Source organism: Dendrobates tinctorius, unplaced genomic scaffold, assembly GCF_039654945.1.
Source record: "Dendrobates tinctorius isolate UK_male_01 unplaced genomic scaffold, ASM3965494v1 ptg000093l, whole genome shotgun sequence".
Classification (NCBI taxonomy): Eukaryota; Metazoa; Chordata; class Amphibia; order Anura; family Dendrobatidae; genus Dendrobates; species Dendrobates tinctorius.
Window position 1 is genome coordinate 22,270,370 of NW_027361761.1, and position 144,179 is coordinate 22,414,548.

Below are 144,179 nucleotides of genomic sequence, written 5' to 3' on the forward strand. Positions count from 1 at the left end.
CAATCCGGTTTCCGCTCTTTACACTCCACTGAAACTGCCCTCACTAAAGTCTCTAATGATCTGCTAACAGCTAAATCAAATGGTCATTACTCCATGCTAATTCTCTTGGATTTCTCTGCAGCATTCGACACTGTGGATCATCAGCTCCTCCTCACTATGCTCCGTTCCATTGGCCTCAAGGATACCGTTCTCTCCTGGTTCTCCTCCTATCTCTCCGACCGCTCCTTTACTGTATCTTTTGCCAGTTCCTCCTCCTCTCATCTTGCCCTTACTGTTGGGGTCCCCCAAGGATCGGTTCTAGGCCCCCTCCTCTTCTCCTTGTACACTGCCCCTATTGGTCAAACAATCAGTAGATTTGGTTTCCAGTACCATCTCTATGCTGATGACACCCAATTATACGCTTCTTCTCCTGACATCACGCCAGCCTTTCTAGAAAACACCGGCGATTGTCTAAACGCTGTGTCTAATATCATGTCCTCACTATATCTGAAACTGAACCTGTCAAAGACTGAACTCCTGGTGTTTCCTCCCTCTACTAATGTACCTATACCCAACATTGCCATTTCTGTGTGTGGTTCCACTATTACTCCCCAGCAACAGGCCCGCTGTCTTGGGGTCATACTTGATTCCGAGCTTTCCTTTGCCCCCCACATTCGATCACTGGCTCGCTCTTGTCATCTGCACCTCAAAAACATTTCTAGAATTCGACCTTTTCTTACTTTTGACTCTGCAAAAACTCTTACTGTTTCTCTTATTCATTCTCGTCTCGACTATTGTAACTCTCTTCTAATCGGTCTCCCTCTTATCAAACTCTCCCCTCTCCAATCTGTCTTGAATGCTGCAGCCAGGATCATATTCCTCACCAATCGTTACACCGATGCCTCTACCTTGTGCCAGTCATTACACTGGCTACCCATCCACTCCAGAATTCAGTATAAACTTATTACCCTCACTCACAAAGCCCTCCATGGCTCAGCACCACCCTACATCTCCTCCCTTGTTTCAGTATACCACCCTACCCGCGCCCTTCGTTCTGCTGATGACCTGAGGTTAGCATCCTCAATAGTCAGAACCTCCCACTCCCGTCTCCAAGACTTTACACGTGCCGCGCCAATTCTTTGGAATGCACTTCCCAGGTCAATACGATTAGTCCCCAATCCCCACAATCTTAAGCATGTCCTGAAAACGCATTTATTCAGACTGGCATACCGCCTCATTACACATTAACGCCTCGTTAACACATTAACCTAATCTATCCCTGTGTGGCACAGCCAAAAGTTTTACCATAACCTGGTTCCCCGCATCATTCTCCCATATGCTTTATGCATCCATTAGCCCTCTGTGTCCGTACTGTCACACACCTAACATTATGACTGGTCCATACAATCAGGGCAACTGTTACCACCCACCTTCTTTCCTCATAGACTGTAAGCTTGTGAGCAGGGCCCTCATTCCTCTTGGTATCTGTTATAATCTATGTGATTATTGTTATGCTGTAATGTCTATTGTCTGTACAAATCCCCTCTGAAATGTAAAGTGCTGCGGAATATGTCGGCGCTATAAAAATAAAATTTATTATTATTATTATACTGTACAGTAGCATGAGGCGGTGTCTACAACCCACAGAAGTAGCTAAAGTAGTGCAGCAGATTCAGGATGGCACATCAATGCAAGCTGTGGCAAGAAGGATAGCTGTGTCTGTCAGGACAGTGTCCAGAGTATGGAGCAGATAGAAGACAGGCCAGTGCACCATGAGACGTGGAGGGGGCCGTAGGAGGGCAACAACCCAGCAGGACCGCTACCTCCTGCTTTGTGCAAGGAGAAACAGGAGAAGTGTTAGAGTTCTGGAAAATGACCTCCAGCAGGCCGCTAACATACATGAGTCTGCTCAAATTGTTGGAAACAGACTCCATGAGGATGGTATGATGTCCACAAGTGGGTGTTGTGCTTACAGCCCAACACTGTGCAGGCCAATTGGCAATTGACAGAGAATACCAAGATTGGAAGATTCAACATTGTCACCTTGTGCTCTTCACGGATGAGAGCAGGTTCACACTGAGCACATGTGACAGAGTCTGGAGACAACATGGAGAACGTTCTGCTGCCTGTAACATACTCCAGGATGACCGGTTTGGCAGTGAGTCAGTAATGGTGTTGGGAGGCATTTCTTTGGAGCTCTCCATGTGCTAGTGGATCGCCCTCACCCAGGGCGGCGGGGTACCCGGAGCCGGGCCCGTTGGTTTCAATGGGAGATGTCACAGTGGCTGTGACCCGGTCCGTGGCCCTGGGCGTCCATTGTAAAAGGGGAATAGTGTGCATGTGGATGATGATTAAAGTTTATAATGGATGATTCGTGACGCCACCTGTGTTCGGCAATGAAGTTGTTAAGCCGACGCTGCAGACAGTTCCCCTAGGACAGATGGTGTGGTGCAGCAATGATGTTGTAGCCCTCCACAGGCAGGGCTGTAGTCCCAGGGCAGTGTAGATGAAGAGCTAGTGAGGAGAGCGTAATGGTGCAGTGTTAAGCACAGAGATGTAGCAGTGCTGAGTGGGTTGGCGCAGGAATAAGCGGAGGACACCAGGGCATGTAGTTCCAAAGCTTTACGCATAGTCTGTTGTGCATACAGGTGCCTGCATCCATGCTGTGTCCTCCAGGTCAGGAGCTCAGTCAACCTCCAGGCAAGATGAAGAACTCCGTTCCAACACTCCGCCACCATATGTGCCTTTTCTGAACGTCTCCCTTCTAGCGCCTATTTAAGGTACTCACAGTACTGAATTACACTGGAGTTCCTCCTTTCAAATGTTCTTAGAACTCTACTTGTACGGCAGACAGCTGTAGCCTGTTTCGGGGACTCCTTACTACCTAGTCCCGGCTCACTCACGTTGCTGTTGTGCCCCCAAGTCTTGTGTGGGAATAAAGTGGTGACAACTTCTATTCCTCCAGTGTCTGTTGCAGGACCATTAGTATCCATACAACCTCGGGGACCGGACCCCGGCCATGCGCTTAGAACTTGAGGAAGGGCCCTGCTCTGACCCTAATCCTTAGTTCTCTTCTTCTCCTTATGTTCCGTACAAATCAATCTTTCTTATGGAGAATTAGGCTTTCTGAATATCTCTTTCCTGTGCCAGCAGACCCAGGTCACTGAGGTCTGCAGCAGCACTTCCTTCAATCCATCCCACTCAGGGGATCTTCTCTCACAGACTCACTGAGTCAGGCTGACCTAGTCCTAAAAATCTCCAGCTCTCTTGTGCAGACTAAGCTCCACCCACCTCCCAGCACTCTTCGTGTTCCAAGCAGGGAGCCACCAAAGGGTGCTTTGCTACACTACTATGTTGTGTGGGATGCAGGTGTTGGAGTGTGGTCAGGTGTCTCCACCTTACCTGAATGGTGGGGCACCACACCTCAGGAGGAGGTGCAGTACCTCTGTGGCGACTGAACGCTCAGGGGCGCACCACATAAGCCAGAGGTACCCTGTCTGTGATCCTCAGACCTATTGTGAGACTATACGCAGGTGCAGTGGGCCCTGGGTTTCTTCTGAAGCATGACAATGCTAGGCTTCATGTGGCTGAAATGTGTCAGCAGTTCCTGAATGATGATGATGTAGACTCAGCACTGGACTTGGTGAGGGTGAGTACAGAATTTTTTTTTTTTTTTAAACAAACTCAACTAGGAGACAGGTTTCCCAAAACAAGAACACTCATTTAAGGCTCCATATGCAGCTACCAGGGGCTTTGCTCTGCCACTTTCTGAAGGCTGTAATAATTCTCTATTTCTTAATCATCCATTGCAGCTGCAGTAAAGCGCACAAACGCTACCTGTGTTTCCAATATGGTGATGTCCATTAAATTCCACACCAGAAAAAATGGGAGGCGGGAGGCATAAATAATCACAGTTTATTTTTTTTTCTACTCAAATTGTAACTAATTTATACAAAACACCATACTCAGGCGATTATACAAATGTACAAAAATGCATCTGCTCGAACACATTGTAACTGGCTCTAGTAACAATCGCAGTTCATTTTAGGCTATGGTGAAATGTGTCAGTGCGTTATTAACAAAGACCTGTACTGTCGGAACAAAGGACCCAACACGTTTTTATTTTAATTTTTTTTTTTCTAATTATTACACACACACACAAAAAAAAAAAAAAGACTGCCGTGCGTAAACTCTGCAACATGCATAAGGAAGATGGACACAAGATGATAGTGATCCGGACTAAGTATTACACAATCTACCCAAACGTGACCTCATATCCTGATACACGCTAAATGCAACTATGGCCGATCAATCACCTACCCGCATATTTCGCTATGATATGGCCATGTTAGTGGAGTTTTTCTACTTGAAGTACTACTACTTGTTAGTTTCTTTACTCAGAAAATCATAATACTAATATATCTGATATTATCTTATATTATGTATTAGTTTTGAACAAAACATAAAGGACTCATTTTCCCATCAGAAACCATATTAGGCAAACTTAAAGGGGATTTCCATGCATTGAGTAAATTAGTATTTATATGAGTAAATCAGATGTTAAAGCAGCAGCAAAAGTTTGGCCAATACGTCTGCTTTATTTACAGAGATATTAGCATTTTTTTTATTTTTCATGTGTCGGCCATTTTGTAAACTATGTATAAGAAATTGCAGTACAATTATCTTCTCAATAGGTCAAACTTTATTGACATGCTAACAAAGTGACGGTTTAGGGATAAGAATCTGAAAAGCTAAGTGACAGCCAATCTGGCTGCACTTCCTGTTGTCTCTTTAACAAAATGGCTGATGCAACTCAACAGAAAAAAAAAAAAATACGCAAAAAAATAAAACACAATTACCAAATTGGCTGCTGAGACAACTTCTAACTTACTAATACACATCTTAACAATGAAATTAAAACACTTAGAAGGAAAAATCGTGGAATTATGGAAATGACAGGATTTGTTATACGGCGTCTGTTGGTCTCTGGATGCAAATCTTAAAGGCATCAATGTTAATAAAGTTTAATGTAATTTTCCAAAACAGAAAAAAAAAGAAAGAATCACACCATTTTTTTCTAATCCTGAACAATTATTTTAATAATATAATGAAACCCTTTGTAGCTTTATAATGAGGCAAGTATAAAAAAACTGAAAGTAAATCTGTATTTGTTGCCCATAGCAATCAATCAGAGCTCAGCTTTCATTTCTTATACAGCCCTATTAAAATGAAAGCTGAGCTGTGATTGGTAGCTATGGGCAACAAAGACAGTGTTAATGTAAAATCGCCTGAATTTGTGCTTAAAATCCTTAATTATTTTCAAGATGTATTCTCCCTGTCATTTTAATTCTGCTTATGTTTTGTTTCTGGGTTGACATGACAGCTGGAAGCCTGCTGAAGGCCTCCCGTGGCTGCCATGTTGGTGTCTGGTATGGTGGATATCAACGAAGATCGTGATTATGCCTATATACTACTACAATAATTTTGTACTGGAATATATAGAACTGGTGATGATACCAGTAAAGGCACTAAAAAAAAAATTAAATAAAATAATATTTTTTTACATTAAAAATTCAAATCACTTTGTAAAATAAATAATAATAAAAAAAATGCATATTCGGTCCAACGATGTGCGTAACAGTCCAATATCCAATCTATAAGAAATGTTAAATTGTTTAACCCAAGTAGCAAATGTGCTAAAGAAAAAAAAACAATAATATGCCAAAACTGCCATTTTTTGGTGATCGTATCCCCCCAAAAATGCAATAACTAATCAAAATGATTTAAAAAAAGAAAAAAATTACAACTGGGCCCATAAAAAATAAGCCCTCATACATTTCCATGCATGGAAAAATAACAGTTATGGGTCTCGAAAAACGGCCACGCAAATAAAAAATTTTATTTTACCAAGTTAACTTTTTTAAAGCCTAAAAAAAACACAAAACAAAAAAACACTACACAAGTTTTGTATCATCGTAATTGTACCGATTTGGATAAACATGTCTTTACTACACATTAACACTGTAAAAATAAAAGCAAAAAAAAAAATGGTACAATTACAGGTTTATTTCCCCATTTCTTCTGATTTGTGATTTTTTTTCCCCTCAATTTTCTATTACCTTATACGGTAAAGTTAACTTGTCCGGCAAAAAACAAGACCTCAAACAGCTAGGTTGATAGGAAAGTTAAAAAAAATCCCAAGGTGCTTGGAAGAGGAGGGGAAAAATGAAAACACAAAAAATACAAATTGGCCACATCTTTAAGGGGATAAGATTTGCATCATGAAACCAACAAAAATAACATACACTTGCTTGTCTTATAAAAACACAAAATTACTTGGGGTATAACAGTCATTTGATTCAGTAATGCTATAAGAATTTTTTAAGAGAACACTGCATACTAAAAGTGGCAGTGTAGAACCTCAGGGGCGGAGCAAGACAGAGATTCATCCTGGTTCTTTGACGTATCATGTGTCATGACGTATTGATGTGTCATGTCCCGCCCCAGAGGATCTGCACTGTTCATTAAATTCCTGTATAATGTTTTGCAGAAAAGGGCCCTGCACACAATTCATTTTTTTTGTCTACCCACATTAAAATGGCAACCATTTTGTAACAATAGCTAAAATTCAAAAAACCAGCCCATTAACCATTGCATCTCCTACGGATCATTAGCTTCTCACCGTTGGATCATTCATGTTTATGAGATACTAAAATGACATTTTCTGAATGACAGGTCCCGTTTTAGGGACATGAAACACAAAACTTTACGAAATGCTTTGACGACTCACAATATAACCGTAACATGAGGTGCGAACATTAAACAAAACAAGAAACACTTTTTTTTTTTTTTGCTTTTGATATATTATCGTATGTCAACAGAGAAACCCTGTCCTCAGCCCTTTAAGAACTCGCTTGGTGTCAGCAGGACTCGGAAGATGATGAGACGCGTTTCAAGTCGTCACTGGCACGCAGCAAGTTTATGAAGGCTTCACTACAGCTTTCATATGAACACATGCTAATATGACTGTGTAGCAGTAACATCCTTATATAAAAAAAGGAAAAATAAATCCTACTATCTATAGGAGGAGGAAAAAATAGATAGAAATCAGTGTTAGAAAGATTGGTGGTAACACTGTGCGAGGGGGCGAGTCAGATGGATTGGGTGGGGGGCAGGCCGGGACGCCGTGTTGGGATGATTCGAGGTTTCAGTGACGTTTTTGTGTCCTCCTCATCTTCCAGATCGCTGTCACATACATGGACTACAACGCTGGGGGTGGACTCTGTTCCAGCATGGAGCTCGTACTTCTGACCTGCAGGGAGAAAATAAAATAGGTATTGGCCTTTACAAGACATTAGAACAGATATTGCAACTGAAAATCAGTTGTGACTGCAATCACCCTTGAAAGAGACATTACCATCTCCAAGATCCTATGCCAATATGTAGTAGGTGTTATAATAATAATATTTGCAAATATCCCCAATTATAAATGTGGTATAGTTCTTCTGCTTAGCTATGTCGCTTACCCCATGTGCAGGGCATTGCAGTAGCTTAGATCTCCATGGTTACGACCACTCATATGACAGTTAATTAGTTGGTAAGAATCGTAATCAGAAGAACTATACTACATTTTTAATTTGAGATATGTTAATATTGTATTATTATTATTATTATTATTATTATTAATATAAGGATAGGCAGCAAATGAATGAAGAACATGTTGAATCATTAGCAGAGCACAGGATGAAACACTGTCTTCATACATTAGGAGCTGTTTTTATAGTTTTGCACACTTTTTTCTAACTCGAACTAGGGTTAGGGCTCAGGTTAGGATTAGTGCCTGGTCTAGGTTTAGGGATAGGGCAAGACAAAACTACACATAAAAAAATAAAAATGTTATAAATAAAAAGTAAAAACAAAAATATAACAGTAAGGTATATAACATTTTATTTTTCTAATTTTAGGTCATATTTCAGGAAAACACAAACAAATAGAGACAAAGGCAAATATTCCTACATTGGTATTTTCTTAAAATACAATATATGTGCATAAAGGATAAACAGGTTTTCCTCTTTGGCAAAAACCCCTCTTCCCTGGCACAGTTTGTTTTTTTAAAAAAAAACTAACTGTTCTTAATGCCCTCTCCCCGGGTCCAGCACAGAGTCTCTGCCACTGATCTGTTGTTTGCTGATGTCACGTTAACAGGACTGCAGCCAATAAGTGAGCTCAGCGGCACGAGTGAGTTGACGGCAAAAGCCGCTCAGCTCATTTATTGGCTGCAGTCGTGTCAACGTGATGTCAGCGCTGCAGACAACAGACACCAGGACCCGAGGAGAGAGAAGTAAAGCCCCAAGGATACAGGTGTTTTCTGAAATTTTCTTCAATGGGTTCAAAATTATACTAGTGGGAGAGACTCAAGCAGTTCACAGGTAGATACTTGCCTTGCCCCAAGTATGTCAGGCATTGCAGTTATGATGGAAAGGTGTCAGCACAAGATGAGCATCGTCACTATCCACAGTAAAATACTTGCCTTGCCCCGAACGCTAGCAACAAACACTATTATGCCTCTTTCACACGTCAGGTTGTCTGGTTCGTGTGGTGTGCCCCGGAAGAAGGCACAAAGCCAAAACGCGCGTAGAGGCTGTGGCACCGCAGGTGTGAGGTAACTTATTATTTTCCACTCTCAAGCTCCCTTCTTAATAGCTGATTCGCTTAAGGTCTTATTGTGTTTCCTTCAATGACTAACTTGATATATATGTGAATGGTCTACAGTTCACTAAGGGATCTTGGACTTATGTTTATGCCTCAGACCTGTGGTTCCACTTTATTGGTGTTTTTTATTGCCTGATTCACCCTTTTCTTTTTTACTCTGCAATTTTACTCTAATTGTAACAATGTTTTAAAAGATTTTTTTAATAAATATTATTTTACTTTATCTTGATTCTCTATGTGCATTTTTCCTATATATGTTGTTATGCTCTGTTGCACTGGACCTCTTTTATGGTTTATCTCCCTCTAGTGGATACATGGGGTTATGATAACTTTGTATAGTGTTTATGTTATCTCTCTATATGCTCCAATATGATAGAAATGTGTCAGGACACACAGAGCATCGCAGCTATGATAGAAATGTATCAGGACACACAGAGCATCACAGCGATGATAGAAATGTGTCAGGATGCACAGAGCATTGCAGCTATGATAGAAATGTGTCAGGACACACAGAGCATCGCAGCGATGATAGAAATGTGTCAGGACACACAGAGCATCACAGCTATGATAGAAATGTGTCAGGACACACAGAGCATCGCAGCTATGATAGAAATGTGTCAGGACACACAGAGCATCACAGCTATGATAGAAATGTGTCAGGACACACAGAGCATCACAGCTATGATAGAAATGTGTCAGGACACACAGAGCATCGCAGCTATGATAGAAATGTGTCAGGACACACAGAGCATCACAGCTATGATAGAAACGTGTCAGGACACACAGAGCATCGCAGCTATGAGAGAAATGTGTCAGGACACACAGAGCATCGCAGCTATGATAGAAATGTGTCAGGACACACAGAGCATCACAGCTATGATAGAAATGTGTCAGGACACACAGAGCATCGCAGCTATGAGAGAAATGTGTCAGGACACACAGAGCATCGCAGCTATGATAGAAATGTGTCAGGACACACAGAGCATCACAGCTATGATAGAAACGTGTCAGGACACACAGAGCATCACAGCGATGATAGAAATGTGTCAGGACGCACAGAGCATTGCAGCTATGATAGAAATGTGTCAGGACACACAGAGCATCACAGCGATGATAGAAATGTGTCAGGACACACAGAGCATCGCAGCTATGATAGAAATGTGTCAGGACACACAGAGCATCGCAGCTATGATAGAAATGTGTCAGGACACACAGAGCATCACAGCTATGATAGAAATGTGTCAGGACGCACAGAGCATTGCAGCGATGATAGAAATGTGTCAGGACACACAGAGCATCGCAGCTATGATAGAAATGTGTCAGGACACACAGAGCATCACAGCTATGACCTCTGTCATTGCCAACAAAGGATATATAACAAAATATTGAGATGAACTTTTGTTAATGACCAAATACTTATTTTCCATCATAATTTGCAAAATAAATCTTGCCAAATCAGACAAGGTGATTTTCTGGAATTGTTTTCTCCTTTTGTCTCTCATAGTTGTGGTCTACCTATGATGTCAATTACAGGCCTCTCTCATCTTTTTAAGTGGGAGAATTTGCACAATTGGTGGCTGAATAAATACTTTTTTCCCCACTGTATATAAGAAAGGTTTCAGCTGAAGAAGAGCATTGCACCTATGATAGAAAGTTATCAGAACATGCAGAACATCACAACTCTGTGAATGAAGCTGATCAGTCTGAGTGCTGCCCAGGCCAATCCCTGTCCACCGCCAAAAGAGCCCATAATGAGCATGTGGGATTCAGAACTAGACCATGGCGCAATGGGAGATGGTCTCCTAGTCTGATGAATGACATTTTCCATCACATGGACAGACAGGCTCATGTGCATTACTTACCTGGGGACGAGACAGCACGAAGGTGCACAATGAGAAGAAGAGAAGTCAGTGGAGGCAGACTGATGGGGCAGTATTCTGCTGGAAACCTTGGGTTCTGTGATCATGTGGATGTGACACTCACCATCTACCTAACATTGTAGAGACCATGATTCCCCCTTCGCTACAGAGGGATTATCTAATGGCAGTGCCTCTTTCAGCAGGAGGATGGTCAGGGAAAAACTTGCCAAGAGATCAAGGTGAGGAATGGACACCAAAGAATATCTGTTGGATGCGCTGGAAAGACAAGTCCATTCCATTGAGGCTGCACCAAGAACGCCCAGGAGATAAGGGATCTGCTGCCAACGTCTTGGTGCCATTTACCACAGGACCCTTCACAATTATTGTGTAGTCCATACCCCAAAGGGTCAGAGCTGTTCTGATGCCACGATGGGGACTACACGATATTAGTGGGGTGCTTTTCATGTTATGTCTGATCGATGAATATTTATTTACTAGGGATTGCAATATAAAGCAATTGATGACATTTCCGCTGTGGTCTAGTGCACCCTCGCGTGCCAAACCCTCAACATCCAGTAATTGTGTCGTTAGACGCAGAACAATTAGAGTATATTGATAGCACCATGTCCAGGTCCAACCTTTAATGATGCAGTTGGCAGGATGTCAGAAATATATACCCAGCATATGATACGTGCTGCTCCGTACTACATCATGGAAATAATGAGAGGTTTGAGTCCCACAAGCCGGCATTGAATCACACAGTAAGTCACTCAAGCACGTAGGACTGAAAGCAGAGTGTCTCCATTGTTACGAGATTCAGAAGCTTAGTGCGTAGTCGGGAACACTGTATGGTGAGGAGAATTCACACAAAAGAAGTCGGGAACAATGCATTCAGCCTTTCGCTCTCTAAACTATGCGTTGAGAAACTGCGGTGATGGAATGAAAAATAGAAAAAACACCAAGAAAGTACACACAACAAAAATATGCACTAATGTGCAAAGCAGGAGATGGGAGCCAGATAAGTAATGGTTAAAAAAGCCTTAAAGAGATTTTCACTACAATGATATGATGTCTAATACTTAGGATATGTCAGACTGATGTGAGCCCAACATCCGGCACCCCCATGATCAGCTATTATCAGCTCGGGCAGCGGATGGATGTGAACATGGAACCAGAACACCATTGCTCTGTTTCGCCATGTACAGGCTGCTCCTGGGGTTCTAAACATCTACTAGAGAAGTATCCGTAATATCCAGGAGCAATCACAAAACAGTGTATGTAGCTGCAGTGTTCCAATATGGTTGCTGCTGGAGCTAATACCATCTGCTCGATGGGGATTCTGGGTGGGGGACCTCCACCAATCAGATATCAGTAGGGGTACTCAACTGGCAAATTGAAAACTAAACCAGTATCAGAAACGCTCTCTGTCTAAATCCCTGCTCTTTGAATCATGACTATGCAGATCAGAGGAGGCAGGAGAGGTCCAGCATTACAGATCAGAGGAGGCAGGAGAGGTCCAGCATTACAGATCAGAGGATGCAGGAGGGGTCCAGCATTACAGATCAGAGGATGCAGGAGGGGTCCAGCATTACAGATCAGAGGATGCAGGAGGGGTCCAGCATTACAGATCAGAGGATGCAGGAGGGGTCCAGCATTACAGATCAGAGGATGCAGGAGGGGTCCAGCATTACAGATCAGAGGATGCAGGAGGGGTCCAGCATTACAGATCAGAGGACGCAGGAGGGGTCCAGCATTACAGATCAGAGGACGCAGGAGGGGTCCAGCATTACAGATCAGAGGACGCAGGAGGGGTCCAGCATCACAGATCAGAGGACGCAGGAGGGGTCCAGCATTACAGATCAGAGGACGCAGGAGGGGTCCAGCATTACAGATCAGAGGACGCAGGAGGGGTCCAGCATTACAGATCAGAGGACGCAGGAGGGGTCCAGCATTACAGATCAGAGGATGCAGGAGGGGTCCAGCATTACAGATCAGAGGACGCAGGAGGGGTCCAGCATTACAGATCAGAGGATGCAGGAGGGGTCCAGCATTACAGATCAGAGGACGCAGGAGGGGTCCAGCATTACAGATCAGAGGATGCAGGAGGGGTCCAGCATTACAGATCAGAGGACGCAGGAGGGGTCCAGCATTACAGATCAGAGGACGCAGGAGGGGTCCACCATTACAGATCAGAGAACGCAGGAGGGGTCCAGCATTACAGATCAGAGGATGCAGGAGGGGTCCAGCATTACAGAGCCAGGAATGCTGAAGGGGACTAGTGATATTAAGCAGAGGATGCAGGAGAGGACCACGTTTGCCTATACAACAAAAGTATAGGGCCCCATTAACCAAATGGAGGCCAAAGAGTATCTTTTTGGATTCAGTTGAGCCTGTATATGTTGGGATACCTTTTTTATAACTTTACAGATAAAGCCGGTTTCACACAACCATATTTTGCAGTCCCAGACAGCTTTGCCTGGCGGGGGATCTCCTGACCAAAACTCAACAACATATGGCACCCTGTGGCTACACAGTGGCAAGTGTTGGTGTCTTCTGTTGAAAGAGACCTGAAATATAATGTCTTTTGGAAGACTTTAACACTATGTTGACAGGTGTTGACCTTCCAGTCTTCCATAGTTTGTGCACTAGGCGGAGAGCACAGACTTCAAGCAGGGGCACAGATGCACTAGGCGGAGAGCACAGACTTCAAGCAGGTGCAGAGATGCACTAGGCACAGAGCACAGACTTCAAGCAGGAGCTGAGATGCATTAGGCGGCTGAGCACAGACTTCAAGCAGGGGCACAGATGCACTAGGCGGAGAGCACAGACTTCAAGCAGGTGCAGAGATGCACTAGGCGGAGAGCACAGACTTCAAGCAGGAGCTGAGATGCATTAGGCGGCTGAGCACAGACTTCAAGCAGGGGCGTAACCAACTAGAGGAGGTGGCCTGTTATTCTATGTGAAATGAGAGTGTATTACCAATTTGTTCTGCTCTTGCAAATAAGTGCATAGACTATAATGTAGCGACAAACCCAAGTCTCACAAAACATACGCTAGGGCTTCTCGACTGTTTTCATCCATTTCTCAAGTCACCAAGTCAAGTAGTTTAGTCCAAGTGGCCAACTACAATGCTAAAATATGGACTTGCAGATATGGCCTAAACAGATTCCATAGGGTCCCCATACAGTGTACTGTGCTAGCCATTATATCCCCCAGTTTTGGGGATAGAACTACAGAGTCAGTTACCGTACTCCCAGTATCGCGTATGATGCAAAACCAGCGCCATCAAAAATGACTGTAGACCAGACATGACCCAAGTTGGTCATCGTCTTCTGTTATTACTACTCATGTACATTCTTCATTGTTGGAGACTTTTCATCTCTGCTCCTCTGGGGCCACAGCTATGACCAGTGACTCAGCCTTAGAAGCACTGTCTGATGGGTGTCTAAGGTAGTCCAAGATCTATCTTAGAGCAATGATTCCAAACCTTGTTGCAAAACTACATCTCTCAGTGCATGCTGGGAACTGTAGTTTTGTAACCGCTGGAAGGTCAGAGATTGGAGATCACGGCCTTAGAAACCAAGGCTACTCCCATATTCACGTTTTCTGCTGAAGCTCTGCATGTTCTGATCGGCTGCCAGGTATATGCAGAAGATAAGCGGTAGGTCAGTGCATCACATCAAAGACAGAATTAGTTCACACCAGCAATTTGGCAGCGGAATTTCCTAACCTTAGAGCAGGTGAGACTGAAGACATTGCACCCTGACGTCAGCATGCAGCTCCGGGAGTAAAATTCGGAGCTCACGCCATCGGCAGCACTCGTCATCTCGGGAGTTGGACTTTCTGAATATCACGGACGACCTTTACATGAGTCACAATACTACTACAGATTAGATGAGGTTTCCAAAAATAATTGCGAGGCTGTGACTGACAGCGCGGATTACACGGCATGCGATGCGTCCTCGGGGGAGCAGCAGGATTGCGTCGTGGCAGCGGTGGGTGTCACTACGGATCATCTGGAATGATGCACTTTTCACCCAGATATCTTATTCTGTCGCATGGAGCTTTGTGCACGTTGTAGGCTCTTGAGATAGATGACGACAATGGGGGAAGGAGGGAGCAAGAGGCTGAAGCAAGAACATACCGCGGTGATTGAAGCAGATTATGGCGCTCCCGGCTCTGTTGTTTGAGGGAATTATTTAATTCCTCGGTGCCCCGCTGCCCTTCCAGGCTCCGGTTCATTTCTCAGTCACAAGCTGACGTCAACTCTGCAGGCAAAGCCCCACCAGCCAATGGGTCCCTGATGGATGCAGCAAGCATGCTAATGGCTATGTAGACACAAAGAGGCCCGTCTCGGAGCAAGAAAATTATCTCCCGTTATTGCTGATAAAAATCGTCCTAAATGTCACATTCTGCCCCCAAGAGAGAAGCTTCCTGCTACATATTCTCCATGCAGCAGAGCCAAGGGGTTGCAGATCTTTAGAAAACCATAGAGAACATTAGATCTCACAATCAAGTGTTCTGCAACATATTTAAAGAGAGACTGTCGTTATAATTACTATTTCCTAATGAATAGTACACATGAAATTAAGCAACTTTGTATTATATCTTATCAGAGAAATCAACTTCTTTCTCCTCCTGGTCTGATCTTTCACGCATAATTTATGGGGAAAAATCTGTAAAAATTTGTCTTCCGTGATTTTCCCATAACTGAGATAGGAGATGGCAGTTGGTGCTTTTTAAATTCTATGGAGGGGAGAAGATAGAGGTACAAAGACATTCTATGGTGGGGAGGAGCTAGAGGAACACAGACACTCTATGGAGAAGAGGAGTTGGAGGAACACAGACATTCTATGGAAGGGAGGAGCTAGAGGAGCACACACATTCTATGGATGGGAGAAACTAGAGGAAGACAGACATTCTATGGAGGGGAAGAGCTAGAGAAACACAGACATTCTATGGATGGGAGGAGCTAGAGGTAGACACAGACATTCTATGGAGGGGAGGAGCTAGAGGAACACAGACATTCTATGGAGGGGAGGAGCTATAGGAACACTGTCATTCTACGGAGGAGGGAAGAGCTAGAGGAACATAGACATTCTATGTAGGGAAAGTGCTAGAGGCAGACATAGACATTCTAATGTAGGGCTCATAGAAGTTTCTGAGCACGAAGTGCCATCTCCTATCTCAGTAATGGGAAATTCTGTATTAACCGAGTACAGATTTTACCTGAGAAATGAGAATTTTGAGAATGATCAGTCCAGGAAGTGAAGAAGCAGATTTCTCTTGTAAAATATATCACAAAGTTCCTTATTTTCAATTGTGCTATTAATTTATGGGAAAAGAAAACTCTAAATGATGGTTACTGTTTAAATTCAAAAGAATGATATCCATGAGTTCTAGTTTCGATGAAAATGAACAGTCCACTAATGGAGGAGGTGGTTTTCAAAAAAATTACACTGGCCTCAATGGGTCCTTATATAGGCCAATACCTGAAAATAATAATATTTGAAAATAGCACCAAAAACTATGAAGTGTATATCTCTGACATTTCTGAAATGGGTTCTATGTGTATCACCAGCCTTTAAGAACTGAAGAACTGGATCCTGTATGTGGTCTCCGAAAAGAAAGCCTCATATATAAAACTAGTCTCTATGAGCTGGTTCTTATGTAAAAAGGTGGCAGACCGGGTATAACAGAACTTTTACACACACATATATATACAGTACAGACCAAAAGTTTGGACACACCTTCTCATTCAAAGAGTTTTCTTTATTTTCATGACTATGAAAATTGTAGATTCACTCTGAAGGCATCAAAACTATGAATTAACACATGTGGAATTATATAATTAACAAAAATGTGTGAAACAACTGAAAATATGTCTTATATTCTAGGTTCTTCAAAGTAGCCACCTTTTGCTTTGATTACTACTTTGCACACTCTTGGCATTCTCTTGATGAGCTTCAAGAGGTTGTCACCGGAAATGGTTTTCACTTCACAGGTGTGCCCTGTCAGGTTTAATAAGTGGGATTTCTTGCCTTATAAATGGGGTTGGGACCAGCAGCTGTGTTGCGCAGAAGTCTTGTGGATACACAGCTGATAGTCCTACTGAATAGACTGTTAGAATTTGTATTATGGCAAGAAAAAAGCAGCTAAGTAAAGAAAAACGAGTGGCCATCATTACTTTAAGAAATGAAGGTCAGTCAGTCCGAACAATTACGAAAACTTTGAAAGTGTCCCCAAGTGCAGTGGTGAAAACCATCAAGCGCTACAAAGAAACTGGCACACATGAGGACCGCCCCAGGAAAGGAAGACCAAGAGTCACCTCTGCTGCGGAGGATAAGTTCATCCGAGTCACCAGCCTCAGAAATCACAGGTTAACAGCAGCTCAGATTAGAGACCAGGTCAATGCCACACAGAGTTCTAGCAGCAGACACATCTCTACAACAACTGTTAAGAGGAGACTTTGTGCAGCAGGCCTTCATGGTAAAATAGCTGCTAGGAAACCACTGCTAAGGACAGGCAACAAGCAGAAGAGACTTGTTTGGGCTAAAGAACACAAGGAATGGACATTAGACCAGTGGAAATCTGTGCTTTGGTCTGATGAGTCGAAATTTGAGATCTTTGGTTCCAACCACCGCGTCTTTGTGCGACGCAGAAAAGGTGAACGGATGGACTCTACATGTCTGGTTCCCACCGTGAAACATGGAGGAGGAGGTGTGATGGTGTGGGAGTGCTTTGCTGGTGATACTGTTGGGGATTTATTCAAAATTGAATGCGTACTGAACCAGCATGGCTACCACAGCATCTTGCGGCGGCATGCTATTCCATCCGGTTTGCGTTTAGTTGGACCATCATTTATTATTCAACAGGACAATGACCCCAAACACACCTCCAGGCTGTGTAAGGGCTAATTGACCAAGAAGGAGAGTGATGGGGTGCTACGCCAGATGACCTGGCCTCCACAGTCACCAGACCTGAACCCAATCGAGATGGTTTGGGGTGAGCTGGACCGCAGAGTGAAGGCAAAAGGGCCAACAAGTGCTAAGCATCTCTGGGAACTCCTTCAAGACTGTTGGAAGACCATTTCCGGTTACTACCTATTGAAGCTCATCAAGAGAATGCCAAGAGTGTGAAAAGCAGTAATCAAAGCAAAAGGTGGCTACTTTGAAGAACCTAGAATATAAGACATATTTTCAATTGTTTCACACTTTTTTGTTAATTATATAATTCCACATGTGTTAATTCATAGTTTTGAAGCTTTCAGAGTAAATCTACAATTTTCATAGTCTTAAAAATAAAGAAAACTCTTTGAATGAGTAGGTGTGCCCAAACTTTTGGTCTCTACTGTATATATATATATATATATATATATATATACAGTCATGGCCAAAAGTTTTGAGAATGACACAAATATTATATTTTCACATGATCTGCTGGCCTCTGGTTTTTATGTGTGTTTGTCAGATGTTTTTATCACATACAGAAATATAATTGCAATCATATTATGAGTAACAAAAGGTTATATTGACAGTTAGAATGAGTTAATGCAGCAAGTCAATATTTGCAGTGTTGACCCTTCTTCTTCAGGACCTCAGCAATTCTCCCTGGCATGCTCTCAATCAACTTCTGGATCAAATCCTGACTGATAGCAGTCCATTCTTGCAAAATCAATGCTTTTATTTTGTCTGAATTTGAAGGTTTTTGTTTGTCCACCCGTCTCTGGATGATTGACCACAAGTTCTCAATGGGATTAAGATCTGGGGAGTTTCCAGGCCATGGTCCCAAAATCTCTATGTTTTGTTCCCTGAGCCATTTAGTTATCACCTTTGCTTTATGGCAAGGTGCTCCATCATGTTGAAAAAGGCATTGTTGATCGCCAAACTGCTCTTGGACGGTTGGGAGAAGTTGCTCTTGGAGGACATTCTGGTACCATTCTTTATTCATGGCTGTGTTTTTAGGCAAGACTGAGAGAGAGCCCATTCCCTTGGCTGAGAAGCAACCCCAGACATGAATGGTTTCAGGATGCTTGACAGTTGGCATGAGACAAGACTGGTGGTAGCGCTCACCTGGTCTTCTCCGAATAAGCCGTTTTCCAGATGTCCCAAACAATCGAAAAGGGGATTCATCAGAGAAAATGTCTTTACCCAGTCCTCAGCAGTCCACACCCTGTACCTCTTGCAGAATATCAGTCTGTCCATGATGTTTTTCCTGGAGAGAAGTGGCTTCTTTGCTGCCCTCCTTGAGACCAGGCCTTGCTCCAAGAGTCTCCGCCTCACAGCGTGTGCAGATGCACTCACACCTGCCTGCTGCCATTCCTGAGCAAGCTCTGCACTGCTGGTAGCCTGATCCCGCAGCTGAAACACTTTTAAGAGACGGTCCTGGCGCTTGCTGGTCTTTCTTGGGCGCCCTGGAGCCTTTTTGGCAACAAGGGAACCTCTCTCTTGAAGTTCTTGATGATGCGGTAGATTGTTGACTAAGCTGCAATCTTTCTAGCTGCGATACTCTTCCCTGTTAGGCCATTTTTGTGCAGTGCAATGATGACTGCACGTGTTTCTTTAGAGATAACCATGGTTAACAGAAGAGAAACAATGATGCCAAGCACCAGCCTCCTTTTAAAGTGTCCAGTGGTGTCATTCTTACTTAATCATGACAGATTGATCTCCAGCCCTGTCCTCATCAACACCCACACCTGTGTTAATGGAGCAATCACTGAAACGATGTTAGCTGGTCCTTTTAAGGCAGGGCTGCAATGATGTTGAAATGTGTTTTGGGTGATAAAGTCCATTTTCTAGGCAAATATTGACTTTGCAAGTAATTGCTGTTAATCTGATCACTCTTTATAACATTCTATATGCAAATTGCCATTAGAAAAATTGAAGCAGTAGACTTTGTAAAAATTAATATTTGTGTCATTCTCAAAACTTTTGGCCATGACTGTATATATATATATATATATATATATATATACATACACACACACACACAGAAGCTGCACTTTGTCAGTCCACACTTCGGGCTCGGGCATTTTTTGAACCACGTCCCTGCTTCCCTCTGTGAGGATCACTGTAACGGTATGTGCACACGCAAGTGTTTTTTTCACGGTTTTACCAAATAAAACACTTAAAATACGATTAAAAGAAGCATCCCATTAATTTTATTGAATTTCACACTTTTTGTGCATATTGATGCGTTTTTTTCCCCAAAAAAACCGCATCGCGGAAAAAAACGCAGCATGCTCATTAATTATGTGGAAAATTCCACATTTCTAGGTATTTTCTATAAGACTGGGACTGCTCCGGAAAAAAAAAGCATAAAAAACGCACGTTTTTTTCGCGGAAAAAATTGCGCGTTTTCTGGGAAGTAGTCCGGTTTTCATGCAGAAATTGTTCACATAGCCTAAGGCTGGGGTGACACTTGCGGGAAACTCTGTCGTCTCGCACGTCAATACCAGCACTGCCCCCGGCACTCGGGACCGGAGTGTGCGGCTGCATGTATTTCTATACAGCTGAGCGCTCCGGTCCGAGAGCCGGCGGCAGTGCCGTGTATTGAGAATTGTGCGAGTTTCTCACAAGTGTAACCCTGGCCTAAGGGCAGGTTCAGGTCACCATTTTCTCTCCATCCGAGGAAAACGGTCTGATTATTCTGATCGAGGTATTAGTGAGTGGTATTAATTTTATCTTGGAGGTGGAGGAAAAAATTTAAAAGTTTTTCCACTTTCTCCATTCTGCCCGTCCGTGAAAACTGTACTGCACTCATGGACCTACAGACTTGCATTCTTGATTTTGATCAAAAACTTGGATCAAAATCGGACAAGCCTTAGATTTTTTCCTCGGACCACTTGGTCTGAGCAAAAAATATTAGACATGTTCACTGCCCCATAGAATAACATGGGTAAGAATGCGATCCCTGAAAACCATGGATAGAACTTGTCCTTCATAATTGGTCTTGTGCAGGAGCCCTCCGCATCAGTCGCTGTCTGCACTCCGGGTCTCACCATCACAATGCCCATTAGCAAAACCACACAGTCCTCCTAAACACAGTGCCTCTTGCACAACAAGAAGGTGCCCTCCTGGATCCCTTAGCTCTGTCATCTGTCCTTGGTACTCTCTGGCTACCTTTGGCACCATGAATATGCCCTCCTTCAGATCCTCTCTCCTGTCAGGAAAACACTCTTACCTGGGCGCGGTCGCTTCCTACTTCTCCTGAACGATTTGAGAACCAATTCTCATTCCTACCTAGTGCAGAATACAATTCAAGATGTTTCCACCGTTCATGAGCTAGTTCTTGCACATTACGCCCTCTGCAACTGACACAGGATGGAGCAAAATCAGACCGCTAAATAACCTCGTGGAGGAGACAGAACATCTCCTGAAAATCAGCAATTCTGAGAAGTTTCTTATGACCCGAAATCTTGGGATTCGAGGCATCGAATGGGTGAGACCCCGAAATAAACCTCTAGAAGGAATCAGAAAATTTCCTGGAAATCAACAATTCTAAAACGTTTCTTGATCTTTGTGATCCGAGACATAGAATGAACGGGTAAGGACCATAAACGTGATGACATTTTCTGCCGCGTGTTGCAAACTTTCTAACCAGATAAAATATGCAAGTAATGACACAGGTCCCTATGAAGAAAGAAAATAGTAATTTTGCTGTGATCCATAAAGTATACATGTAGATGGATCTGTCAATTAATAATTTGTTTTGTGCAAAATGCTGTAAATTTATCTGCGATCCTATGGAAAACCACACATGAAATCTGGACTTCAAGACAAAACTTGTTCTCCATCACTAAATGCTCAGTATGAATTTGCCAAGATTCATCACCTCCGTAGGATTATTATAACCCGGTAAATACATCCATGTACCCCAATTTTGCAATAAATAAAAGCATATTATTAATGACTGCATTCAACTACACTGACATCAGCTAGAAATGTGCTAGAACATAATACGGAGATTACGTTAACACAGACCTGCTGAGCTTACTGCAAGAAATGTCCCTCAGACGTCTGAAGTCCCATCGCCTGACTGACGAGATCTCCGCTCTATGACTGTGATTAATAAGTGATAATGTTGGCTCTGCGCACTCTCTATTCCCAGACTTTGATTTCACAATTTTAAAGTATGATGAGTTATAAAGAAAGTGTACACCAAAAAGCCATAACATTAAAACCTCCAAGACTAATAATGTGAAGGTCTTCTTCACTGTGTGAGAGCACCTCTGACAAGTAGAGGCCTCGACCCCATAAAACCTCCAAAGGGCTCCTGTGGCTTCTGACACATTCCCTGGAAATGCTGTGTGTTGCTTACAGTGGTTTCCATGGACTGAACTAGCTTTACCAAGACATCTCAAAGATGGCCAATCGGATTGAGGTCTGGGAGATCACCTTGAACTCTGTCATGTTCCTCAAACCATTCCCGAACAGTTTTTGCAGTGTGGTAGAGGCATTATTCTGTTCAAGGAGACCACGGCATTAGGGAATATAGCTGTCACAAAGAGGGGTATGTGGTCTATACAATGGTTGGGGAGGGGGAACGTGCCACATCCACCTAGATGCCAGGACCCAATGTTCCTCAGCAGAATATTGCTCCATCACAGCCGTCCTTAGTGCATCCTGGTGTAGGTAATAGCAGTTACGCAGGATGCAGGGACTCAGCACAAACAAACACTTTTAAAGAGAACACGACTAACCCAGCAAAGGCCGGTTACTATAGGGCCACGATATGGCCGACTACGGGTCCTTATTTCCTATAGTGTCAGTTATCTGTCTTGACGTCCCTCGGCGACTCTGATGAAGCTGTTTTGGCGTCGCAGCCGCTGGGCCCAGCTGCTGAAGATCTGTCGTAGTCTTCGGGCGCCCCAGCGCCCAAAAGGAGTTGGGGCACAACAGGCCCTGAGGGAGTCCTTTGATGAGGTAACCCCCCTGTAGAATCAGCGGGGTTCCGCTCGTTAGTGAGTTCAATGAGACTCCAGTCCCCAAGCAGGGTTGTGTCGCAGTAATCAGGAGTGGCGGTTGGCAGACCACGTGCACAGCCTGGGAAAAGAGTTTCTCTGTAGACAAGGAGTAGGTCCCAACTGCCGACTGCAGCGGGGTGATGTCAGATGCGGGCGATGATGAACAGGCCGCAGCCGCGGGCAGAAGCGGGGCGGCAGTGGGCAGGCCGCAGCCGCGGGCTGGAGTGAAGCGGCAGCGGCTGCGGACGACCGTGGGCAGGTCGTGATCCTGGACTGGAGTGGAGTGGCAGTCTCTTGTCGGTAAGTTCGGCGCTTCCTCTCCGCAGGCCACTGTAAATCTCCCCTCTGCCACTGGTCTCCTCTCTGGTCGCCGTCCGTCACCCTGGCTCTCTCAAACTCCCACAGTCTCTTGCCTCGTGTCTGCCGTTCCACCAACTGACCCCACTGAGCGCTCCCTGTCCCTTTTATACTCGCCCCTCCCTTTGCTGTCCTGTCACTTCCAGCAGTTCACTCTGCTCCTCCGTTCCCCGGGTACAGTTCCCTTAGGAACCTAGATGGCGGTCCCCTTGGTTCCGGCCCGGACACTCTGCGGGGGCCCTCCTCCCTACACTGGTGCCATATATTCTTCACGTAACTGAAACACCAGGCCGTACACATGATTTATCAGACATGGTTCATATTAGGTTAGGCCCTTTCATCGCTGGACCGAGGATATCATTGGTACTCTGATCAATATGCAGTTACACAGCCCCATAAATGCGCTGTGTGTTTGGATAATTTTCTATGATAGCTGCGATTCTCTGTACCTTCAGACACTTTTCTATGGTAGCTGCGATGCTCTGGGTGTTCTGATACTTTTCTATGATAACTGCGATGCTCTGTATATTCTGACACTTTTCTATGATAGTATAGGAAGGTGTGCCATAAGACAAGAGAATCCTCAGGGCTGTGCAGCATGGAGGCTGCCATCTACCGTCCAAGCAAGACCCTGTGGAACAACCAGAAAAGGAAAAGTTTCAGGAAGGAAAGGTTTAGAAGGAACAGTGGGTCAGGTGACCTTGATGACGCACTTCACCAATATAAAACAGGAGCAGGTTTGGCAGCAAGTAAAGTAACAGGTGGGATGTATGTCAGGGGAGACACTGAGGCCGAAGTGACAGGCTGTGGCAGAAAGCCCAAGGCAGCGATTGTGGTGCACCTTTAAGCATAACTCAGGCGGCTCTAGACAAGTCCCAGAGTCAAGACTAAACCGGTCAAGACCTGGAGTGTAGACTAGGCCGGTGAGGAACCAAATTCCAAAAACTACACTAGTCAAGAGCTGGGTTCCAGCCTTCTGACCGGGTACGAGAGACATCTGCCGTTGGTCAAGCACCAAAGATCTGGAGATTCCGCTCTGGGTGAACACTTGTGGTTGTGAAAATGAGGCGCGAGTGAGCTGGGCCATTGCTTCCAGCACTGACATACGGTACAGGGGTTGGTCTGGGCTAGAACTAGTACAACAGACAGGGCAGGGGCCGGTTGAAGCGAAAGAGGCCCAGCAAGCCTTGTTAGACTTTGTCAGGAGGACTTGCGGTTTAGCTGGAAGAACTGGAGACCCCACGCTAAGGTCTGTGTTAGAAGAACAGATATGCAAATAAAGTCCGTGGAGCCTCATTTAAGAGTCTCAAACACGGGACTAGCCAGATCTTCCTCCAGGGAAGGACCCAGCCAAGGAGTGGCTCCTTTCGGAAACCACCATTACCACCATATTAAGTGGCCCTTTAAGTCAATATCCAGCTGTTTACGAGTTTACAGATATGACAAGGGAAATACCAAAGCCAGGTATCCATCCACAGACAGCTGTTTCGGGGTGTTGCCCCTCATCAGTGTGGAGTAGGATTCTGGCTAGGTGGGAGCAATGCCTAGTAGACCAACATCACGAAACAATCACTGACCTCAGGGAGACCAGTCAAAGAAAACACTGCGGCAGCCGGCAAAGGCGCTCAATCACAGTGAAATCCTAGGTGCATTGCTCCCTGGGAAATACGAATATGCAAATAAAGTCCGTTATTCAGGTCAGGGAACATAGAAAGGCGTTACAAAAAAACAAATGCATACCCATAACGTAGTGTCCGCCGGTCACACCAGTGGGCGTGACTGGCGGACACTACGTTATGGGTATGCATTTGGTTTTTTCCTTATAATTTATCACATTTAATGGGACTTAATTGATGATTGGCTTGATCTGTATGGATTATTTGGGGCTAGTAGATTCTACTTGAAGTGTTTCACACTATTGTGATAGACTTTGCCCGTCTCCTCTGTTTACATAGGAGCTTTTCTTACTTCAGCATTTTCTTCCCGTTTTCTTTATAATTGTACTATTTAACACCTCTCTCTTTTTGGATTAACTATTTCTACCCGTCTCAGTGGAACTATAGGCTGTTTTGGAGACAATTTTTGTAACGCCTTTCTATGTTGCTCTACTTTGTATTTAAATAAAAGAATTTTCTTGATACTTTTTTGCATAAAACTTGGTATGAGTCGATTTGTTACCATGGTTTCGTATTAAATTCTATGGAGATATAGGCTCTCCCTGGCTTTCTGATGTTTATACGTGCTTCATAGAGGGTATCTCATTGTTCTAATATGTTTTCAATGCTAGTCCTTAATCCTGGCTATGTTTTCATTTCACCTTGCCTGACCCTATATCTTGGCAGGCTACCTTTGCAGAAATGAAAATTATATTGCTTACCTGGGCCTAACTTAGCAACTGCATAAAGAAGATCGTAATTGATTACTGGTGTAGCATCATCTATCGGCTTCCATCCAACCGGAGGGGACACAGGAGGAGAGATGAGGAATTGTTTAGCAGGTTGTGGGGGTGCCAGGTGGAGTTTTTCTCCATCTGTCTCTGTTGTTTGGACCTGTGTGTGACATTATAAAAATCTTTAGGACATATGCAAAAAAATAAGAACGTAATGGAAAAAAACTCAATCATGGATGAGATTGCATATAAAAAGATATATTCAAGAGATTTTCAAAAATGTCAAACTTGATGTAACACAATTTACCTGTGCGAAATAAAGTTTTAATTTCTTCCCTCTGAACTGTGTCTCGTGTAGCTCTATCCTCGCTCGCGCCGCTGCCTTAGGGTTGCTGAAGTTTATTCGTACTCTTCGGAAGCTCTTGAACAATTGTAAGGTCACACATTCATCATATGCTCGGAAAAGACCCTCAAATTTCTCCTATAGTAAAAGGAAAAATACTTACGTTAGTTCAAACAACACATACATATATACGGTACTACATCTATTTTAGTGGAGGTTGAGCTTTGGGGGTAACTGATAATACCATACAGTAGGTGCTAACTACCTAACGTCCATCTTGTACCATGTGCCTTAGCACCTGACCGGCACCATGAGCCTCAATATAAAAAAAGGGAGGTTGGTAACACATTTACAATCTTCTAAACCGAGTTGGTAGGGTCTTAAAAAGGCAAAATTAAGGATGAAACTCAGAATTAATTGAAGTTCTGAAGAGACCTCCTAAAAACAAACTATTGCACAATGTGGGAAGCTTTGGGTAACAGATCTCAAGCTAACATCCTGTAGGCATCTGAAGTGGCTTTAGGCACAAAGCCACAAGAGACCAGTTTCATGGGTCTATTGACACCTGGGATAGTCTGGAGCATCAGACCCCTTAAAACTAGTATTTGACTTGGCCAACAGAAAGTAGCTCCTGAGCCATAAAAAACATGACTTAAAAAGGACTCCTTGAGCTAAAGAAAACTCAATGAAAACCAGCCATCAATAACAGTTGGAAGGGGTGGAGGAGACTCGAATTAGACTAGCAGACACCAAGGATGGCCTGAGATACAAAACCACTAAACTTTAGTTACAGCCAGTGCCACAATACTAGAGACCCAGGGACTGCCTGAGTCATAAAATCCTTGGATGCCAAGGAATATCACTGCAACCAAAGTATTGGATACCAGGGAGAATTGCCTGAGTCAATAATCCCCTGGACACGAGGGACTGCCTGATCCTCAAAACATCTGTACACTACTGTGACACCAATCAATAGACACCAGGGACTACCTGTGACACAATGACACTGGCATAGGAGACAGGCTGATGACAAAGCTTGCTTGATCCACAAAACTACTGGACTCCAGTGACTTCCTGAGCCACAAAACCATTAGATTCCATGAATAGCCTTAGCCACAGAAATCTTGAACATCAGGAACTGGCTAGTCTTTTGGGAGCTCAGGAAGTCCCTTGGGTCCAGTGGGTTTTTGGATTCAGCCATTCCCTTTTGTCCAGTGGCGTTGTGATACAGGCAGTCCCTGGTGTGTTATGGTTTTGTAGCTCAGTCTTTAGCGTCCAGGTCTTCAGTGGATGTTTGGGTCAGGTAGACCATGACATTCATTTGTCTTGTTATTTATGCATATAACCGCTATATGCCAAGGACTGCTTGATGGACAAAACCCCTAAACAATAGGGACTGCATGAGCCACCAAACCATTGGACACCAGGGACTGGCCGAGAGAGAAAATCACTGAGTGACAAGGACTGCTTGAGCCACAAGATCAATGGAAACCAGGCACTGCCTGACCAATGAAGCTACTGAACAGCAAAGAAAACCTGAGTCACGAAACCGCTGGACACCACTGGACTACATCAAATGAATAGTCAGGGCCATGGCACTACTGGACATAACTGAAGTCCATCTGAAAGCTGAAAACCAGAATTTGTAGAAGGGTATAAGAAGGGCAACACTCAAGCCAGAATTATCTGTAGCTTTCACTGCCATACATTTTTTGAGACAAAAAATACAGGATAAAACCTTCCTAGCTGTATTTTTTTAATCAGGATAAGACAAGCCATACGAAGCGGTAATTGACAATCACAAGAAGACAACTTGACGTAAATCAATGGTCCCTTACAAACGGAGGATAGTCCAGATGGAAGCGCAAGTCCCGACTAGGCTTTGTCTACCGGACATTTCAGCTGAAGAAGACTCGGAACATTTAGGGTAGAGGTAAAACTTAGATTCTCAGAGGATGAAAATGTCAACTTGTTGTGTTAGCACGTATCAGCGTAGTACAGCTAAACACCATCTCTCCCAGCACCTGCATTTGATATTTACAGATCCTGGTGGAAGCAATCACCTGCAATCTAGATAAGTCTGACCTTATGTTCTGCACAGGCACAGGGAGACATAGAAGACTTTTGGGGTATTTGAGTTAGTGCGAAGAACACTGAAACTGGGTTCCTTGATGGATACAAAGTGTAAAAATATTGCTGTACAACAATATCAGCAAATTACCAAAGCATGTAATGGTGGGACCTGCAGTATTGATCCTTGTCCAATCAGCCAGCAAGAGAATCTCTTAAAGTCCATATTCAGTCACAACAGACAACAACAACAACAATAATAATAATAATAATAAAGTAAACATTTCAAAAGCTAAAAGGTAGTGTCATTCTTAAAAAAGGTTTTTAGTCTATTATAAATCTTTCTTCCTTTATGCCATAATAATGCTCCTATGTACAAGAATATAAGTACTATAATACTGCCCCTATGTACAAGAATATAACTACTATAATACTGCCTCTATGTACAAGAATATAACTACTATAATACTGCCCACTATGTACAAGAATATCACTACTATAATACTACTCCTATCTACAAGAATATAACTACTATAATACTGCTCCTATGTACAAGAATATAACTATTATAATACTGCTCCTATGTACAAGAATATAACTACTATAATACTGCTCCTATGTGCAAGAATATAACTACTATAATACTGCTCCTATGTACAAGAAAATAACTACAATAATACTGCCCCTATGTACAAGAATATAACTACTATTATACTGCTCCTATGTACAAGAATATAACTACTATAATACTGCTCCTATATACATATGAAACCCCATATAGCGTTTACTAGAAAAAAAAACACATGACGGACTCCCAGACCATGAGAAATAAGATTCCCTACTTTGATGAGATGAAGATATAACTTTTTGGTGATAATTCTAAGCGGTATGTGTGGAGAAAACCAGGCACTGCTCATCACCTGCCCAATACAATCCCAACAGTGAAACATGGTGGTGGCAGCATCATGCTATGGGGGTGTTTTCCAGCTGCAGGGATAGGATGACTGGTTGTAATTGAATGAAACATGAATGCAGCCAAGTGCAGAGATATCCTGGATGAATAACTCTTCCAGAGTGCTCTGGGCCTCAGACTTGGTCGAAGGTTTACCTTCCAGCAAGAGGAGTTCGATATCAGTGTCATATTTTTAATTGGGATTTTAGCTTTCCATAGATAGGAAACAAAGCATGGATGTTTCAGCAATCTGGTCACTATTGATTTGGGGCTTTTAGGCATGTGTCACAGTTATGAAAAAATATACATATTCTTCCCCTATTAGTCCTCAAGTTCAAAATGTCCCAGTAATATTAAATCTATACAAACCCCAATATTTATAACTTCCCATAGGCACCAAGCCGAATGGCTGCAGATGTAATGTTTCCTTTCAAATCAGAATGTGCTTTCGAGGGACAAAAGAGACTTCTCCACTTCTCCATCTATATGTAAACACATGTCCCTTTTGTAATCTGGATCTCAGAAAAGATCCTTCCTGTTTAATTACCTGTACTCTATAGGGAGTCCTAATTAATTTTTTCACTTCTCAGCCATACGTTATTTCCTCATTTCCCATATGTCAACTGTGCAATTGTACTTCAAAAGAGGTATAGATGGTCAGATCTTTTCTCCTTGAGAAATTCTGTGTGAGAGACAGGAGGGGGGTGAATGCCAAATCCCTGGAGATGGGATATGGATTTTAAGTTTTTCTACAACAACAGTGTACACAGACAGCCTTTAAAGAAAATCTTCACTCATCTAACACCATGTTCTAATCGTTAGTTAGGTGCTATAATTTTGCTTGTCTACAGTCACCACTAGGGGGAGCATAATAGCTTACTGCATACTGTTATCCACTTGAATCATATGTATATACAGTATTCAGTAAATGCCTAGTCTCCCCCTAGTGGTGGCTGTAGGTAGCCATAATTGTGTCTTTTATCTATGACTATACAGGGACATGAAGCTTCTATAAAACTACATTAAGAAATTAATTTTTCCAAAAATGTCAGATTCATTCTAGAATTTGATGATGTACTCTTATCCATGAAGCCCACACACCATCTGAAGGCATGTGGTGATGTATGGCAGATATTGTGCCGCTCAGGCTTTAATCTGCGTGGTCAATTTTATCAATGAAGCAATCATCATTCCATCCAACGTGAATGTTCTATCGCTATGGTAACAATATGAAACCATGATGCGTGTGATTCGAGGAAAATGTCCTAATCTGGCCATTTGTATTCAAGAACAGTTTGCTGCTCAGCTCCTTTTTCCGTCACTATAGACGCTGGCAGGGACAAGGCTCCTCCGCTGATCTATGTATCACCCATGGGGAGACTAGCCCGGCTTGTAAGAACGCAGAAGGGGATAATTAAATGCTTATTTTTTAACTGCAATGGCAAGAGGTGATGAAGCAGCAGCGGCGGGTGAGGGGCAGTAGACAGGTGTTTGCCTTGCATGTATTTTTTTATTTATAATTTTGACAGTGTTGTGTTTTTAATATCACAATCTTTTATTTGTCATCTTCTCTGGGACTTGGACATTGCAGTCCTATAATTTTATATCAATTCTATTGATTCGAATAGGTAGTGGACATGGAGTACCTGGCCCCGACCGCTGTTCAACTTCGCAAATGAGCAATTCTGGCCTCCACTGGCACTGTTATCAGTTGATCGTTGAGGGTGCCAGGATAGGGATGAGGGGTCCATGCATACCAGGATAGGGATGAGGGGTCTATGTGTGGCGCCCCTGAGGCTTCAGTCGACACAGAGGTACTGCACCTTCTCCTAAGGTGTAGTGCCCCACCATCCAGGTAAGGTGGGAACTCCTGACCACGCTCCACACCTGCATTCCACACACAGGATAGTTCAGTGGGGCCACCTAGCAGCTTCAGGCTGGGGGTTAGCAGAGCACCCCTCATGGAACCCTGCTTCGTAACACGAGATGTGCTGGGAGGCGGGTGGAGTAAGATGATACAAAAGAGTGGGAAGAGTGAAAATTAGTAGTTCGTTGTTTGGAGGAAAGAGAAGAGAGAAGATGGGTGTCTGAGGGATGTGCTGCAGCAGGTCCCAGTGATCTCGGCTGCTGGCACGAGAAAGACCAGAGAAAGAGACTGATAAGATTGATAATCTAACCTTCCATAAGAGAGAGAGAGAACAGATCGGAACGAAGGAGAATAGAAGGACGGTGGGAAGCAGGTTGAGAAAGAGAGAGAACCCTTCCAAGTCCAGAGAGCGCAAAGGCCGGGGCCCGGTCCCCGAGGTTGATTGGATCTTTATGTCCGGCAACAGACACCAGAAGAGTAGTGAGCCACTAACGCCTTGCTCCCATCATAGACTTGGGACACAACAGCAACTGAATAGAGAGCCGGGACGCAGTGAGGAGTCCCCGAAGCATGCTACAGCTGTCATACAAGTAGAGACTAGGAACACCTAGAGAGAGGCATTCCAGGGTAACTAAGTACTGGAGTGCTTCGCACCTAAAAGCGCATTGGAGGAGTCGTTCAGTAAGGTACATGTTGACGGAGTGTGGAAGGGAGAATCCTATCCTGCCTGGAGGTTGGCTGGAGCCCTGACCTGGAGAACACAGTGCGGAGGCAGGCAGTTGTGTGAACTGCAAACAGTAAAGCTTTGGAACCGCATACTCTGGTGTCCTCCAGTTATTCCAGCACCACTACACCTGGGTACCAGCATCCATACCATTCTGCGCCTCTCCTCATCCATTGCACCTACACTGACTTGGGACTACAGCTCCACCTGTGGTCCCAGTCCCAGCGGATCTGCATGCAGCATTGGCTTACCATCTTACTTGCCAAACACCACGGGTGGCGTCACAAACTATTCATATAAACTTTAACACCATTAACATCACCGCCATTGATATTGGGCGCCCAGGGCCATGGACCGGGTCACCGCTGCAGTGACACCTTCCCGCCTTGACACCGGCCCGGTACCGAGTACCCCCGCTGACCAGGCTGCGCAAGGGCGACCCACATGCATACCAGGATAGGAATGAGGGGGCCATGCATACCAGGATAGGGATGAGGGGGCCATGCATACCAGGATAGGGATGAGGGGGCCATGCATACCAGGATAGGGATGAGGGAGCCATGCATACCAGGATAGGGATGAGGGAGCCATGCATACCAGGATAGGGATGAGGGAGCCATGCATACCAGGATAGGGATGAGGGAGCCATGCATACCAGGATAGGGATGAGGGAGCCATGCATACCAGGATAGGGATGAGGGAGCCATGCACACCAGGATAGGGTTAAGGGGGCCATGCATACCAGGATAGAGACGAGGGGGACATGCCTACCAGGATAGGGACGAGGGAGCAATGCATACCATGATAGGGATGAGGGAGCCAGGATAGGGATGAGGGAGCCATGCATATCAGGATAAGGATGAGGGAGCCATGCATACCAGCATAGGGATGAGGGGGCCATGCATACCAGGATAGAGACGAGGGGGCCATGCCTACCAGGATAGGGATGAGGGATTCATGCATACCAGGATAGGGATGAGGGAGCCGTACATACCAGGATAGGGATGAGGGGGCCATGCATACCAGGATAGAGGTGAGGGAGCCATGCATACCAGGATAGGGATGAGGGAGCCATGCATACCAGGATAGGGATGAAGGGGCCATGCATACCAGGATATAGATGAGGGAGCCATGCATACCAGGATAGGGATGAGGGGGCCATGCATACCAGGATAGTGATAAGGGGGTCATGCATACCAGGATAGGAGGGGGTCAGCACGTACCAGGATAGGGGGATAGGGATGAGGGGGGCCATGCCTACCAGGATAGGGATGAGGGGGCCATGCGTACCAGGATAGGGATGAGGGGACCATGCATACCAGGATAGGGATGAGGGGTCCATGTTATACCATGTATAACACATATATACACTGTATGTATAACATATGTATATGTGCACCCAGTATGCATATGTGTAAATGATGTGTGAGTGTGTATGTGCATGTATGTGTTCACATTGCACACATGTGAATATACCAATGTGCAATTCTGTGCAAAGCTTTTAGGCAGGTGTGCAAAAAATGCTGCAAAGTGTAATGCACAATGATGCGAGATCAGGATCTGTGGGGGCCGGATCATCACTTCCAGGACTCATAGAATCATAGAGTTGGAAGGGACCTCCTGGGCCATCTGGTCCAAGCCCCTGCTCAAAGCAGGATTCACTAAATCATCCCAGACAGATGTCTGTCCAGCCTCTGTTTGAAGACTTCCATTGAAGGAGAATAAATTTGGAGACAATCAGACGCTTCCTGATGGTATTCCATGATGAATTAGTATCTGCCGGGATTTCTCAGCATTGAGGACGTCAAGGTTATTAACGACAAAAGAGTCCTGGGAGTGATTATCCGGCCCCCGCAGAGCCCTGATCTCACATGATCCAGGCGATCTTGGATCACATGAAGAGACAGAAGTATCTGCACAAGCCTCATACACAGAAGATCTGGGGTTTGTTCTTCAAGATGTTTGGAACAACCTCCCTGCAGAGAACCTTCAAACACAGTAAGTAACAAGTTCCGAGAAGAACGGATGACGTCAAAGGGCGGTCACCAAATACTGATTCAATTTAGTTTTCTTTTTTTGCTCCTTCAATTTGCATTTTGTTGATTGATGAAAATAAACTATTAACACTTCTTTTTTTTTAAAAGCTTCCTAACTCGCGGCATTCCCCCCCTCAACCACCTACCGAAAACTATTGCACAATGCTGTACATGTACAATGTAATATGTATGCATCCATGTGCAAGTACCATGTATGGCTGTGTATGTTTGTGCATGAAATAGGTCTAAAAGTCTGGAATTTATACATGAGACTCACAGGAGGGGACAATATAGAAACGGTAAATATATCTATATGCATCATATAGCAAAACAGCCGTGTGCTGGAGACGGAGCAGGGAGGATGCACGGACGGACGCCATCTCCTGAATGGTAATACGGCTGTGCTTGCCGGTCAGAGATTGCAGCACCGGCATATGTAATCCTAATAAAGGACAACTAATCAAAGGAAGGCCTCACTGAGCGCGCTCCTAATCACTTCATTAAAATAAGATTGCAGCACGCTAATTATAAACCATGGCATCAGCAGCAATTATAGGGAACGTTCACTTCTGAGAAACCTTTGTCCACAATGTAGAGGAGGGAAAATGAAGGTACTTGCCATGTCTGGTTACTTGCACGATGCCTTAATGTTTTGTTCACCAGATGGACAGGGTTAGGAGGTAAGGGGCCAATATCAGAAAACTGCTGATAACCAGGTGAATGCCATCGGCAAAGCTAAAACAATACTATAAAGTACAACAACAAAGCACACTCCAGACTGGCGTCATCACACAACTTTAGCCTTCATTTCGATCTTAGCTTATATTTGCTGCATGTTATCTGCATGGAGTCCTTCCTGCTGTCCATATAGACCTGTATTTCCCAAACTCCGATCCTTACGGCGCCCAACATATCATGTTTACAGGATTTCCTTAGTATTGCACAAGTGAGAGAACATATGGGTCGCCCTCCCAGGGCTGTGGGGTACTCGGTACCGGGCCGATGTCAGGGGGATGTGTCACAGCAGCGGTTACCCGGTCCGTGGCCCTGGGCGCCCAAGTAATGGGGAATGTAGTTAATGGAATAGTTTGTGACGCCACCTGTGGTGTTCGGCAAGTGAGATGTGAAGCCAACGCTGCATGCAGATCCTCTGGGGCTGGTGGTGTGTTGCAGCCAAGATGGTGTAGCTCCCCACAGGTGAATCTGTAGCCTCAGGGCAGTGTAGATGTGGTTGGAAATGGATGTAGCAGTGCCGACAGGGTAGGAAGCAGACAAGACACAGCGGGGTGCAATTTCTGTACCTTTACTTGGTAACTGCAGTCCAGGATCCTGATTACAGATGGTTTTGGAGCAGGCTAGCCTGGAAGCAACTCAGGGATTCTCTCTCACAGACGGGCTGTGCAGTCTCCTTCCTAGCACCTTGTGGTGTGAAGCACTCCAGTACTTAGTTACTCTAGAGTTCCTCCTGTCAGATGTTCCCAAGAACCTTACTTGCACGGCAGACAGCTGTAGCCTATCTCGGGGGCTCCTTTCTCCTGAGTCCCGGCTCTCTATTCAAGCTGCTGTTGTGCCTCAAGTCTTAGATGGGAGCAGGGCATTTACAGCCTCCTACCCCTCTGGTATCTGTTGTAGGACCGTTAGTATCCGTACAACCGTGGAGACCAGGCTCCAGTTCATGCGCTCTCAAGCTGAGGGAGCTCACCTTCCTAGCTCAACCTCCAGCTTCTCTCTACACGTCTGCACACTTCACCCTCCGCAGACTAACTGACCACTCCTTCCTCTTGGCCCTCAGAGAGCACTCCTCCCCTTAATCCTGGTTCAGAGTTCCCCCTGCTGGCCTGGAGTGGAACTGTGTTGCATGCATAGGTAAACTGCTGGAGAGACCCATCATTGCCTCCAAGCCTGGCATTACCCTCCCTGGAGGAAGGCAAAGCCAGTGTGGCGGCCATACTCCTGGGGGCGCCACACATATGATAATAATTTCATCACCTGTGCAATATTAAGGAAATCCTGGTTGATATGCACATGTCAGACCAAAGCAAGTTCATCTCTGTGACAGAACCCGTCTCGTTCCTGAGGGTATGATGGCTGGACATTCCCATCTTGTTTGTACATGCATATAATTGTTTGTACAGATGAATGAGGCACCTTCAGGTATCTTGAAATTGTACCCAAGGTTGAGCCAGACTTGTGCTAGTCCACAATTCTCTTCCTGATATCTTGGCTGATTTCTTTAGACTTTCCCATGATGCTACACAAAGAAGCAGAGTGTTTCAGGTGTGCATTAAAATACATCCATAGGTGTCTCTAGCTCAGATGTTGCCAAAAAACAGAAGCTTCCAAACACATTAAATCATCATATGGGTGGTGCAGAATGGTTTAACCCTTTGTCCCAAATCCTGTTTTCACCTTCCTGACCGGGCCAATTTTTACAAGTCTGACCACTGTCACTTTATGAGGTCATAACTCTGGAACATTTCAATGGCTCCCACTGATTCTGAGAATGTTTTTTTTGTGACATATGATACTTCATGATGGCGGTAAAATTTCTGTGATATGACTTGCGTTCATTTGTGAAAAAATCGCAAATTTGGTGAGAATTTTGAAAATGTCATAATTTTCAAACTTTTAATTATTATGTCCTGAAATCAGAGAGATATGTCACACAAAATAGTTAATAAATAACATTTCCCAAATGTCTATTTTATATCAGCACAATTTTTGAAACATAACTTTTTTGTTCGGAAGTTATAAGGGTTAAATGTTGACCAGCGATTTCTAATTTTTACAACAAAATTTGCTAAATCATTTTCTTAGGGACCACCTCACATTTTAAGTGATTTTTAGGGGTCTATATGGCAGAAAATACAGAAAAGTGACACCATTCTGAAAACTGCACCGCTCAAAATGCTCAAAACCACATTCAAGAAGTTTATTAACCCTTCAGGTGCTTCACAGGAATTTTTGGAATGTGGAAGGAAAAAATAAACATTTACTTTTCTTTCACAAAAATTTTCCTTTAGACCTATTTTTTTTTTTTTTACTTTCGAAGGGTAACAGGAGAAAATTGACCATACATTTTGTTGTGCAATTTCTCCTGAGCATGCCGATACCCCATATGTGGGGAAAATTAACTGTTTGGGCGCTCAGCAGGGCTCGGAAGGGAAGGAGCGCCATTTCACCTTTTGAATGTAATATTTGCTGGAATAATTAACGGACGCCATGTCATGTTTGGAGAGCCACTGATGTGCCTAAACAGAGGAATCAGGTGCTTCAGAGAAGTTTTTAACGTTAAGCCGTGAAAATAAAAATAAAAAAATCCCACAAAAATCTTTTTAGCTCCAAATTTTGTACTTAGTGACCCCATTTTACAAAGTACACCTCTCAATGAATTCATCTACGGGTGCAGTGATCATATTGACACCACAGGTGTGTCACAGAGTTTTATACCATTGGGCAGTGAAGTCAAAATAACTACATTTTTACCACCAAAATTTTGTTTTAGCCCCAGATTTTACATTTTCACACAAGAATTGAGTAAAAATAGCACCAACATTTGTCCCACAATTTCTACTGAACATGGCAATACAACATATGTGGCTGTTCAGTGCTACTTTGCCATATGGAGAAACTCGGGAGGACCAGAGCGCCATTTGCCTCCTGGAGCTCAGATTTTCCTAGAATAATTTGCGGATTCAATATAAAAAGCCCCTAAGTGCTAGAAAAGCAGAATCCCCCCTCAAGTGACCCCATTTTGAAAACTCTTACCCTTTGAGAATTTATCTACAGATGTAGTGATGATTTTGACTCCATGGGTGTTTTCCAAAAACAGGTAGCAGTGGATGTTGCTGAGTGAAAATTGAAAACTGCCGTTGCAGTGACCAGTACATTATTCCCAGCTCGTGCTTCTGGAGACATACACCTATAAATTAGGTGGGCTTTCATCACTACAGAAATGACAAACATGTGGGCACTAAATGTTGTTTAGGCACACTGGAGCTCGGAAGGGAGGGGGGAATTTGGATTTGGGAGCGAAGAATTTGCTGAATTTCTTTTGAGGGGCGAGGAGCCATTTCTCTTTTCCAGAGCGTTTGTGCTACTAGTAACAAGGAAGCTCCTATATTTCCGTTAACAGATGACAAACTTGAGCTTTTTTGTGGATTGAGTTGAAGCTTTTATTGGGACCATTCACATAACGTTTGGGATCACATTTATCCTGTGCTCTACGCTGAGCACTTACTTTGGGGTTTCCATCTAAATCTCTGAGTGATGCGATTCAGATGAAACCCCCGAGGGATCCATTCACTATAATGTGGCAGCAGAGTTGATTCACTGCCACTAGTAAGAATAAAGGTTCCAATAAGTCCTATGGTAACACATATTCGCAGTAGTAGTCACCAGACTTAATTCTGCTCAGTATTAGGCGATACAATTATATTAACATTGAACAGAATTATGTGGCCCCTCTGGAAAATAAATTGCTCACCCCTGTTCTAGATAGTGTGCTGAAAAGTGTCATTAATTTAGTAATCTTCAGTTGCGGGTGAGGACACCATGGCACTTATCCGGATGGACCGGAATGAAGATCATGATATCACATGTAGGGCATGTGCCCATGTAAAGTATTCGTGGCTCTCATTTCTTCATTATAAACGTGTCTCTTGGCAGGAAAAACGCTGCATCAAAATCCTGCAGTTTTGTGTTCATGTTTGAGCCTTTTCTTTACGTTTTTTCCCAAGTCATTAGAATAGGTGAAAAGTGCAAAAGTAATTGACATGCTGCAGACATGAAACTGCATCAAGTCTACCAAATCTACAAGGAGAAAATGAGCAACATTTTAGAAATTTCATTCACTTTGTCGGGACAGTAAAATGCTGCATTTTTCATGAAAAAAAAATGCGGCAAAAACGCGATGTGTGATCATAGCCTTACAGCAAAACACTCTCATTCTCCTCCAAACTCTGCCAGCCTGATACAATATGTCTCCCAGTTTAAGAGTCCTGATTTTGCAGGACAGGGAGCGTCGCGGACCTGTGATGTAGATAATAGCGGCCACTAGTGCAGGTATATTCTGATCTTATCCTCACCCCGTGCGATTATCTCCAGGAGCTGCAGAGTAATTATGTTACTCATACAGTACATGCCATGGGGTGAAGAGGCGGCGCATGACACAACCAGAATACGTCCGCCATGTCACACTCATTCATTAGTAACAGTTTTAAAAATATATTTATTTTTATTTCACGCCGAAAATATCCAGAGAAATGGAGGATCGTCACCTGGAGTCCGGCCATTATGACTACATCTAGCGTGGAAGCAAAGAGCAAGAAGTGGGCAGACGTGAATCACAGGAATCAATATATTTCAGACATCGGAATCTGAACAAGAGGCTACACACATCAAGAGTAGGACCCCAAAACTGAGGTCATGGGGGGCCGAACACAATGCAAGAATAATAGCAATGATCAGTATTGGCGGAAAGGAACAGATACATAAGATAGATAATAGATAGAAGATAGATAGATAGATAGATAGATAGATAGATAGATAGATAGATAGATAGAGGGTCGTACTGGCCTACCGGAGAACCGGAGGATTCTCCGGTGAGCCCAGGCACTGACACCAGCTGGCATACTTGCAAGCAGCTGCCTATGGCCCCCACTGCTCAGGGGCCCCCAGGCAGTGGCTATGGGGCCACTGAGTGAAGGGGGCCCGCCCTGTGCCAGCGGAGCAGCAGCTGGAGACAGGATCCTGTCCCCACTGCTCAAGAAAATGAATATTCACTGCCCGCATGTAAAGCCCCACCACCACCGCTCCACTCTCTCACACTGCTGTGTGTGTGTGGGCACGGTGCTGTGCTTTGTGTGTGAGTGTGAGAGAGTGGTGTGGTGCTGTGTGTGTGTGTGTATGTGGTGTGGTGCTTTGTATGAGAGTGAGAGTGGTGATGTGTCTGTGTGTGTCTATTGTAGATGGGTGTATTGGAGAAATCAATGATCGCTGTGGACAATGATGGTAGTGGTGGAAAGGACAATGGTGGTGGTGGGGGAGGAGGCAATGATCGAGGTGAAGTGGAAAATGATGATGGTGGTAGGGGGAGGCAATGATGGAGGTGTTGAAATGGGCAATAAGGGGGTGGTGGGGGAGAAATCAATGATGGTTGTGGTGTAAAAGGACAATGATGGTAGTGGTGGAAAGGACAATGGTGGTGGTGGGGAGGAGGCAATGATTAAGGTGGTGGAATGGGTAATGATGGTGGTTGTGGGGGAGAAGGAAATGATGAAGGTGGTGGGAAGGGCAATGATAGGAGTGGTGGAGGAGAAGGCAATGATGGGGGTGGTGATGAGCACAATGATGGGGTGGAGGGGGAGAACAATGATGGAGGTGGAGAGGGGCTGCATTATACCCTATGAGGGGGGCTGCAACATACTTTATGAGGCGGCTACATTATATTCTGCGGGGAGACTGCATTATTCTCCCAGGGGACTACATTATATTCTGGGGGGCTACATCATACGATATGAGGGGTACAGCATTATGCCCTATGAGGGGGCTACAGTACACTCTGTGGGGGGCTGCATTATATTCTGTGGTGGGGCTGCATTATACTATATGAGGGATGCTGCAGTTTACCCTATGAGGGTGCTACATTATATTCTAAGGTGGGGACTGCATTATACCTTATGAGGGGGTTGCATTATACTTTGTGGGGTGCTGCATTATATTTTATGAGGGGGCTGCAATATATTCTATGAGAGGGGCTGCATTATTTTATGAGGGGGCTGCAATATATTCTATGAGAGGGGCTGCATTATTTTATAAGGGGGGTGCATTATATTCTATGAGGGAGGCTACATTATATTCTATGAGGGGGCTACATTATATTCTATGAGGGGGAAACATTATATTCTATGAAACATTATATTCTATGAGGGGGCTACCCCAACACCTGCTACATAATTAAGACATGTACTACCTTATATTATACCCTGATATTAGTGTGTTTTACCACACAATTGGTGGTCTTGTATTTATTTCTATGTAGCTACAGAGTGGGCCACAAGAATGATTTTCTCTGGTTGGCCCAAGGTGCTCCAGTCCGGCGCTGGATAAATGTATAGATAGATAGATTGATCGTTTCATATGTATTCCCAATGGATGACCAACAGTCCCAGAAAGACAAGGCAACCCATATGCAATACACTATGCTGGAACTTGTAGTCCACTCTACCGGAGTCCCCAGAAGCTATCCAGAAAGTTCTAAGAAAAAAAAACAAACAAATGACTCCTCCTTTTCCACATCCAAAAAAGTTCACTTCATCGGATGTAGCAGAGGTGAGTTTGTCCGGTGAAACAAACCATCCTGACACCGCCGTGTGTTCCATAGGGCTTTGCAATCTGACACTAACAAAGCAGACGATATTTTGCACACTCAGCTCTGCTACATCCTTACATTACATCGTTACATAGAACAGTTGTAAAAAGACACATGTCCATCAAGTCCAACCGAGGGATGGGAACAGGTAAGGGAGGGGTAGAAATACGTCCACATTACAAGACCCAGCAGTATGGATGGTCGGGGTGAACATACGGTCAGGACTTACCTGTACGCTGTGGTTGGTGAATACCTCCATGTCTGCCACACATGCCACCAATGCGGTGATATCGAAGTCCACAGTACGGACCGGCATGTCCCCCCTGGGTTCTGGCTCAATGCAGTGTATGGAGAAGGGCAATATTTGGTGCGGAAGATCCTCGGGTTTCGGAGCGTGCAGGCGATTGGGGGACGATCGCTGCTTGGTGCTGCTTTCTGCCTTGTGTGTGTCTACGCTGATCACACAGCAGCCCGGCTCTCGCCCAGCAGTGACATCACCGGCAGCACTGACATAAGCCTCATCTATTCTCTGAAGCCTTTTATCTGCAGCCAGTGCAGCGGAGCAAACACAATGTGATTATGCACTAAGGGGTCAGATCAATCCTCGCCGGCCACCAACAGGGCAACTCCGACCTGACTGCGGCCACGCCATGCCAGGGGGCACATCAAAGACGATGCCGGGGACCAGCAATTTAAAGATGCTGTTGCACTGTGCATTTTTTGATGCGTTTATTCCGTATAGTTTTCTATGGGGAGCATGAAAAAAATGCATGAAAAAAATGCGGTTGTGTCATTAAAAGGGAATCTGTCAGCAGGATTTCACCCCCAATAGTATTTGTATGAGAACGTACATCCTTTAAAGACAAGTCCAGCAATACCTTTACATGGCCGGTCCGTTCCTCCATTACTGAAAAATCAGTGTTTGAATTTATAAGCAAATAAGACTGAAGAGCTATGGTAGACCTGAAGCCTCTGTCACTCCAGATCTATTCCCTGCCCAGTGGAGCCTCCTCTTGATTGACTCTTTTGGCCGGGCCCTACTCTACTCTAACCTTAAACATTTGTTAAAATATGCAATCCAATTTAGGTATATTTTTATTTCTTTTTCAATTTTTAAAATGACCAATAATATCACATACAGGGGACAAATACCACGGCACCATGACGAGAAACCATATTCCCACCACATAGTGACGTATAATACCACATACAAGGAACAAATACAGCCACACCATGGCTAGACCACATACTACCACCACATAGTGAGCGAATACTACAATACTGATAATTAATAAAAAAAACACAATACTAATATCACCATAAGTGCCATTATAAACAGGAGAAATGTGCTTAGTATGCAGTGTCCCTGTACAGAAAATACAGTGATGACCAGTGACATTATACACAGGAGCTCTGTATATAGTGTATAGTGTACAGGTAACAGTAATCACTGGTGACATTGTTCACATTGTACACAGGACCTCTGTATATAGTATACAGTGTATCGTGTCAGTGTACAGGTAACACATTGACTCACCGGTGAAGTCCTTCATCTTTGCTTTTCATCTTCATCCATCACAGACTGCCATCACTTCTTTCAGCCAGGACTCATCTCTGCATGAAATAACAGTTATCTAGAACACCACTTGCAGAGCACAATACTTAATTTTTTTCCCAACTTCTACACTACACCAGATGAAGAAAAAAAAGCGACAGTGTCGCTCTGCACAGTAACAGGACCACCCCCCAGTTAAAACAGTATCCTCCAAAAATTCAATAAATATATCATTGCAGTAATAATATGCCTTAATTAGCCCCTATGGTAATAATATCCCCCATCCTGGCCCCCATCTCATTCCTGTCTCTAGCCATATGTTCTCCCATCCTGCCTTTATGAGTATCCAATCTGCCCCATATGATCTCTCCATCCTGCACCATGTGTCTCCATCCTGCCCAATCTCCCATGATCCTGCCCCATCTGTCTCCATCGTATCCATCCTGCCCCATGATTCTGCACCGTCTGTCTCCATCCTGCCCCATGATTCTGCACCATCTGTCTCCATCCTGCCCCATGTTCCTGTCCCATCTGTATCTATCTTGTCCCATGTCTCCATCCTGCCCCATGATCCTGCACCATCTCTCTCCATCCTGCCCCATATCTCCATCCTGCACCGTGTTTCCATCCTGCTCGTGTCTCCATCCTGCCCCATCTGTCTCCATCCTGCCCCATGTCTCCATCCTGCCCCATGTCTCCATCCTGTCCAGTGGCTCCATCCTGCTCTGTGGCTCCATCCTGCCCCATGTGGCTCCATTCTGCCTCATCTGTCTCCATCCTGCCCCATCTGTCTCCATCCTGTCCTGTGGCTCCATCCTGCCCCATGTGGCTCCATTCTGCCCCATCTGTCTCCATCCTGCCCCATGTCTCCATCCTGTCCTGTGGCTCCATCCTGCCCCATGTGGCTCCATTCTGCCCCATCTGTCTCCATCCTTCCCCATCTGTCTTCATCGTGCCCCATGTTCCTGCCCCATCTGTCTCCATCCTGCCCCATCTGTCTCCATCCTGCCCCATGATCCTGCCCCATCTGTCACCATTCTGCCCCATGATCCTGCAGCATCTGTCTCCATCCTGTTCCATGTCTCCATCCTGCACCATGTAGCTCCATTCTGCCACATGATCCTGCATCATCTGTCTCCATCCTTCCCCATCTGACTCCATCCTGCCCCATGATCTTGTCCCATCTGTCTCCATCCTGCCCCATGATCTTGCCCCATCTGTCTTCATCCTGCCCCATGTCTTCATCCTGCCCATGTTTCTGCCCTATCTGTCTCCATCCTACCCCATGTTCCTGCCCCATCTGTCTCCATCCTGCACCATGTTCCTGCCCCATCTGTATCCATCCTGCTCCATGTTCCTGCCCCATCTGTCTCCATCCTGCCCCATGTCTCCATCCTGCACCATCTGTCTCCATCCTGCTCCATGTCTTCGTACTGCCCCATGTTTCTGCCCCACCTGTCTCAATCCTACCCCATGTTCCTGCCCCATCTGTCTCCATCCTGCCCCATGTCTCCATCCTGCCCCGTGTCTCCATCCTGCCCCGTATCTCCATCCTGCCCCGTGTCTCCATCCTGCCCCGTGTTCCTGCCCAATCTGTATCCATCCTGCTCCATGTTCCTGCCCCATCTGTCTCCATTCTGTCCTGTGCCTCCATTCTGCCCCGTGTCTCCATCCTACAGTGTCTCTCCACCCTGCACCGTGTCTCTCCTGCCTGCCCCGTGTCTCCACCCTGCCCCGTGTCTCCATCCTGCCCCGTGTCTCCATCCTGCCCCGTGTCTCCATCCTGCCCCATGTGTCTACATCCTGCCCCATGTGTCTACATCCTGCCCCATGTGTCTACATCCTGACCCATACACATGGGGCAGGATGGAGACACATGGTCCATGTGTCTCCATCCTGTTGTCGAAACATATTGCGGTTTGCCACTTTCAATAAAAATGAAAGAAAAAGAAAACTTTCTCCTTACCTTACTGCGGTCCAGTGGCGATGTTACCTCCAGGCATTTCAAGCATGGACTCGCCAGCAAATGACAATGATGTCATACGCCGGCAATGTGTGTGCTGACGTCAGCTGCCAGCCTCCGACTGGCTGGCGGCTTTTAACTATTGCCGTGCGGGCCCACACAGTAATAGAGTTTAACTGAACCTGCAGAACCCTGTCACTGGGGCCTCGTGAGCAGAAGAGACAGGGCCCAATGCGTGCCCTCTCTGCTCATCGGGCCCCATATGCAGTAATGCCCTGATCATGGAGGAACGGACTGACCATGTAAAGATATTGCTGGACTTGTCTTTGAAAGAGCTATATGCTCATATAAATATTTTTGGGGAAGAAATCGTGCTGACAGATTCTCTTTAAATTCAAAATCAAACATTTTCTGTGCTAAAATAAACATCTGCACAAAAAATACATTTATAAATGTGCACATGCATAAAAAAAACCCCACAATAATCATAAAAGATAAATCAGCTGCCAAGGTGTGATTGGCAGTGTCCAAGAGGGAGTGAAAGGGAACGAGGGAATGCCCCCCCAGAGAAGACTCTGAAGAAACACCCAGTTGGGCCACAGAGCAGAGATTTCACATACTGCGCTCCAAACGCCACAAGTATGAATATTTTTGCAATGGAGCGGCACAGCGCAAAATGGAAAAATGCTGCCGAATCAGGAGAACTCAAGGATTTTTATAAAGTATTTAACTAAATTTTTTTTTGCACAAGTAACAGGGTCATTTTTAATGATCTGCTGCTAATGACTTACTGCCAGATACCACAGAACACTTCCAGAGATCTTGCGGCATCCATGCCTTCACAGGACAGAGCTGTTTTGACGGCACAGCTCTAATAAGTTTCTATGAGCCACACTAAATTGATTTATTTTGTATAATACCCCACATAATGTTAAATATACCTTGTAGACTAAAGCAGCGTGGGGAAGGTCGAACCACCTGAAAGCTGACAGAAAGGCAGCATAAAACAATATAAAATTACAAATCATTTAGATAAAGCATTAGCATATTACTTATTACTGAAAACCTAGGAGGCAATAAAAATGAGCGAAGATCCATCCCCCGCCCGATTCCTGTATATACCGCTCGCTTGTTATCAATCGTGAACAAGTGGCAACTGAAAACCACTTACGTACGGTACATTGCTCGGAGTTGTTAAGCCCAGAAAAGGGCGCTGCGCCTTCTCAACTGCCAGAAAGGTTAATTGCTTCTCGAACCCATAGCAAATTCATCAGCACACAGTAAAGAACGGCGTACGCGGCTGTACAACAAAGAACGTCAGCTGTTATCACAGTGAATGCAATGGGGACCGCTCTCACGGAAGAAGAATGGCATGGGGAAGAGCCAGTAAAAAATGTGAGGTTCTGCACAAGATACAATCAACAGTAAGCACTGCAGGATAAGGAAAAATCCTGTTCAACGGCTAACATTTCTCCTTGTGGAGGCTGACATGCCTAAAATGCCAGTGTAAGGAGACTTATAGGCCATGCAATGCTGCTCTGGGAAATTAAATATGCAAACTGTCTTTTCAAAGAGGAAGAGGACTAGAACGCTAATGCCACCTAATGGAAGACGCAATCCTAAAGTCAATATCGACAATTTAAGCAGGACTGTGGAGTCGGAGTTGGTATAAAATGGAATGCTTCTGAATCATAAAAAATATATAATAAATTGGGTTCAGTAGTCCGGTTCAGGATGTACTGTAAATGTTTTCACAATAAATTTATGAAAGTTATGGAATGTCCTATAAATGTCTGTTCTGTTCCCGATCTAAGGATCTCGGCTTTAAGTTGAGATGAATCTATGCTGCACTTTATGCACATGCTCAGTAGTGACCAGTGCTGTGGAGTCGTAGTTGAGATGAATCTGTGCTGCACTTTATGTACATGCTCAGTAGTGACCAGTGCTGTGGAGTCATAGATGAGATGAATCTGTGCTGCACTTTATGCACATGCTCAGTAGTAACCAGTGCTGTGGAGTCATAGATGAGATGACTCTGTGCTGCACTTTATGCACATGCTCAGTAGTGACCAGTGCTGTGGAGTCATAGATGAGATGAATCTGTGCTGCCCTTTATGTACATGCTCAGTAGTGACCAGTGCTGTGGAGTCATAGATGAGATGAATCTGTGCTGCACTTTATGCACATGCTCAGTAGTGACCAGTGCTGTGGAGATGTAGATGAGATGAATATGTGCTGCACTTTATGTACATGCTCAGTAGTGACCAGTGCTGTGGAGTCGGTATCGGAGTCACAGAATCGGAAGTTAGAGAAATTGAGGAGTCGGAGTCAGAGTCGGTGGTTTGGCTTACCGACTCCACAGCCCTGCCTTTAACAAGCCTTGCTACATGACTTAGGATAAAAGCCAAACCAGATATTCTACTTGCAGACACGTGTTTCAGGGTGTTTGCTTCTTCTCAATGCAAAGCAAGAAATTAGATATGGCTGTATAAGAGACCTCTGACTCGGGCTTGTTAAAGGGTCAATATTGGCTTTTAGGATTGCTAAAGAGGCATTAGAGTTTTAGTCCTCTTCCTTTTTGAAGAGGCAATTTGCATATTTAATTTCCCAGAGTAGCAATGCATGGCCTACAAGTCTTGTTACACTGGTATATCAAGCATGTCACTATCCACAAGGAGAGACTTTACTCCTTAGATCCCAGCCAGAGGCCTCTCATACAGCTAAATCAGAGCTCATGCTTTGCACTGAGGAGGGGCAAACACCCCAAAAACACATCTGGAAATAGAGTATGTAGTTTAGCTTTTATCCCAAGTCATTTAGCAAGGCCCATTAAGGGTACATTCCCACGTTCACAATTTGCTGCATCAAAAACGCATGGGCCAGATGTTACAGCATACTGGATGGGATTTCTAGAAATCCCATGTCCATTGTGCATCTATATGCACCTGCGGATCACACGCGGACACTGACATGCGGAGCGTCTTTCAAAACCTCAATAAGTCAATTTCTCTTGCAGTGATGCTAGTCTCTGCCAACAGAAATCTCCACAATAGAATGTATTTGGATGCGGTAAAACAACTGCTGATTCAGACTCCAGTGATTATCGGCATATGTATCCGTATTATACAGATCAAATACTTTTCACATCTGTGAGTTTGCTACTATTTTAGCCATGACATAATAGATCATATATGCAGGTAAATATCTTACCAAAGCAGAGCCTTGGACCCAGAACACTTCCTAAAAATAAAAGTTTATATCTAACATCACATATTAATCAGATCTGTAATATATCTTAATCTTCACCAACCAGATCCCGATAATCACTCGAGTCTGAGTTGGCAAGTATTTTATTTGTAGGGGGTAAGAAGGGAAGAAATTCTCATGGAATTGGGGTGGTAACATGAAGAAATGTTTTTGTGATTCCTTAGAAGATGTAACAATGGAAGAATACAGTAACAGGCTGTGAGTGATAAGAGGGTGATAACAAGAGGAAAAGCTCCTGTATCTCCTTCCCCAGGTTACAAGAGGTTGTAAAAGAGGGAGATGGCAGAAACAGGCTGTGATTGGTATTTGGTAAGAGGGTGATAACATGAGGAAAGGCTCCTATATCTTCTTCCCCAGGTTACTAGAGGTTGTAAGAGAGGGAGATGGCAAAAACAAGCTGTGATTGGTAAGAGGGTGATAACATGAGGAAAGGTTCCTATACCTTCTTCCCCAGGTTACAAGAGGTTGTAAGAGAGGGAGATGGCAAAAACAGGCTGTGATTGGTAAGAGGGTGATAACATGAGGAAAGGTTCCTATATCTTCTTCCCCAGGTTACAAGAGGTTGTAAGAGAGGGAGATGGCAAAAACAGGCTGTGATTGGTAAGAGGGTGATAACATGAGGAAAGGTTCCTATATCTTCTTCCCCAGGTTACTAGAGGTTGTAAGAGAGGGAGATGGCAAAAACAGGCTGTGATTGGTAAGAGGGTGATAACATGAGGAAAGGTTCCTATATCTTCTTCCCCAGGTTACTAGAGGTTGTAAGAGAGGGAGATGGCAAAAACAGGCTGTGATTGGTAAGAGGGTGATAACATGAGGAAAGGTTCCTATATCTTCTTCCCCAGGTTACAAGAGGTTGTAAGAGAGGGAGATGGCAAAAACAGGCTGTGATTGGTAAGAGGGTGATAACATGAGGAAAGGTTCCTATATCTTCTTCCCCAGGTTACTAGAGGTTGTAAGAGAGGGAGAAGGCAAAAACAGACTGTGATTGGTAAGAGGGTGATAACATGAGGAAAGGTTCCTATATCTTCTTCCCCAGGTTACAAGAGGTTGTAAGAGAGGGAGATGGCAAAAACAGGCTGTGATTGGTAAGAGGGTGATAACATGAGGAAAGGTTCCTATATCTTCTTCCCCAGGTTACAAGAGGTTGTAAGAGAGGGAGATGGCAAAAACAGGCTGTGATTGGTAAGAGGGTGATAACATGAGGAAAGGTTCCTATATCTTCTTCCCCAGGTTACTAGAGGTTGTAAGAGAGGGAGATGGCAAAAACAGGCTGTGATTGGTAAGAGGGTGATAACATGAGGAAAGGTTCCTATATCTTCTTCCCCAGGTTACTAGAGGTTGTAAGAGAGGGAGAAGGCAAAAACAGGCTGTGATTGGTAAGAGGGTGATAACATGAGGAAAGGTTCCTATATCTTCTTCCCCAGGTTACTAGAGGTTGTAAGAAAGGGAGATGGCAAAAACAGGCTGTGATTGGTAAGAGGGTGATAACATGAGGAAAGGCTCCTATATCTTCTTCCCCAGGTTAATAGAGGTTGTAAGAGAGGGAGATGGCAAAAACAGGCTGTGATTGGTAAGCGGGTGATAACATGAGGAAAGGTTCCTATATCTTCTTCCCCAGGTTACAAGAGGTTGTAAGAGAGGGAGATGGCAAAAACAGGCTGTGATTGGTAAGAGGGTGATAACATGAGGAAAGGTTCCTATATCTTCTTCCCCAGGTTACTAGAGGTTGTAAGAGAGGGAGATGGCAAAAACAGGCTGTGATTGGTAAGAGGGTGATAACATGAGGAAAGGTTCCTATATCTTCTTCCCCAGGTTACTAGAGGTTGTAAGAGAGGGAGAAGGCAAAAACAGGCTGTGATTGGTAAGAGGGTGATAACATGAGGAAAGGTTCCTATATCTTCTTCCCCAGGTTACTAGAGGTTGTAAGAAAGGGAGATGGCAAAAACAGGCTGTGATTGGTAAGAGGGTGATAACATGAGGAAAGGCTCCTATATCTTCTTCCCCAGGTTAATAGAGGTTGTAAGAGAGGGAGATGGCAAAAACAGGCTGTGATTGGTAAGCGGGTGATAACATGAGGAAAGGTTCCTATATCTTCTTCCCCAGGTTACTAGAGGTTATAAGAGAGGGAGATGGCAAAAACAGGCTGTGATTGGTAAGAGGGTGATAACATGAGGAAAGGCTCCTATATCTTCTTCCCCAGGTTACTGTAAGTTGTATAAAGTTGCAGAAGCGGTCATTAAATAATGAATAAAAGGAATGTATGAAGTTTTTTTTTTCAGAAAAAAACATTTGTACGTCATTTTTATATCGGAAGTATTACAATTCTCACTCGGATCACTGAACTATAAGTAACTGATAATGTATATACACTATACAATGTTTATAGCTATCTTAGCATAGTCGTAAAACCCAGAGACATCTGTTATTAAGATATTTCCTATGAAAAATCCTTTTTTCCTATATATGCAGATCACTAGATCCCCAGCGATCAGCAGAAAGTGTTCAACTTCTCTGCAGCGCTACCACTATAGCACTTATTTAAATCAATAGGTTGGTCTGTGTAAAGCACAGATTGTGCAGGTCATCCAACGAAAATGTGTAATCAAATAACTTAATATTCAAATTTGATTTTTTGTTAAATATATTATAAAACTGTTTTACAAAGCCTTTTTTTTATTATTTTTCATATCACAAAGTATATCTTAAAAAGCAATAACCCAAAAATATGCTAGGACTAATATTAGACTTCAACTTTCTGTTTGCAGATGCACATTAGTAGCAATGGACAGACTCGGACCCTATTTGTTTCAGGGTCATCTGAGCATGAAAGAGGCACAGGTGATTGTGGGAGGAGGAGGTGAGCTGTGATATCACCTATTGTGAATGGTGGATCCTGTGTTATCTACTGTATATAGAGGTGTTATCAGTCATTGTACAGGAGGAGGAGGTGAGCTGTGACATCACCTATTGTGAATGGTGGATCCTGTGTTATCTACAGTATACAGCTCTGGCAAAAATTAATGAGACCACCACATCAAATCCTTGCCATGGGCAGCCCATTCTCCAGACATGAACCCCATTAAAATCTTTAGGAACATATGAGTAGCCTATTCACTATCTCCATCCATCCCTCACTCCCTCAAGATGGCTGGTCCATCATTGTAATGTAGGGAAGGTGACCTGACGGACGGACTGACTGGTTAGATTTCAGAAGGGAAAACAGCTAGGAAAGTGTAGGTGACGTGCAGTACCTTGGGTTGACCATTTGATGGCAGGGAGGAGTGTAAGCATAGGACTTGACATCAGCTTAGGGCTAAGAAACCGTTGGTCATGGGGGGCGGAGTTACTGGGAACCGGGAAAGGTATAAATTTGACAGGAGGGTTCCAGAAAGTTCCAGTCCCCAGGGGGAGCTCAAGTGACAAGAAGACTGTGACAGTTGGTGCGCTGTGAGGAAAACCTAACCAGGGGACTGAGGAGAGAAGAAGTCAGGGGGGTGGTCCTGACATGAAGTACCGCAGTACAGACGAGGTCCCGAGGGAAAGCATACCGAATTTGACAACGACGGCTGACCAGTAAAATTACTGTTGGTGTACAGGCCTAAGGCGGCCACAGTGACTAAACTGGCAGGAACGTCACTAAGCTGAGAAAGGGACGGTGTGTGTATCTACGTCCCAAGTGAAAGTACGGTGTGTGTACCGGGGCCTGGAAACGGAGGGCCGTGAAGGAATTGCGGTGTGTTGTCAGAGCCGTCAGTCGGACGGCGGTAAATAAACTTGGACCTGTTGCACCTGAAAACTGCCTCCATCTTGTGTCTGTACGTTACTGCTCGGTATACAGAGGGACCACCCCCCAGCCAGGCCCACCCACCCTACAGTAAATACACCCCTGTACTCTGTATCTCCCCCACCTCATTGTAGATTGTAAGCTCTCACCAGCAGGGTCGTCTTATTTTGCTTTCATTATTGTATTGTTAACGTTGTTACTTATGACTTGTGTTTGAAACTGTTAAACTGTAAAGCGCTGCGGAATATGTTGGCGCTATATAAATAAAGATTATTATTATTATTAGAGGATGATGGATAGTCACAAGCCATCAAACAAAGAAGAACTGCTTAAATATTTGCCCCAGAAGCCGTGTGAAAAACTGGTGGAAAGCATGAGTAGACGCATGAAAGCTGTGATTAACAATCATGGTTATTCCACAAAATATTGATTTCTGAACTCTTCCGGAGTTAAAACATTAGTATTGTTGTTTCTAAATGTTTATTAACTTGTTTTCTTTGCATTATTTGAGGTGTGAAAGCACTGGGTTTTTTTTAAATTTTGACCATTTTTCTTTGTCAGAAAAAAAAATACAAAATTTATTGCTTGGAAATTCGGAGACATGTCAGAAGTTTATAGAATAAAAGAACAATTAACATTTTACTCAAAAATATACCTATAAAGAGAAAAATCAGACAAAGTGAACATTTGAAAGTGGTCTCTTAATTTTTGCCAGAGCTGTATAGAGATGTTACCTTTCGTTGTACTTCTGTCTGTGATGATAATGAGAATGCTGAAAAATCTTCTTCACAGAACAGTAAGTATGAATCCAGCATAAGGCCTAGTAGGCTTTAAACTTTAAATAATACATCAGGTTGAAGGTTCTGGTCTGTCTAACACATTCTTGATGGAGCCATGGTCACTGATACTAGATCATGTCCTAAGGACTAGCCTGCTGAACATTTCTACACATGGCAGCAATCAAATTTGTCTTAGTCAAACAGAAATGAACAGCCAGTGGACAGCAGCGGCAGCCTGCTATTGGCGCCACTTCTTTACAGTTTGTCTCTTTGTGGGTAACCCATCGTTGTGACTCTGGCAGCTCCCGAAGGCAATGCTGACCGAATAGAGCATCCCCTGGTTAGTACAAGGACAAACCAAACGTAGCACGAAGGGCCCTGTCCTCTGATTACTACTGAGAAAGTGTGCACATGGTGGGACCACATGGAGTTCGGAGGACCCCTATATAGCCAATCCCCTGAAAGAAAATTTCTATTTAGCCTGGACCTCATTATGGCCATAAAATTACCTTTTATTTCTTGGATGTGCATTGTGAGGGCTACGGTGGTAAAAGTCATTGTTTGTAGTTCTCAAAGGTCATGCTAGTCAAAGGAACATAAAAGGTAGTGGGTTTGAGCCCGTGATGACCCATAGAGGCGAAACGTTCTTGAGCCTGGTGACTGGTGCAAACCACAGGCTGGTCGCACTGTTGTGGGTAGGCCATATAGTAGAAAGTAGCGTCACTGGGACTGGACTGGGACATGTATGGAGGACTGCGGACTTGGAGCATGCCGAATCCTGGTTGGACACCTATGGTGGTTGAGGGTATGGGAAGGACTGTTAGCACAATCACACAGAGGAAAAAGGGGAATCTCAGTGACTGAGTGACCCCATAAAAGCAAAAAAAAAAAAAAAGTCCAACATCTACAGCCTACTCCTAATAGGCAGGGAATATATAAAACAGGATAAAACCGTACAGGGAAGTCTTCAACTTTCGCTGGAGTTAACATTTAACCTTGTGGTCGGTTTGGTAGTTGAGAAGGACGACAACATGAATCAGAAGGTATTTTTACATTCCCCAAGTCTTCAGGGAGGCGAAAGCGGCAGTGCTGTCAGAATTCACAAGCAGCGACGCTCAAAAGGAGACGACCGGGACTTCGTCATTGGATTTCAAAACGCAAGAGCAGCGCCTGACGCCATTAAATCTTAGGAGACCCCTGTGATAGCGTGCATGCCCGGCATCGGAAGGCAGAAGCGCATTCCCTGGAGGCTTCAAGTCAGGACACATTTAGCACGAAAAACTGTGTTCCCTTTGTGTTTAGGAATCTCAAGACGTCACCCAGCTCTCAGGTCAGATGGAGCAGAGCTGAGTAGGTTCATTTGTCTACTGAGATCATGAATTTAGGCCGAACACAGACTTTTGAGAATCCAGAGATGAGAAGACGGAGACAGCTCATTACCATCTCTGCCTTCCTGATTGCTGGGTGGGCACAACATATACAGTTCAGGATGCAGGAATAGTGCTTCCTTCTCCGAGCCCAGAGATCATATGATCGACGGGCGCCAGACCAGCTCTACAGTGCAGGCAGGAGGATGGATTTGTCCCGTAAATGTAATTTGTCAGCAGATAGAGACACGGGAAACCAGCAATAAAAAAGACAGATATGTCCCCCAAAGATCTTTTTTGACGTGGAGGAAACAATGTGTGAAATAAATAAAACAAGAATAAAATTATAAAAGAAAAGCCTTCAATCCAAACCGCTGTTTATAACCCCCCGAAAAATATATATAGTATATCCCATATATAAAAAGAAAACAGGACATTTTAAACAAATGTTTGTAATATTTTGAGGTCTTAAAAATGTTTGAAACATTTTTAAAAACCACATGCACATATTCACAAACACACAAACAGACACTCACACATATAGACATACACCAACACCCTTAGGCTATGTGCACACGCTGCGGAGTTTGCTGCGGTTCGGCTGCGGTTTTGGCCGCAGCAGAACTGCAGCAGTTCTGCAGACAGTGTACAGTAGCATGTTATCCTATGGGATTTACATTCTGCTGTGCACATGCTGCGGATTTTTAACTGCGGAAAAGCTGCGGTTTTGAATCCGCAGAAAGAAATGACATGTCAAATCTTTTCTGCGGATTCTGCTGAGGTTTACCAGCTCCTCCATTGTGGAGGTGATAAACCACAGGCCAATCCGCAGGTAAAACCGCAGGTCATTTTACCTGCGGTTTTACCTGCGGTTCCGCAGATAAAAATCCGCAGACCAATCCACAGCGTGTGCACATAGCCAAAGACACATAAGCAAACACAAATATACACACATACGCACAGATATATACATACACACATACAGACACATATACATGCACACATATACATGCACACATATACAGTTGTGTGAAAAAGTGATTGTTCCCTTCCTGATTTCTTATTCTTTTACATGTTTGTCACACTTACATGTTTTAGATCACCAAACAAATGTAAATATTACACAAAGATAACACAAGTTCCACAAAATGCAGTTTAAAAATGGAGGTCTTTATTATTAAGGGACAAAGAAATCCAAACCTACAGGGCCCTGTGTGAAAAAGTGATTTCCACTTAAACCTAATAACTGGTTGGGCCACCCATAGCAGCAACAACTGCAATCAAGCATTTGCGATAACTGGCAATGAGTCTTTTACAACGCTCTGGAGGAATTTTGTCCACTCATCTTTGCAGAATTGTTGTAATACAGTCACATTGGAGGGTTTCTGAGCGTGAACCGCCTTTTTAAGGTCATGCCACAGCATCTCAATCAGATTATGGTCAGCACATTGACTAGGCCACTCCAAAGTCTTAATTTTGTTTTTCTTAAGCCATTCAGAGGTGGACTTGCTGGTGTGTTTTGGATAATTGTCCTGCTGCATAACCCAAGTGCACTTCAGCTTGAGGTTATGAATAGCTGGCCAGATATTCTCCTTCAGGATTTTTTGGTAGACAGCAGAATTCGTTGTTGCAAAACAGCCCCAGACCATCACAATACCACCACCATATTTTACTGTTGGTATGATGTTCCTTTTCTGAAATGCGGTGTTACTTCTACACCAGATGCAATGGGACATACACCTTCCAAAACTTTAAACTTTTGTCTTATCAGTCCACAGAGTATTCTCCCAAAAGTCTTCGGGATCATCAAGATGTTTTCAGGCAAAACTGAGAGAAGCCTTTATATTCTAATTGCTCAGCAGTGGTTTTTGTCTTGGAAAAATGCCATGCAGGCTATTTTTGCCCAGTGTCTTTTCTATGGTGGAGTCTTGAACACTGATCTTAACTGAGGCAAGTGAGGCCTGCAGTTCTTTGGATGTTGTTGTGGGGTCTTTTGTGACCTCTTGGATGAGTAATCACTGGGCTCTTAGGGCAATTTTGGTTGGCCGGCCATTCCTGGGAAGGTTCACCACTGTTCCATGCTTTCGCCATTTGTGAATAACGGCTCTCACTGTTGTTCACTGAAGTCCCAAAGATTTAGATAAGGCTTTAAAACCTTTTCCATACTGATAGATCTCAATTACTATGTTTCTCATTTGCTCCAGAATTTCCTTGCATCACAACGTAATGTCTAGCTTTTGGTCTACTTCACTGTCATGCAGGTTCTATTTAAGTGATTTCCTGATTGAGAACAAGTGTGGCAGTAATCAGGCCTTCGTGTGGCTAGGGAATTTGAAGTCAGCTTCCCAAAGATGTGAAAATTTATGTTTGGGGGAAGAGTGGGGCAATCACTTTCTCATACAGGACCCTGTAGGTTTGGATTTCTTTTTCCCTTAATAATAGTAACATTTAAGTGTGACAAACATGCAAAAGAATAGGAAATCAGGAGAAACATTTAAGTGTTTCAAACATTTGAAAGCATAGTAAATCAGGAAGGGGGCCAACACTTTTTCGGACCACTGTACACACATATGGCAATGTTGAAGTTTGCGCTTTTGCTTTCTTTTCAATAAACATTGCTACTTTAGGGCTTGTTATTGGTGGGATCGGCCATAGTTTTGAATGTCACTATTCACTTTACTGTATAAAATACTAAACAACAGAAAGTAATTCCACGTCACAGGAATTATTACCTTTCAGTTATTTTCTTTTCTTTAGTACCTGGGGGAAGAACGTGAACCTTAAAAGTGTGTGTGTGTGTATATATATATATATATATATATATATATATATATAACATTTTTATTTTTCACTTTTGGGGCTCAAAATTATTGTTGCAATTATATTTAATTACAAACGTTGCACTGTTTAGATTTTACATGCACTTTTTTGGGGTCTATTATCATAAATCACCTGAGAGGAGGTCACAGAAATTACAAACAAAAGGGTTACAAATTCTTCCATTGCACTGTCAGAAGTAGCTCACTGACAGACTCTTAGTTAACTCATTCTCATTCATACGTAAGGAAAACGGAGCAAATTATACACAATTAGAAAAATGAATTTTAGCCACTTCAGGAAAAAAAAAAAAGTTGCCAAAAAGTGGACAACCCCTTACATTTAAAAAAAAAAATGGCCCCGCCTTGTGGCCAAGAAAAGCAAAAAGAAAATTAACACAAAAACATACCTACAGGAAATACCGAGTAACAAAGCGCTAAAATATTGCACAGATTTTGAGAAATATTTACAGCATCATTCTCTATGGAAATGCAGGAAATTTCTATAATCTGGCTTCCGATAATCCAGAATAGGGTAAGGTTTACAATAGCCAATCCCACAAATAGGGCATTTCCGAGAGGGGTTTAAAATTTTTCAATGAAGGTTTTAACACCCCCCCGACCAAAAAAAAAAAATAGAAGACTTTTAGTGCACTGTACAGTATAGGATGCACCAACTGAAAAAAAAAGTAAAACTAAAAATAAAAGTTCCGCAATTACCAGCAGGAGGCAGCATTGTCTCGCGGTCTTCTCCATAGACTTGCATTGTAAGCTAAGGATTTCTAATAAATGACCATGGGCAGCTCCAGGGTCACATAGACCCTTGCGTGATATAGTTGCAGTGGTCCTCTTAAGTCCCAAATATATTTTACAAAAATGACAATGTGCAAAACTGTGCAAAAGTTTTAGGTAGGTGTGGAAACAAAATGCTGCAAAGTAAGAATATATTAAAAAATATAAATGTTACAAGATTATTTTTTATCAATTAAGAAAATGCAAAGAAAATAACCAAAAAATTTCTAAAATTAATATTTATCACCCCTTTCCTTTTAAAGCAGAATCAATTATTCTAGACACACTTGTACAAAGTTAGGGAGATTGTAGAATTATCGTCAGGCACATGAGTAACCAATTATACCAGTACAAGTGATAAGAAGCAACTGTGTAGGTGACTTAAAAGTGGGTGAGGGACAGACAAACTATAACACAAAAGGTGAGGTTGGGAAAGACAGTTTTGCGTCATCGGTTGTGGCAAGACTGAGCTCAGCAACAAGACACAAGGTAGTTATACTGCATCAGTAAGGTCTCTTCCAAGAAATCAAAGCAGTCTGAGGTATCAAGATATGACATTTAAGTTCTATTGAATAAGCCCCAAGAAATGGGTAAAGTTGAGGAGTATACACCAGGGGTCTCAAACACGCGACTCGCATGCAGCCCCTGAGGTTGCCCTCAGGCACTGTAGACCATGTGGCATTACGGCCCGGTTCAGGGGGCCGCCTATGGCAGCGTTTTAATTCAGCTGAATGTATGTCAAAGGACACATTCAATTGAATTGATGTACCTGCTGTGGTGGGGAGTTGGGGGAGCAGCAGTGGCAGAGCTGCGGGTCACAGGAGGCAAGAGCCGGTTGCCACGGCTAAACCCTGTGCCCGCTACTAAAGAAAAATGAATATTCACGACTCTCCACACCTATGGGAGTGGAGAGCAGTGAATATTCATTCCCTTAAGTAGCGGGCACATGTGATCCCCCGGCTTCAGAAAGCGGGCTACAGTGCCCGCTATTAAAGAGCAATGAACATTCACTGCTCTCCACTCCTATGCCATGCCTACCATGATAGGGATGAGGGAACCATGCATACCAGGATAGGATGAGGGAACCATTCCCACCAGGATAGGGATGAGGGATCCATGCATACCAGGATAGGGATGAGGTGGCCATGCCTACCAGGATAGGGGAGGTGAGGGGAGCATGCATACCAGGATAGGGATGAGGGAACCATGCATACCAGGATAGGGATGAGGAGCCATGCATACCAGGATAGGGATGAGGGAACCATGCATACCAGGATAGGGATGAGGGGGCCATGCATACCAGGATAGGGATGAGGAGGCCATGCATACCAGGATAGGGATGAGGGAGCCATGCCTACCAGGATAGGGATGAGGGAGCCATGCCTACCAGGATAGGGATGAGGGAGCCATGCATAGCAGGATAGGGATGAGGGAGCCATGCCTACCAGGATAGGGATGAGGGAGCCATGCCTACCAGGATAGGGATGAGGGAGCCATGCCTACCAGGATAGGGATGAGGGAGCCATGCCTACCAGGATAGGGATGAGGGAGCCATGCCTACCAGGATAGGGATGAGGGGGCCATGCCTACCAGGATAGGGATGAGGGAGCCATGCCTACCAGGATAGGGATGAGGGAGCCATGCATACCAGGATAGGGATGAGGAGCTATGCATACCAGGATAGGGATGAGGGAGCCATGCCTACCAGGATAGGGATGAGGGATCCATGCCTACCAGGATAGGGATGAGGGGTCCATGCCTACCAGGATAGGGATGAGGGAGCCATGCCTACAAGGATAGGGATGAGGGAGCCATGCCTACCAGGATAGGGATGAGGGGGCCATGCCTACCAGGATAGGGATGAGGGAGCCATGTGTCACGGCACCGCCAGACTCAGGGCCTGCTGTCCCGGCCTCGGCCAGTAGGAGGCGCCGGACTATCACATCACCGCCAGACTCAGGGCCTGCTGTCCCGGCCTCGGCCAGTAGGAGGCGCCGGACTATCACATCACCGTCAGACTCAGGGCCTGCTGTTCCGGCCTCGACCACTAGGAGGCGCCGGACTGTCCTATCACCGTCTGACCCGTGGCCTGCAGTCTCGGCCTTGGTCTCTGGGAGGCGTTGTGCTTCAACCCCGAGTGGTGGCGGCAATAGTCATGAGGCTCCTGCGCAGGCGTCCGCTGGACGCAGGCTTCGCTCCTCGGTCAGTCATGAAGGGGCTGGTGCATTACCATCCAGCCTGCTCCTGGGGGCGGTCCGGATGACATCATCAGGCCACGGGCCTGTAAGGGATGACCTGATCCCTTAAATACCTTGGGACTGCTCTTGCAGGCCGCCGGATATATTCTTGGTTCCCCTGCGTGTTACTGTGTGAATTGCTGTTTTACTGACTCTGACTTTTGCCTGGACTTCTGACTTTGCTTCTGCCTAACGACTTTGTACCTCTGCTGCCCTCCTGGTTTATGACTCTTACTTTGGCCTGGATTCTGACTCTGCTTTTGCCTAACGACTTTGTACCTCTGCTGCCTTCCTGGTTTATGACTCTTACTTTGGCCTGGATTCTGACTCTGCTTTTGCCTAACGATTCTGTACCTCTGCTGCCCTCCCGGTTTATGACTCTGGCTTTGACCTGGAATCTGACTCTGCTACTGTCTACTGTTTTTATACCATTTCTGCCTGACTGGTTTAGTCTCGGATATCATTGCCTCTGTGTCCTGTATTGGAACACCTTTCTGGCGACCGTCCTGCTCTGGTCATTGCTCCTATTCAGACAGCGCCTCCTGGGCTCTGCTATAAATCCAGATCCCTGTATAGGGGTAAAGGGTCTCAGTGTTTCTCGGGGTGCTGTCTGGCTGCAGTCCAGACCGCAGGCAGACGTCACATTATATCCGGCCATAAAAATAAAACTGCTTTTTGTGTCTATACTTAACACAGATAAAAGCAGTTTTCCTCACCTTTTTTTTTTTCCTTCCTCTTGACTGAGCTGATTCTTGGCCCAAACACCTGTTACATTGCTCAGCCTGGGAAGTCACTCTCAGGCTCAAACATGCTGCAGCCTGGAAGCTTCAAGGAAAATGCTGGCTGTTGGAAATCCACATTCCTGGACCATCACCCCCTGGACAGCGTTGGGGGTCAGGTATTGCCCGCAAAAGCGGCCAAACTGTTGTTACCAGTTTCCCTTTCATTTGCTAAGAAACGTCTGTGTGTGAAGGCTTATGTGGATTGTGGTGCTGCCGTCAACCTTATGGATTTTTTATGTGCTAAGAGCCTTGGTGTACCTCTGTCAAGGCTTAAAGCGCCTATTCAGACTACTGCAATTAATGGTACATCAATATTCCAAGGAGGCGTGGAATTCGTTACTGCTGAAATTTCTATGTCAGTGGGGACGTTACATAACGAACAAATGTCATTTTTTGTTATATATAATTTATCAGATCCAGTGGTGTTAGGCATGCCATGGTTGCACCAACATAATCCGGTTATTGACTGGCGCATAGGTGACGTTGTGCGCTGGAGTCCACGGTGTCAGAGAAACTGTATGTCTTTTTCAGTGAACCAGATTAAAATTAAAACACCTTCTATTCCATATGCGTTTAGGGATTATGAAGATGTTTTCTCTATAGTGGAGTCGGAGAAACTACCTCCTCACAGAGAATACGATTGTCCTATCGAATTGGTCCCTGGTGCCCGTCTCCCTAAGGGGAGAATATTCAACCTCTCTGGTCCTGAGCGTGTAGCCATGAAGGAATACATTGCAGACAGCCTTCGAAAAGGCTTCATTAGACCTTCCACCTCACCTGTAGGAGCTGGGTTTTTCTTTGTAGAGAAAAAAGATGGTGGACTCAGACCATGCATTGACTACCGTGAGCTGAACGCCATAACGGTAAAAAATCAATACCCGCTGCCACTCATTCCTGATCTGTTTAACCAGTTACTGGGAGCTCGCTGGTTTACTAAGCTTGACCTCCGGGGGGCATATAACCTGGTCCGCATAAGAGATGGGGACGAATGGAAAACGGCCTTTAATACACCCCTTGGCCATTTTGAGTACCTGGTAATGCCCTTCGGACTCAGTAACGCTCCTGCAGTATTCCAGCACTTCGTCAATGATATTTTTAGAGATATTTGTGGGGTGTATGTCGTCGTATATCTGGACGACATTTTGATTTATTCTGCTGATCCTGTGACTCATGCTCAACACGTCCGTTCAGTACTGCAAAGACTGCGCGAAAACTCTTTGTTCGCGAAATTTGAAAAATGTGTTTTTTTTGCCGAAGAGGTGCAGTTCTTAGGATACATGGTCTCAGGCAAGGGGTTCCGCATGGATCCCGCCAAGATTCAACCCATTAAGGATTGGGTACAACCCAAATCGCTGAAAGCACTCCAGCGATTTTTGGGATTTGCGAATTATTATCGCAAATTCATCAGGGGATTCTCAGAGATTGCCAAGCCACTCACGGACCTTACCCGGAAAGGGGCGGACGTGACTAATTGGAATCCTGAGGCAACCAGGGCTCTTTCCACACTAAAAGGGTGCTTCGTGGCCAACCCGGTGTTGATTCAACCAAACTTGGACCACTCGTTTATTGTGGAGGTGGATGCCTCCGAAGTCGGAGTGGGAGCAGTGCTCTCACAAGGCTCTGCATCCCTCACTCAGCTTCGTCCATGTGCCTTTTTCTCCCGCAAATTCTCTGCCACGGAGAGAAACTATGACATCGGCAACCGAGAATTATTGGCAATTAAGTGGGCCTTCGAGGAATGGCGCCACTTCCTCGAAGGCGCCAAATACAATATTACTGTTATTACCGATCACAAAAACCTAACCTACCTAGAGTCGGTTAAAAGACATAAACCTTATGCAGGCCAGGTGGGCCTTGTTTTTCTCCAGGTTCGATTTTTTAATCACCTTTCGCCCCGGAACCAAAAATGTGAGGGCAGATGCCCTCTCCCGCAGCTTTTGTCACACACACACCGAGGACTATGAACCAGCTCCCATATTGGCAAATGGCATTGTTGTGTCGGCAGTATCTCTGGACCTTCTGGAGGAGATCCGTAGGTCATCAGAACAAGTTCCTGACTCTACGCCCCCCAAAAAATTATTCGTCCCAGCTACTTTTCGCTTACGAGTGTTAAAAGAATCTCACGACTCCGTCCTGGCAGGCCACCCTGGTCTTAATAGTACCACTAGGCTGGTAACCAGGAACTTTTGGTGGCCAACGGTGGCCAAGGACTGCAAGGAGTACGTCTCAGCGTGTGAAGTCTGTGCCCGCGCCAAGTCCCCCCATAACCGTCCTGCCGGCTGGCTTCAGCCCTTGCCCACCCCTGAAAGTCCATGGACCCACATCTCCATGGACTTCATTACAGACCTGCCACCTTCCGAGGGGAAAACTTGTATTTGGGTGGTGGTGGACAGGTTCAGTAAACAGTCTCACTTTGTTCCCCTGTCCGGCTTACCCAACTCTGAAACCTTAAGCAAGTTGTTTGTTCTTCACGTTGTACGTCTGCACGGCGTTCCGGCAAATATCGTATCCGACAGGGGTACCCAGTTCGTCTCGAAGTTCTGGAGGGCGTTCTGTAGACGTATTGGTGTTGAGTTGTCTTTTTCCTCGGCATACCATCCCGAGACGAATGGTCAAACTGAGCGTGCCAACCAAACGCTGGAGCAATACCTCCGCTGCTATGTCTCAGCACATCAATCAGATTGGGTGGAACATTTGCCATTGGCAGAGTTCGCTCTCAATAATAGATACCAAGACTCCATCAAAACCACCCCCTTCTTCTGTAACCTCGGTCTACATCCGCGCTTTGGATCATTTTCGGCCAAGATGTCGGAAATCCCAGGGGTTGAGCAAAGTATACATCGTCTAAAGACTATTTGGTCCGAAGTAAACTCTAATTTTAAAGGGGCTCAAATTAGACAGACTTCGGCAGCCAATAGACGACGATCCCAGGGGCCGCACCTGGGAGTTGGTGACAAGGTTTGGCTCTCTACAAGAAACATCAAACTTAAGGTACCGTCAGCCAAACTGGGTCCCAGGTTCATCGGACCATATGAAATATTAGAGGTAATTAACCCAGTAGCGTTTCGGTTAAAACTCCCGCAGTCTTTTAAAATTCCTAACGTTTTTCATAAGTCCCTCCTCAAGGTATACCGCTCCCCAATTCGTCCCGTCCGGTCCCCTCCTCCTCCAGTTTTGGTCAAAGGCGCCTTAGAGTACGAGGTCCAAGGCATATTTGATTCCCGTCTAGTGAGAAACTCGGTACAATACTTGGTGCATTGGAAGGGCTACGGCCCAGAGGAGAGGTCCTGGGTCCCCGCTAGTGACATTCGTGCAAAGCGGTTGATTAGCAGGTTTCACCTCCTCCACCCTGACAAACCGGGTTTTGAGGGTCCGGAGGCCCCTCTTAGAGGGGGGGGTACTGTCACGGCACCGCCAGACTCAGGGCCTGCTGTCCCGGCCTCGGCCAGTAGGAGGCGCCGGACTATCACATCACCGCCAGACTCAGGGCCTGCTGTCCCGGCCTCGGCCAGTAGGAGGCGCCGGACTATCACATCACCGTCAGACTCAGGGCCTGCTGTTCCGGCCTCGACCACTAGGAGGCGCCGGACTGTCCTATCACCGTCTGACCCGTGGCCTGCAGTCTCGGCCTTGGTCTCTGGGAGGCGTTGTGCTTCAACCCCGAGTGGTGGCGGCGATAGTCATGAGGCTCCTGCGCAGGCGTCCGCTGGACGCAGGCTTCGCTCCTCGGTCAGTCATGAAGGGGCTGGTGCATTACCATCCAGCCTGCTCCTGGGGGCGGTCCGGATGACATCATCAGGCCACGGGCCTGTAAGGGATGACCTGATCCCTTAAATACCTTGGGACTGCTCTTGCAGGCCGCCGGATATATTCTTGGTTCCCCTGCGTGTTACTGTGTGAATTGCTGTTTTACTGACTCTGACTTTTGCCTGGACTTCTGACTTTGCTTCTGCCTAACGACTTTGTACCTCTGCTGCCCTCCTGGTTTATGACTCTTACTTTGGCCTGGATTCTGACTCTGCTTTTGCCTAACGACTTTGTACCTCTGCTGCCTTCCTGGTTTATGACTCTTACTTTGGCCTGGATTCTGACTCTGCTTTTGCCTAACGACTTTGTACCTCTGCTGCCTTCCTGGTTTATGACTCTTACTTTGGCCTGGATTCTGACTCTGCTTTTGCCTAACGATTCTGTACCTCTGCTGCCCTCCCGGTTTATGACTCTGGCTTTGACCTGGAATCTGACTCTGCTACTGTCTACTGTTTTTATACCATTTCTGCCTGACTGGTTTAGTCTCGGATATCATTGCCTCTGTGTCCTGTATTGGAACACCTTTCTGGCGACCGTCCTGCTCTGGTCATTGCTCCTATTCAGACAGCGCCTCCTGGGCTCTGCTATAAATCCAGATCCCTGTATAGGGGTAAAGGGTCTCAGTGTTTCTCGGGGTGCTGTCTGGCTGCAGTCCAGACCGCAGGCAGACGTCACACCATGCCTACCAGGATAGGGATGAGGGAGCCATGCCTACCAGGATAGGGATGAGGGAGCCATGCATACCAGGATAGGGATGAGGAGCTATGCCTACCAGGATAGGGATGAGGGGTCCATGCCTACCAGGATAGGGATGAGGGATCCATGCCTACCAGGATAGGGATGAGGGATCCATGCCTACCAGGATAGGGATGAGGGGTCCATGCCTACCAGGATAGGGATGAGGGGTCCATGCCTACCAGGATAGGGATGAGGGGTCCATGCCTACCAGGATAGGGATGAGGGAGCCATGCCTACCAGGATAGGGATGAGGGGAGCCATGCATACCAGGATAGGGATGAGGGAGCCATGCACACCTGGATTGGGGACATATACAAGTGCTTCTTACTAAATTAGAATATCATCAAAAAGTTAATTTATTTCAGTTCTTCAATACAAAAAGTGAAACTCATATTATATAGAGTCATTACACACAGAGTGATCTATTTCATGTGCTTATTTCTGTTAATGTTGATGATTATGGCTTACAGCCAATGAAAACCCGCCAAAAAAATGATCCATACGTATCCAGGACATGGGCTACAAGTGTCACATTCCTTGTGTCAAGCCACTGATGACCAATAGACAACGCCAGAAGTGTCTTACTTGGGCCAAAGAGAAAAAGAACTGGACTGTTGTCAGTGGTCCAAGGTGTTGTTTTCAGATGAAAGTAAATTTTGCATTTCATTTGGAAATCAAGGTCCCAGAGTCTGGAGGAAGAGTGGGGAGGCCACAATCCAAGCTGCTGGAGGTCTAGTGTGACGCTTCCACAATCAGTGATGTTATGGGGAGCCATGTCATCTGCTGGTGTAGGTCCACCGTGTTTAATAAGGACCAAAGTCAGCGCAGCCGTCTACCAGGACATTTTAGAGCACTTCATGCTTCCCTCTGCCCACAAGCTTTTTGGAGATGGAAATTTCATTCTCCAGCAGGACTTGGCTCCTGTCCACACGGCCAAATGTACCAATACTTGGTTTACAAACAACAGTGTCACTGTGCTTGATTGGCAGCAAACTCTCCTGAGCTTAACCTCATAGAGAATCTATGGGGTATTGTCAAGAGGAAGATGAGAGACACCAGACCCAACAATGCAGACGAGCTGAAGGCTGCTGTCAAAGCAACCTGGGCTTCCATAACCCCTCAGCAGTGCCACAGGCTGATCGACTCCATGCCACGCCGCAATGATGCAGTAATTGATGCCAAAGGAGCCCGACCAAGTATTGAGTGCATTTACTGAACATACATTTCAGTATTCCAACATTTCAGATTTCAAAATCATTTTTTCAAGATGGTGTTATAAAGTATTCTAATTTACTGAGATAATGACTATTGTGTTTTCATTGGCTGTAAGCCATAATCATCAACATTAACAGAAATAAACACGAGAAATCGATCACTCTGTGTGTAATGACTCTATGTAATATACAGTGGGGAAAAAAAGTATTTAGTCAGTCAGCAATAGTGCAAGTTCCACCACTTAAAAAGATGAGAGGCGTCTGTAATTTACATCATAGGTAGACCTCAACTATGGGAGACAAACTGAGAAAAAAAAATCCAGAAATTCACATTGTCTGTTTTTTTTTCATTTTATTTGCATATTATGGTGGAAAATAAGTATTTGGTCAGAAACAAAATTTCATCTCAATACTTTGTGATATATCCTTTGTTGGCAATGACAGAGGTCAACCGTTTTCTGTAAGTCTTCACAAGGTTGCCACACACTGTTGTTGGTATGTTGGCCCATTCCTCCATGCAGATCTCCTCTAGAGCAGTGATGTTTTTGGCTTTTCGCTTGGCAACACGGACTTTCAACTCCCTCCAAAGGTTTTCTATAGGGTTGAGATCTGGAGACTGGCTAGGCCACTCCAGGACCTTGAAATGCTTCTTACGAAGCCACTCCTTCGTTGCCCTGGCGGTGTGCTTTGGATCATTGTCATGTTGAAAGACCCAGCCACGTTTCATCTTCAATGCCCTTGCTGATGGAAGGAGGTTTGCACTCAAAATCTCACGATACATGGCTCCATTCATTCTTTCATGTACCCGGATCATTCGTCCTGGCCCCTTTGCAGAGAAACAGCCCCAAAGCATGATGTTTCCACCACCATGCTTTACAGTAGGTATGGTGTTTGATGGATGCAACTCAGTATTCTTTTTCCTCCAAACACGACAAGTTGTGTTTCTACCAAACAGTTCCAGTTTGGTTTCATCAGACCATAGGACATTCTCCCAAAACTCCTCTGGATCATCCAAATGCTCTCTAGCAAACTTCAGACGGGCCCGGACATGTACAGGCTTAAGCAGTGGGACACGTCTGGCACTGCAGGATCTGAGTCCATGGTGGCGTAGTGTGTTACTTATGGTAGGCCTTGTTACATTGGTCCCAGCTCTCTGCAGTTCATTCACTAGGTTCCCCCGCGTGGTTCTGGGATTTTTGCTCACCGTTCTTGTGATCATTCTGACCCCACGGGGTGGGATTTTGCGTGGAGCACCAGATCGAGGGAGATTATCAGTGGTCTTGTATGTCTTCCATTTTCTAATTATTGCTCCCACAGTTGATTTCTTCACTCCAAGCTGGTTGGCTATTGCAGATTCAGTCTTCCCAGCCTGGTGCAGGGCTACAATTTTGTTTCTGGTGTCCTTTGACAGCTCTTTGGTCTTCACCATAGTGGAGTTTGGAGTCAGACTGTTTGAGGGTGTGCACAGGTGTCTTTTTATACTGATAACAAGTTTAAACAGGTGCCATTACTACAGGTAATGAGTGGAGGAAAGAGGAGACTCTTAAAGAAGAAGTTACAGGTCTGTGAGAGCCAGAAATCTTGATTGCTTGTTTCTGACCAAATACTTATTTTCCACCATAATATGCAAATAAAATAAAAAAAACCAGACAATGTGACTTTCTGTTTTTTTTTTTTCTCAGTTTGTCTCCCATAGTTGAGGTCTACCTATGATGTAAATTACAGACGCCTCTCATCTTTTTAAGTGGTGGAACTTGCACTATTGCTGACTGACTAAATACTTTTTTTCCCCACTGTATGAGTTTCACTTTTTGGATTGAAGAACTGAAAATAATTAACTTTATGATGATATTCTAATTTTGTGAGAAGCACCTGGATATACCAGGATAGGGGATGTTAGTACAGAATTGACCACATTTTTTGCTTCATTTTTTTTTTCTATTTTCCTCCTCTAAAACCCAAGGACATAACTACGATATGAGGACACGGATGGGAACATCTATACAATATGGAGACCTGGATGGGGACATAACTACAATATGGGGACATAAATATAATATGAGAACCTGGATGGGGACATAGCTACAATATGGAGACCTGGACTGGGACATAACTACAATATAGAGACCTGGATGGGGACATATCTACAATATGGGGACCTGGATATGGGGACATAACTACAATATGAGTGCACATTTGTTATCACCACATCCATAACGATCAAATCTCTAAAAAATTACTAAAACACCGCAAAAAAGTTCAAAAAGGTGTATAGAAAAAAAATGGTATCACTAAAAATGTCACTTTGTCTTTCAAAAAAATGTGGCCCCAAAATTCACATTTTTTCTATATGCGACCCATATATCTAGCAGAGTTTGAGACCCCTCTTATTTGCAGTGGTTGGCCAAGAAAACTTAGTGCAGCAGTTGAAAGACACATCATGCTTACTTCCCTTTGAAATTGGAAGATGTCCGGCAGTGCCATCAACTCAGAACTGGCAGCAACCAGCGGTACCCAGCTACAACTACATATTGAAGAAGTCTGGCCAGAAGTCGTCTTCATGGAATAACTGCAGCCAAAGAAAACATACCATCTACATGGAAACAAGGCAAAGTGACTATGCCAATGAGGGATTGGCTAAGATTCCTCGGGAACGCAGTCAGATCACATTTGCAGCAGGTTTTAACAGCCAGAGGGGCTCTACTAAGTACTAAAGATGCTTGTCATCAAGGGATGCATAAGGAACCTTTAGGAAAACAGGGTAACCAAAATAAATTGCTAACACAATCCACTACTACAAATGTAGGAAAACTGCAATCTTCTGCTTCTGATCTAGCGAAATTCCATGTGAAATTACAGTTCTGTGCAGAACACAAGTGCCAGATTGTCGAACTTTCCGAATTACCGGATCACCTCTCCACTTCTATGCCCCGATAACCCTGCATTCATCAGCGATGACTCTTATATAAGGAGAAGAGGGGGTTGATCAGAGGAGAGCAGCCAGGATGGACATTCTGGACCTGGTGGTGGTGACATCATTTACCAGCACTGAGGTCACTTTCCACCACCCTCGGGCCAAGCGCTAATAATACAACAAAGAAAAAGTGTTCATCGTCCTAAAAATAGTGACGGCTCATATTGCTGTAGGGACGTGGGGCCTACACAACGGAGCTCGAGGAAACATGGACACAGCCAGTACAGGTGGCTGCCCTGCTTTCCTGGAATGATCCCTCGGAGCCATATTTGTCAACTTTCCAGGACCGTCTCCCCCCCCAGGCGAGGTGAAGCCCCCTGAATCTGTTTTAGAAAGTAAGAGTGTATCAAATGCATATTCAGGGAAAAGCGGAAGAGACATGGCAAAAGGAAACCTTATTAGTATCGTGAAGAAAGATGCGATCACCGCGCAGGCACGGTGAAAAGATTTTTGTTTCTCATTTACTGTATAACATTGGCTCCCTGGTGTATTTCATCCGGACTATCGCCCTGGTGGAAAATATCCAGCCCCAAAACCCCTCATGTATAATATCCGGCCCCTCTCCCCCAGTGTACAACATCTGGCCCCATCGACCCCGGTGTACAACATCTGGCCCCATCGCCCCCGGTGTACAACATCCGGCCCCATTGCCCCCGATGTATAACATCCGGTCCCTCTCCCCCGTTGTATAACAACCGGCCCCATCAACCCCAGTGCATAACATCCGGCCCTATCACCCCCAGTGTATAACATCCAGCCCCATCACCCCCGGTGTTTGACATCCGGCCCCTCTACCACAGTGTATAACATCTGGCCCCTTTCCCCCCAGTGTATAACATCCAGCACCTCCACCCTGGTGTATGACACCCGGCCCCTCTACCACAGTGTATAACACCTGGCCCCATCACCCCCAGTGTATAACATGTGGCCCCATCACCCCCAGTGTATAACATCCGGCACCATCACCAAAGTGTATAACATGCGGCCCCTCTTCCCCAGTGCATAACATGCTGCCCCTCTTCCCCATTGTATAACATACGGCCCCTCTCCCCCGGTGTATGACATCCGGCCCCGCTACCACAGTGTTTAACATCTGACCCCTTTCCCCCCAGTGTATAACATCCAGCACCTCCCCCCTGGTGTATAACATCCAGCCCGATCACCCCCCCGTACAACATCCGACCCCTCTCCCCCAGTGTATAACATCCTGCCCCTCGCTCTGGTATATAACATCTGGCACCCCACCCCCGGTGTATAACATACAGCACCCTCGACCTCCCAGTGTTTCCCTCCCCCCCAGTGTATAACATGCGGCCCCTCTTCCCCGGTGTATGACATCCGGCCCCTCTACAGCAGTGTATAACATTTGACCCCTTTCCCCCCAGTGTATAAAATCCACCACCTCCCCCCTGGTGTATAACATCCAGCCCGATCACCCCACCGTACAACATCCGACCCCTCTCCCCCAGTGTATAACATCCTGCCCCTCGCTCTGGTATATAACATCTGGCGCCCCGCCCCCGGTGTATAACATCCAGCACCCTTGACCTCCCAGTGTTCCCCCCCCAGTGTATAACATCCGGCCTCTCGACCCCCCCGGTGTATATTGTGAGCTTGGCCTCTCCCCAACATCAGTATCTGACCTCGCAAATTCTCTTCTGGATAAAGGGGCAAAAATTGTTCCATTCATTGCTACTAATTTTATTATCGGGGTGAGGCAGCAAACAATGGGGGAATTCCTTTCAGGAGCGACTGGTACAGAATGGTTTTCTGAGCGGGGTTACTCTGTAAACTCTACAATACCGATGCTGTAACCTCCAGGATGAGACGACAGAATCCTGGATGATCGCCGAGGGAGCGCACGGACACTACACTGAATGAAATACCTTTCAGCCCGGCTGGTTTCCCCGGACCCCCGTCTTCCCTCAACCGTTACTCACTAACACAATGTGGCATATTCTAGGTCTGGTTTACATTCAGATGCCTGAAAATAACTGAAGGCAAAAGCCTAAGATGTCAAGAGAAATGTACAAAAAAGCCACAAACGGTCCCGGAGAGCAGGCCGCGCTCCTCCCGAGACATAATCCTGCTGCACATTAATCAATTGCAGAATGACCCACTTGTACATTATCTAAACTGCAGATCGCCGGGGAATTGGATATTCTGCTTCAACAGTAGAGGAAAAGCTAAATGTAGGGGAACCACAACTCCCAGCATGGCTTAGAAAACGGATCTCTTTACCCCACCATCGTCACTTACACTGCAGTCTATGCCGTAGTCAGTAATCTGATGGGAGTTGTGTTTTTCTCTTGAAACTACAACTCTCAACATACTGAGAAGATGCAGATCACAGATCACGGCATTGCTGCACTCCACAAGAATGGAGGAGCCGATCGAAGGAGCGGCAGTGGCAGGAGAAGAATGGGGAAGGCCGAGGAAAAGGAGAGATAAAAAAGATTACCACTTCCTCGTATGCAGAATAATTTTTTATCAAATCCTCGCAAATTGATTCGTTCATCTCAAGCTGACGACCTTGGAAGACCCCGGGGGGGGGGGTTAATGCACAAGCAAATGGGAATGACGAGGAAATATGGAACTCCTGCCATGGTGTGGGGAATGTGAGCGATGGTTCAAGAGGATGACTTGTCTCCAAACTCCCCAGATCTCAATCCTAGCGACCATCGGTAGGTGTCTGATCCATAAAAGCCACACCAAAAAGGTCATCAGTATATGACCTATTGCTTCAATCAGATTTTTGTGTTATGTGTATTTTTTTAGCAGTTTTTTCCCATATTGAAACTCTAACTTCCTGATGTTTAAGGAAACAACAACATGTACATAGCTACAATGGTCAGACCCTGACCCTATCTTTTATATTAAATAATCTAATGTACATGTGCAAAGGTCAATGAAAAGAGAGGGAGAACAGGGTCAGCTGTGATATCACCTATTGTGAATGGTGGATCCTGTGTTATCTACTGTATATAGAGGTGTTATCTGTTGTGTGGATGACCTGGCCTCCCACTTTATAGAGAAAATAGATAATATCCGTCAGGAAATCCGTTCCCAACCACCAAGTGCTGTGACTCCCATCCCTCCCTGCATTTCCCCGGCTCACTTTCCACATTTGATCCCATCACAGAAGAAGTCTCCAGACTCCTCTCTTCTTCTCGTCCGACTACATACACTACTGACCCCACTCCCTCACATCTCCTCCAGTCTCTCTCTCCAGTCGTCACAACTCACCTAACCACATTCTTTAATCTCTCCCTCTCCTCGGGCATTTTCCCATCCTCCTTCAAACACTCTATCGTTACTCCATTACTAAAGAAACCCGCTCTTGACCCATCCTGCACAAACAGCTACAGACCAGTCTCCAATCTCCCCTTCATCCTTAAACTTTTGGAGCACCTAGTCTACTCCCGCCTTACCCGTGACCTCTCCACTCAATCCCTCCTAGATCCTTCACTGTCTGGCTTCCATCCACTACATTTGACAGAAACTGCACTCATCAAAGTGACCAACGACCTTCTGACAGCAAAATGTAACGGTGACCACTCTCTGCTCATTCTTCTTGACCTATCTGCAGCTTTCAACACTGTTGACCACCGTCTCCTACTCTCTAGGCTCCAGTCACTAGGCACTAAGGACACTGCTCTTTCCTGGTGCTCTTCCTATCTTTCTGACCACTCCTTCAGTGTTTTGTTCGCTGGCTCCACTACATCTCCTCTTCCTCTCACTGTCGGGGTACCTCAGGGCTCAGTCCTTGGCCCCCTTCTCTTCTCTCTCTACACGGCCCCAATTGGACAGACCATCAGCAGATTTGGCTTTCAGTACCATCTTTATGCTGATGACACACAACTATACACGTCATTCCCCGACCTTACCCCCTCTGTACTACAGAACGAAAGTGATTGTCTGTCCGCAGTCTCAAATATCATGTCCACTCTCTATCTGAAACTCAACCTCTCCAAAACTGAACTTCTTCTGCTCCCGCCATCTACTAACCTCCCTAAATCTGACATTTCCCTCTCCGTGGGTGTCACCATAATAACACCCCGGCAGCAGGCATGCTGTCTGGGTGTTATGTTTGACACCAACCTCTCCTTCACATCCCATATACAATCTCTTGTCCACTCTAGCCGCTTACACCAAAAGAACATCTCTAGAATCCGCCCTTTTCTCACCATGGAAACAACAAAAACCCTCACTGTCGCCCTGATCCACTCTGGACTACTGCAACGCTCTATTAATTGGCCTCGCCGTTACTCGACTTTCCCCTCTCCAGTCCATTCTTAATGCAGCAGCCAGGGTTATCCATCTGGCTAATCGGTACTCGGACGCTCTTCACCAGTCATTACACTGCCCATTCATTATAGGGTCCAATTCAAAGTACTTGTTCTCACCCACAAAGCTCTCCACAGTGCTGTACACTCCTACATCTCCTGCCTCATTTCTATCGGCCTAACCGACCGCTGCGCTCTGCAAACGACTCTCGACTTACCTCTGCACTAATCCGCACCTCCCACTCCAAGATTTCTCCCGCGCTGCGCCAATACCCTGGAATGCTCTACCCCAAGAAATTATGACTATCCACAATTTGCACAGTTTTAGCCCATTCACTATCTCCATCTATCCCTCACTCCCTCAAGATGGCTGGACCATCATTGTAAATACACCATTGTAAATACACACCTGTACTTTGTATCTCCCTCACCTCATTGTAGATTGTAAGCTCTCACCAGCAGGGTCGTCTTATTTTACTTTAATTATTGTTAACGTTTTTACTTATGACTTGAGTTTTGAAACTGTTAAACTGTAAAGCGCTGCGGAATATGTTGGCACTATATAGATAAAGATTTATTATTATTGTCCAGGAGGAGGAGGTGAGCTGTGACACGACCTATTGGATCCTGTGTTATTTACGGTATATAGAGGTGTTATCAGTCATTGTTCAGGAGGGGAGGAGGTGAGCTGTGACATCACCTATTGTAAATGGTGGATCCTGTGTTATCTACTGTATATAGAGGTGTTATCAGTCATTGTACAAGAGGAGGAGGTGAGTTGTAACATCACCTATTGTAAATGGTGGATCCTGTGTTATCTACTGTATATAGAGGTGTTATCAGTCATTGTACAAGAGGAGGAGGTGAGTTGTAACATCACCTATTGTAAATGGTGGATCCTGTGTTATCTACTGTATATAGAGGTGTTAACTTTCACTTTTAGGACACATTCACAAGTTCAGTATTTAGTCAGTATTTGTAAACCAAAATCAGGAGAGGAACAATCAGAGGAAATGTGTAGCAGAAACATGTCACCACTTCTGCATTTTTCACACACTCCAGGTTATAGCTTACACTTATCATTGATATAAAATACTGACCAAATACTGAAGACATGACTGTGATCTAATCCTGACTCTGCTGATAAGGAGCCTGCTGAAAACTGCTTCTTAGTATCAAGCTAAAAAAAAAAAAGGGTCGGTGGACAGTGCTACAAAAATTGCAAGATTATTAATTCTGTTTTCAATAAATTGTGATATTTGGCTAGGAATGACAACAGAGATGAAGATGGCGATAAAAAAAATAAACAAAACAAAAGAAAGCCCCATTGCATCTAATGTGAATGAATCCTACCTTGCAGTTGAGGGTGAGAAAGCCTTACCCCTCCCCAAATCAAAGTAGAAAAAATAAGCATACTTAGCAACCACTTCCATTACCCTATGGGCACATCTTTCACAGATCTTGCATCCAGGTGACCGCCCATCAGGAGCCATTTCTATGCAAATGAAGCCTTATAGTGCCACAATGAAAAGTTATGCAACTTTCTAAATCAATCAGGTTTTCAAATCCTGCGCTTATTGTCGGTGAATTAATGACGCACATTCAGAGAATTAAGTATCCTCTCACCGCAATACTATATCAGTGCAGGGAATCCACTGTAGAGGGTTCACAACTAGCACCTCGTGCCTTTCCTAACTAAGCTGCCAACTCAGGGTTGTCCAAAAACTACTAGAAAACAGACATCACACTGGAGGGTTTTTTCACTCTGGGCACCCCTGTACTAGGCAGTGATCTGATGAAAAGACTTGCTCCCCCTCCAGAGGAATTGGCATGACAGTGAGGCTATACTGTTAATATGCTCCATTAGGGTATAAGAAAATCCTAAAGGTGGGATCCCAACTTAAATCACCAGGAAAAAAGTGGCCAGTCACTACTCTTACTTTATTCCTGCTGCTGCTCTGAGTTTTCCGCTTTTAGTAGTTTTTTTTTTTACTTTTTTAAATCCTCCATTCAGCTACAGAGATATAGTTTTATTTTATATGGTCTTTACAAAGGGGGCGTGACTTACAGTGTTCCTTAGGGGCGTGTATTTAGGCTCCTCTGCATCAGTACCGTTTTGAGTCACACCCGCTTGTAAAGACCATCAAAATTAAAACTAAATAAAAAGATGTGATAGACTCTTTAAAAAAATGGCAGTAATGGGAACAAAATAAAACCAAAAGCAGTCCCCTTTTGACCTTCTTACAGATTCTATGAGGATCTTTTCCTTGACATAAATTTGTGTTTTTATTACCTGATGTAAATTCCTAAATCAGGAGTTCTTTTTCTTTTGTTTCTGAAATATGGCCCCCCTATTCTCGAAGTAAAAATCTAGTCTCTGGGCGTGGTCATTAATAAAACTCTAATCGAGAACCACACCCACTTAGATAACAAGACTAGATTTGTGAACAGGGAAGAGGAGGCTCATATGGCAGGAACATAGAGGCGCAGGGATAAAAGAAACACCAATGAATTCAGGAGAACAGCAACATTTACATCAGGAAAAAATAATACATATTTAGGGCAAGTGACAGGTCCTCTTCAGGATTCCCCGTTATTAAATTGGAATCTTGTAGTACTACATTTCCCCATCATTCACAGATAATATATAATCCTCCATCGCCTTATGGTAAATGATGGCCTGAAGCCTTCTTTAGCTCATTTTTCTGCTGCCCCCTGAATTCCTGTTCTGAAGTAGCCAGGATCTTCGCCGTCTCTGTAATCCTTACTAGGTTCGGACAGGCATGTGACCGCTGCAGCCAATCACTAGGGTAACCAGGAACTCTTGATTGGCTGTAGCGGTCACATGTCCATCTGGACCAAGCTGGAAGAATGGGGTTTCAGCACAGACACGATCTGCTAGATCTCCCCATAGGTCACTTTGTGATCATTTTATTGACAGTGGATCCTTCGAAAAAGTAGGAATGGTCAAAAATGGAGAACCCCTTTAAAACAAGGCTATGACCTCCTGCAGTCACCACTTTGTGCGTGTTATCTATCGGAGGTAACTGGAACCATACACCTCGGAGGCACCGCCAAAAGAGGTGTCATTCTACCCAGTGCTAATCCTTGAATCGTGATCCACCCGGAGCCGCCCGGCTTAGCACCATTTAGTAAATCCACACATATGTCTTATATTGTGATTCAAGCGGGCAAAACTTTGGCACTGTTTGACTTTTTATTTAGGGCATTATTCACACAGGACACATCAGCAGCTGAATTTAGAGCACTAAATTGTACAGATACCGCTACGATTTGCACTGGGGGTGCACCGCTAACTTCACCCCGATTTAGGCAGGAATAATTTTGTAAGTCGCGGATGTCAAATCTGTAGCACTGGTCAATTTACGCTGAGGGTATTCTCTGCATCCTATGAACAGGATTCCACGATATCTCAATAACAAAACACTGGTTCGGAAAATGCAGCAGAGATGCGTCCAGTGTGAACAGCACTAATCGCAAAGAAAGGGTCTTCAAAATGTCCCCTGGGAATGCAGAGCTGGCGAAACGCTCATTCATTCTCTATGGACCTGCGAACCCCGGTAATCTGCCATCTCCGCCAGTCCCATAGAGAATGACTGTAGACCGTATCTGTCAGGGCATTTCAGAGCCCCGTTCTCACCATCGGTGGTCAAAGACCACCAACTTGCAAGTTATCCCCTATCCCATGGATAGCTATTGTCAGGACTCTAATGTCAGGACCCAGTCGGCGTCGGCAAACTGCCACGCAGAGCAGGGTGACTTACCCACACTATGGGAGAGCGCGGGGTCCAATACTGTAGTGATGGATCAAGCAGACAGGACCTGCGGCGCTGAAAATAGTAAGGAGTCCCAGGACCTAGATCATGTGACTGCAGGGGCGGGGCTTAGCGTCCTACTGCTGCAGATGGTGTAATGTACCTACTGCAGGGAAACTGTAGAAGAGGAGAGGAAAACGCAGGTCAGACAAGCGAGGGTTCGTACACGGAGAGGGCTGTGTGGTACCAGAGGGGCGAGCAAAGAATAGTCAAGTCACAGGCAGAGGGTCATACACAGAGAGGGTAGCGCAGTACAAGAGGGACAGGCAGAACTCGTAACAGGGACAGAACCGGATCAAAACCAAACAAGCAAGCGAGATATCAGGCACAAGGCACACGTACGCACGAGGTCAACTAACTCAGCCGAGGGCAGGAGTATAACTGACACCGGACCTAGGTCAAGTGAGCATTAAATAGCTGCCCTCTGCCAGAGAGAGGCAGAAACAATTAACCTCTAGCTGACCAGGACGGACCAAAGCGAAACCCCGTCCTGGATCATGACAGCTATTAAATGTAAAATTTTGGGCATAACCATTAAATGGGACCTGAGCTTTGAACAAATTTTGCATAAATCAATACTAGAAACGAATATAAGATACTTTTTAATAAATCTGCATCTTTCTCCACTTGAGTGACACATCTTCCCCTCACTTCTGCCTTAACCCCTTCATGACCCAGCCTATTTTGACCTTTATGACTTGGCCATTGTTTGCAATTCTGACCAGTGTCCCTTTATGAGGTAATAACTCAGGAATGCTTCAACGCATCCTAGCGATTCTGAGATTGTTTTTTGTGACATATTGGGCTTCATGTTAGTGTTAAATTTAGGTCGATAATTCTTGCGTTTATTTGTGAAAAAAAACGGAAATTTGGCAAAAATTTCGCAATTTTCAAATTCTGAATTTTTATTCTGTTAAACCAGAGAGTTATGTGACACCAAATAGTTAATAAATAACATTTCCAACATGTCTACTTTACATCAGCATTACAGTTTGTTAGGAAGTTCTAAGGGTTAAAAGTTGACCAGCGATTTCTCATTTTTACAACAAAATTTACAAAACCATTATTTTAGGGACCACCTCACATTTGAAGTCACTTTGAGTGGCCTATATGGCAGAAAATACCCAAAAGTGACACCATTCTAAAAAACTGCTCCCCTCAGCCTACTCAAAACTACATTCAAGAAGATTATTAACCCTTCAAGTGCTTCACAGGAACTAAAGCAACGTGGAAGGAAAAAATGGACATTTTAATTTTTCCAACAAAAATTTTCTTTTAGCATCAATTTTTTCATTTTCACATGGGCAACAGGATAAAATGGATCCTAAAATTTGTTGCAATTTCTCTTGAGTACACCGATACCTCATATGTAGTCATAAACCACTGTTTGGGTGCACGGCAGGGCTCAGAAGGGAAGGAGCGCCATTTGACATTTTGAATGAAAAATATGCTGGAATATTTAGCGGTTGCCATGTCGCGTTTGGAGAGTCCCTGTGTGCCTGAAGATTGGATATCCTACACAAGTGACCCCATTTTGGAAACTAGACCCTCCTAGGAACTTATCTAGATGCATATTGAGTACTTTGAACCCCCAGGTGCTTCACAAATTGATCCGTAAAAAAAAAAAAAAAGTACTTTTTTTTTCACAAAAATTTTCTTTTAGCATCAATTTTTTCATTTTCATATGGGCAACAGGATAAAATAGATCCTAAAATTTGTTGGGCAATTTCTCCTGAGTACACCGATACCTCATATGTGGTCATAAACCACTGTTTGGGCCCACGGCAGGGCCCAGAAGGGAAGCAGCGCCATTTGACTTTTTGAATGAAAAATTAGCTCCAATCGTTAGCGGACACCATGTCGCGTTTGGAGAGCCCCTGTGTACCTAAACATTGGAGCTCCCCCACAAGTGACCCCATTTTGGAAACTAGACCCCTGAAGGAACTTATCTAGATGTGTGGTGCGCACTTTCAAACCCCAAAAGTGCTTCACAGAAGTTTATAACGCAGAGCAGTGAAAAGAAAAAATCATTTTTTTTCCTCAAAAATGATTTTTTTAGCCCGCTATTTTTTATTTTCACAAGGCTAACAGGCGAAATTGGACCACCAAAGTTGTTGTGCAATTTGTCCTGAGTACACTGATACCCCATATGTGGGGGGACCACTGTTTGGAAGCATGGGAGAGCTCAGAAGGGAAGGAGCGCCATTTTGGAATGCAGACTTTGATGGAATGTTCTGGGGCATCATGTTGCGTTTTCAGAGACCCTGATGTGCCTAAACAGTAGAAACCCCCTACAAGTGACCCCATTTTGGAAACTAGGCCCCCCAAGGAACTTATCTAGATGTGTGGTGAGCACTTTGAACCCCTAAGTGCTTCACAGAAGTTTATAATGCAGAGCCATGAAAAAAACTAATTTTTCCTCAAAAATTATTTTTTAGCCCGTTATTTTTTATTTTCCCAAGGGTAACAGGATAAATTGGACCACAAAAGTTGTTGTCCAGTTTGTCCTGAGTACGCTGGTACTCCATATGTGGGGGGGAACCACTGTATGGGTGCACGGCAGGGCTCAGAAGGGAAGGAGCGTCATTTGACTTTTTGAATAGAAAATTAGCTCCAATCGTTCGCGAACACCATGTCGTGTTTGGAGAGCTGCTGTGTGCCTAAACATTGGAGCTCCCCCACAAATGACCCCATTTTGGAAACTAGACCACCTAAGAAACTTACCTAGATGTATAGTGATCACTTTGAACCCCCAGATGCTTCACAGAAGTTTATAACGCAGAGCCGTGAAAATAAAAAAAAAATTTTATTCCTCAAAAAATAATTTTTTAGCCCGCTATTTTTTATTTTCACAATGGTAACAGGATAAATTAGACCACAAAAGTTGTTGTCCAGTTTGTCCTGAATACGCTGGTACCCCATATGTGGGGGGGGACCACTGTATGAGCACACGTCGGGGCTCGGAAGGGAAGTAGAGACGTTTTGGACTGCAGACTTTGATGGAATGGTCTGTGGGCGTCATGTTACGTTTGCAGAGCCCCTGATGTGCCTAAACAGTAGAAACCTCCCACAAGTGACCCCATTTTGGAAATTAGACCACCCAAGGAACTTATCTAGATGTGTGGTGAGCACTTTGAACCACCAAGTGCTTCACAGAAGTTTATAACGCAGAGCCGTGAAAACAAAAAATATTTCCACAAAAATAATTTTTTTAGCCCCCAATTTTTTATTTTTCAAAGGGTAACAGCAGAAATAAGACCCCCAAGTTGTTGTGCAATTTTACCTGAGTACGCTGATACCCCATATGTGAGGGTAAACCACTGTTTGGGCACACGTCGGGGCTCGGAATGGAGGGAGGAGCGCGGTTTGACTTTTTGAATGCAAAATTGGCTGGAATAAATGGTGGCGCCATGTGACGTTGGAGACCCCGTGATGTGCCTAAGCAGTGGAAACTCCTCAATTCTATCTCCAACCCTAACCCCAACACACCCCTAACCCTAACCACAACCCTAATCATAACCCTAACCACAACCCTAACCCCAACACACCCCTAACCCTAATCCCAACTCTAACCCTAACCACAAGACTAACCTTAATCCCAACCCCAACCCACCCCTAACCCTAATCTTAACCCTAACCCTAATTCCAACCCTAATTCCAACCCTAACCCTAATCCCAATCGTAACCCTAACCCTAATTCCAACCCTAACCCTAATTCTAACCCTACCCCTATTTCTAACCCTAACCCTAATCCCAACCCTAACTCTAATTCTAACCCTAGCCCTAACCCTAATGGAAAAATAAAAATATTTTCTTTATTATTTGTCTCTACATATGGGGGTGATAAGGGGGGGCCAGTGATTTACTTTTTTTTTTATTTTGATCACTGTGAGAGTTTATAACAGTGATCAAAATGAATGAATCTGCAGCGTTGCAGGTTCGAGTGGGCGCACTCTGCTTGCGCCCATTTTCCAAGATGGCGGCGCCCATAGTCTGAGACGGCGGGACACTGGGACGGCCAGAGGGACGTCGGAGGCACCGTGGAGGGTGAAAGGATCGGAAGGTGGGGGAGCGGAGGGGGGGCAGATTATGACGGCGGCTGCTGATCGGTGCCGTCAGTCGGTGGCGGCAGCAGATCAGCGCCGTCAGTCGGTGGGGGGGTCTGATCGGTGTCTCCAGCCAAGGCAGGTGCTATTGCAGCATCGGCCATGGCTGGATTGTAATATTTCACCAAATTTCATTGGTGAAATATTACAATCACTCTGATTGGCTGTTAAAAGTGAAACTGCCAATCAGAGCGATCGTAGGCACGTGGGGGCTAAGCCACGCCCCCTGGAGTTAACTATGAAGGGTCCTCTGTGTGCGGGTCGGGTGACCTTTCAGTGACCCCGGCACCCGACCCGCAGGGGGGCAATCAATTCATGACGCCACATAGGCGTCATGGGTCGTATTGGCACGACTTTTCATGACTCTTATGTGGCGTCAAAGGTTGGGGAGGGGTTAAAACAGCTTGAATAAGACAGATCAGATTACAGCTACCTATTTAAATCTATGGAGAGGAGGCAGAAGAAGAAAGGAGCAGAGTGAGAAGCAGAGAAATCTATTGCGCGGATTCTAGTTAGCACATCCTAGAGCTGGATTCACATCTATACCACTCAGTATTGCTGTATAATGTCCTCCATTTTGCTAGCTTTGCACTCCATAGGTACAAGAGAGCAGGAATTCCTCATGTATGTCTGTTGCGTATATGAGATATCACAGCAGCGAGTCTCTTCCCCACTAGCTCAGAAAGAACTGAAAATTAGAGATGGAACCTGCAGCTGGGAAAAGTGGGGAAAAATGCAGGACCTGTCAGCCCTGCGCAGGGGCCGTCATTGCCAGGGTTTCGTCAGAAGGGGCAGCGCATGCGCAATGAGCTACTAATGACGTTGCAAGTCTTTTGCAAGGGAAAAAGTATTAACGAGACAGTCTTTATTAGATTTATGCTGTGTTTCACCAATAGCTTCTTCAAGGGGTTTGCCTTATTATGCATGCAAATTGAGACAGATGTGTTCTAAACATCCATTGCTCCGCTGTTCAATAACAGGAGTTGCCAAACCCAACTGTCGACCACTTTTTTTTTTTTTTGACAATTCAAGTATCGCCTCTTCACGATTGATCAGATGAATTGATTAACCAATTTGCCAAATTTCAAGTATCATGAGAAGAGGGGAATGACTGAAAGCTTGCAATCTAAGGTGTAGGGATAGGGGTGGGTTGCGGCGAGGGGTGATACCCCATTCATCTACCAACCCGTCCTGGGATCAGAACCAATATCCTACCTTGCTGGCTCCATCTTCGAACACAGATTGGTGGACATTGCATGCAAACAGAGAATGTGGAAGGTCGTTGAAGTCGGTGATGCCTTGAAAGTCTTCTTCAGTCAGATATCCAGATAAGTCCTTGATTCTGTGTATTGGATAGAGCAAGAGGAACTCTCCACCCCCGACAACAAAGGCAAAATAACTGGGGTCCCTCATCCCAGCAAAGTATGGGTCTTCCCTCATCCCTGGGAAGGAAAAACGGCAGAAGTCAGAATAGTCAAGGTCACGCCGAACTCTACAGGTTGCAAAAATATGCCTGTCCTGTCCGTCAAAAGCTCCAGCCATCGTGCCCAAAGGTAGTCGTCACTTCCTACCCCTTCCTGTGCTATACATTATATTATATATTACTTTCTATGGACACGTTTGGACTTTGGAGCAATTTTTTTTTACTATATTTTTGACTAACAAAATTTTTTATTATTCATTTTGAACCATTTACCTCCTATAAACACTTTGTTGCACAGTCTATTACCAGATGTCCAAAAGAGGTAACTAATAATCCGCCAGTGAGCTTGTTCTGAGAGTTTGAGAGTTTAGAACTCCAATTCTATATAAATACTGAATTCTGTTTAGGAGTTATTTTGGAGCCGATCAGCTTATAAATCTTCCTAAAAAAAAGGGAATAGAAGAGTTCTAAAATCTCTAGGCAGAATGAGCTCACTGACCGATTCTCAGTTAACTACTTCTGAAGTCAGCAAATGTGCAGGAAAACAAAAAAGAGACCGAAAAAGGTGCAAAAAAATCAAGGAACCGAAACACAAAAAGTTCCGATTCATCATCATCTTTGTGCTTTTTTTTCTGGAGTAAAAATGGTTATGATATTCTAATAGTGAATTATTATATTTGCACCTTATTCATTATGTAATTTGCTCCTTTTTCTTCTACTTTCCTTTTTTTTCTTTTTCTTTTTATAATTTTAGCCTGATTCATCAATTGTGACTTTTCAAAATGTTTGCACAATTGCGCCAAAAGTTGTCCAATTTCATTTGTGCATAGTTGAAGACTAGCACGCAGAAGTTTAAAGGATCAGGAATCTTTTTATTCTAAAAAGGCACCAAAAAGGTAAAAGACAAGAAAAAAAATCCATATTTGGAGAATTTTTGAGCTTTGGAACAGAAAAAAATGGCAACAAATATAAGAGAAAAGAAAATGCAAATGATGAATTGGGGACAAACTATAGTGAAAAGTTGAAAAACTTTTCTTAACGCTATGAATAAGTCGTAGTAAAAAAAAAAAACGCCCAAAAAGAAATAAAACAAGCCCTTTCTCCTCCACCTCGACGCGCGGGAGCCCCATAAAAGCCTCCAGAACTGTACTAATCCTGGGAAATAATCCGTATCCACACCGTGCAGCAACCACGCTCTGATGAATAGGGTTTCATTTTAACGAAAAAGTTTTAACCTTATTAAAATACCAGAGCGCCGCGGTACGAATTCCTGGAGGTATTAGGTGACTAAGCCGTGTTTTGTTAGCAAAGAAACAGTCACTACCCAGATAAACCTGACACCCAAATGAGCCGCCTGAAAGCCTCCCCCCCCCCCGCACAACGCCAGCTCACGGCTGCCCGTATCTGTGGACTGGCACTGACAATACAGCTAATGACCAGGGATATGGGGACAGTAATTATCACGGGTGGAAATCATGAGAGGCAAAAGGAACGATGAGTAATTGCTCTCTGTATGATATATTTGGAAACCTCTTGTCTAATCTGGCAGCAAATCATTTCTGTTCGGCCTTTTATTATATATCATTTATTATTTTTTATTATTATTTATTATAATATTAATCATATTTTATTACTTTTTTTTTATATTTTACTATTTATATTATTCTTTTTTATATTTATTTTACTATTTATCATATTATTGCCATTATTTTTTCTATACATTTTACTATTTATCAAATTATTACTATTATTTTACTATATCATATTACTATTATTTTTTATATTATTATTTTTACTATTTATATTATTTTTTATTTTAATTTTACTATTTATAAAATTACTACTATTATCATATTATCACTATTATTTTTTATATGATTAATTTTCCTATTTATCCAATTATTTGTTATTATTGTTTCCCTTTTTATTTATCACATTTTGTATTATTTATCATATTACTTTAATTTTATTTTTTTACATTATTTATTATTTTTTACAAAACCTATAATAATCACATTTGCCACCAGGTTCTTATTTTTTTTTTTTTTTTTATTAATAATCACCAGCCCATAGCTTTGGATAGAGTTTTTGGTCAGTATTTCATTGACTGGGTCATGGTGAATAACAACACAAGTGGTAACACCGACTGGGATTGGAACCCTTTTTGGAAATAAAAATCTTCTAATTTTGTAAATATCCTTTTACATTCTTGTCTTTTTCAGACATGGTCTTGATATCTATGTGCACAATTGCTTTGAATCCAACTGGGTTATTTTCAAAATAACAGGTTTTAACCATATGCCAGAAATACTGTAGCTGAGCGCAGGACTCTGCTTTCTCTAGCAGTGCCATAGATAATAAATGGAGCGGAGGTTGGAGATGAGCACTTTTGCTCCATTCTGGATGGGACTGCAGAGCTACAGGCTTGGGATCTCTAAGGATCCCAGCAGAACCCCCAGCAGGTTCCCCATCTATAAAATAGGGGATAACAGGCTGACCGCTGGGGTTTCACCCATTGAAATCCTCAGAGATCCCAAGCTCTGGGCTCCATACACCCATCCAGAAGTGCATATGCTCAACCTCTGCTCCATTTATTGTCTATGGGACTGCCAGAGAAAGCAGAGTACTGCGCTTCGCTATTTCTGGCAAATGGGTAAAACTAATTTTGAGAATAACCCTTGATGTTTATCCCAGGCTATGTAACCTCCTGAAGGACATCATGGGATTCTGAAGAGGACCATAGACGTGAGAAAGCTGTCAGCCAACTATCTCACCCATCTGCTCACATACCGCTGTGCACTCAAATCAACTCAGCTAAAGGTTCCCATCTGGAAAAACCTGTTACCAACTCTGGCAGCAACTTACCTCCCCTATCGGGGAGAGTTGTGAGGACTCCATACACATCATATGGTCAGTGGATCCCGCCCAAATTGTCAACCTTTTATCTATTGTGTATGAGAGTCTTTACATTCATGGCCAACCCAACAATGTCTACGCATTTCCTCAAACCACTCACCTTCATGAACTAGCTTTGCCACCAAGCCTGCCACCTTCATGTCCCGAGTTTGCTGTTCCTCATCTCTTATATTTCAAATTACAGCATCCCGTGATGTCCTGTGTTTCCAGCAGTTTCTCCTCAAGCTTTAATTCTTCTACCCAACTGCTTCTCCACCTGGCCCCATACCTTCCAAGAAATTTCTTATGCCCAAGTCAGCATCCAAAACAAAAGTTCCTGTGTGTCCTAGTCAATATCTTCCTCAAAAGCATTCCCTTCTTGACCTTCATGACTACTTCTCCAGCTTGGCTTTCATCTTCTTGACCTACGTAATTATTCCACCTAGCCTGCATGACCTAGGCTACTGCACTTCTGCATGCTACTTACCTTTCTGACACCACTCAAGGCCACCCAGAACCCTCCAAATATTGATCATAACTTCTCAAGCTTCTTTTTTATTTTTGTTACAAGAGCTTCTCACAAAATTAGAATATCATCAAAAAGTTAATTTATTTCAGTTATTCAATACAAAAAGTGAAACTCATATACACTGCTCAAAAAAATAAAGGGAACACTTAAACAACAGAATATAACTCCAAGTGGATCAAACTTCTGTGTAATCAAACTGTCCACTTAGGAAGCAACACTGATTGACAATCAATTTCACATGCTGTTGTGCAAATGGAATAGACAACAGATGGAAATTATTGGCAATTATCAAGACACCCTCAATAAAGGAGTGGTTCTGCAGGTGGGGACCACAGACCACATCTCAGTACCAATTCTCTATGCAAATAAAGTCCGTGGAGCCTCATTTAAGAGTCTCAAACACGGGACTAGCCAGATCTTCCTCCAGGGAAGGACCCAGCCAAGGAGTGGCTCCTTTCGGAAACCACCATTACCACCATATTAAGTGGCTCTTTAAGTCAATACCCAGTTCTTTACGAGTTTACAGATATGACAAGGGAAATACCAAGGCCAGGTATCCATCCACAGACAGCTGTTTCGGGGTGTTGCCCCTCATCAGTGTGGAGTAGGATTCTGGCTAGGTGGTAGCAATGCCTAGTAGACCCGTGTTTGAGACTCTTAAATGAGGCTCCACAGACTTTATTTGCATATTCGTATTTCCTAGGTAGCAATGCACCTAGGATTTCACTGTGATTGAGCGCCTTTGCCATCTGCCGCAGTGTTTTTGACTGGTCTCCCTGAGGTCAGTGATTGTTTCGTGATGTTGGTCTACTAGGCATTGCTCCCACCTAGCCAGAATCCTACTCCACACTGATGAGGGGCAACATCCTGAAACAGCTGTCTGTGGATGGATACCTGGCCTTTGTATTTCCCTTGTCATATCTAAGACACAGAAAAAAGGAATAGGCCATACAAGAGGGCAGCACCTAATACCCAAAAGGGTGAACGTCAATACAAAAAAGAAAATCAAGACATCCCCAATATGATACCAGGCCCTAAAAAGGTGCCAGGTGTCAACGGGATTGATGTTGAATGAGCATGGTAATCTTGCGCTATGACGCGCTTCCGGACATTCGATTGATAGCGCATGCGCAGTATACTCTGCTCTGTCTTGGCACCAGCACACGCCCCCTCCGATGTTAGCTACCTCCACGCTAGCCTCGTAAGTGGCGCAGCTGTGCGCTTTTTGCTCAATTATCATGCATATATAAGGACATGAATAAACTGCATTCATTACCCCTGATGAAGCCACTGCGGGTGGCGACACGCATCGGGCATCCTTCCTTTTTGGCTCCACTCCACATGGGTCTCGCTGTCATTACCACTCCATGTTATAACACATGGGTGGTTTTCTCAGCCTACATCTCTAATGCATGTGTGCCCATACTATTGCCCTAGGGTTTGATTCTATATACGTACTCCTTTCTGAACCTACAGGTATTTTCTATTGTCAAGCATTGATGTCTGTGGTGACCACTTTTCCTTTTGGTCTTTATTCAAATTTGTATTATCTATGCCTTCTGGACTATGTGGCCATCTTTGTGGCACTGATTTTCTTTCTTCCTTGTTAGGTTCAAAAAGTGCAATATAATATATCTATGTCTACATCCCTTGGGGGCGCTTTTTACAATTTCACTTACTATTTGGTATGCTGCTTATAAGATCATAATTTTTCATAACCAATCTGGAGTGTTGCCATAGGTTGTGGGCTTTATTATGAGCCTACGATTGTTGTTGTCATGTCACATATGTGACTTTTTAATGTTTTTAAATGTTGTGTCAGCTTATACATGTCCAATTATTATTATTTATTATTATAGCGCCATTTATTCCATGGCGCTTTACATGTGAGGAGGAGTATACATAATACATACAAGTACAGTAATCTTAAACAATACAAGTCACGACTGGTACAGGATGAGAGAGGACCCTGCCCGCGAGGGCTCACAATCTACAACGGGATGGGTGAGGATACAGTAGGCGAGGGTAGAGCTGGTCGTGCAGCAGTTTGGTGGATCGGTGGTTACTGCAAGTTGTAGGCTTGTTGGAAGAGGTAGGTCTTCAAGTTCTTTTTGAAGGTTTCCATGGTAGGCGAGAGTCTGATATGTTGTGGTAGAGAGTTCCAGAGTAGAGGGGATGCGTGGGAGAAATCTTGTATGCGATTGTGGGAAGAGGAGATAAGAGGGGAGTACAGAAGGAGAACTTGTGAGGATCGGAGGTTTCGTGCAGGTAAGTACCGGGAGACTAGGTCACAGATGTATGGAGGACTCAGGTTGTGGATGGCTTTGTATGTCATGGTTAGGGTTTTGAACTGGAGTCTTTGGGTAATGGGGAGCTAGTGCAGGGATTGACAGAGGGGAGAGGCCGGGGAATAGCGGGGGGACAGGTGGATTAGTTGGGCAGCAGAGTTAAGAATAGATTGGAGGGGTGCGAGAGTGTTAGAGGGGAGGCCACAGAGCAGGAGGTTGCAGTAGTCAAGGCGGGAGATGATGAGGGCATGGACTAGGATTTTTGCAGATTCTTGGTTGAGGAATGTACGGATCCTTGAAATATTTTTGAGTTGAAGTCGGCAGGAAGCGGAAAGGGCTTGGATATGTGGTTTGAAGGAGAGATCAGTGTCAAGGATAACCCCGAGGCAGCGAGCTTGTGGGACTGTAGAGAGTGGGCAGCCATTTACTTTAATGGATAGGTCTGTTGGGGGGGTCACGTGAGATGGGCGAAAGATGATTCTGTTTTGTCCATATTAAGTTTTAGAAATCTAGCGGAGAAGAAGGATGAAATAGCAGACATTGAGGGATTCTGTTTAGTAGGGAGGTGATATCTGGTCCAGAGATGTAGATCTGTGTGTCATCAGCATAGAGATGATACTGAAAGCCATGAGATTCTATGAGCTGTCCGAGGCCGAAGGTGTAAACGGAGAAGAGCAGGGGTCCTTGGACTGAACCTTGCGGGACTCCGACGGATAGGGGGAGCGGTGAGGAGGTGGTGTGTGAATGGGAGACGCTGAATGTCCGGTCTGCTAGGTATGATGCAATCCAAGACCAAGTCTGTGATACCAAGAGATGAGAGGGTCTGTAGTAATAGGGAATGGTCCACTGTGTCAAAGGCAGAGGACAGGTCCAGGAGGAGGAGGACAGAGTAGTGTCACTTGGCCTTGGCGGCTAGTAGGTCATTGGTGACCTTAGGGCAGTTTCAGTGGAGTGGTGTGGCCGGAAGCCGGATTGCAAGGGGTTCAAAGAGGGAGCAAGAAGAGAGGTGGGAGGATAGTTCAAGATGGACGTGTTGTTCCAGTAGTTTTGAGGCATAGAGGAGAAGTGATATAGGGCGATAGCTAGATACAGAGGATGGGTCAAGTGAGGGCTTTTTGAGGATAGGTGTGATTGAGGCATGTTTAAAGCTTGAGGGGAAAACACCAGTTGTTAGTGATAGGTTGAAGAGATGGGTTAGGGTTGGGATCAAGACTGTGGTGAGGTTTGGGATGAAGTGGGATGGGATTGGGTCAAGTGCACAGGTAGTGAGATGTGATCTTGAGAGTAGAGTGGAGAGTTGATCTTCTGTAATGGTGGAGAAGTTGGTTTTGGGGGATGAGGGCAGGGCAGGTAGGAGGAAGGGCACTGGGGGTTGTTGACCAAAACTGTCTCTGATGTTATCAATCTTCTCCTTGAAAAATGAGGCAAAGTCTTCGGCTGACATGAGTGGAGAGGGAGGAGGTGCTGGGGGGCAGAGAAGAGAATTGAAGGTGTTGAATAACTGTTTAGGGTTGTGAGACAGGGAGGATTTGAGAGATGAGAAGTAGGTTTGTTTTGCTGCAGCGAGTGTGGCCTTGAAAGTAGTGAGGGACTATTTGAATGTGATGAAGTCCTCATTGGAGTGGGATTTTTTCCATCTCCGCTCAGCAGCCCTGGAAGTCCGCCTCAGTTCTTTGGTCAGACTGGTGTGCCAGGGCTGTCTGTTGATTTTGCGAGTTTTGGTATGTTTGAGAGGGGCAACTGATTCCAAAGCTACAGCTATTGTGGTGTTATATAGAGTGGCAGCAGCATCCGCATTGTGTAGGGAACAAATGTCTGTAAGAGGGAGGAAGGATTCAGACAGTGAATGTAGATCGAGGTGTTGAAGATTTCTGCGAGGGTGTGCGAGTTATTGAGGTGGGGATTGTGGACCTGAGGAGGAGAGGGAAGAGAATGTAAGTAGGTTGTGGTCAGAGAGAGGAAGAGGTGAGAACTTCTTCTTAAACGTTAATTCCTTGCTTGTGGTGATCCCCTCTTGTATGGCCTATTCCTTTTTTCTGTGTCTTATATAGCTTCTCAGTATAGGCCTGGGTTGGATCCCACTATTATCATTTGATTGTGGTGCCCCCGCTTTTGGTTTCCCTTGTCATATCTGTAAACTCGTAAAGAGCTGGATATTGACTTAAAGGGCCACTTAATATGGTGGTAATGGTGGTTTCCGAAAGGAGCCATTCCTTGGCTGGAACCTTCCCTGGAGGAAGATCTGGCTAGTCCCGTGTTTGAGGCTCTTAAATGAGGCTCCTCGGACTTTATTTGCATATTCGTATTTCCTAGGGAGCAATGCACCTAGGATTTCACTGTGATTGAGCACCTTTGCCGGCTGCCGCAGTGTTTTCTTTGACTGGTCTCCCTGAGGTCAGTGATTGTTTCGTGATGTTACCAATGCTTTATGGCTGATGTTTTGGTCATTTATGAATGTTGGTTGTGTGTTGTGAATTCTCTCTGGCTTTACTGAAGGTAGTGGAGCTGGTCAGATTGACAGAGGGGTTGCGAGTTCTCTTTCTGGGCTCCCTCTGGTGGTTACTGGAGGTAGTGGAGCTGATCTGATTGACAGAGGCTTGCCACCTGATAATGAGGAAGACGATTGGAGATCTGGGGTTTCTGATTGGGATTTAAGACAGCTGACTCCCTCTATCCCTGCTGGTGATTTTCTTCATGTTCCTTCTGAGGTCTGATGTCTTGTGCTGTTTCCCTGCATGGTTCAGCTAAGTGGTTCATTTGCTATTCTGTTTGCATTTGATCTGGTTTTGTCTATCTCTGTTAGGAACGGCGGAACGCACTAAATAAATGCTTATGTGCGTTCGCCGCTCGGGGTCCACCGTGCAGAAGGTGTTAACACTGCTGCTGAATAATGGCAGACGCGCTATATGGCGGTATAACGCGCACGGATTAAACGCCACCCGATGTCCGCTGAGCAGACTCTGTTAGCTCACAGAGGTGCTGTAACATAAACATAAAAATGACAGAAAAAACTGACAGCACATCTAGAACTAGTCTGAATAGGTGCATACCAAAAAACAGCTTACATATCAAATAAGGAAATGGTTGCACTCAATTGCATCAAGGCATATCAAATATGTGAAATACGAATAGCATAATGGCTTGTAATCTAGAAAAAACATATGAGATACTTAGCACAAAATTTGGCCAAAAGATGTGAGCCCATAAAAATAAACGTCGAGCCTGTTAGATTCACAGGTCTCAGCGAAATTGCACGCTCGGTATCTGGTCACAGGTCACGGGTCCAAGGCTGAGGTCGGTGTCCGTCTAGACCTACCGTGCGTGCGGTGTCACTACCGCGGATGCTGGTGCTGCTGACTGCAGCGTGGCGGCAAACACAGCCGCTATACGATAGTGCCGTGAGACGTGACACAATCAGACGCTAGTGTAGAGGTGCGGTGTGCACAGTGGCCTATGGCTTGCTACTGACTGGCGCTGACTCTTTCCCTAGTTCCCTATCCACATGCGTAATATCAGAGGGAGGGGAATCTTAATAAGTCAGCCACCAGAGTCATACATCCATCACCATTCACACATCTAGCAAGAAGAGTCTATACCAGCGCATGGACGAGTGGCCATGCGGGCCTTTTATAGCCGTGCGCTGCCGGGACCTTCCAGATCTCAAAGAAGGACCAATCAGATCTGGAAAAGGACCTGAGTACATGACTCCCGACCTCCAATGGGAGATCGTCTCGTGAGCATGCTCAGTGGAGAGGCAGAGGGACTTAGCCTCAGGAATGGCTTGCTGCAGAGCAGCATGTGAGGCTCTGGATTCCTGTTGTGCCGCTGCAGGAATCCGACGCCTAACAATCTCAGCTTTGTGCGGGTCAGCCAGCTCCGGCTGGGGCTGTGCTGAATCACCGCCCATATGTTACTGCTTGTGCCAGTTTGTTTTGTCCCCTGTTATATTGGTCTCTTTTTGCTTTGCTTTCAGAATATACCAGCGTGCTGATATAGTGGGGGCGAAGTTGTGCGACTTCAGTGTTTTTTTATGCATTAGACATGTTGGACTTTTTGCAGGGTTTTTTGCATGACTGCAGACAGTGTCTTTCATTTCCTGTCATGCCCAGTCAGTGTGGGCCCCATCGTTTGCTCAGTCTATCTTTCTGCCTGCGTTTGTGTTTTCATCTTGTCTCACCGACAATACATGTTTGGGGGCTAACTATTCCTTTGGGGTCTGCTCCGGGGCACTTTAGATTTCCCCTTTCTTGCTTTAGGCTTAGTTAGCTCTCCGGCTGTGCCAAGGCGTCTAGGATCATCGTAGGTACGCTCCACAGCTACTGCTAGTTGTGTGGACAGGATCAGGGGTCTGCAATCCTCTTAGTTTCCAACCTCTCTGGTTTTCTGTGGCTTAGCCTGGACCTGCTATCCTCCTCGGTGACCCAAGCATAACAGAATCACCAGCCTAACTGTAGACTCTAGGGTACTCTAAAGAAGGAAAGAATTTTTTTTAAAAAATAGTGTCAGAATTTTTTTTTATATATATTTTCCTCTTTTTTTTCTCGGGCTGTAGGAGGATATGTTTTGTCTAAATGGAGACTAAGCAATTGTCTGATCGTGTTGAGGAGCTCGCTGCTGAAGTGCGGGGAATTTCTGCCTATCTCGCTCAATCATCTGCTGATGAACCAAAAATCCCTTCTCCTGATGTGTTTTCTGGGGATTGGTCTAAATTTTTGAATCTTAAGAATAATTGTAAACTATTTTTTGCTTTGAAACCTAACTCATCGGGGAGCTCTGTGCAGCAGGTTAAAATTGTCATCTCCCTGCTGCGCGACGATCCCCAGGATTGGGCCTTTTCTTTGACACCCGGAGATCCTATTCTGGCTAATGTGGACGCGTTTTTTCAAGCCTTGGGGTTGTTGTATGATGAACCTAATGCTGTTGATCAAGCTGAGAAAACCTTACTGGCATTGAACCAGGGTCAGGATTCTGCAGAGTTATACTGTCAAAAATTCCGAAAGTGGGTGGTCCTTACTAAATGGAATGACAATGCCCTAGCAGCTCTCTTTCGGAAGTGTTTGGCAGAAACCGTAAAAGATTTTATGGTGGGATTTCCTGTTCCCTCTGGTCTTGACGACTCTGTCATTTGCCATTCAAATTGATTGGCATTTACGTGAACGTAAAACTACACGAGAGGCGTTGCCGCCTTTCGAACGAACTTCTGAACCCATGCAATGTGATAGGGTTTTGTCTAGGGCGCAACATCAGGAGTTTAGAAGGTGTAATAAGTTGTGTTTTTTCTGTGGTGACGCCTCTCATACTATTTCTGTCTGCCCTAAACGAGAAAAGCGTTTTGCTCACGCATTTGCGGTGGGCAGTGTACAGCCTAAGTTCCTTTTGGTGATTACCCTGATCTGCTCCTTGTCTACATTTTCCAGTAAGGCTTTTGTTGATTCAGCAGCAGCTTTGAATCTGATGGATTTGGACTTTGCTAAATGTTGTGGTTTCCCCATGGTGCCCCTGCGGACTCCTATCCCTTTGAGGAGTTTTGATGCTACTCCTTTGGCGGAGAATAAACCCCAGTTTTGGACCCAGGTGATAATGCGGGTCGCCCCGAACCACCAAGAAAATTGTAAATTTTTGGTGTTGCACAATTTGCATCATACTATTTTTCTGGGTTTTCCTTGGTTGCAAACTCATAATCCTGTTATAGATTGGAAATCTGTGTCTGTGGTGAGTTGGGGTTGTCAATGTGTTCTTAGTGACACTTCTGTTTTCTCCACCTCTCCCCAGTCTCAAGATATTACTGACTATTTGGCTGATTTTTCTGATGTATTTAGTAAGAGTAAGTCTGCGTCTTTGCTATCCTCCTCGGTGACCCATTCATAACAGTTGTGCTTTCACACTCGTTGTAGCATGAGATGGACTCTACAACCCACACAAGTTGCTCAGGTAGTGCAGCTCATCCAGGATGGCACATCAATGCGATCTGTGGCAAGAAGGTTTGCTGTGTCTGTCAGCGTAGTGTCCAGAGGCTGAAGGTGCTACCAGGAGACAGGCCAGTACACCAGGAGATGTGGAGGGGGCCATAGGAGGGCAACAACCCAGCATCAGGACCGCTACCTCCGTCTTTGTGAAAGGAGGACCAGGATGAGCACTGCCAGAGCCCTGCAAAATGACCTCCAGTAGGCCACAAATGTGCATGTGTCTGCACAAACGGTTAGAAACCGACTCCATGAGGATGGTCTGAGTGCCCGACGTCCACAGATGGGGGTTGTGCTCACAGCCCAACACCGTGCAGGATGCTTGGCATTTTCCACAGAACACCAGGATTGGCAAATTCGCCACTGGTGCCCTGTGCTCTTCACAGAATGAAAGCAGGTTCACACTGAGCACAAGTGACAGACGTGACAGTCTAGAGACGCCACGGAGAGCGATTTGCTGCCTGCAACATCCTTCAGCATAAACGGTTTTGGCAGTGGGACAGTAATGGTGTGGGGTGGCATTTCTTTAGAGGGCCGCACAGCCCTCCATGTGCTCGCCAGAGGTAGCCTGACTGCCATTAGGTACTGAGATGAGTTCCTCAGACCCCTTGTGAGACCATATACTGGTGCGGTTGGCCCTGGGTTACTCCTAATGCAGGACAGTGCCAGACCTCATGTGGCTGGAGTGTGTCAGCAGTTCCTGCAAGTTGAAGACATTCAAGCTATGGACTGGCCTGCCCGTTCCCCAGACCTGAATCCGATTGAGCAGATCTGGGACATCATGTCTCGCTCCATCCACCAAACCAACACCAAATCAACATTTCACATCTGGGGGGTATTGCAATGGGGAAAGAATCACTCACTCTGACACTGCCAATTTCTCCACCAGAGAGTTCTACCTGTTGTCTTTGCATCAGGGCTCTGATCTCCTTTTGCAGGACTCGTTGTTCACTGGAACCAGCAGTCTCAGCCACCTGTTGCAACAAGACAATAACCTCGGAAAGACAATTTTCAATGACATTTGTACCAAGAGTCATCATTGGATTACATTCTCGTCGATCAATATCCACAACTATCAGACCTTGATATTTTAGCTCTACCTGACCCACTTTAACAGTAATTTCCTTACATCCAATCTGCGGCAAAGACTGGCCATTACTGGCAACTACTGTCAGTTCATCAGTGGGGCCACGGGTAAGTTCAGAATCAGCCCAATACCTCTTGCAAAGAATGTACGGCACAGTGGTCACCTGGGAGTCAGTGTCCAGCAAAGCGTTCATGGGGATGCCGTCAATCACCACTGGAAGGATCGGTTTCCCTCCAACATACTTGGCTCGCCAGTTCCTTGGGCCTTGTGGTCCTACTCCTGGGGGTTGGCCCTCTGCCCCAGGGGTTGCCAGAATCTGGCAAGATGACCTACCTTGTAGCAACGACGACAAATGGGATGTCCGTCCTGGTCATAGCGGTCGGTGTTCCTCCCTCGGAGTGGCAGGGTTCTCCTCTTCCGGAACCATGGGACATCCTCTGGACTGGAAGCCAGCTGGATCTTCTCCTTGGAGGACACCTGCAGGGACTGCACGGTTTTAGTAAGTGCAGCCATACCTTTGGTCAACTCCTGGACCTGAAGACGCAACTCTTCAGTTGGATCTTTATCCAGAGTCTATGCATCATCCTCCACAGGGATGGAAGGGAAAGATGTTGCTTCCTGGTGGTAGGTGATCACTGGGCGCCTCTGGGGCGCTGGACGGCTGTCAGTTGGCTCCTGCAGTACCCGAATAGCCCTGTGCTTGAAATCAGATCCAGATCAAGTCCAGATCAGGGTTTTGCAGGGTTATGATGCGCAACTGTCCTCTGTGGGTACTGGACAGGAGTCCTTCAATGAACTGCTCCTTTAAGTTTGTCTTCCTCTTTCACACTGTCAGGATCAATTTGTTTAACTGCAGGTTAAGAGCATAGTCCCTTATACTGTCCTGCGCTCTCTCCTTGCATCCAAAGAATCGCATCTTGATTTCAGCTGCAGTACGGGTGTCAAAGGTGCTGTCCTGCCAGGCTTTCACCTCTCTCTGTGCTGCACCCGTTAGCTGTCTAATCAGGATGTTCACTTTCTGGCTTTCAGACAGGGGATACACCTCAAACAAACCGCACAGTCTCTCTTTAAATTCACTCAGGGTATGGGACTCACCCGAGTACTGCGGTAGACAGGCCGCTCCCGGTAGGTAGGGCTTAGACAGCGGCATTATGGGAACCGCTGCGGTGGGTGCTACCGAAGCCGCAGCCATGTTGGACACCGCTGCTTACGGCACTAGGGGGTTGGCGGGGCGGCCGCTGCATTGGCGCTTGCCTGAGACATTCTCTTCCCCCCCTAGTTAACGTTAGCCAGGGCCGGGGGTTGAGTGAGCTTACCGGCGGCCGCTTCGCAGGCCCGATGCTCCGGGCTGTAGGCCTCAGCTCCTCCCACTTCTCGCGCGCTTTTTCCTCTTCCCGCGCGGGACTTCACTTCTTCGCGCTCAGTGGCAGGCTCCGCCCACGAAGGCCCACCTCTTTTGGTTCCCACGCACGCCAAGCAGCGCTGCAATGGCGGCAATTGGCGCCAACACAGTCTTTTACACAAACACAGTCTATAGCACACAACAGTCTCTGGCACAGAGGACCCGGGGATACCGGGCTCCGTAATCCTGTTCGTGACGCCAAGTTGGGTTGCCCTCCCAGGGCTGTGGGGTACTCGGTACCGGGCCGGTGTCAGCGGGATGTGTCACAGCAGCAGTGACCCGGTCCGTGGCCCTGGGCGCCCAAGTAATAAAGGAAATTGAATGGTGGAATATAGTTAATGGAATAGTTTGTGACGCCACCTGTGGTGTTCGGCAAGTCAGATGTTAAGCCAACGCTGCATGCAGATCCACTGGGACTGATGATATGGTGCAGCAGAGATGTGAAAGCTCCCCACAGGTGAAGCTGTAGTCCCAGGGCAGTGTAGATGTGGTTGGCATGGGGATGTAGCAGTGCCGGGAGCGTAGGAAATAGACAAAGACACTGCGGGGTGCAATTTCTGTACCTTTACTTAATAAGTGCAGTCCAGGGTCCTGATTACAGATGGTACCGGAGCAGGCTAGCCTGGAAGCAGCTCAGGGATTCTCTCTCTGCAGATGGGCTGTGCAGTCTCCTTCCTAGCGCTTATTTGAGTGAAGTACTCAAAGTACTGAGTTACACTGGAGTTCCTCCTAATTCTCTTCTACTAGCACTCCTCGTATGGCAGACAGCTGTAGCCGCTATTCCTCTCTTGGCTCACTCCGTGCTGTTGTGCCTCCAAGTCTTAGATGGGGTAGGGCATTTACAGCCTCCTACTCCTCTGGTATCTGTTGCAGGACCGTTAGTATCCGTACAACTGTGTAGACCAGGCTCCAGTTCATGCGCTCTCACTGGAGATGAGCCTTTCCTCTCCGCTCAATCTCCGTGCTTCCCCTTCACGTCTGCACACTTCACCCTCCTCACACTAACTGACCACTCCTCTCTCTTGGCCCTCAGAGAGCACTCATCTCCTCAACTCCGGTTCAGAGTCCTCCCTGCTGGCCTGGAGTGGAACTATGTTGCATGTATAGGTTAACTGCGAGAGAGACCTTTTACTGCTTCCAAACCTGGAATTACCCTCCCTGGAGGAAGGCAAAGCCACTGTGGCGGCCATACTCCTGGGGGGCACCACAGATGCACCACAGACTGTCCAGGAGTTGGTTGATGCTTTGGTCTAGGTGTGGGAGGAGATCCCTCAGGAGACCATCCGCAAGCTCATCAGGCGCAAGCCCAGGCATTGTGGGGAGGTCATACAGGCACGTGGAGGCCACACACAATACTGAGCCTCATTTTGACTTGTTTTAAAGGGAATCTGTCACCCCATTTTTCGCCTATCAGCTGCCGGCACAGCCATCAGGGGCTTATCTACAGCATTCTGTAATGCTGTAGAAAAGCCCTCGATGTAAACTGAAACATAAGAAAAAGGAGTTAGATTATACTCACTGGGGGGCGGTCCGGTCTTGGTCCGATGGGTGTTGCGGTCCGGCGCCTCCCATCTTCTAACGGTGACATCCTCTTCTTTGCTGCCTGTCGTGGCTCCTGCGCAGGCACACTGCTCTGCCCTGTTGAGGGCAGAGCAGAGTTCTGCAGTCCGCAGGCGCCGGGAGAGGTGAGGTGCCTGCACACTGCAGTATTCTGCTCTGCCCTCAACAGGGCAGAGCATTGCGCCTGCGCAGGAGCCGAGACAGGCAGCAAAGAAGACGTCACCGTTAGAAGATGGGAGGCGCCGGACACCCATCGGACCAAAACCGGACCCGGACCGCCCCTGGGTGAGTATAATATAACTCATTTTTCTTATCTTTTAGCTTACATCGGGGGCTTATCTACAGCATTACAGAATGCTGTAAATAAGCCCCTGATGGCGGTAGCAGCAGCTGATAAAATGGGCAATTTTTTTGAACAGTGTATTATATAGAGTCATTACACACAGAGTGATCTATTTCACGTGTTTATTTCTGTTAATGTTGATGATTATGGCTTACAGCCAATGAAAACCCAAAAGTCATTATCTCAGTAAATTAGAATACTTTATAACACCATCTTGAAAAATGATTTTAAAATCCGAAGTGCTGGCCCTACTGAAATGTATGTTCAGTAACTGCACTCAATACTTGGTCGGGGCTCCTTTTGCATCAATTACTGCATCAATGCGGCGCGGCATGGAGGCGATCAGCCTGTGGCACTGCTGAGGGGTTATGGAAGCCCAGGTTGCTTTGATAGCAGCCTTCAGATCATCTGCATTGTTGGGTCTGGTGTCTCTCATCTTCCTCTTGACAATACCCCACAGATTCTCTATGGGGTTAAGATCGGGCGAGTTTGCTGCCAATCAAGCCCAGTGATACTGTTGTTTTTACACCAGGTATTGGTACTTTTGGCAGTGTGGACAGGTGCCAAGTTCTGCTGGAGAATGAAATTTCCATCTCCACAAAGCTTGTCGCCAGAGGGAAGCATGAAGTGCTCTAATATTTCCTGGTAGACGGCTGCACTGACTTTGGTCTTGATAAAAAACAGTGGACCTACACCAGCAGATGACATGGCTCCCCAAACCATCACTGATTGTGGAGACTTCACACTAGACCTCCAGCAGCTTGGATTGTGGCCTCTCCACTCTTGATTTCAAAATGAAATGTAAAATTTACTATCATCTGAAAACAACACCTTGGACCACTGAGCAACAGTCCAGTTCTTTTTCTCCTTGGCCCAGGTAAGACGCTTCTGGTGTTGGCTATTGGTCATGAGTGGCTGACACAAGGAATGCGACACTTGTAGCCCATGTCCTGGATACGTCTGTATGTGGTGGCTCTTGAAGCAAAGACTCCAGCAGCAGTCCACTCCTTGTGAATCTCCCCCACATTTTTGAATGTCATTTTCTTAACAATCCTTTCCAGGCTGTGGTTATCCCGGTTGCTTGTGCGCCTTTTTCTACCACACTTTTTCCTTTCACTCAACTTTCCATTAGTATGCTTGGATACAGCACTCTGTGAACAGACAGCCTCTTTAGCAATGACCATTTGTGGCTTACCCTCCTTGTGGAGTGTGTCAGTGACTGCCTTCTGGACATCTGTCAGGTCCGCAGTCTTCCCCATGATTGTGGAGCTGCTGAAACTGACTAAGGGACATTTTTAAACACTTAGGAAGCCTTTACAGGTGTTTTTTTGATAATTATTCTAATTTCCTGAGATAATGACTTTTGGGTTTTCATTGGTTGTAAGCCATAATCATCAACATTAAAAAATAAACATGTGAAATAGATCACTCTGTCTGTAATGACTCTATACAGTTGTGGCCAAAAGTATTGACACCCCTGCAATTCTTTCAGATAATACTCAGTTTCTTCCTGAAAATGATTGCAAACACAAATTCTTTGGTATTATTATCTTCATTTAATTTGTCTTAAATGAAAAAACACAAAAAGAATTGTCCTAAAGCCAAATTGGATATAATTCCACACCAAACACAAAAAAGAGGGTGGACAAAAGTATTGGCACTGTTCGAAAAATCATGTGATGCGTCTCTAATTTGTGTAATTAACAGCACCTGTAACTTACCTGTGGCACCTAACAGGTGTTGGCAATAACTAAATCACACTTGCAGCCAGTTGACATGGATTAAAGTTGACTCAACCTCTGTCCTGTGTCCTTGTGTGTACCACATTGAGCATGGAGAAAAGAAAGAAGACCAAAGAACTGTCTGAGGACTTGAGAAACCAAATTGTGAGGAAGCATGAGCATTCTCAAGGCTATAAGTCCATCTCCAAAGACCTGAATGTTCCTGTGTCTACCGTGCGCAGTGTCATCAAGGAGTTTAAAGCCCATGGCACTGTGGCTAACCTCCCTAGATGTGGAAGGAAAAGAAAAATTGACAAGAGATTTCACCGCAAGATTGTGCGGATGTTGGATAAAGAACCTCGACTAACATCCAAACAAGTTCAAGCTGCCCTGCAGTCCGAGGGTACAACGGTGTCAACCCGTACTATCCGTCGGCGTCTGAATGAAAAGGGACTGTATGGTAGGAGACCCAGGAAGACCCCACTTCTTACCCCGAGACATATAAAAAGCCAGGCTGGAGTTTGCCAAAACTTACCTGAAAAAGCCTAAAACGTTTTGGAAGAATGTTCTCTGGTCAGATGAGACAAAAGTAGAGCTTTTTGGGCAAAGGCATCAACATAGAGTTTACAGGAGAAAAAAAGAGGCATTCAAAGAAAAGAACACGGTCCCTACAGTCAAACATGGCGGAGGTTCCCTGATGTTTTGGGGTTGCTTTGCTGCCTCTGGCACTGGACTGCTTAACCGTGTGCATGGCATTATGAAGTCTGAAGACTACCAACAAATTTTGCAGCATAATGTAGGGCCCACTGTGATAAAGCTGGGTCGCCCTCAGAGGTCATGGGTCTTCCAGCAGGACAATGACCCAAAACACACTTCAAAAAGCACTAGAAAATGGTTTGAGAGAAAGCACTGGAGACTTCTAAGGTGGCCAGCAATGAGTCCAGACCTGAATCCCATAGAATACCTGTGGAGAGATCTAAAAATGGCAGTTTGGAGAAGGCGCCCTTCTAATATCAGGGACCTGGAGCAGTTTGCCAAAGAATGGTCTAAATTTCCAGCAGATCATTGTAAGAAACTCATTGATGGTTACCGGAAGCGGTTGGTTGCAGTTATTTTGGCTAAAGGTTGTGCAACCAAGTATTAGGCTGAGGGTGCCAATACTTTTGTCTGGCCCATTTTTGGAGTTTTGTGTGAAATGATCAATGTTTTGCTTTTTGCTTCATTCTCTTTTGTGTTTTTTCATTTAAGACAAATTAAATGAAGATAATAATACCAAAGAATTTGTGTTTGCAATCATTTTCAGGAAGAAACTGAGTATTATCTGACAGAATTGCAGGGGTGTCAATACTTTTGGCCACAACTGTATAACATATGAGTTTCACTTTTTGCATTGAAAAACTGAAATAAATTAACTTTTCGATGATATTCTAGTTTAGTGAGAAGCACATGTGTCTACTGAACTCCTTCTCCACCTTTTTCTCTGTCGGTTATTTACATTCCTGATTTTAGGAACGCAACAGAAAAGATAAAATTTGTCCAAAATGACCGATTTTTACGATAACGATCATCAGGTTCTTTGGCGAAAAGAATGAATAAGCTAATGCACTGATCGGCATTGTAGCATTTTAATTTTGACCGATCATAAGCTCTGGTTGCATCCCTGGTGGAAAAAAAAACAAAAAACTTGGTTGATGTGGGCTGAGATACTTTTTCTTTATCATCAACAATCAGGATGGGGTTCATTATACTAAGAAAGGGTCCATGATGGCAGAAGTTATTATAGGATGTGGGTCATTTTACCAGAATGAGGGATATTACACCAGGAAGGGGATCAGGATGGGGGTCATTATTATAAGATTGGGGACATTAAACCAGGAAGGGGCCCATGATGGGGCAAATTTATTACAGCATGGACAACAAGGTTACAGGAAGGGGCCATGATGAGGGATTTTATTACAGTAAGGAGTCCAGGACAAAGGACATTATACCAAGTAGAGGTCCAGGATGTTGGACATTATTAAAGGAGGGGGCCCATAAGGGGGACATTAAACCAGGTAGGAGGACATTACACTAGGAAGGGGCCCATGATGGGGAACATTTTTACAGGGGCGAGGATGAGGGATATTATTACAGTAAGGGGCCCAGGACAAGGGACATTATACCAGGAAGGGGCAAAATATGTTGGACATTATATCAGGAAGAGGCTCAGGACAGAGAATGTTATAACAGGAAGGGGCCTAGGATGAGAGGCATTATTACAGAATAGGGGCCGGATGGATATTATTACAGAAAGGGGCCCAGGATGAGGGACATTATTTTATAAAAGGGACAGTACGGGAGAACCTACTACAGAAAGGGGCCAGGGAGGAGGACATTATTGTGGGAAGGTGTCAGGATGGGGACACTATTACACGTATGTGTTTATAGGCTCTAGAACGCTACAAAGGCCCTTAAGGAAGGAACAAAAATATCATAATATTCATACCTGATGCTAAAAAGGGAAAAAAAAATATAGAAATGGCATAGTCATTGGTTTCCTGACCACTTTGCTTCTCCAAAAATATTGTTGTGTATCCCAAAATGTTTCCAGGTTTAATTTCATAGAAAGTGAATGCTGAATAAATAAAAACTCGAATATTGGAGGAGCTGCAACTCGTCCTGCAATTAATAAGCCCTCGCACGGATATGCTGATGGGAAAGATAAAAACACATATGGCTCTGATCGTGCCGGCCCGCTGTATCCGGCATTTTCCAGCCTTTTATTGTCAGGGCATGCTGAGAACAGTTGTGCAGCAACAGGAGAGCCGCAGGTTAGAGACCTCCACTGTGGCACAACACCCACCATACTGACAGCGGAGCCGCTGCCCTCCGGGCATAATGCACGTTCCCTGCACACACCGCATCATGCCGCCATTCCCTATAAACACCGCGCACATTAGAGCTGGGAACGCAGATCGCAGAAATATCCTCCGTCCTCTCCACGGGGAAAAGGGGAAATCATCTGCGCCCTGCACCTCTCCCCCTGTAATCTGGAGAGGCACTGTGGTGTAAGGGGAAGGTAAGACGAGACCCCCACATCACACAGGTCAGATCCGCAGGTAATCCATGTATGAGCCACACGTCAGAGCCGCGTGCACCCATCACTACAGGGCGCCCGCTTATACCAACCCCCAGCAACTGACACAGAGCGCTCATCAATTACTAACAAGAGGTTCTTCAGCAGCTGCAGGCTGTAAAATACTGCTATAGAATATTATAGAGCACATATATACACCACAGCTCCTGCAGTACTTCATAATACACCACAGCTGCTGCAGAACCTCATAATACACCACAGTTGCTGCAGAACCTAATTATACACCACAGCTCCTGCAGTACTTCATAATACACCACAGCTGCTGCAGAACCTCATAATACACCACAGCTGCTGCAGTACTTCATAATACACCACAGTTGCTGCAGAACCTCATAATACACCACAGTTGCTGCAGAACCTAATTATACACCACAGCTCCTGCAGAACCTCATAATACACAACAGCTGCTGCAGAACCTCATAATACACCACAGCTGCTGCAGAACCTCATAATACACCACAGCTGCTGCAGAACCTAATTATACACATCAGCTGCTGCAGAACCTCATTATACACATCAGCTGCTGCAGAACCTCATCACACACCACAGCTGCTGCAGTACCTCATAATACACCACAGCTGAGGTGCAGAACCTCATAATACACCACAGTTGCTGCAGAACCTAATTATACACATCAGCTGCTGCAGAACCTCATAATACACCTCAGCTGCTTTAGAACCTCACACACCACAGCTGCTGCAGAACCTAATAATACACCTCAGCTGCTGCAGAACCTCATAATACACCACAGTTGCTGCAGAACCTCATTATACACCACAGCTCCTGCAGTACCTCATAATACACCACAGCTGCTGCAGAACCTCATAATGCACCTCAGCTGCTGCAGATCCTCATTATACACCACAGCTGCTGCAGAACCTAATAATACACCTCAGCTGCTGCAGAACCTCATTATACACCACAGCTCCTGCAGTACTTCATAATACACCACAGCTGCTGCAGAATCTCATAATACACCTCAGCTGCTGCAGAACCTCATAATACACCACAGCTCCTGCAGTACCTCATAATACACCACAGCTGCTTTAGAACCTCACACACCACAGCTGCTGCAGAACCTAATAATACACCTCAGCTGCTGCAGAACCTCATAATACACCTCAGTTGCTGCAGAACCTAATTATACACATCAGCTGCTGCAGAGCCTAATTATACACATCAGCTGCTGCAGAACCTCATAATACACCTCAGCTGCTTTAGAACCTCACACACCACAGCTGCTGCAGAACCTAATAATACACCTCAGCTGCTGCAGAACCTCATAATACACCACAGCTCCTGCAGTACCTCATAATACACCTCAGCTGAGCTGCAGAACCTCATAATACACCTCAGCTGCTGCAGAACCTAATTATACACATCAGCTGCTGCAGAACCTCATAATACACATCAGCTGCTGCAGAACCTCATCACACACCACAGCTGCTGCAGTACCTCATAATACACCTCAGCTGAGCTACAGAACCTCATAATACACCTCAGCTGCTGCAGAACCTAATTATACACATCAGCTGCTGCAGAACCTCATAATACACCTCAGCTGCTTTAGAACCTCACACACCACAGCTGCTGCAGAACCTAATAATACACCTCAGCTGCTGCAGAACCTCATAATACACCACAGCTCCTGCAGTACCTCATAATACACCTCAGCTGAGCTACAGAACCTCATAATACACCTCAGCTGCTGCAGAACCTAATTATACACATCAGCTGCTGCAGAACCTCATAATACACCTCAGCTGCTTTAGAACCTCACACACCACAGCTGCTGCAGAACCTAATAATACACCTCAGCTGCTGCAGAACCTCATAATACACCTCAGCTGCTTTAGAACCTCACACACCACAGCTGCTGCAGAACCTAATAATACACCTCAGCTGCTGCAGAACCTCATTATACACCACAGCTCCTGCAGTACCTCATAATACACCACAGCTGCTGCAGAACCTCATAATGCACCTCAGCTGCTGCAGATCCTCATTATACACCTCAGCTGCTGCAGAACCTAATAATACACCTCAGCTGCTGCAGAACCTCATTATACACCACAGCTCCTGCAGTACCTCATAATACACCTCAGCTGCTGCAGAATCTCATAATACACCTCAGCTGCTGCAGAACCTCATAATACACCTCAGCTGCTGCAGAATCTCATAATACACCTCAGCTGCTGCAGAACCTCATAATACACCTCAGCTCCTGCAGTACCTCATAATACACCACAGCTGCTTTAGAACCTCACACACCACAGCTGCTGCAGAACCTAATAATACACCTCAGCTGCTGCAGAACCTCATAATACACCAGTTGCTGCAGAACCTAATTATACACATCAGCTGCTGCAGAGCCTAATTATACACATCAGCTGCTGCAGAACCTCATTATACACATCAGCTGCTGCAGAACCTCATCACACACCACAGCTGCTGCAGTACCTCATAATACACCTCAGCTGAGCTACAGAACCTCATAATACACCTCAGCTGCTGCAGAACCTAATTATACACATCAGCTGCTGCAGAACCTCATAATACACCTCAGCTGCTTTAGAACCTCACACACCACAGCTGCTGCAGAACCTAATAATACACCTCAGCTGCTGCAGAACCTCATAATACACCTCAGCTGCTGCAGAACCTCATTATACACCACAGCTCCTGCAGTACCTCATAATACACCACAGCTGCTGCAGAACCTCATAATGCACCTCAGCTGCTGCAGATCCTCATTATACACCTCAGCTGCTGCAGAACCTAATAATACACCTCAGCTGCTGCAGAACCTCATTATACACCACAGCTCCTGCAGTACCTCATAATACACCTCAGCTGCTGCAGAATCTCATAATACACCTCAGCTGCTGCAGAACCTCATAATACACCTCAGCTCCTGCAGTACCTCATAATACACCACAGCTGCTGCAGAACCTCATAATACACCAGTTGCTGCAGAACCTAATTATACACATCAGCTGCTGCAGAGCCTAATTATACACATCAGCTGCTGCAGAACCTCATTATACACATCAGCTGCTGCAGAACCTCATCACACACCACAGCTGCTGCAGTACCTCATAATACACCTCAGCTGAGCTACAGAACCTCATAATACACCTCAGCTGCTGCAGAACCTAATTATACACATCAGCTGCTGCAGAACCTCATAATACACCTCAGCTGCTTTAGAACCTCACACACCACAGCTGCTGCAGAACCTAATAATACACCTCAGCTGCTGCAGAACCTCATAATACACCTCAGCTGCTGCAGAACCTCATTATACACCACAGCTTCTGCAGTACCTCATTATACACCTCAGCTGCTGCAGATCCTCATTATACACCTCAGCTGCTGCAGAACCTAATAATACACCTCAGCTGCTGCAGAACCTCATTATACACCACAGCTCCTGCAGTACCTCATAATACACCTCAGCTGCTGCAGAATCTCATAATACACCTCAGCTGCTGCAGAACCTCATAATACACCTCAGCTCCTGCAGTACCTCATAATACACCACAGCTGCTGCAGAACCTAATAATACACCTCAGTTGCTGCAGAACCTAATTATACACATCAGCTGCTGCAGAACCTCATAATACACCTCAGCTGAGCTGCAGAACCTCATAATACACCTCAGCTGCTTTAGAACCTCACACACCACAGCTGCTGCAGAACCTAATAATACACCTCAGCTGCTGCAGAACCTCATAATACACCTCAGCTGCTGCAGAACCTAATTATACACCTCAGCTGCTTTAGAACCTCATTATACACCACAGCTCCTGCAGTACCTCATAATACACCTCAGCTGCTGCAGAACCTCATAATACACCTCAGCTGCTGCAGAACCTAATTATACACATCAGCTGCTGCAGAACCTCATTATACACCACAGCTCCTGCAGTACCTCATAATACACCACAGCTGCTGCAGAACCTAATAATATACCTCAGCTGCTGCAGAACCTCATAATACACCTCAGCTGCTGCAGAACCTAATTATACACATCAGCTGCTGCAGAACCTCATTATACACCTCAGCTGTTGCAGAACCTCATCACACACACCTGCTGCAGAACCTCATCACACACCAAAGCTGCTGCAGAACCTCATAATACACCTTAGCTGCTGCAGAACCTCATCACATACCACAGCTGCTGCAGAACCTCATAATACACCTCAGCTGAGCTACAGAACCTCATCACACACCACAGCTCCTGCAGTACCTCATAATACACCACAGCTGCTGCAGTACCTCATAATACACCACAGCTGCTGCAGAACCTCATAATACACCTCAGCTGCTGCAGAACCTCATAATACACCTCAGCTGCTGCAGAACCTAATTATACACTTCAGCTGCTGCAGAACCTCATTATACACCGCAGCTGCTGCAGAACCTCATAATACACCTCAGCTGCTGCAGAACCTCATAATACACCTCAGCTGCTGCAGAACCTAATTATACACATCAGCTGCTGCAGAACCTCATTATACACCTCAGCTGTTGCAGAACCTCATCACACACACCTGCTGCAGAACCTCATCACACACCAAAGCTGCTGCAGAACCTCATAAGACACCTTAGCTGCTGCAGAACCTCATCACATACCACAGCTGCTGCAGAACCTCATAATACACCTCAGCTGAGCTACAGAACCTCATAATACACCTCAGGTGCTTTAGAACCTCATCACACACCACAGCTCCTGCAGTACCTCATAATACACCACAGCTGCTGCAGAACCTAATTATACACCACAGCTGCTGCAGAACCTCATAATACACCTCAGCTGCTGCAGAACCTCATAATACACCTCAGCTGCTGCAGAACCTAATTATACACTTCAGCTGCTGCAGAACCTCATTATACACCGCAGCTGCTGCAGAACCTCATTATACACCTCAGCTGCTGCAGAACCTCATAATACACCTCAACTGCCGCAGAACCTCATAATATACACCAGCTGCTAATGACCGTTTCTATTTGAAGGAAAAGGGCATTTCATATCAATCAGTTAATAAATACTGAGCAGGAATCTTCTCTTACTCTCCAAAGAGGTTCTGCAGTAGCGGAGGTGTGTATTACGTCATCCTCTTCATAATGTCCATAAGACCTTATGTTGCACTTGGGGGGGAGGGCGGGAGTTGATGAGACCGTCCCTTTAAATCCAGGCTCAAATAGCCATATATGACTCTTTAAAGGCTTCTCCTATAGGTCACCTTTCCGCTCCTCATCCAGGAAAATAAATTAGGTTGCCCATGAATAACGGGGGTGACTGATCAAAACCAGTGCAAGGGAAAAGTGGAGCAGTTGCCCCTAACAAGCCGTCATTCTCCAGAGGCCCCGAGGACCCGGCTGCATGGATGATACGGACAACTGCTCCCCATTTCCTTGGCACTGGTTTTGATAAATCTTTCCCAACATGGCATAGTAATAAGGGAAGAAAGATACATCAGCAAAGAACATCCATTATATATACACATCCTTACATTTTTAGTTGCAAATATCATAGAAACACCACCACAAACCAATGGTTAAAAAAAGACCTAAAACTGCACTACTGGACAACAAATACCAGCTGTGGCTTCCAATAAAGTCTCAGTCCCTAAATGGTCAAATGCCAAACAAGATTACATGAACCCCCTGAGGAAGCCACGTTACCAGCGAAACATGCCATGTATCTCTGACTTATCTCTCTCATTGCCGAATAGAAAAGGGTATGTCCAATTTAATATACAAAAGTCAATACAAAGTTGAAATAACTGCAGCATCAAGAATAAAGCATGAATAGATAAAAGAGATAAAAAATGGAGATAAATAGATCCATGATCTATCAAAATGCGGGATCACATCATGGTGACATAGGTTGAAAAAAAAAAACAGATAGGTCCATCAAGTTCAACCTTTCTTGAACCATGAGGGTAAAGAGATCTCATACGTTTCGCTGATAACCCAGCTTCGTCAGGGGGGTTCAAATATTTTTGTTTTGTAATCTAATATATAAAGCTCAAAGTGTGTATGTATGTGTGTTTTACAATTCACCAATTTTGCCCGTCTACATACTGGGGAAAAAGTGTGTGCGTCAAGCCCTGCCCCTCATTATGATGTCATAATGCCCCTATCTACATACTGGGGAAACAGTGTGTGCGTATCAAGCCCCGCCCCTCATTATGATGTCACAATGGTTGCATGGCGACGCTGATGTCATCAAGCCACGCCGCTCATTATGATGTCATAATGGTTGACTATGGGATGGAGGATGTGTGATGGGTATATGGGCACTGGACTGTGTGGGATGGAGGATATGTATGACGGGTATATGGGCACGGGACTATGGGATGGTGGATATGTATGATGGGTATATGGGCACGGGACTATGGGATGGCGGATATGTATGATGGGTATATGGGCACGGGACTATGGGATGGAGGATGTGTGATGGGTATATGGACACTGGACTATGGGATGGAGGATATGTATGATGGGTATATAGGCATGGGACTATGGGATGGAGGATATGTATGATGGGTATATAGGCACTGGACTATGGGATGGAGGATGTGTGATGGGTATATGGGCACGGGACTATGGGATGGCGGATATGTATGATGGGTATATGGGCACTGGACTATGGGATGGAGGATGTGTGATGGGTATATGGGCACTCGACTATGGGATGGAGGATATGTATGATGGGTATATAGGCATGGGACTATGGGATGGAGGATATGTATGATGGGTATATAGGCACTGGACTATGGGATGGAGGATGTGTGATGGGTATATGGGCACTGGACTATGGGATGGAGGATATGTATGATGGGTATATAGGCACTGGACTATGGGATGAAGGATGTGTGATGGGTATATGGGCATGGGACTATGGGATGGCGGATATGTATGATGGGTATATAGGCATGGGACTATGGGATGGAGGATATGTATGATGGGTATATAGGCACTGGACTATGGGATGAAGGATGTGTGATGGGTATATGGGCATGGGACTATGGGATGGCGGATATGTATGATGGGTATATAGGCACGGGAATATGGGATGGCGGATATGTATGATGGGTATATGGGCAAGGGACTATGGGAGGGTGGATATGTATGATGGGTATATGGGCACGGGACTATGGGATGGAGGATATGTATGATGGGTATATGGGCACGGGACTATGGGATGAAGGATGTGTGATGGGTGTATGGGCACGGGACTATGGGATGGAGGATATGTATGATGGGTATATGGGCACGGGACTATGGGATGAAGGATATGTATGATGGGTATATGGGCACGGGACTATGGGATGGAGGATGTGTGATGGGTATACGGGCACGGGACTATGGATCGTGGATATGTATGATGGGTATATGGGCACTGGACTATGGGATGGCGGATATGTATGATGGGTATATGGGCATGGGCCTATGGGATGGAGAATATGTATGATGGGTATATGGGCATGGGACTATGGGAGGGTGGATATGTATGATGGGTATATGGGCACAGGACTATGGATCGTGGATATGTATGATGGGTATATGGGCACAGGACTATGGATCGTGGATATGTATGATGGGTATATGGGTACGGGACTATGGGATGGAGGATAATTATAATTTGTTATAACTAACCACAGTTAGTTACTATGCCCGAGCAGCGCCGGGCTCTTCAGCTAGTAGTTTATATAAAATGACATGGTTTTTTTTCTCTTTGATATCTGTTTTTCTAGAACATTTAGTGACTTTATTAAGAGCCACAGTTGGTATTTGCACTGAATAGTGAGGCTTTGGGTGTTGTTAACGATGGTTTGCGGTGTGGTTTCTAGGTGTATTTCCATGTGTGTTTTTTGCCATGGAAATATTTACATTCAGTAGTTGGCCTTGTCAGGGGGTCTTTGCTCCTGCATCTTTCTTTGCATTTATTCCCAATTTTGTGCACTCCCTGGTATATTCTTCATAGTGAGAGTCTGTTCCCTCTACCATGTAAACAGCACACATCACAAACACTTCTGTGATATGTATGATGGGTATATGGTCACGGGCTTATGGGACGACGCTGGCTGGCATACATACTGGCACGCTGGCACGCTGGCGACATGTATGTGCCGCCTGCTTTCTCCCTCATGGTACAGCTCGTCTGTACGTCGTGCCTTGTGGACTGTAAGAGTCATTAGCAAAGAAAAGTCCGGCGTTCATAGCAGAAAGAGAAGCAGAATGTGAGGAGCACGATGCATACAGCTCCCTGTTGCATGAGATGTAAATGGGTACCTTGCTGGGACATGGGAGGTGGGTGGACCACTAGACCATCAAGCTGTTAGCCATCACTTTTACTCTAGACCACCAGGGAATAAATATTAAGCTCCACTTCCACTCTAGCCCACTACACAATAAATATTGACCCCCTCTTTTACTGTACACCACCAGGAAAATATTGACCCCTACTGCTACTCTAGACCACCAGGGAACATATACATATATTAACCATCATTTATACTCTTTATGACTAGGGAATAAATATTAACTCCAAAGTCTACTTACACCACCAGAGAATAAATATTAATCCCCGCGTCTACTCTACACCACCAGGGAATAAATATCAATCCCACGTCTAATCTACACCACCAGTGGAATAAATATCAATCCCACGTCTACTCTACACCACCAGAGAATAAATATTAACCCCACGTCTAATCTACACCACCAAGGAATAAATATCAACTCCCCTATAAACAGAACACCTGTGTCAATTTCTGAGAAACTGACAATAATTACATCACGTACATAATTCTAAAGAAATCCTGAAAACATGATGTGTTTTTTGAGGACTTGAGTTGTGCAACACGGCTCTAGACCACCAGGGAATATATATTACCTCTCTCTTTTGTTAGACTAGCAAGGAGTAATATACACTTCTACTCAAGACCACTAGGGAAAAAAATATTAACTTCATTTTTTACTCTACCATCATAGAATAAAAAATTTCTATAACAGACCATTAGGGAAGAAATAGTAGTCATCAAAGAATGAATATTAACTCCATCCTCTACTCTAGATGACCAGGGAATCAGTAATAATCCTTCTCTCTATTCCAGGCCACTAGGGTATAACTATAATTAAATATTAAGCCCCTATTCTCCTCTATAAAAATTAAAATATTAACTTCCTTTTCCACTCCAGACCACCATCACAGCTACTGTAGACCACCAGGGAAGTAGTATTAATCCTTCACCTCTTACCTGCTGGGATATGTGGCACTGATCTTAATTTCTAGAAAAAACTGCGGCAACTAAAATATTAGCCCACAATTCAATTCTAGACCACGAAGGACTAAAACATTCTACTCTGGACTACCAGCAACTAGAATATTAACTCCTATTTGTACTCTAGACCACCAGGGAAACACATATATGAAACCCCTCTTCAATGACAGACCACTAGGGAATAAAATATTAACCCACTCTAGGCCATAAAGGAGAAAAATAAAATATTAACTCCCTCCTATCGTCCAGGCCAACAGGGAAAAAAAATATTAACACCCCACTACTATTCTAGACCACCAGGGAGCAAATATTACTCCTCTTCTATACCAACAAATAGTAACTCCCTCTTCTACATTATGTTAACCTCTTCATCACTGTAAACCATTTAATGTCTCTCCACTTTACCTAAAGGAGGTCATCGATTTCCATCTTCCCATCATTGCATAGATATAGGTGGGAGCAATATGGCCCCTAATACGTCTACATATACATCTCTGAGCAACTTGGAGCATATATGAAGCCATCATGGAGCTTTCTATCTATCTATATATGTATATATTATATACACACAGACATAAAGCTCCATGATGGCGATATATACATATATAGTGGCTGTATATGATTCTGTATATAGATCTGCCTATATAGCAGGATGCCCCCTCACCCCAGTTCTGTCCTGCCTGAGCCCCCCGGTGCTGAGCCCCCTGTCCCCATCTCCCTGATGTCACACAGCAGACCTCTGCTTGCCATGTCCTGCACAACTCCTGGGTATTCTCCATTGACAGGTATCCGCCAGTGCTCAGTGCAGGTGGAGCAGCCTGGCAGCCATCAGCACCACCACCTCCTCCAGCCTCACCTTGTACAATAACACTGCAATCCCCCGGAGCTCAGTCTGTCACCTACCTGCAGCAGCGGCAGCAGATCAGCTGTGTGTGTCCTCTCCTACTCCGTCCCCGCCCGCACTGCTCCGGTACACAGGCGCACAGCGGACAGCCAATCAGCGGCCGCCCGACCGTAGCGCTTCGCTGCCACACAGTGATGTGAACCCGAGAATTTATCTCACAATCCCGGCAGATACAGGACTGCGCGCAATAATCTGTATATACAGCAGTGGTGAGGTATACGGGGCTGAGGATACACTGCAATATACAGGGTACAGATATAGTGCTATATACAGGCTGCAGATATAGTGCTATATACAAGCTGCAGCTCTAGTGCTATATACAGTATGCATATATAGTGTTGTATACAGAATGCAGATATAGAGCTGTATACAGAATGCAGATATAGTGCTATATACAGGCTGCAGATTATAGTGTTATATACAGAATGCAGATATAGTGTTATATACAGACTGTAGATATAGTGCTATATACAAGCTGCAGCTCTAGTGCTATATACAGGCTGCAGATATAGTGTTATATACAGACTGTAGATTATAGTGTTATATACAGACTGCAGATATAGTGCTATATACAGACTGCAGATATAGTGTTATATACAGACTGCAGATATAGTGTTATATACAAGCTGCAGCTCTAGTGCTATATACAGACTGTAGATATAGTGTTATATACAGACTGCAGATATAGTGTTATATACAGACTGTAGATATAGTGCTATATACAAGCTGCAGCTCTAGTGCTATATACAGACTGTAGATTATAGTGTTATATACAGACTGTAGATTATAGTGTTATATACAGACTGTAGATTATAGTGTTATATACAGACTGCAGATATAGTGTTATATACAAGCTGCAGCTCTAGTGCTATATACAGACTGTAGATATAGTGTTATATACAGACTGTAGATTATAGTGTTATATACAGACTGTAGATTATAGTGTTATATACAGACTGCAGATATAGTGTTATATACAGGCTGTAGATATAGTGTTATATACAGACTGTAGATATAGTGTTATATACAGACTGTAGATTATAGTGTTATATACAGACTGTAGATATAGTGTTATATACAGACTGTAGATATAGTGTTATATACAGACTGTAGATTATAGTGTTATATACAGACTGTAGATATAGTGTTATGTACAGGCTGTAGATATAGTGTTATATACAGACTGTAGATATAGTGTTATATACAGACTGTAGATTATAGTGCTATATACAGACTGTAGATATAGTGTTATATACAGACTGTAGATATAGTGTTATATACAGACTGTAGATATAGTGTTATATACAGACTGTAGATTATAGTGTTATATACAGACTGTAGATTATAGTGTTATATACAGGCTGTAGATATAGTGTTATATACAGACTGTAGATATAGTGTTATATACAGACTGTAGATTATAGTGCTATATACAGACTGTAGATATAGTGTTATATACAGACTGTAGATATAGTGTTATATACAGACTGTAGATATAGTGTTATATACAGACTGTAGATTATAGTGTTATATACAGACTGTAGATATAGTGTTATATACAGACTGTAGATATAGTGTTATATACAGACTGTAGATATAGTGTTATATACAGACTGTAGATATAGTGCTATATACAAGCTGCAGCTCTAGTGCTATATACAGGCTGCAGATATAGTGTTATATACAGACTGCAGATATAGTGCTATATACAGGCTGCAGATATAGTGCTATATACAGGCTGCAGATATAGTGCTATATACAGGCTGCAGATTATAGTGTTATATACAGAATGCAGATATAGTGTTATATACAGACTGTAGATATAGTGTTATATACAGACTGTAGATATAGTGTTATATACAGACTGTAGATATAGTGTTATATACAGACTGTAGATATAGTGTTATATACAGACTGTAGATATAGTGTTATATACAGACTGTAGATATAGTGTAATATACAGACTGTAGATATAGTGTTATATACAGACTGTAGATATAGTGCTATATACAAGCTGCAGCTCTAGTGCTATATACAGGCTGCAGATATAGTGTTATATACAGACTGCAGATATAGTGCTATATACAGACTGCAGATATAGTGCTATATACAGGCTGCAGATATAGTGTTATATACAGACTGCAGATATAGTGTTATATACAGACTGCAGATATAGTGTTATATACAGGCTGCAGATATAGTGTTATATACAGACTGCAGATTATAGTGTTATATACAGACTGTAGATATAGTGTTATATACAGACTGCAGATATAGTGTTATATACGGACTGTAGATATAGTGTTATATACAGACTGCAGATATAGTGCTATATACAGGCTGCATATATACACTCACTGGCCACTTTATTAGGTACACCATGCTAGTAAGGGGTTGGACCCCCTTTTGCCTTCAGAACTGCCTCAATTCTTCGTGGCAGAGATTCAACAAGGTGCTGGAAGCATTCCTCAGAGATTTTGGACCATATTGACATGATGGCATCACACAGTTGGCGCAGATTTGTCGGCTGCACATCCCTGATGCGAATCTCCCGTTCCACCACATCCCAAAGATGCTCTATTGGATTGAGATCTGGTGACTGAGGAGGCCATTTGAGTACAGTGAACTCATTGTCATGTTCAAGAAACCAATCTGAGATGATTCGAGCTTTATGACATGGCGCATTATCCTGCTGAAAGTAGCCATCAGATGTTGGGTACATTGTGGTCATAAAGGGATGGACATGGTCAGCAACAATACTCAGGTAGGCTGTGGCGTTGCAACGATGCTCAATTGGTACCAAGGGGCCCAAAGAGTGCCAAGAAAAAATTCCCCACACCATGACACCACCACCACCAGCCTGAACCGTTGATACAAGGCAGGATGGATCCATGCTTTCATGTTGTTTACGCCAAATTCTGACCCTACCATCCGAATGTCGCAGCAGAAATCGAGACTCATCAGACCAGGCAACGTTTTTCCAATCTTCTACTGTCCAATTTCGATGAGCTTGTGCAAATTGTAGCCTCAGTTTCCTGTTCTTAGCTGAGAGGAGTGGTACCCAGTGTGGTCTTCTGCTGCTGTAGCCCATCTGCCTCAAAGTTCGACGCACTGTGCGTTCAGAGATGCTCTTCTGCCTACCTTGGTTGTAACGGGTGGCAATTTGAGTCACTGTTGCCTTTCTATCAGCTCGAACCAGTATGCCCATTCTCCTCTGACCTCTGGCATCAACAAGGCATTTCCGCCCACAGAACTGCCGCTCACTGGATTTTTTTTCTTTTTCGGACCATTCTCTGTAAACCCTAGAGATGGTTGTGCGTGAAAATCCCAGTAGATCAGCAGTTTCTGAAATACTCAGACCAGCCCTTCTGGCACCAACAATCATGCCACGTTCAAAGGCACTCAAATCACCTTTCTTCCCCATACTGATGCTCGGTTTGAACTGCAGGAGATTGTCTTGACCATGTCTACATGCCTAAATGCACTGAGTTGCCGCCATGTGATTGGCTGATTAGAAATTAAGTCTTAACACACAGTTGGACAGGTGTACCTAATAAAGTGGCCAGTGAGTGTATATGCTATATACAGACTGCAGATATAGTGCTATATACAGACTGCAGATATAGTGCTATATACAGACTGCAGATATAGTGCTATATACAGACTGCAGATATAGTGTTATATACAGACTGCAGATATAGTGCTATATACAGACTGTAGATATAGTGCTATATACAGACTGTAGATATAGTGCTATATACAGACTGTAGATATAGTGCTATATACAGACTGTAGATATAGTGTTATATACAGACTGTAGATATAGTGTTATATACAGACTGTAGATATAGTGTTATATACAGACTGTAGATTATAGTGTTATATACAGACTGTAGATATAGTGTTATATACAGACTGTAGATATAGTGTTATATACAGACTGTAGATATAGTGTTATATACAGACTGTAGATATAGTGCTATATACAAGCTGCAGCTCTAGTGCTATATACAGGCTGCAGATATAGTGTTATATACAGACTGCAGATATAGTGCTATATACAGGCTGCAGATATAGTGCTATATACAGGCTGCAGATATAATGCTATATACAGGCTGCAGATTATAGTGTTATATACAGAATGCAGATATAGTGTTATATACAGACTGTAGATATAGTGTTATATACAGACTGTAGATATAGTGTTATATACAGACTGTAGATATAGTGTTATATACAGGCTGCAGATATAGTGTTATATACAGAATGCAGATATAGTGCTATATACAGGCTGCAGATATAGTGTTATATACAGACTGCAGATATAGTGTTATATACAGACTGCAGATATAGTGTTATATACAGGCTGCAGATATAGTGTTATATACAGACTGCAGATTATAGTGTTATATACAGACTGTAGATATAGTGTTATATACAGACTGCAGATATAGTGTTATATACGGACTGTAGATATAGTGTTATATACAGACTGCAGATATAGTGCTATATACAGGCTGCATATATACACTCACTGGCCACTTTATTAGGTACACCATGCTAGTAAGGGGTTGGACCCCCTTTTGCCTTCAGAACTGCCTCAATTCTTCGTGGCAGAGATTCAACAAGGTGCTGGAAGCATTCCTCAGAGATTTTGGACCATATTGACATGATGGCATCACACAGTTGGCGCAGATTTGTCGGCTGCACATCCCTGATGCGAATCTCCCGTTCCACCACATCCCAAAGATGCTCTATTGGATTGAGATCTGGTGACTGAGGAGGCCATTTGAGTACAGTAAACTCATTGTCATGTTCAAGAAACCAATCTGAGATGATTCGAGCTTTATGACATGGCGCATTATCCTGCTGAAAGTAGCCATCAGATGTTGGGTACATTGTGGTCATAAAGGGATGGACATGGTCAGCAACAATACTCAGGTAGGCTGTGGCGTTGCAACGATGCTCAATTGGTACCAAGGGGCCCAAAGAGTGCCAAGAAAAAATTCCCCACACCATGACACCACCACCACCAGCCTGAACCGTTGATACAAGGCAGGATGGATCCATGCTTTCATGTTGTTTACGCCAAATTCTGACCCTACCATCCGAATGTCGCAGCAGAAATCGAGACTCATCAGACCAGGCAACGTTTTTCCAATCTTCTACTGTCCAATTTCGATGAGCTTGTGCAAATTGTAGCCTCAGTTTCCTGTTCTTAGCTGAGAGGAGTGGTACCCAGTGTGGTCTTCTGCTGCTGTAGCCCATCTGCCTCAAAGTTCGACGCACTGTGCGTTCAGAGATGCTCTTCTGCCTACCTTGGTTGTAACGGGTGGCAATTTGAGTCACTGTTGCCTTTCTATCAGCTCGAACCAGTCTGCCCATTCTCCTCTGACCTCTGGCATCAACAAGGCATTTCCGGCCACAGAACTGCCGCTCACTGGATTTTTTTTCTTTTTCGGACCATTCTCTGTAAACCCTAGAGATGGTTGTGCGTGAAAATCCCAGTAGATCAGCAGTTTCTGAAATACTCAGACCAGCCCTTCTGGCACCAACAATCATGCCACGTTCAAAGGCACTCAAATCACCTTTCTTCCCCATACTGATGCTCGGTTTGAACTGCAGGAGATTGTCTTGACCATGTCTACATGCCTAAATGCACTGAGTTGCCGCCATGTGATTGGCTGATTAGAAATTAAGTCTTAACACACAGTTGGACAGGTGTACCTAATAAAGTGGCCAGTGAGTGTATATGCTATATACAGACTGCAGATATAGTGCTATATACAGACTGCAGATATAGTGCTATATACAGACTGCAGATATAGTGTTATATACAGACTGCAGATATAGTGTTATATACAGACTGCAGATATAGTGCTATATACAGACTGTAGATATAGTGCTATATACAGACTGTAGATATAGTGTTATATACAGACTGCAGATATAGTGCTATATACAGACTGCAGATTTAGTGCTATATACAGACTGTAGGTATAGTGTTATATACAGACTGCAGATATAGTGCTATATACAGGCTGCAGATATAGTGCTATATACAGACTGCAGATATAGTGCTATATACAGACTGTAGATATAGTGTTATATACAGACTGCAGATATAGTGCTATATACAGACTGTAGATATAGTGTTATATACAGACTGCAGATATAGTGCTATATACAGACTGTAGATATAGTGCTATATACAGACTGCAGATATAGTGCTATATACAGACTGCAGATATAGTGCTATATACAAGCTGCAGATATAGTGCTATATACAGACTGCAGATATAGTGCTATATACAGACTGCAGATATAGTGTTATATAAAGACTGCAGATATAGTGCTATATACAGGCTGCATATATAGTGCTATATACAGACTGCAGATATAGTGCTATATACAGACTGCAGATATAGTGCTATATACAGGCTGCAGATATAGTGCTTTATACAGATTGCAGATCTAGTGCTATATACAGGCTTCAGATCTAGTGCTATATACAGGATGCAGATATAGCGCTTTATACAAGCTGCAGATATAGTGCTATATACAAGCTGCAGATCTAGTGCTATATACAGGATGCAGATCTAGTGCTATATACAGGCTGCAGATATAGTGTTATATACAGGCTGCAGATATAGAGCTGTATACAGGCTGCAGATATAGTGTTATATACAGGCTGTAGATATAGTGTTATATACAGGCTGTAGATATAGTGCCATATACAAGTTGCAGATCTAGTGCTATATACAGGATGCAGATCTAGTGCTATATACAGACTGTAGATATAGTGTTATTTACAGACTGCAGATCTAGTGCTATATACAGACTGCAGATATAGTGTTATATACAGGCTGCAGATATAGTGATATATACAGGCTGCAGATATAGTGCTATATACAAGCTGCAGATCTAGTGCTATATACAGGATGCAGATCTAGTGCTATATACAGCCTGCAGATATAGTGTTATATACAGGCTGCAGATATAGTGCTGTATACAGGCTGCAGATATAGTGCTATATACAGACTGCAGATATAGTGTTATATACAGGCTGCAGATATAGTGCTGTATACAGGCTGCAGATATAGTGCTGTATACAGACTGCAGATATAGTGTTATATACAGCCTGCAGATATAGTGTTATATACAGCCTGCAGATATAGTGCTGTATACAGGCTGCAGATATAGTGCTATATACAGGCTGCAGATATAGTGCTATATACAGACTGCAGATATAGTGCTATATACAGGCTGCAGATATAGTGTTATATACAGCCTGCAGAGATAGTGCTATATACAGGCTGCAGATATAGTGCTATATACAGGCTGCAGATATAGTGTTATATACAGGCTGCAGATATAGAGCTGTATACAGGCTGCAGATATAGTATTATATACAGACTGCAGATATAGTTGCTATATACAGGCTGCAGATATAGTGCTATATACAGGCTGCAGATATAGTGTTATATACAGGCTGCAGATACAGTGTTATATACAGGCTGCAGATATAGTGCTCTATACAGGTTGCAGATATAGTGCTATATACAGGCTGCAGATATAGTGTTATATACAGGCTGCAGATATAGTGCTCTATACAGGTTGCAGATATAGAGCTATATACAGGCTGCAGATATAGTGCTATATACAAGCTGTCCACTACCGGAAATATCAGGACAGTGAAGAGGATCTAAGGCGTCACAGTAAGCGACGAGAAATACGGTCCGTATTTTACCGACAAACTACGGATAAAAGTTCCCTAAACAGTGATCCGTATTTCACCCATTATCAAGGTGGGGCTGTGTTTTTTGCGCAAAAAAGCATCCGTATGTCATCCGCATGGCGAGATTTTCTTGCCACCTTGCAAAATGGACATTTAACGGTTTTGAGGCCTGCAAAACATTTCAATCATCAGCCTCCACCCTATCTATTGGCTCTGTAGCAGGTGCCAGTGTGGGAGGAACGGCCCCCGTTGAGTGTCTGGGCCGGAACCAAGGGAGCTGTCATCTAGGTTCCAGGGGAAACGACTCCCGGGGGACAGAATTCGGGGACGGACCGTTGTGACAGACAGATGGGCAGGGGGAGGGACCAGTAGAAAGGGGACGGGGAATCCCCGGGACGATGAGTCAGCAGACCGGGACAGAGGCAGCAGGAGACCGTGTGAGCGACTGAGACGCTCACTGAAGACTCCAGAGGGACGGCGCCAAGACGATCATCCGGGACTTTCTGCCCCGCTCCAACCCGTCGCCACTGCAGCCTCACCTCAGCCCCCAGCCCGCGGCTGCGGCCTACCCGCAGTCACCCACGGCCTACCCGCAGTCGCCCGCGGCCGCTGCCGCCTCACCTCATCCCCCGGCTGCGGCCTGTTCCCGCCACATGCAGCCGCCCTGCTCTCACCAGTGGCCGCGGCAAGTACAGCTTTGGTCCACGGCAGGGGCCGAGCCTCTGCTTTCCGCGGATTCCCTGTCGCAGCTGTTAGCTGAGCAGGTGGCCTGCCCTTCGCCACCCCACATCGCTGCCGCTTGCCCCAGTCCGGGGTCTGCGGCCCATCCGTCAAAGGACTCCGCCAGGGCCTGTGGTGCTCCAGTGTCATCAGAGCGCCGGAGCGCTCGAAGACTCCGCCAGCGCTTCAGCAACTGGGCCCAGCAACTGCTACTCCGAAAGACCACCATCCCGAACGGTGAGGGACATCTGGACGGCTAAGTTGACTATATAATTAAGGACCCGTAGTCGGCCATACCGCGGCCCTATAGTGACCGGCTATTGCCGGACGTAGTCGTGTTCTACCCCGTTGGTGTTTGCTTGTATAGAGCTCCTGCAAGGGCAACTCTTGTTACCCCTTTGGTTGATCAGGCCGTGACTGAGGAAAGTCACCTCCAGTCCGATAAACATTATTATTAATAGCACCAAACCGGCTCGCGACTCATCAATGCATCATGCGCACCTGCGAGTACCACACTTGCCTCCAATCTGTCCATTTTTTACCTTGCCTTGTCTTGGTGTGTTGGTGTTGTTTGGCCAACATGACAGGCAGACTTAGTTTCAACCCAACTGAGCAGGTTCTCTTCAACTGGGTTTTGTCACGCCACTTTGGGCAGCCATACCCAGTGATTGTGGATCCGAGGAGGAGGAGACGAATGTGGTCCATCCGCTTTTGAGGCAACGCCTCACAAAAGGTCATTTCCATCATCTCTATTCTTCTCTGAGGACTCATCCTGAAAAATTCTATCAATACATGAGCCTGGACACTTTTGATCTACTGTTGGAGACAGTGCACCCTGGAATCACCTTTCAGAACACCAGGATGCGCAAAGCTATATCTGCTGAGGAGCGACTTCTACTCACATTACGGTATGTATTCCTCAACCACATTCTCTATGTTCATGATGTCTTTCCCAAAGTATGTTTATTTTATTCGTTGTTTAACCTTTGTTGGCCACATCTTAACCCAGATATATTTAAACTTAAATACCAGAATATTATGTGTATTATGAACTGTATATCACATAGGCATTATGCTTTAAAAAAAGGTGTTTGCTTGTAGATATGTCAAATTATACTGTGTTGTATGAATGTAGCTGTTCTTGATCACCTTGTTTTTAAAAACCTTTAACAATTGTTTTGGTCTCCAGCTTCCTGTCCACTGGCCTGTCGTATGCCACCCTCCACTCATTGGCATTGGCAGATCTACCATTTCTGGCATAGTCAGGTCTACATGTAGTGAAATCTGGTCAAGACTACATCAACTCGTCATGCCCGAGCTCAGGATGGAAGACTGGTTGAAGATCTCAATGGACTGAGGAGCGATGCCAGTTTCCAAATTGTATTGGGGCCCTGGATGGGAAACATATCCGGGTGCGTAAACCGTCGAACTCTGGCTCCCAATTCTTCAATTATAAACAATACTTTTCTGTTGTATTGTTGGCTCTGGCCGACAGTCAATACAAGTTTATAATTTTGTTGACTTTGGGGCCTATGGAAGGACGGGAGACTCTAGAGTCTTCAATACTTCCATTATGGGTCTGCAGCTACGCAACAACGAGTTGGATCTACCCCCACCATGCCAGCTGCCAGGCTCTAATCAACAATCAGTCCCTTATGTCCTTGTGGCAGATGAGGTGTTTCAATTAACGCACCATGTAATGAGGCCATATCCCCGGCGCAACCTGGACCACCGGCGCAGAATATTTAACTTGCGTCTATCACGTACCCGGCGACTGGTGGAGTGTTCCTTTGGCATTCTTTGTGCCAAATGGCGTGTTCTCCAGTCAGCCATTCAGCCGAGTGAGCAAAATGTCAATGAGGTTATAAAAGCCTGTGTGGTCCTACATAACTTCACCAGGATACATGATTGTTCCTCCTCAGCTGGTGTTGTGCGTGTGACGGACAGTGTGCGTAGGGCGAGACCACATGTGAACCCTCACCGTCGACCGCTCTCTGGTCTCAAACTGCGTGATATTTTCACAAATTATTTTATGTCACCTGAGGGGGAAACTTCTTGGCAAGAGCATGCTGTGTCTATGTTGTAATTTTTTGGGTTATGCTTGTGTGCAAATATATAGATTTCATCCCTCATGTTTATATCAGTTTGTAATTCCATTTGTAAGCATATGTCAGCATGTCGTGATGTAAGTGCATCATTGATAAAGAGACGTAAAATTGATTTGGGTAATTTTTTATTTTGCCAAATCTTTTTTGTAAAGTTTTTTTTAACCCCTTCATGACCCAGCCTATTTTGACCTTAATGACCTGGCCATTTTTTGCAATTCTGACCAGTGTCCCTTTATGAGGTAATAACTCTGGAACGCTTCAACGCATCCTAGCGATTCTGAGATTGTTTTTTCGTGACATATTGGGCTTCATGTTAGTGGTAAATTTAGGTCGATAATTTTTGCGTTTATTTGTGAAAAAATCAGAAATTTGGTGAAAATTTTGAAAATTTCGCAATTTTCAAATTTTGAATTTTTATTCTGCTAAACTAGAGAGTTATGTGACACAAAATAGTTACTAAATAACATTTCCCATATGTCTACTTTACATCAGCACAATTTTGGAAGCAAAATATTTTTTTGTTAGGAAGTTATAAGGGTTAAAAGTTGACCAGTGATTTCTCATTTTTACAACAAGATTTGCAAAACCATTTTTTTTAGGGACCACCTCACATTTGAAGTCACTTTGAGGGGTCTATATGGCAGAAAATACCCAAAAGTGACACCATTCTAAAAACTGCACCCCTCAAGCTACTCAAAACTACATTCAAGAAGATTTTTAACCCTTCAGGTGTTTCACAGCAGCTAAAGCAATGTGGAAGGAAAAAATGGACATTTTAATTTTTCCAACATAAGTTTTCTTTCAGCGTCAATTTTTTCATTTTCACATGGGCAACAGGATAAAATGCATCCTAAAATTTGTTGGGCAATTTCCCCTGAGTACACCGATACCTCATATGTGGTCATAAACCACTGTTTGGGCGCATGGCAGGGCTCAGAAGGGAAGGAGCGCCATTTGACTTTTTGAATGGAAAATATGCTGGAATATTTAGCGCTTGCCATGTCGTGTTTGGAGAGCCCCTGTGCGCCTAAACACTGGAGCTCCCCCACAAGTGACCCCATTTTGGAAACTAGACCCCCCAAGGAACTTATCTAGATGCATAGTGATCACTTTGAACCCCCAGATGCTTCTCAAATTGATCCGTAAAAAAAAAAAAAAAAAGTACTTTTTTTTCACAAAAATTATCTTTTAGCCTTAGTTTTTTCATTTTCACATGGGCAACAGGATAAAATTTGTTGGGCAATTTCTCCTGAGTACACCGATACCTCATATGTGGTCATAAACCACTGTTTGGGTGCACGGCAGGGCCCGGAAGGGAAGGAGCGCCATTTGACTTTTTGAATGGAAAATTAGCTCCAATCGTTATCTGACACCATGTCGCGTTTGGAGAGCCCCTGTGTGCCTAAACATTGGAGCTCCCCCACAAGTGATACCATTTTGGAAACTAGACCCCTTAAGGAACTTATCTAGATGTGTAGTGAGCACTTTGAACCCCCAAGTGCTTCACAAAAGTTTATAACATAGAGCAGTGAAAATAAAAAATCATTTTTTTTCCTCAAAAATGATTTTTTAGCACGCTATTTTTTATTTTCACAAGGGTAACAGGAGAAATTGGACCACAAAAGTTGTCCAGATTGTCCTGAGTACGCTGGTACCCCATATGTGGGGGGGGGCACTGTTTGGGTGCACGGCAGGGCACAGAAGGGAATGAGCGCCATTTGACTTTTTGAAATGAAAATTAGCTCCAATCGTTAGCGGACACCATGTCGTGTTTGGAGAGCCCCTGTGTGCCTAAACTTTGGAGCTCCCCCACAAATGACCCCATTTTGGAAACTAGACCCCCTAAGGAACTTATCTAGATGCATAGTGAGCACTTTGAACCCCCAGGTGATTCACAGAAGTTTATAATGCAGAGCAGTGAAAATAAAAAATCTTTTTTTTCCTAAAAAAAAATTTTTTAGTTGGCAATTTTTTATTTTTCACAAGGGTACTAGGATAAGTTGGACCCCAAAAGTTGTTGTCCAGTTTGTCCTGAGTACGCTGGTACCCCATATGTGGGGGGGAACCACTGTTTGGGCACACGTTGGGGCTCAGCAGGGAAGTAGTGACATTTTGAAATGCTGACTTTGATGGAATGGTCTGCGGGCGTCATGTTACATTTGCTAAGCCCCTGTGTGCCTAAACAGTAGAAACCCCCCACAAGTGACCCCATTTTGGAAACTAGACCCCCCAAGGAACTTATCTAGATGTGTGGTGAGCACCTTGAACCCCCAAGTGCTTCACAGAAGTTTATAACGCAGAGCCATGAAAATAAAAAATCATTTTTTTTCCCTCAAAAAAAATGAATTTTAGCACGCAATTTTTTTTTTTTCACAAGGGTAACAGGATAAATTGGAACCCAAAAGATGTTGTCCAGTTTGTCCTGAGTACGCTGATACCCCATATGTGGGGGATGACCACTGTATGGGCACACGTCAGGGCTCGAAAGGGAAGTAGTGACGTTTTGGTATGCAGACTTTGATGGAATGGTCTGCGGGCATCATGTTACATTTGCAGAGCCCTTGATGTACCTAAACTGTGGAAACCCCCCACAAGTGACCCCATTTTGGAAGCTAGACCCCATAAGGAACTTGCCTAGATGTGTGGTGAGCACCTTGAACCCCGAAGTGCTTCACAGAAGATTGTAACGCAGAGCCATGAAAATAAAAAATCTTTTTTTTTCCTCAAAAAATGAATTTTTAGCTCACAATTTTTTATTTTCACAAGGGTAACAGGAGAAATTGGACCCCAAAAGTTGTCCAGTTTCTCCTGAGTACGCTGATACCCCATATGTGGGGAGGGACCACTGTTTGGGCACACGTCGGGGCTCGGAAGGGAAGTATTGACGTTTTGAAATACCGACTTGATCGAATGGTCTGCGGGCATCATGTTACGTTTGCAGAGCCTCTGATGTGCCTAAACAGTGGAAACCCCCCACAAGTGACCCCATTTTGGAAACTAGACCACCCAAGAAATTTATCTAGATGTGTGGTGAGCAGCACTTTGAACCCCCAAGTGCTTCACAGAAGTTTATAACGCAGAACCGTGAAAATAAAAAATCTTTTTTTTCCTCAAAAAATGATTTTTTAGCCCGCAATTTTTTTCTTCACAAGGGTAGCAGGATAAATTGGACCCCAAAAGTTGTTGTCCAGTTTGTCCTGAGTACGCTGGTACCCAATATGTGGGGAGGGACCATAGTTTGGGCACACGTCAGGGCTCGGAATGGAAGTAGTGACGTTTTGAAATGCAGACTTTGATGGAATAGTCTGCGGTCGTCATTACGTTTGCAGAGCCCCTGATGTGCCTAAACAGTGTAAACCCCCCACAAGTGACCCCATTTTGGAAACTAGACCTTCCAAGGAACTTATGTAGATGTATGGTGAGCACTTTCAACCCCCAAGTGCTTCACAGAAGTTTATAATGCAGAGACGTGAAAATGAAAAAAACATTTTTTTTCCACAAAAATAATTTTTTAGCCCCCAATTTTTTTATTTTCCCAAGGGTAATAGGAGAAATTAGTCCCCAAAAGTTGTTGTGCAATTTTTCCTGAGTACGCTGATACCCCATATGTGGGGGTAAACCACTGTTTGGGCACACGTCGGGGCTTGGAAGGGAGGGATCACCGTTTGACTTTTTGAACGCAAAATTGGCTGGAATCAATGGTTGCACCATGTCGCGTTTGGAGACCCCCTGACGTGCCTAAACAGTGGAAACCCCACAATTCTAACTTCAACCCTAACCCCAACACATCCCTAACCACAGTCCTAACCCCAACACATCCCTGACCCCAATCCCAACCCTATCCATAACCCTAACCCCAACAAACCCCTAACCCCAAAACTAACCATAACACTAACCACAAGCCTAACCCTAATTCTAACCCTAACCCTAATTCCAACCTTAACCCTAATTCTAACCCTAATTCCAACCCTAACCCTAATTCCAACCCTAATTCCAACCCTAACCCTCTTTCCAACCCTAACCCTCTTTCCAACCCTAACCCTCTTTCCAACCCTAACCCTATTTCCAACCCTAACCCTAACCCTCTTTCTAACCCTAACCCTCTTTCTAACCCTAACCCTAATGGAAATAAAAAATAAAAATATTTTCTTTATTTTATTAGTTATGCCTACCTATGGGGGTGATAATCGGGGGGTTCATTTACTTTTTATTTCATTTTGATCACTGTGAGAGTGATCAAAATGAAATAATTGAATCTGCAGCCGGCAGATTCGGGCGGGCGCACTGCGCATACGCCTGCCATTTTCTAAGATGCGGCGGCGGATCGCCGATGTCATTCAGTTGCGGGGGGGCGATCGTCGGTGGGGGGGGTCGAATCGGTGTCTCAAGCCATGTCCGATGCTACTGCAGCATCGGCCATGGCTGGATTGTAGTATTTCATCAATTTTCATTGATGAAATATTACTATCGCTCTGATTGGCTGTTTCACTTTTAACAGCCAATCAGAGCGATCGTAGCCACGTGGGGGCGAAGCCACGCCCCCTGTGGTGAATTACAAAGCCCCCTGTATCTGCGGGTCAGGTGACCTTTCATTGACCCCGGTCACCCGACCCGCAGGGGGGCTTTGAATTCATGACACAGGGTATGCGTCATAGGTCGGATTGGCACCGACTTTCATGACGCATACGCTGTGTCACAGGTCGGGAACCGGTTAAACCAATATCTTGGCATATGATTTTTGTTTAAATGGCCCAAAGTGGCCTTTTTACAAAAAGCAAATTTTCAAGGGAACATCTTTGCATTACTAACGAAAATTTGAAAAACCATAAAGAACAAAACAATAATACAAAATTATAAATGGTGATAGGTAGGGGGTGGAGAAGGCGGCAGCCCAGCCTGTGTTGGCTGCTGGCTACTTTGCCCAACTTGGCCCTCGGCCTGTGTGGAGGCATACTGTTGCCCATGATGTTGGTAGTGGGCCGCCTCATTGGATTGTGGTGGATACTGGGCAGTCTGATATTGGAGAGGATGATCCTGTTTGGGCTGGTAGGCCCGCGGCTCATACCCCCCCAAAATGGCCATGTCGTCCCCAACTAGGTTGGGACCAGCCTCCAACACTGGGTGGGAACAAGTGGCCATACTGGTGGGGTGGGTTATACCCAGACATATGTGGCTGATGTTGCCAAGGCTGGGTAGGGCGAGGAAGGGGGTGAGGTGTAGGCCCGCGTGTATGATCCTCAGAGCCTGATTGAGGAAGAAGTTGTGGCTAGGGGTTAAGGTGCATAAGATTCCTGGGTGACAGCTGCCACCTCTCCAGAAACTCAAATACCTCACATGGGGTATTGGGGGGTGTGCTTGCGTCAATCAGGATCTGAATGGATCTTCGCACACGTAGCTTCACCTCACAGGGAAGGGAACGAAGATAACGGGCCAGGCTGCGTGAGTATGCCTCCTCACCATCATCATTATTAACTCGAGCCAGATAGTTTAGGACCCCTGTGTCCACATTTGTCCGGATATTTGTGGCAGGGATCTGGCGCCTTTGTCTACCTTGCCGGGATGGCCCAGCAGGCTGGGGGGAGCCCTCTAGGCGGACAGTTGGGCTGCTGCTGTGGGCCTGTTCATCCTGGATGGCGGGTGGTGTGGCAGCTGATGGTCTTGCTTGTAGCTGTGGTCCTGGTGGTGGTGTTTCTGGTGCAGGTCCAGGTCCAAGGGCAGGCTCAGGTCAAGCAGGAGAAGAAACTTGGTCCATTCTTCTTGGAGGATCACAAGATTGGACAGCCACCTCTTCCCCTCCCCCCACAGGATCAATGATGGCCTCTGAATCAGACCCAGTCTCCCTTTCAGTGAGGTTAGACTGAGTTCTGTTATGAAATATAAAATGCAGAACAAACAAAATTTGGATAGGGCCCTCTAAAACATATGTGTTATGTTGTGTGAGTGTTCAACTTACGGTCTCAGATCCAGAATTGGAGCGAGGAAAGAGAGGCGAACATAGTAGGCATATTTTCGCTTGGTGTGGCCCGCATCCCCATTTCTTGAATGCTGCTGGCGCTCCCAGCGATACTGGTCGAGGATGCTGCGCCAGCGTCTCATCACATCTTCAACTGCAATGTGATATAAAATAATCTTAATTTCAAATTTGGTTCAAACAAGCTTTACAAAAAGTATCATAGTCATGTGGCCTGCTAGGGTGTTAGTTCTACCCAGGGTGGCATATATCATTGCTGCAACCAGGCCAGATCCACAGAGTCACACTAGCTCAGGGGGAAAGTGCCAACTCTTAAACTGGTTCGCCTTGGCATTATGAGGAGCTTGTGGACAGGGAACAATTCTTTCTGGGTCAAACAGTGGGTCAAAACAGAAACTACTAGCCACAAGAGGCAAAAATCAAAAGCACAGGATGGGAGGGGCTACTTAGAAAAACATTTTTTGATGGTAGGTAATTTTCTACACATAATTTATTTGTACTTACTCATTTGCTGCTGGTCCTCACGTGGCCGATCACAAAAATCGGGGAACATCTGGCGACCTATGCGCCTCCATGCCGCCTCCTTTCTGGCCCGGTCGGCTTAATGGACATCACGTTGGTCACATAATTCCGGGCGCTCCTGCAAAAGAACAAATAGCATCTCCACAATAAGGTAGGGTGCCATGATGCTGGACTCCGTGGAGGCGTTCTTCCGGGATGTCTGGAGCGCTTTTTGAGCTAATTAGCATGTCTAAGCTTCCTGATAATTGCTTGGACCATTTCCTGTCACCTGCCAAAGTCGTGCGTATTTCTCACAAGTCACACATGTGGTCCGTGTGTGATCCGCAGTTTTCTCGCCCCCATAGACTTGCACTGGCGTATTACTTCCATAATACACTGACAATCGCAGCATGCTGCGATTTTCTCGGCATGTACAATAGGGCCGAGAAAAAAAATCGGGTGTTGGGAGCTGGCCCATAGATTATCATTGGTCAAAGTGCAAAGCGTTGTTTTAACGCCTCGCACTCGTCCGTATTTCTCTCTAGTGTGACCCTAGCCTTAGATATACATCTGCAAAATGTCAGTCTGCAGTGTGTATCCTATAAGTGTGTATCATACAAGTGTGAAGATTCAGAATTAATCCAGAAGGGAACAGAAGGTAAATGGATAGTCACTATAAACAATGTTCCTGTTAGGCGTTGACGGGTGGCGTTTAACCCGTGCGCGTTATACCGCCATATAGCGCGTCTGCCATTACTCAGCAGCAGTGATAATACCTTCTGCACGGTGGACCCCGAGCGGTGAACGCACTTTATAATTTATTTATTTAGTGCGTTCCGCCGTTCCTAACATTATACTAGCGACAGGGTCTGGCTAGTAATGGCGGACCAGCAGCAGCTTCTGCAGTACATTCGGCAGCTGGAGGGCAGGTTGGCTACTTTCTCGAGTGCCACCTCAGCTGCGAAGTTTACTGAGGCTGCTGCCCAGGCAGTCGCAGAGGCTGTCTCACGTGTGTCCACGTCCACGCCTGCACTGAAAGTTTCCCGCCTCCCGTTGCCCCATAAATTTTCTGGCAAAAGCGCCTCCTGCAGGGGTTTCGTGAGCCAGTGCTCCATCCAGCTTGAGTTACTGGCCGCACGATTCCACGATTCCCTACAGAATGGGCCAAGTTGGGGTTTCTCGTTTCCCTTCTGTCGGGCAGGGCGTTGGAGTGGGCCACACCACTGTGGGAGCGTGGTGACCCAGAGGTTCGGACCGCTGCTCAGTTCCTAACATCTCTGAAGCAGGTCTTTTGGGGCCACGGGTCACTCACGACACCTTTCTCTAGCTACTGGCATTAACACAGAGAGCCCTCTCGGTCAGCCAGTACACCGTCCGTTTCCAGACACTGGCTTCCGAGTTGGAATGGTCAGATAGAACCCTCATCCCTGTGTTCTGGAGAGGTTTGTCGGAGCATGTTAAGGATGCTCTATCTACCAGGGAGGTTCCCGTAAGTCTGGAAGAGCTGATTTCTACCCGCATCGATCTCCGTTTTTCGGAGCGCGGGCTGGAGCATGCTCAATCCAGGAGGAAGGTTAGCTTGTTTCCCAACCTCCTTGAATCTCTAGAGCCACCCGAGCTGGGGAGTTTACCTCCAGAGCCCATGGAGGTGTCCCACGCTGGCCTCAAGACGCGTCCGGCACAAAGCTCCACACGCTGTTACCAGTGTCGACAGTCTGGTCACCTGGCTAACAGGTGTTCGCAGCAGCTGAGAAAACAATCGCGTCCACTGGTAATTGGTAGAGGTCTATTCGCTATGGAGACCTTCTCCCCAAAACCGGCGCTCCTAGGGATGTTTGATAGCGGAGATTCCTCCTGGGAGGTAAAGGTCACGGTGGATTCTGGGGCAGAAGGGAACTTTATGTCCTCGTCCTTTGCCCAACTGCACGCTATCCCGTTGGTACCACTTCCTCACCCAGTGCCCATCAGTGTAGTCAACGGGTCGACCTTGTCATCCCAGATTACCCACCAGACAGCACCCCTTAGGCTCTCAATTCCACCATCTCATCAGGAGATGCTGTCCCTGCTCATTATGCCAGAGGGCATCTATCAGGTGCTCCTCAGGGTTCCCTGGCTCCGTTGCCATTCCCCACACATAGAGTGGTCCTCAGGGAGAATACTGGGATGGAGCAAAAACTGTGTGGGAAGATGCATGGGGGAAAGCATCCAAGTAGCCTCTGTGGAGGTGTCTGCGGATCTTTCCGCGCCCCCTACTGGGAATCTGAAGACCGTGGCTCCGGTCGTCCCCGGGTCAGTGCCGCCAGGCAAGACCTTTGTCCCGCCTCACCTCCAAGGTTCTCGCGTGGGCACACGCGTCCAGGGTGGGTGGTCACTTTGGCTACAAGCAGACCACAAAACTCCTGGCAAGGTCTTATTGGTGGCCGCACAGGGCCCGAGTCATCTGCCGGGGCATCAGACTTGTCTTCGGATGAGCCTGAGGCCTTCGCCTCTGTGGGACACAAGGTGGTACGTGGCGAAAAACTTTACTTGTTGGGTTGGAAGGCTCAGGAGTGAGGGGGCCCTATCAGGGGGGTAGTGTTAGGCATCGGATTCCTGCAGCAACACAACAGGAATCCAGAGCCTCACATGCTGCTCTGCAGCAAGCCATTCCTGAGGCTAAGTCCCTCTGCTGCTCCACTGAGCACGCTCACGAGATGATCTCCCATTGGAGGTCAGGGAGTCACGTGCTCAGGTCCTTCTCCAGATCTGATTGGTCCATCTCAGAGATCTGGAAGGTCCCGGCAGCGCACGGCTGTAAACGGCCCGCATGGCCACTCAGCCATGCGCTAGTATAGACTCTTCTTGCTAGATGTGTGAATGGTGATGGATGTATGATTCTGGTGACTGACTTATTAAGATTCCCCTCCCTCTGATATTACACATGTGGATAGGGAACTATAGAAAGAGTCAGCGCCAGTCAGTGGCAAACCTTAGGACACGATGCACACCGCACCTCTACACTAGTGTCCGGTGGTGTCACGTCTCTCACGGCACTATCGTATAGCGGCTGTGTTTGCCGCTGCGCTGCAGTCAGCAGCACTTACCGGCATCCGCGGTAGCGACGCCGCACACACGGTAAGTCTAACAAACTTTCCTTCCTCGTCATCACTGAAACCTGGCTCACCCCCTCTAACACAGCCTCTCCTGCTGCACTTTCATAAGGTACATTCCATCTTTCCCACACATGCCGCCCCAGCAGCAAGCATGGCGGACGAGTTTGTTTTCTCCTGTCAGATAACTGATCCTTCACCCCAATCCCACTGCTGCCCTCCGTTACCCTCCCTTTGTTTGAGGTGCACTCTGTGCGCATCTACTCCACCTCCAACTGACTGTCCTTTACTGCCCCCCAGGTCCAGCCACCACCTTCTTCGACCACTTCACCACCTGGTTACTTCATTTCCTTTCCGCTGACATCCCCACTATCATCTTGGGTGACTTCAACATCCCCATTGACACGTCCCTCTCAGCTGTCACTAAACTTCTCTCTGTCACTTCCTCCTTCAGCCTCAATCAATGGTCTTCTGCAGCCACTCACAAAGATGGCCACATACTGGACCTCATCTTCACCCGCCTCTGTTCCCTATCCAAAATCTCTATCTCACCTCTTCCTCTTTCTGACCACAACCTACTTACATTCTCTTCCCTCTCCTCTCCAGGTCCACAATTCCCACCCCACAAACTTTCACACCCTCGCAGAAATCTTAAAAACCTCAATCTACACTCTCTGTCTGAATCCTTCCTCCCTCTTACAGACATAAGTTCCCTACACAATGCGGATACCGCTGCCGCTCTATATAACATCACAATAGCCGCAGCTCTGGAATCGGTTGCCCCTCTCACACATACCAAAGCTTGCATAATCAATAGAGAGCCCTGGCACACCAGCATGACCAAAGAACTGAGGCGGGCTTCCAGGATTGCTGAGCAGAGATGGAAAAGACCCCACTCCAACGAGCACTTCATTGCATTCAAACAGCCCCTTACTATTTTCAAGGCCACACTCGCTGCAGCAAAACAAACCTACTTATCAGTGTAATGTACTGCAGTGCATTACAGTGCAAATTCCACCAGGAGGTGCTGGTGATGGAAGAGAGGTTGCACACGCACTGTGTAGTAACACAGAACAGCAGCACAGATGTCACAGGTAACGATAGAGTGGTCAGACAAGCCGGAGTCAGCAACAGGAAAACGAACTACCAGATGTCACAGCAATGCACGTAGTCAGAGCAAAGCCAGAAGTCATAGCCTACCGAGAACGAGGTATCCAAAACCTGAGAAGACGTAGTCAGGGAACAAGCCAGAGTCAAAGCCAGTCGGGGAGAGTGGTATCAGAGACGGAAAACAAGACACGGAGTCCAGAGATCAAGCCGAGTCATACACAAGTATAGGAAGTCAGAGGCAGAAGGATCATTAGGGTATACAGGTCAGCGGCCCTAGCCTGGAAGCTTGGACTATAGCTGACACTGTCCCACAGGCTGCAGAGGACTGAAATAGCCCAGCCAGCTCGAAAATGAAGCAGAGGGGATTAACTCCCACATGACCAGTCCAGAGAGAAGACAGCTGAAAACAAACTCTGTGTTACGGGTTGGCGGAACACCAAATAATAAAGAAGGTATAAGATGCGTTCGCAACCCGGGGTCCACCGTGCAGAGATGGTAACTACTGCTCGGTAATGGCGGACGTTATATGGCGGTACAATAGAGGAACACACGGGGTTAACTCCACCTGGTGTGTACAGAGGCGGACTCTGTTACCTCACAGAGCCGCCCGACCGCCAATCACAAATGCCGCAGCCTGTTTATGCTCACAGAGCTCGGCAATGTGAGCACTGGTGTATAGACACAGAACTCTACCCCTGAGACACTGAGTTAGAGTCCCTCTAGTCATACTAGTGCTCGGCACTGCAAATGTGGTGCCAGGAAGAACCTAAATTAATAAATAAAGCGCACTATGTGCGAACTGCACCACTCTGGCGGCCGCCACTAACCACCCGGACAAGGGAGGAAAGCGCTAGACTTGCGCATGGCGTCACACTGGTGGATGCAGCCACCAGATGCGATACTGAAGGTGCTCCGAGCTGGACGGCACCATTTGGCGCTGAGTGAGGTGCTGAGATGTGGAAGCACCGTGGCGCAGACCAAGCCACTAGTAGGCGCTGACTCTAACTCTATAGCCCTATAACATCCATATCCAAGGGAGGGGAGTCTTAATGAGTCAGTCAACAGTTTCATGCATCCATCATCACTCACACAAAATACAATTAGAGTCTATACTAGCGCATGGCCGAGTGGCCACGCAAACCTTTTATAGCAGCATCCTTCCGAGACCTTCCTGATGGTCCAATCTGAGCTGGAGAAGGACCTGAGCATGTGACCTCCGATCTCCAATGAGAGATTGTCCCACGGGCATAGTCAGTGGACCAAAAGGAGGACTTAGTCCCTGGAGTAGCTCGCTGCTGACCAGCATGCGTTGCTATAGCTGGACCAGAGGTGGCAGCAGCAACCAAACCCACAGTGCTAGTCTGAGCAGAGCACCGGGTTCGATGAGTCTGCTGAGCAGCCTCCTCTGTGGCTGGAGAGGAATGGGAGACCGCCGAAGGCAAGGCTTGGGATTCCTGCTGTGCAGCAACAGGAACCCGACGCCTAACACTCTGGACTGGATCATGACACTCAGCTCTCAAATCCTCCCTGTCTCACAACCCTAAACAGCTAATCAACAACTTCAATTCTCTCCTCTGTCCCCCAGCACCATCTCCCTCTCCAACCTTCTCAGCTGAAGACTTTGCTTCATTTTTCAAACAGAAGATTGATAACATCATAGAAGGCTTTGGCCTACAATCCCCAGAGCTCCTCCTCCTAACTGCTCAGCCCTCCTCCAAAACCAACTTCTCCACCATTACAGAAGATCTACTCTCAAGATCACATCTCACCACCTGTGCACTTGACCCGATCCCATCCCACTTCATCCAAAACCTCACCACATTCTTCCTTCCAACTCTAACCCATCTCTTCAACCTATCACTAACAACTGGTGTTTTCCCTCAAGCTTTAAACATGTCTCAATCACACGTATCCTCAAAAAGCCCTCTCTTGACCCATCCTCTGTATCTAGCTATCGCCCTATAACACTTCACCCCTATGCCTCAAAACTACTGGAACAACACATCCATCTTGAACTGTCCACCCGCCTCTCTTCTTGCTCCCTCTTTGACCGCTTACAATCTGGCTTCCGACCACATTACTCCACTGAAACTGCCCTAACTAAAGTCACCAATGACCTATTAAACGCCAAAACCAAGCGACACTACACTGTCCTCCTCCTCCTGGACCTGTCCTCTGCCTTTGACACCATGGACCATTTCCTATTATACAGACCCTCTCATGTCACATTCAGTGTCTCCCACTCGCACACCACCTCCTCACCTCGCCCCCTTTCTGTTGGAGTCCCGCAAGGTTCAGTCCTTGGGCCCCTGCTCTTCTCCATTTACACCTTAGACCTTATACAGCTCATAGAATCTCACGGCTTTCAGTATCACCTCTATGCTGATGACACACAGATCTACATCTCTGGACCAGATATCGCCTCCCTTCTAACTAGAATCCCACAATGTCTGTCTGCTATTTCATCCTTCTTCTACACTAGATTTCTAAAACTTAATATGGACAAAGCAGAATTCATCTTCTTTCCCCCATCTCACTCGACCCCCTTTAACGGACCTGTCCATAAAGTAAATGGCTGCCCACTCTCCCCAGTCCCACAAGCTCGCTGCCTTAGGGTAATCCTTGACACTGATCTCTCTTTCAAACCACATATCCAAGCCCTTTCCACTTCCTGCTGACTTCAACTCAAAATCATTTCACGGATCCGTACATTCCTCAATCAAGAATCTGCAAAAAGCCTAGTCCATGCCCTCATCATCTCCCGCTTTGACTACTGCAACTGCATGCTCTGTGGCCTCCCCTCTAACACTCTCGCATCCCTCCAATCTATTCTAAACTATACTTCTTGACTAATCCACCTGTACCCCGCTATTCCCCTGCCTTTCCACTCTGTTAATTCCTGCACTGGCTCCCCATTAACCAAAGACTCCAGTTCAAAACCCTAACCATGGCATACAAAGCTATCCACAACCTGTGTCCTCCATACATCTGTGACCTCGTCTCCCAGTAATACCTACATGCAACCTCCGATACTCACAAGATCTCCTTCTCTACTCCCCTCTTATCTCCTCTTCCCACAATCACATTCAAGATTTCTCCCGCACATCCCCCCTACTCTGGAACTCTCTACCCCAAGATATCAGACTCTCACCTACCATGGAAACCTTCAAAAAGAACCTGAAGACCTAACTCTTCTGACAAGCCTACAATCTGCAGTAACCACCGATCGACCAAGCCGCTGCACGAGCATCTGTGCCCTCGCCTACTGTATCCTCACCCATCCCTTGTAGATTGTGAGCCCTCGCGGGCAGGGTCCTCGCTCATCCTGTACTAGTCGTGACTTGTATTGTTTAAGATTACTGTACTTGTTTTTACTATGTATACCCTCCTCACATGTAAAGCGCCATGGAATAAATGGAACTGTAGTAATTAATAATAATATTCATGCTGGTCAACACATTTCCATTTATAGAACATTCCTGTGTATATCATGCTTATGAAGAGTGACTGCTCAGCAGCCTGTATATAAGATCACATATAGACCTGTGAAGAGTGAGAGCTGTGCAGCCTGTCTGTAAGTCTATCCCTAGTGATATTGTATACATCTGTGCATTGTGTGGATCTGCTGCAGTAAAGGACAAACGTGCTGTATATCTGGTATCTCTGCTTAGTTTGCTATGTGCTCAGTGTTATCCAGACACAGCAGGTTTAGGGGATGATTCAGTTTATACTATTTCTTGTGCATTTACAGATGTGGCAGAGCCAAATATGTCATTTAAAGGGAACCGTCACTTGCCATAAATTTGCAATGTTTTACCTGGTGTAAATACTGCTGCTCTCCTTAATCTAGAGATGTTTTTCTTTTGTTCTAATACCTCATCGTTCCTGAGATATAGCCATCTCTTCGTTGTATGTAAATCTAGTATTGTTAGCAAAGTGGGTGTGGCACTCAGGAACACACCCACAGAGGAGAGCTGAGAACCACACCCACGAGGTGAACAAGACTAGGTTTATGTACAAGGAGCAGAGGGTGATATCTCAGGAACGGAGAGGCGCATACATATTTATGGGAAGTGACAGGTCCTCTGTAGAATTAGGTTTACCAATTGATAAAGGGAATTAAACCTACTACAGTATCTGAACACATACTGATTAGTCTGAGTAACTCGTCAGACATCCTTGATGTGTCCTACAGACACCATTAATGTGTGTGGTCAGGATATCACTTCAAAGTTATGAACAAAAACGCAAAGCAAATGTGAACAGCGCTCTTCTTCTGTGCTGCCAGGTCTGTTAATCCAGTCTACCTGAATCCAAATACAAAGCCACTAGGCACCTTGATGCTTACTTAGGTAAGTGTGGATACCTAATGATAATTAAGTAAAGTTTCAGTCGGCAATTTTCTCTGTTTCATTCATTTTCAGACCCCGTAACATTTTTTTGCAGTCTTTTCCAAGACTCAGATTTTTCTCTTGCGAGAGTGTCTCTGCCAGTAATACAGGCTGGATGTGAGCTCTGATTATAGCCAAGGTTCTGCTGCTCATATATTAGCTCATTTTATATACTCTTCCTTTGCTTTTCATCTTTTCCACAGCCTCTTTTCTCTGCTCTCCCTGAGACTCTTGATGCTTTCCCCTCAGTCCAGTGTAGAGGTCAGTGTACAACCTACTCATCCTCCTGCTATCTTTAACACTGGGAGATGGGAAGCAGAGAACCCCAGACCAGCTACTAGTCTAGTCAAGCTAGTTGGCCTGGTTTGAATCATTGACCAGTACAGTATGGAGTCAATCAATTATTGTTCTATTCCAGTCCCTTGTAACCGCAGGGTCAGCAGGATTTCCCAGAATGATTTCCAAGTAGCAGACAAGTATTGTTAGTTATTCACTTTTGCTTTTAGCTTTTCTTTGATATAAGCAAGTATTAATGGAGGCGTCATAAATATATACTGGACAGCTGAAGAGAGGTTATAGGAAGCAGCATTGCTGTACATTAATATTAAACAGGATCAATACTCTTAAAATGATGACTGCATTACCATCACTTTACGCATCTATTTATGTACAGTGCATATATATCAATTTCAGTTTAACTCTTAAAGTCAAAAATGTCAATAGATTTATATGTTACAAATACTTTGCTGATTATAATGTATCTGGAGCACAGATCTGTTATATTCCCTGTATAGCCATAGTGTGAAATTATAAAATTCTGCTGCCTTGGAGTCACCACTAGAGGGAGCCAAGGAGTTTACTGAATGCAGATTTACTACGGAGTTCACTGAATGCTATATTATAAGTCTGTGTGCACTAAGCTCCACTTAGATGCCTGCAGAAGGGGTTATAGGACACAAATATTGAGTTTGGTTGTCCATAGGGTTTTGTGACTCTATGTGGCACCATGATACGATGATATCTTTGCTACAAATCAGTAACCTAATAGATCCGCCCTAACAAAGTGCTATTATTGTAGTAGAAGTGTCTAGTAGTAAGAGCAGCTCAGCCAATCAATAGTAGACCAGTCATCTTACAACATGGATTGGTTGTAGGAGTAGTAGGGTGTTAGCATGTCCCTTAAAAAAATATATATATACATATATATGTTAGATTGATACAAGGATACAGGCATACACAGATAGTTCAGGAACAATTGTACTAACAGAAGAAACACTTGTTACAATCTCTAAAGAGGCGACAGACTTGATAGTTCCAGAGAGATAGTTCAAAAATGGGCTTGGAAATCTCTTCAGCAGGTCCTCTTTTACCTTGGCACAGTCTCCATGTCACTCTCAATGCAGATCTGCAGCTTTGTCTGACATCTATGCACTTTCCATAGCTGTTCTCACCTTCACACTCAGACACATAGGTATAAGTCCATATGTTCTTCTATGATATTGATGATCTTATTACAGGTGCACTTTTCACTCACAGAAAAAAAGACTCATCTCCACGCTGTGATGGTAAACATTGCTATGTCTCTAAAATCATCAAACTCTCATACAGGTGGGCTGGTCTCACACATCAAAAATAACGCAACAGAAATACAGACTGGATCTACTTGCTTTCCTTTTCTATTTTCCCTACTATAGCCATGGTGGGGCACACCATATTTAGCAAATTATGCTAACCCCTACTTCTAGTTAGCTATGACATAGATGCTCTCTCTATCAGGCTCCACAGTTCTCCTGCCAGGCATTCAGTTTATATGTCTGACCTCCACTGGTGTCAGAGGCTGCATGCAGTCACACTGCATCTGGCTGCAGAAGGTCACTGCGGTTTACGTTGCAGACACCTTGCTTGTCCTTCTGACTCATGGACCAAATGGCAGCCTTCCCCCGGCTCTAATTGACACACCTGTATCAGGGTGTTTATAAACTCCCAGCCTGCTGCTGGGAATTGCTGGTGATATTTCCATTTCACCGTTGAGGCTTGGAGTTATAGCAGTCAACTATCTTCCTCTTTGGTGCTGCTGGAGGACGTCTGTGTAACATCTCTGAATCTACTCAAGATAAGCGTTGCCCTTGTTCATCTATTCCAGTTGTCTTTAATGGTGGATCGGCTAGTGCTCACCCCATTAGATTTCTGCTCGGCGATAGGTGCAGAACCTATATAGGGACGTTTAGGGCAGACAGAGTGACTTTAGATCTGCCTAGGGGCCCCCACTACCCTCTTCCCTAGTGTTGGGCCCCCTTCCCCTCATCCCTTCGTGTTGCACTTAGTCTTCCCACACTGGGGTGCAAGAGGAAAGAGTCATCCCACAACTGGTGGGAAACAGAAACTTTTTATTCGGTTACATTTTCCCTACGCTGTCGCAATTCTGAACTCCTTAAAGGACAAAGTGCAACCCTCACTCCTAGTGAGCTGCACCTCATTACTCCTGTTACCAGCGGCATCCTGTCGGGCGTGTATCACAGTTGTCACCAACATGGTATAATAACTATGTACCACGCTTATTAGTCACCATTTTTTGGCACTCCTATGTGGTGGCAGTTGTCATGTCTCTATATTCACTAAACTTCCATACAGGTGGGATGGTCTCCCTTATCTGGGACAAACTAAATCAATAGAAAAATAGGCTTGGTATGCCTTATTCTCTTTCTGTTGTCCTTATTATATCCCAGGGTGGCATACCACATTTATAGTGAATGTTGCTCACCCCTACTTCTATCTAGCTGTGATGCAGACATTTTGCCGTCTTCACAGCTTCACCTCCTTCCGTGTGGCTGTCATTCTGCATGTTTCACCTCTACTGGTGGGAAACAGGAGACTTTTATGTTCTGTCACATCACCAGTGGTAAAGGCACACACAGCCACAGTTCTAATCCCTTTAAATGGACACAGTTTTTTGCAATGCTTGCTCCTAGTAAGCAGCACCTCAGGTCTCCTAACTGCTTACCTTTTTTTGTGGTGGTTTAAGTGTATTACAGAGATCTCATCCAGAAAAATATATAGTTATCAATGAAATACAGCTGAGGTCTCTGCAATATATGGGTGATAGGCTATCAAGCATGCTAAGCATTGTAGTTTTGCAAAAGCTGTGGAGCCACCAACTAGGGACCACTCAGTACAAAACAGCTTGACACTTCTCCATCTATGACCTTCTGCATCCAATTCTGTGGGCATCTTTAGCTCCATAAGGTGACATGTTTCTGCCAGGCTGGTGTTGGTAGCAGATGATTTCGCGAAGAAGCATCTCCCCCACTCATGTCATTCTTTATAATGGGATCATTTATTATCTCATCCACGTGCACAGATTTTCATCCAGCAATCAGCCGGCATGAGGTCCTAAATATTTCAGAAAGGTCAAAGACATGGTAATAATGCTGGAAATGGCAGACTTTTGAAAGCCGGCGTTTGAAGAAAGATAGAAGTTGATTAATTTCCACAAAATGGACAATATGAAAGCCATGAGGAACATGGGACAAACCGGGGGCAGAGATGACATTGTGCATCTCATTAACCCTTGCGTTGCTTTGGAATAGCCTGCTGCCTTAGAAGAGAGTCCATCCTGAACAGTGTCAGATATAATAAAGAGGGGGCGCCACAGCAAAGATCAAGGTTCTACATTATGGTGTTCTGGGTTTTGTCACTATGGATAGAAGCGTTTTGGTGTGTATTTCCTCCGTCACATTCTTCACTATGACCCTTATCCCCAGGTGGTTACTAATAATGCCATTCCTCCTGTCATGGCATCGCTTTTATCAACTAATACCAAAGGTTTTGGGTCAACCAGGATCGGGCACTTCATGATTCAGAACCAGTCAACGCAGTGGTGATAGCATGCCGCCCAGTGCCAAACCATGGCTCATCAGAAAACTGATAGTATTACTATACCAGGAGGCAGTAATGTGGCACCATTACTCTCTGGGGTGCAAGAGGAAAGAGTCATCTTTACATTTAAGGGAGGACAATACTATGTGTGTCAGAAAGAGAGCGTTATGAATGTGTGTGGCTCCAAAAGATGGGCACTATTACTGTGTGGTGTTACTAAGGGGGCATTTTTAGTTTGTAGCAGCACTTAGAAGCCATCTTTACTGTAAAGGAGGGCATTGTTATATTTTTTAGGTGCACAATCACTGCAGCATGGAGAGAGAACTATAAATGTGTGCAATCCAAAAAGGGGCACTATTAGTGTGTGGGTGCACTAAAGGGGTGTTTTTACTGCATGTGACGCTAAGGGGGCACTATTTCTGCATGTGTGGGGATAAGTGTGTAGAGAGCAGTATTACAATGTAAGGGAAATAAGGGTGAATGAATACTGCGCAAAAAGAGGCACTGTTACTGTGTGGGAGTACTAAGAGGGCACTGTCACTGTGTGGGAGTACTAAGAGGGCATGGCTACTGAGTGAGAGTACTAAGAGGTCAGTTACTGTGTGGGAGTACTAAGAGGGCACTGTTACTGTGTGGGAGTACTAAGAGGTCAGTTATTGTGTGGGAGTACTAAGAGGGTATGGCTACTGTGTGAGAGTATTTAAGAGGCGCACTGTTACTGTGTGGGAGTACTAAGGGGGCCCATTTATTGTGTGGGAGTACTAAGTGGGCACTGTTACTATGTGGAATTACTAAGGGCACTGTTACTGTGTGGGAGTACTAAGGGACTCTGTTACTATGTGGGAGTACTAACGGGGCACTGGTACTGTGTGAGAGTACTAAGGGGCACTGGTATTGTGTGGGAGCACTAAGGGGGCTCAGTTACAGTATGGGAGTACTAAGAGGGCACTGTTACTGTGTTGGAATACTAAGGGGTCTCAGTTATTGTGGGAGTACTAAGAGGACACTGTTACTCTGTGAGAGTACTAACGGGGCACTGGTACTGTGTGGGAGTACTAAGGGGCACTAGTATTGTGTGGGAGTACTAAGGGGCACTAGTATTGTGTGGGAATACTAAAAGGGCACTGTTACTGTGTTGGAGTAAGGGAGCTCTTTTACTGTTTGGGAGTACTAAGAGGAGGACACTTACTATGTGGG

General features: G+C 45.0%; 1 protein-coding gene across 4 annotated transcripts; it reads right to left on the minus strand.

The window, feature by feature from the left end:
• Positions 1-3,877: 3,877 nt before the first annotated feature.
• On the minus strand, positions 3,878-113,568 carry RCAN2 (regulator of calcineurin 2). 4 transcript variants are annotated; one of them, XM_073586547.1, is made up of 5 exons: positions 113,478-113,568; positions 82,144-82,370; positions 25,569-25,742; positions 25,250-25,421; positions 3,878-7,291 (listed from the first exon to the last, which is right to left on the minus strand). In XM_073586547.1, the coding sequence occupies exons 2-5, from the start codon at positions 82,366-82,368 to the stop codon at positions 7,131-7,133; spliced, it is 732 nt and encodes a 243-aa protein (XP_073442648.1). In that variant the 5' UTR covers positions 82,369-82,370; positions 113,478-113,568; the 3' UTR covers positions 3,878-7,130. The 4 variants fall into 4 exon arrangements, with proteins under 4 accessions (XP_073442648.1, XP_073442649.1, XP_073442650.1 ...); XM_073586548.1 differs by lacking the exon at positions 113,478-113,568 and adding an exon at positions 94,926-94,999; XM_073586549.1 differs by lacking the exon at positions 113,478-113,568 and adding an exon at positions 94,890-94,906.
• Between the last annotated feature and the right edge of the window lie 30,611 nt (positions 113,569-144,179).

Excerpts from the sequence above, each read along its gene's own strand:
- RCAN2 (XM_073586547.1), bottom strand. The coding sequence starts at position 82,368 with ATGAGGGAAGACCCATACTTTGCTGGGATGAGGGACCCCAGTTATTTT. Across the intron at positions 25,422-25,568 it reads TAAAACTTTATTTCGCACAG|GTCCAAACAACAGAGACAGA; the intron begins GTAAATTGTGTT and ends TGTCACACACAG. Across the intron at positions 7,292-25,249 it reads AGTTGCTAAGTTAGGCCCAG|GTCAGAAGTACGAGCTCCAT; the intron begins GTAAGCAATATA and ends TTCTCCCTGCAG.